General features: G+C 52.9%; 2 protein-coding genes across 2 annotated transcripts; both read left to right on the top strand.

Annotated features, from left to right (window-relative positions):
- The first annotated feature begins 6,440 nt into the window (after positions 1-6,440).
- On the top strand, positions 6,441-9,075 carry ISG15 (ISG15 ubiquitin like modifier). The gene is made up of 2 exons (XM_074306643.1): positions 6,441-6,598; positions 8,278-9,075. Exons 1-2 carry the CDS (start codon positions 6,596-6,598, stop codon positions 8,776-8,778), a joined length of 504 nt encoding a protein of 167 aa, XP_074162744.1. The 5' UTR covers positions 6,441-6,595; the 3' UTR covers positions 8,779-9,075.
- A 12,771-nt stretch (positions 9,076-21,846) lies between these two features.
- Positions 21,847-117,029, top strand: AGRN (agrin). Its single transcript, XM_074306641.1, is given in 38 exon segments — positions 21,847-22,342; positions 27,251-27,512; positions 66,619-66,666; positions 83,681-83,887; positions 84,102-84,326; positions 86,147-86,371; positions 86,669-86,875; positions 91,862-92,083; positions 92,336-92,530; positions 93,018-93,094; positions 93,096-93,219; positions 97,125-97,270; positions 97,413-97,518; positions 97,627-97,740; positions 98,079-98,243; positions 99,062-99,205; positions 99,834-99,958; positions 100,114-100,219; positions 100,473-100,928; positions 101,254-101,391; positions 102,068-102,195; positions 102,795-102,909; positions 103,088-103,207; positions 103,459-103,788; positions 103,951-104,143; positions 104,586-104,801; positions 105,232-105,461; positions 105,544-105,678; positions 106,240-106,336; positions 106,505-106,669; positions 106,764-106,875; positions 108,466-108,582; positions 109,635-109,827; positions 110,150-110,237; positions 112,010-112,042; positions 112,300-112,524; positions 113,480-113,583; positions 114,647-117,029. Coding segments are annotated over 38 exon segments (6,357 nt in total). The 5' UTR covers positions 21,847-22,036; the 3' UTR covers positions 114,805-117,029.
- Positions 117,030-124,220: the final 7,191 nt, after the last annotated feature.

The raw sequence follows: 124,220 nt of genomic DNA, 5'->3' as shown, positions 1-124,220 counted from the left end.
CCACTATTCCACCCAGTTGTCCCTGAAAGCTTTATTTTTTAGTTGATTTAAAAAAAAAAATTTGTTTAATAGTGGGTGGAGATAGAAAAGGACAAATTAATAATTTTTTTTTAAAGCAAGGAAAGTAACTCATGAATGGAATTGTATGGTGAAATAGCTCAGCTGTTCGTGTGTATGGCCCTGTCGGTACCCAACCTTCCCTGATCATTGAGGACACTCGGCACCTAGGATCCCATTTCTTATCTTCCTGTCCCAAACATTGCATTTGATTGGTGGACTTAATGGATGACCAGAGTCTCTGCTCAGTCTTCCCTCTAGGTCCCAGATGATGGTGTATTCCATACCGACTCCCAGGAGCTATGTCTAGAGTCAAGAAGACCCAAATCCAAATCTTATTTTAGACACTTACTGGATGTGTAATCCTGGGAAAATCACTTAACCTTTGTTTGCCTCAGTTTCCTAGATTGTAAAATGTAGGTAATAATAGTACCTACCTTGCAGAGTTGTTGTGGGAATTAAATAAGATAATATTTATATTATCTTATCATTTGTTATTATATCAATATATAATAATTTTAATGCATAATTTGCATATAAATTATATAATACATAATATAATATAATAATACATATATTATGATACATAATACAAGATAACATTATATTATCACTCATATTTGTTATGATATATAATACAATATAATATTCATATTATCTTATCACTTATACTTGTTATATTATATAATATATAATAATATAATGATATATAACAATATCTGACAAATAATAATGTATAATAATTAAATGAGATAATATTCATATTATCTTCTTACTTATACTTGTTATATTATATTAATATAATAATTATAATTTATAAATAAATTATATAATAAATAACAATATATTATAATGGTACATATTATAATATATAATATGAATTCTATATTATAATTGTTATATATAAATTATATATTATAATTGTTATATATAAATTATATATTATCTATAATATATTATATAATGTAATACATACTATGTGGTTACATAATATATTAATATAATAATAATAGTATGTGTTTGATAATAAGTGCTTGTTTCCTTCTTTGTTTTTCAGAAAACAATCCCAGCATTCCTCTATTCTTTGTGAGGTGGAAGTATCCTAAATGTTAGGAGGGAATGGATCTGAATTTGGACTGTGATATTTACCAGCCATGTGGACCCTTTGATATGTCCTTTGCTTTCTCTGAGTCTCAGTGTCTCCATCTGTAAAACGAGGCAGTGGCTAAGATGCTTTCTGATCTCCCTCTTGGCTCTAAATCCATAATTGTACCGAATGTCTCAGGATGATTTTCCTTCTTCTCTTCTCCCATGCTTCTCACACCTTCTGAGTCCGGGGGTGCTACAGGTCCCCCAAATCCCTGGTGTCCCATGTCTTCCAACTGCTCCTAGCAGGCTAGGGAAAGGTAAAGGTGTGGTCCAAGTGGGATGCCTTCCTTTTCCCAAGATGGTAATAGGAGAAATGACAAGGAAACATTCCTTGTTTGGACACAAATTTGGACAGCCCCTTGGGAAGAGAGACCCCAACCAGAGAGTCTGGCAGTGACTCCTCCCTCTCTCCCAGATGTGCTTTCCCTTTCCAAGGCATCCTCTTACTGCTCCTCCTTCAGCATAGCATTTCTGCTAGGCAGCCAGCTTAGCTGGGCTCCCTGGGTCAGACCCTATCTTGATTCCTCAATGGGTAAATGAATCTAAGTAGCTCTGGTGAATATCTTTCTCCCTCTTGATCTAGTCTTCATATGAGTGAGTATAAATAATTCACAAAAAAAACCATTTATTAAGGGTTTATTACATGCAGAGCATTGTGGTAAGCCCAGGAGGCAGTACAAAGAGCAAAGCAAGGCAGTCCCTATTTTCATGGAGCCCCCATTCCCAGATACCTTGTACAGGAACTTCAGCTATAGATGAAAAGATGGAGACTACCTCGGGGTCAGTAGCAAAGCAGATGGCCTTGCTTCCTCTTTAATATCATTTCCACTGGTAAAACTATTAACTTCTGATGTCAAACCCTTTTATAGTGACAAGGTCTTTCTTTTTCTCTCTTTCTTTCTCTTCCTTCCTTCCTTCCTTCCTGCCTTCTTTCCTTCCTTCCTGCCTTCTTTCCTTCCTTCCTGCCTTCTTTCCTTCCTTCCTTCTTCCTTCCTTCTTTCTTTCTGTCCTTCCTTCTTTCTTTCTGTCCTTCCTTCCTTCCTTCCTTCCTTCCTTCTTTCTTTCCTGCTTTCTTTCCTGCTTTCTTTCTTTCTTTCTTTCCTTCCTTCCTTCCTTCCTTCCTTCCTTCCTTCCTTCCTTCCTTCCTTCCTTCCTTCCTTCCTTTCTTTCCTTCTTTCTTCCTTCCTCCCTTTCTTCCTTCTTTCCTTTTCTTGGCAATTGGGGTTAACTGGTTTGCTCGAGGTCATCTTGTTAGTAAGTGTCTGAGTTCAGATTTGAACTTTGGTTTTCCTGACTCTAGCTTTGGTATTCTATCACTATGCCACTTAGCTTCTCTCCAATATTTTTCTTTTCTGGATTTTCTGGACCTCTGGCTGCGGTATGACGGCTGTGGTCCCTGCCAGAGCAGGTGATGAATCATTTCCAATAGAATTATTCCCTGGATCATGACTGTGGGCTGATGGCAGAGTTGGTGCTATGGGAGGCTCACTACTGCCTTCTCTGCTCATCAACAGCAGCTGGTTGTGGATGGTAGTGGTGGGGATGGGGATGGCAGAGGTCAATGATGGATGCTGGCTATTGGACACAAGAGTTCCCAGAGATCTTGGACTCTGGCTCCTGACTTTCCATCAGGAGCCCCTTCAGTTCCGCTGGTTTTCCTGCCCTGCCCTGGCAGTTGTTTGGGTGGTAAGGATGCTTGGCTCCTTCTACCCAGGGCTTGCTCTCCTAGAGTAGCTCTATTACAAGATATCGTAGTTAATGGGCGTGAGAAGAGAGTAAAATATTTTTTCCCCAGAGCCACCCTCTTTTCCAGGTGACCCTGGGCAACTTGCCCTCTTTTAGAACCATTGGGATCCAAGTTAGGGAAGTTGTTCCAGGCCTTGAATATATCCTGAACTGCCAGGAGTTTGCTCAATGGCCAAGTTGCTCCTGCAGGGTCTTTACAAAAGTCTTAAAAAAATCAGTGCTTTCTGATTTCTTTTTTTCTGTACCTTAGTTCCTGTAATTACATCAAGGAAGCTGTGGGCTGAGCTGGGGGTGAGGGGTGAGAAAAGAGGGGGTACATGAGAACCAATTTCCAGAAACACTTTCTGTAGTTCTGGGCTGTTTCTCAGGTGAAAGTTTTGTACCTGGGCTCCCAGGACCACAGCATCATAGGTGCAGACCTGAAGCCCATTCTCCTCTTACAGATGAAGAAACTGAGGATTAGGGATGGAAAGTGGCTTGCCTGAAGTCCCATGGGGCATAAGGAATAAGGCTGGGATTTGATTCCAGGTTTTCTAACTCCAGATCCAGATCAAGCATAGTTGGTACTTGCGAAATGATTTTTCATTCATTTGATCATTCATCATTGATTTAGACCTAGAAAGGACCCCCTCAATTTGCAAATAAGGAAACTGATAATCAGTTGTTTGTGACTTGTCCAAGGTCAGGAAGGTAAAAAGTGGCAGGGGGGAGATTTGAGAAGGGTGAGATCTTCAGATTCCAAAACTAGCCCTTAGATTCTGGAAGGGGCCCTCACTTTAAAGCTGAAGAATCAGTCACAGGGAGTGTCTCACCTCGGGGATAGCTGGGTGTCTTTGTGAATGCAGTGCTGGGCCTGGGATTCAAATCCAGCTTCAGACATTTACTAATTGGGTGATTCTGGGCAAGTCACTTAACCTGCTTGCCTCAGTTTCCTCATCTGTAAAGTGGGAGTAATAGCACTTATCTCCCAGGTATTAAATGAAATCATATTTGTCTTTTTTTTAAAAAGCTTTTTATTTTCAAAACATATGCATAGATAGTGTTTCACATTTGCCCTTGCTAAACTTTGTGTTCTAATTTTTTTCTCCCTCCCTTTCCCTACCCGCTCCCCTAGACAGCAAGTAATTCAATACATGTTAAACATTTACAATTCTTCTCTACATATTTCCATGTTTATCACACTGCACAAGAAAAATCAGATCAAAAAGAAAAAAAAATGAGTAAGAAAAAAAAAAAACAAAACAAGCAAACAACAACAACAAAGTATAACTACTATGCTGTAATCTACCCTCAGTCCCCACAGAGCTCTCCCTGGTGCAGATGGCTCTCTCCATCACAAGCTCACTGGAAGCTCACTGGAACTGGTCTGAATCATCTCATTGTTAGAAAGAGCCCCGTCCATCAGAATCGAGCACTGAATCATCTTGTCGCTTGGTACACTGATCACCTGGTTCTGCTCACCTCACTCAGCATCGGTTCCTGTCAGTCTCTCCAGGCCTTTCTGAAATCATCCTGCTGATTGATGAAATCATACTGGTAACGCCCTGAGCACAGGGTAAGCATTATATATAAATGTCAGCTATTATGGTTATTATTTACAAGTGGTAGAGATAGTCGTAGCCATGGCAACAGGTGGCAAGGCTAGTATTTGACTCACAGATTCGGAGGTGCTTTCTGGGTAAACTATCCCAGGAACCCAGCAAGTCCCAGGAAACTATCCCAGGAACCCAGCAAGTCCCAGGAAACTATCCCAGGAACCCAGCAAGACCCAGGAAACCATCCCAGGAACCCAGCAAGTCCCAGGAAACCGTCCCAGGAAACCATCCCAGGAACCCAGCAAGTCCCAGGAAACCATCCCAGGAACCCAGCAAGTCCCAGGAAACCGTCCCAGGAACCCAGCAAGTCCCAGGAAACCGTCCCAGGAACCCAGCAAGTCCCAGGAAACCGTCCCAGGAAACCATCCCAGGAACCCAGCAAGTCCCAGGAAACCATCCCAGGAAACCGTCCCAGGAAACCATCCCAGGAACCCAGCAAGTCCCAGGAAACCGTCCCAGGAACCCAGCAAGTCCCAGGAAACCATCCCAGGAAACCGTCCCAGGAACCCAGCAAGTCCCAGGAAACCGTCCCAGGAACCCAGCAAGTCCCAGGAAACCGTCCCAGGAAACCAGCAAGTCCCAGAAAACCGTCCCAGGAACCCAGCAAGTCCCAGGAAACCGTCCCAGGAAACCATCCCAGGAACCCAGCAAGTCCCAGGAAACCATCCCAGGAACCCAGCAAGTCCCAGGAAACCGTCCCAGGAAACCATCCCAGGAACCCAGCAAGTCCCAGGAAACCGTCCCAGGAAACCATCCCAGGAACCCAGCAAGTCCCAGGAAACCATCCCAGGAAACCGTCCCAGGAAACCATCCCAGGAACCCAGCAAGACCCAGGAAACCGTCCCAGGAACCCAGAAAGTCCCAGGAAACCGTCCCAGGAACCCAGCAAGTCCCAGGAAACCGTCCCAGGAAACCATCCCAGGAACCCAGCAAGACCCAGGAAACCGTCCCAGGAACCCAGAAAGTCCCAGGAAACCGTCCCAGGAACCCAGCAAGTCCCAGGAAACCGTCCCAGGAAACCATCCCAGGAACCCAGCAAGTCCCAGGAAACCGTCCCAGGAACCCAGAAAGTCCCAGGAAACCGTCCCAGGAAACCATCCCAGGAACCCAGCAAGTCCCAGGAAACCGTCCCAGGAACCCAGAAAGTCCCAGGAAACCGTCCCAGGAAACCATCCCAGGAACCCAGCAAGTCCCAGGAAACCGTCCCAGGAACCCAGAAAGTCCCAGGAAACCGTCCCAGGAAACCATCCCAGGAACCCAGCAAGTCCCAGGAAACCGTCCCAGGAACCCAGAAAGTCCCAGGAAACCGTCCCAGGAACCCAGAAAGTCCCAGGAAACTGTCCCAGGAAACCATCCCAGGAACCCAGTAAATTCTAGGAAACCATCCCAGGAAACCATCCCAAGCCACACACACAATAGACTTCAAAGTTAAGGAGACACAGGGATTGGTCCACAGTTAGTGCTTAATACATGATTTTCCCTTTATTCATTCACATAGGTTTAGGGGACCCTAGGGGTTAACTTCTTCTTCGGACAGACGGGGAAGTCGAGGCTGAGGGCAGCGACCTCTTGCCCGAGGTCACACGGTCAGTAAGGCTGCCTTTGAATCCAGTTCCTCTTTGTCCAAATGCCCTCTCTGTGCCACGGGGCACGGGGGGCAGCTCAGGGTGGAGGAGCCAAGGAGAGTTTCAGCATTTAGAGGTGGGTGCCCCCGAGCCCTCCGGGGTCTCCTTGGCGGGGTGGGGGTGGGGATCCCGCCTTGTAGCCCCAGCCCTGAGGGAAGCCCCTTCCAGGGCGGGGAGTCTGCCCCGCCCCCCCCCCCCCCCAGTTTTGTTTCTGCATCGGGCCGGGCAACCGCGGAAGGGAAAGTGAAACTCCCGTTTCGACGGGGAAAGCGCAGTTTCGGTTTTCGGACTGAGCCTCGGACTCCGCCCCTCGCCCAGCGCGAGCCGGGGTATAAAGGGGGGCGTCCGAGCCGGTGACAGTCGTGACAGCCGCCGGGAGCCCGCAGCCGCACACCTGAGCTCCAGCTCGTGCAGCCCGCAGCCATGGTAAGGAAGGGGGAGCCCCCCTCTGGGCCTCAGTTTCCCTTTCCCCCCATTTCAAAGTGCCGTCTTCTAGTCCCCCGAACTCCTCGGCGTTGCTCTCACTCCTCCTCCCTTCTGAGGGGGAACAGCAGGTAAGCCAAAGGGCCCGAGGGGGAAACCGAGTCTGAGCGGCGCGCGCCGAGGCCCCTCCCAAGAGCAGCGAGGATGCTTTCCCAGGAGCCCGCGGAGTGCAATGAGTGCCCTTTCTGGCGCCGGTCTGCTTTCTTTCTCTGCGTCCGCTGTTTCTGTGAATTCGAGCTTTGGCTTTCTCATCCATAAAATGGGCTTGAGAATGCTTGACCCAGATCCACTTGCTGGAGGATACTGATGGTCTGAGGTACCCAGTCCGTCTCTCTCTTTCCCCACTGTTCTCTATGTCTCTCTTTTCTTCTGTCTCTGTCCTCTTCTCTCTCTGTCTCTGTCTCTGTCTCTCTCTGTCTCTGTCCTCGTCTCTCTTTCTCTCTCTCTCTCTCTCTCTCTCTCTCTCTCTCTCTCTCTCTCTCTCTCTCTCTCTCTGTGTGTGTCTCTCTCTCTGTCTCTCCCTGTCTGTCTGTCTCTCTCTCTCTGTCTCCGTCTCTCTCTCTCTGTCTCTCTCTCTGACTCTTTCTCTCCTCTTCTCTCCTTTTCTCTCTCCCTTCTCTTTTTTCTCTCTTCCTCCCTCCCCTCTCCCTCTTTCCATCTCTAGCTCTAGCTGTTTCTTCATCTCTCTGTCTTTCTCTCCATCCCTGTCTCTCTGTCTCTTCACCTTTGCCTTTCTCTTTCCATTTCTGTTTCAGTCTCTCCCTCCACCTCTCGGTCCCTACCTGTCTCTCCTCTCCCTCTCTTTTCTTTTCTCCCCCCTCCCCCCACAGATAAAGTGGGACAGAACATTCTAGGTTAAGTGTGGCTAGCTAGGCTGTTCTAGGCTTGGGTGTGGCACTGTTCTAATTGAATACTGCCCCAGACTTAGAGCCCACCTAGTCCCCCCCCCCCTTTCTTGTGCAGATGAGGAAGAGTGATCTAGAGAGAAGAATTATGAGCCAAGACACACAAGTAGTGAGGGCTGGAAGTGGGATTCGAATCCTGGACCCCTCCCTCCAAAGCCAGTGATCTTTTGAGGAGCTGTCTTCTGGGAAGGGCCCTGTGCATCACCTCCCCTGTCTCTCTACTCCTCCTCAGCTCACAAAAGGGAAAGGGGCCAGAAAACTACAAGGCAAGATGTGGCAGATGTGTGTGTGTGTGTGTGTGTGTGTGTGTGTGTGTGAGAGAGAGAGAGAGAGAGAGAGAGAGAGAGAGAGAGAGAGAGAGAGAGAGAGAGAGAGAGAGACAAAGAGAGAGACACAGAGAGACACAGAGAGACACAGAGAGACACAGAGACCAGAGACAGAGAGATAGAGACAGAGAGAGACACAGAGACAGGTGCTGGATCTGAACTTAAGCGTTCTGTATGCTACCCACTGTACCACCCAATGGCCTAAGTCACTTGAGATCACCTGGGTAATAAGTGAAAAGGCAGGCTTAAAACCCATGGGACTCGCCACAAAACGGCACTGCTTCCTGAGCGGCTGCTCCCCGAGGCTCAGTTTCTCCTCTGTACAAGGGGGGCACTGGCTGAAAGGGCTTTGGGCCTTGGAGCCTCAAACAGGACCTGGTTTCTCTTGCAGATCCTGAATTTGAGGGTGAAGATGATCACCGGGGCGGAGTACTCCGTGAAGGTGGAAGACAACATCACCGTTCTGGAGCTGAAGAAACAGATCGCCCGGCTGGTTGGCAAGCCGGCACACACCCAGCGGCTGGCCACAGAAGGCGGGGAGGTCCTGCTCAACTGGAAGCTGCTGTCAGAGCACGGGCTGAGGCCGGGTGCCCTGCTGCTGCTGCTGCTGGAACCGGACCAGCCCATGGACGTCCTGGTGCGCACGGACGCCCGGACCAGCCCCTACCGCATCCTGCTGAGCCAGACCGTGGCCCAGCTCAAGAAGTTGGTGCAGGAGAAAGAGCAGGTCAACACCAGCCAGTTCTGGCTCAGCTTCCAGAGCACGCCCATGGAGGACCAGCACTACTTGGGAGACTATGGCCTCAGCCCGCTGTGCACCATCCATATGCAACTGAGGCTGCGGGGAGGGCTGGGACAGGGGGTACTGTGGGGCCCCAGGGGGATACTCTAGGGGGGTACTGTAGGGCCCGGGGCCCTCGCACCCAGGCGTGCGAGGGAAGGTCTGTGCTGGGGGAGGGCTTGCCTTCTCTTGCCTCTTTGGTTTGACTGTCCTCTGGCTCCTGGACTGGGATCAATAAAGAGCTGGGGCTGAAGATTGGGGTTGATGCTCCCCTATTGACCCGGCCTTCCCCACTCCCCTGGGTCTTGACTCCTCTCCTAGATCCTGACCCTTTCCCGGACAAGCTCCCTGCCTTCATTGTCTGGGGCCAGCTGTCAATAATGAAGGTCAATAAAGGAGAAAACCTGCCTCTTGTACTCTCCCTTCTTTCTGCCCTAGGTGGGAGGGATGGGGGCTCACCTTTCCTTTCTCAGTTGAAAGTGTACCCAGGTCTCCTAACAATATTCCAATTTAATAAGCAGGAATCTGGGATGTGCAAAGTACGGGGACACAAGCTGGAGGGAGCTCTCATCTGCCTTTTATCTCAAGCCATCTGCTTTTTATTGGGGGGTGTAATAGTTACACATAAGTAAATAGAAGACAGTCTGAAGAAGGAGGAAGCATAAAGAGCCTTGAAGGAGGTGGCATTTGAGCTGGAACTTCTGGGAGTTAGAGAACTGAGGAGGGCACGAGTTCCGGTCATGGAAAGCAGACTGAAGCCAGATGAGAGTGTTGATTTCAGGGAACAGCAAGGAGGATAAACCATTTTTATTGTGCCCCATGAGAATTCAGGTGAAATCAACTAATCAGTAATTATTTATTAAGGGTCTGCTATGTGCCAGGCTCTGGGCTAAGCTCTGGGGATACAAAAAGAGGCAAAAGACGTCCCTTACACTCTAATGGAGGCGGCAATGGGCAAATATAGCTGAAGTAAGCCACGGGCAGGGCGAATAAGAGACTGTCAGTAAGGGGAAGATCCTGGAATGAGGAGGAGTGGGGAAATTGGGATTTAATCTGGGACTGAAAGGAAGCCAGGAGATCAGAAGTCAGAGGGGAGGGAGTTCTGGGCATGGGGGGCAGCCAGAGAAAATGCCCTCCAATGAGAGAGGGGGAAACGAGGTCCTGAAATAGTAGTAGGTCAGTGACACTGGATCACAAGAGGGTTGGAGGGGGATGAGGGGTAAGAAGGCTGGAAAGGTAGGAGACCGGGTTAGGAAGGGCTTGGAAGGCCAATGTGCTTCTGGAGGAGGGAGGGAGCCACGGGAGAGTGGGGGTGGCTGCTCTGATGGGACCTGGGCTCTAAGGAAATTGTTAGGTGATTGAATGGAAGGTGGATTGGGGTGGGGGCAGACCCATTGGTAGGATTGCATATCCTGCTATTGCATAATCCAGGGAAGAAGTCTTGGGAGCCTGTAAACTGGACTGGGGCCGGGTCAGAGGAGAGAAAGGGGTGTATTTGAGAGATGTTGCAGAGGTAAAATTGACAGGTCTTGACCATAGCTTAAATGGATATGGGGGATGGAGGGAGAGGGAGAATTCCAGGATTGTACCTGGGTTGTGAGTCTGGGAGATTGGGAGAAGGCGGGGTTCTTCTCTAAAGAAACTGGGAAAGTGGGAGGTGGGCAGGATTTAAGGGGAAATATAACGAGTTCTAGTTGGGACCTGTTGAGTTGAAGATATCCACTGAATATTTAGTTTGAGGTGTCTAAGGCAGCTGGAGGAGGAAGGTCAGCAGAGAGATGGGGCAAAAAGGGCAGATTTGAGGAGCATCAGAATAGAGATGGTAATTAAATCCATGGAATGAGATCACCAAGTGAAATAGAAAGGAGGAAGAAGAGAAGAGGGCCTGGGACAGTCTTCAGGGATCCCCAGAGTCAGAAGGTGGGGTCAGGAGGAGGAGAATCGGGAGAGAATTGTGTTTCAGAAACCTAAAGAGAAGAGAATCTCTCTTTTTTTTAAAAAATATTTTTTATAAAGCTTTTTCTCTTCTTTTTTCATTAGTTTTTTATCTTCAAAACATATGCCTAGGGGCAGTTAGGTGGATAGAGCACCAGCCCTGAATTCAGGAGGATCTGAGTTCAAATCTGCTCTCAGACACTTAACACTTCCTAGCTGTGTGACCCTGGGCAAGTCACTTAACCCCAGGCTCAGGGGGGAAAAAAAAAAGTTCAAAACATATGCCTAGATAATTTTCAACATTCACCCTTGCAAACCTTGTTACAAATTTTTTTTCTCCCTCTCTTCCCTTCCCCCCTCTCCCAGATGGCAAGTAACCCAATATATATTGGGTTATTTATATTATTTATATTAAATATGTGTAATTCTTCTATACATATTTCCCCAATTATCATGCTGCACAATAAAAATCAGACAAAAATGAGAAAAACAATGAAATACAAGCAAACAACAACAAAAGTGAAAACACCATGTCGTGATCCACCCTCAATCCCCACGGTGATGGGTCTTTTCCATCACGAGACCATTGGAAATGGCCTGAATCACAAGAGAAGAGGAGTGTGATCCCCTGAGTCAAAGGTCCATAGAGAGGTCAAGAATAAATGAGGATTGAGAAAAGGCTACTGGATTTGGCAACTAAGAACTCACTGGTAACCATGGAGAGAGCAGTGTCGATGGAAGCCGGTTAGAAGGGGTGACGAAGAAGGTGGGAGGAGAGGAAGTGGAGACACCTGCAGTGTTGGTCTTTTCAAGACTTGTAGGGAGGAAGGACAGAAGAGCTACTGGTGATAGTTGACAGGGATAGAGAGGGAGGGATTGAAAAGGAATGAAAGATGAGGATGACAGAAGGGCAATGTTGGAGGAGAGGGGATGGAATGGGCTCACTCGGTAAGGAGTGAGGTTACTTCCTCAGGAGAGACTGGAGCAATGGAGGAGAGAGTGGTGGAAGGCCTCTGAGTGATGGGAGGGGAGAAGAAGGAGCTCATGGCAATCCGCCCCAAGTTTTTTGGTAAACTATGAGCCAACTGAGAGATGACTATGAACCACTACATAGAATTCCCAATCCCTCGATTTCTGTCCGCCTGCATTGTTGATTTCCTTCACAGGTTAATTGTACACTGTTTCAAAGTCCGATTCTTTTTGTACAGCAAAACAACTGTTTGGACATGTATACATACATTGTATTTAACTTATACTTTAACATATGTAACATGTATTGATCAACCTGCCATCTGGGGGAGGGGGAGGACGGAAGGAGGGGAAAAATTGGAACAAAAGGTTTTGCAATTGTCAATGCTGAAAAATTACCCATGCATGTATCTTGTAAATAAAAAGCTATAATAAAAATAAAAAATAAATAAAATAAAAATAAATAAATAAATTATGAGCCAAGATTCTCAGCAGGGAGGCTGGGGGAAGAGGAAGCCATGAGAGGTTTGAGGAGAGATGAAGTTTGGAAGAGTGACTGTGGAGAGTGGGAGAGTCAATGAGGGAGGAATAGTAAGATTGCTGGGCAGCAGCGAGGGCCCGGTAGAAGCTATGTAACATAAATCTGTAGTAGAACTAATCTGAATGATGTGCCATTTTTTTCCATTTTTGTTTGCATATTGTATAGTGTAGGAGGAAAATGACAAATGGTGGGAGTGACCCAAAGCTGAGGCTTGAGCCCGTGTAATTAGGGATATGATAAGGAGGTTAGAGATTAAGAAAGGAGAACAAGTGTCAAATTGAATTGGTTCATCAGAGGGCAAAGTTGGGGAAAAGAGAAGTGAGTGGTTAGTGCAGGAGAGAAGGCCTGCTGAGAACTGAGGGGTCCAGAAATTTGCTAAGTGCCAGGACTCTGGAGGAATGGAGCCTTTCCCAAAATTCTGTTCTTGATGGGTAGATGGCTAGCTCTGGATTCAGGAAAATTTGGCCTTGCCTTTGACCCTCATTGGCTCGTGCTACCTTGGGCAAACTACATCTTTCTAATGCTGCAGACTCCTTTTTAAAACTCTTTTTAAAAAATAATAGCTTTTTGGGGCAGCTAGATGGTGCAGTGGATAGAGCACCAGCCCTGAAGTCAGGAGGATCTGAGTCCAAATCTGGCCTCAGACACTTAACACTTCCTAGCTGTGTGACCCTGGGCAAATCACTTACCCCCAATTGCCTCAGAAAAATAAATCAATAAAATGATAGTTTTTTTATTTTTCAAAATACATGCAAAGATAGTTTGCAACATTCACCTTTTCAAAACCTTGTGTTCCAAATTTTTCTCCCTCCCTCCTCACCCTCCCCCAGACAGCAAGTAATCCAATATAGGTTAAACATGTGCAATTCTTCTAAACATATTTCCATATTTATGCACAAGAAAATCAGATCAAAAAGGAAAAAAATGAGAAAGAAAAAAACAAGCAAGCAAACAACAACCACCACACTCAGTGCCTGTACTCCTCTCTCTGGATGCAGCTGGCTTTCTCCATCACAAGTCTATTAGAACTGGCATGAATCACCTCATTGCTGAAAAGAGCCATGTCCATCAGAATTGATCATCATATAGTATTGTTATTGAAGTATATAATGATCTCCTGCTCCTACTTATTTCCCTCAGCATCAGTTCATGTAAGTCTCTCCAGGCCTTTCTGAAATCATCCTGCTGGTCATTTTTTTTTCTTTTCTTTCCTTTTTTTTTTTTTTTTTTTTTTCAATTTTCATGATAATTTCATTATATATTTAAGAGGATAGCAAATTTTGCACAATAAATTTGCAGTTTCATGTGTAACCATTTTTTAAAATTATACTATGTATAGAAATGCTTGTTTTACTCCAGAAATTAAAAATAAAATAAATAAAAACTTCAACATTATTTTCTCCTTTTTAAATTAATTTAAATATTTTTTTGACATTACATATGTATGGGTAATTTTTTTACAGCATTATTCCTTGTACTCACTTCTTTTCCGAATTTTCCCCTCCCTCTCTCTACCCCCTCCCCGAGATGACAGGCAATCCCATACATATTAAATGTGTTACAGTATATCCTAGATACAATATATGTGTGTAAAACCAAGTTTCTTGTTGCATGGTAAGAATTGGATTCAGAAGGCAAAAGTAACCTGGGTAGAAAGACAGTAGTGCTAACAGTTTACACTCATTTCCCAGTGTCCCTTCTCTGGGTGTAGCTGATTCTGTCCATCATTGATCAACTGGAATTGAATTAAATCTTCTCTATGTTGAAGATATCCACTTCCATCAAAATACATCCTCACATAGTATCTATCGGTGTTGTAGTGCACAACGATATCTTGGTCCTGCTCATTTCACTCAGCATCAGTTGATGTAAGTCTCTCCAGGCCTTTCTGTATTCATCCTGCTGGTCATTTCTTACAGAGCAATAATATTCCATAACATTCATATACCACAATTTACCCAACCATTCTCCAATTGATGGACATCCATTCACTTTCCACTTTCTGGCCATTACAAAAAGGGCCACCACAAACATTCCTGCACATACAGGTCCCTTTTCCTTTTTATGATCTCTTTGGGATACAGGCCCAGTCGAGATGTGTAGATAACTCCTAAAGACTACAACCAATAAAACTTTCTTGTCTCTGGTTTGCAAATACAGATCAAGAATCAGACCTTATCTCCAGCAAATTTATATTCTCCTGGGCAATACAACATGAGCCCAGAAATAAAATAAAAAATACCAATTAACACATAATAATTGCATAAATTATATAATATATCGTAGAGGGAGGTTCAAAGAAAGGGTCTTTATACACTGGAAGGAAAAGCAGAAAACATTTCATGATCGGGATAGTTTTTGATTTAGGTTTTAAAAAAGAAGGTATAAAATGAACAAATAAGGAAAAGGGAAAGATTTTCAGACATGGGACATGGCTCAGACACAGACATGGGGGTGGGGAAGTTTAGGATTTGTTATAGTGGGTTGGAGAGACAAGTGCCCCAAAAGTTTCTGTGTGGTTTCAACGTTTGGAAACACCCAGAATTGGGAAAAAGAGTGAAAATGTACGGAAACTCCAGAGTAAGAAAAATTTTTTAAAAGACGGGGATTGATTAATTTATACTTTAACATATTTAACGTGTATTGGTCAACCTGCCATCTTGGGGGGGGAGGAGGGGAAAATTGGAATAAAAAGTTGGCAATTGTCAATGTTGTAAAATTATCCATGCATATATCTGGTAAATAAAAACTATTAAAAAAAAAAAAAAAGACGGGTATTGATGCTTTACTTGGCAGGCAATGGGGAACCACCAAAGATTGCTGAGGTAAGTACTGGACCAGATAGAGAAGCGAGGCTGGTAACAAAAGAGCAACTGGGGCCTGCTGTAGCAGGAAGAACATCAGAAGGCATGAAAAATTGTCCTACGTTGGGCATCATGGGAATAGAAGGGAAGAGATGGACGAGGGGAAGCTAGACCAGACAGATAAGGGTTTTGTTAGGACCTGAGGAAGGGTTTGTTGGTGGGAGAATCCTAGAGATGGACTGGATCCCAGGTAAGTTTGGAAAGGGATATCACCAGGGTAATTGATTTTTTTTTTCCCCATAGCAATTCATGAAGACCATTTACTAAGTGGAGAAAACACCACACTGACAAAGACACGGATGCTCCAAAAATAAGGTAGCCTCTTCCATATTATTTCTCTTTCCTAGAACATGTGTTGAATAAAGTGACATATGGATTTCATTTTGTCCTTGTGGTGACCTTCAGAATAAAAAAAAAAAAAAAAGAAATTTTGTTGGATTCCATGATATACAGTGACTTCATCGTTCCCCCCTTGGAGCCCGTCAGGATCTTGCAACAAGGAAAACAAATGTGTCCAAACCTTGGGCGGCCAGGGAAAAGGCTGCTGGGATAAAGAGGCCAGCGGTCAGTTTGGGTCCCTGCCTCTGGGATGGAGCCTGGTGCCCACTGTGGGCCACAGCGCAGGCCAAGCTGGGCTCAGGGGCCTGTCTCCGGACCAGAGTGTTGAGAGGAGGCAATGCTGCCTTGGAAAGCTTCCCTGCCTCCAGCCACCCTCCTCCGTCCATCTCGGGGCTCTCTGCTGGAGCTCCTGAGAAGCTGACTACTCTCTGCCCCTGCCTGGTGAAAGGCCCATCTTTCCTTCCAAAATCGAAGGCCAGACAGGGTCTGTCTCGGATCTTGGGGTCTTGCACAGGACTTGGCTGTGTGGTGAGTGTGTGTCCCCTGCTTCCCCTCAGGTCCAAAATGGCAGTGAATACCAAAGGTCTCCCTTTCCCTCCCCCACCCTCTATGGTGGGAATGCACTCCGCCTGGAGCAGTCCAGGGCTCCCCCTTTCCCAAGGCTCCCTCCCGAGACTTCCCATTGGGCTAGCCTGAAGGTCTGAGGCTGCAATCTCTTGTTTCATCTCTGGGAGATCTTCAGGAATGGAGGCAGGGCTGGACACATCTGGGTTGGGAAGGGGAATCAGTGACCCCAAAGCAGGTCTGGGGACTCTGGGGATGGAGGAGCCCCGGGAAGCTGTGTCCACTCTCCCTCCAGAGCAGACACAGCTGGCTCCCCATCTGGCCATCACCCCCCCCCCCATCTGCATGGTCAGCTCTTGGCTGAGACTCAGACCTCTCCAGTTAATTAGGAGGCGGGGGAGAGTGGGCAGAAGCCGGTGCCAGGCTACAGGGGAGCTCCTGGGTTGGGGGGGGTGGGGAAGGAAGGGACCCTGGCAGTGGGGCCTTAGAAAGGGCCCAGACTGAAGCCCCCTCCTTGGGGCTCTGGAGGGACCCACCTGATGCCTTTTCTCTCTGCTACCCCTCCCAAAGGGAGAAAGGGCTCCCCAGGACCGCTGAGGCCCACCTCCTCCTGCCCGCCCTCCTCCTGCTCCCTTCTCCATCTTTTTTTTTTTTCTTCCTTTCAAACCAATTTCCCAAATGAGTTGGGGAGGGGGAAGAGGTGGATGAGGGGAAGCAGCTCCTGAGTCAGCATCTGGAAGGACCAGAGGCAGGGAGAAGATTCATGGGTCTGAATGGAGCCTGCAGTGCAGTGTGGGGAACCCAAGCCCTCCCCCTCTCCAGGGAGCCCAGCTCCAGCAAGCGGCCTGTACTGGACGCTCCTTTGGGCTCCATCCCCCCCAACTTGGAGTCGCCCGATGGAACCCCCACCGCAGATGAAGTGGATTTTCCTTCTCCTTCATCCCTCTCTTCCCAGCAGGTCCCTCCATAGTCTTAGGCCTCCCCCTGGGGGCACAGGGACCAGAAGGCAGGGAGCACTGTAGGGAGGAGTCCCAAGCTACACTTAGCAGGAAAGATGCTCTGCTCTAGGGACCCCAACAGGGACCTGGGCCATGATGTGGGGCCTCAGTGGTCCGCGTGTGGGAGAGGCAGCCCGGCTTCCTGCCCAAGCCCGTTTCTACACCAAAAAACCCATCTGCCAAGCTGCCTGGGGCCCATTCCAGGAAGCTAGCTGACTGCTCCCCTCCCCCTCCCGATCGATCCAAACCTGGATTAATTGGGAGACAGAATCACTTAGTGGGATAATATATTCTCCCCGAGTTACCTCTGCTGTCACTGGCTGCTCCAGGGAGAGAAATAGAGAAAAAGATGCCCCAGAGGGCTGGGGGTGGGGAAGGACATGGCGGCTGCTGTACCTGCCCCTGGAAGATGGATGGAAGGGGTTGTCCTCTAGGAAGGGAAACTAAGGCTGGAGGAGCAGGAGGCTGCAGAGGGGCCCACACCCAGTCACTTCTCTCCACACTGCCCCTCCCCCAGTCTGTTCCCCCTTCCTAACTCAGCCCAGTTTAGAAATATAGAGTCATTCTCCTAGGATTCAAGTAGGGGGGGAGGGCCCTGAGGTTCAGAGCTTTGGCCCCGCCTCTTCAGCCCACTTCATTTCCTCCAGGCCCTTGGAGGGTCAAGTTTATGGAGGCCACCTTCCCAATTTCATTGTCTCCTGGCCTTGGGCATTGCTGGCCAGAGTCCACCTGCAGGGAAAGGGCTGTGATGGTGCTGATTAGCACACTCTCTAGCACATGGTATTCTTTACTTATTGATGATTAAAGCTTTTTATTTTCAACATTCGCCCTGGCAAAATCTTGTGTTGCAACATTTTTTTCCTTCCCCTTCCCCGCCCCCTCCCCTAGAAGGCAAGTAATCCAATCTGTGTTAAACCTGTGCCATTCTTCTCTGCACGTTTCCACAATGATCACGCTGCCCAAGAAAAATCAGATCAAAAAAAGAAAAAATGAGAAAGGAAACAAAATGTAAGCAAACGACAATCAAAAAGTGAAAAAACACTCTGTTGCGCTCCACACTCAGTCCCCATGGTGCTCTCTGTGGGTGCAGATGGCTCTCTCCATCACAAGGCCTGAAGGAACTGGCCTGAATCACCTCAGAAGAGAGTCAGTCAGAACTGGTCATTGTATAGTCTTGTTGCCTCTGTGAACAATTTTCTCTTGGTTCTACTCACTTCCCTCAGCATCAGTTCCTGTAAATCTCTCCAGGCCTCTCTGAAATCATCCAGTTGGTCATTTCTTACAGAACAATAATATTCCATAGCATTCAGGTACCACAATTTATTCAGCCATTTTCCCCCTGCGGGACATCCACTCAAGTTTCCAGATTCTTGCCACCACAGAAAGAGCTGCTACAAAATTTTTGTACACATAGGTCCTTTCCCCCTTTCTATGATCACTTTGGGATACAGGCCCAGTAGAGACACTGCTGGATCAAAGGGTGTGCACAGTCTGATAGCCCTTAGGGCATAGCTCCAAATTGCTCTTCAACTCCACTAATTCCACCAACAATGTATCTGTGTCCCAGTTTTCCCACACATCCCCTCCAACATTCATCATTATCTTTTCCTGTCATCTTAGCCAATCTGAGAGGTATTTAGTGGTACCTCAGACATTAAATGTCTTAATTTGCATTTCTCTTATCAATGATGATTTAGAGCATTTTTTTCATATGACTATAAATAGCTTTAATTTCTTCATCTGAAAATTGTTCCTATCTTTTGATAATTTATCAATTGGAGAATGGCTTAAATTTTTATAAATTTGAGTCAATTCTCTATATTCTAGAAATGAGGCCTTCATCAGAATCTTTGGATATACAGGTTTTTTTCCCCAGTTTATTGCTTCCCTTCTAATCTTGTCTGCATTGGTTTTGTTTGTACAAAAACTTTTCAACAATATAATTAAAATTATCCATTTTGCATTCTATTACATACTCTAGTTCTTTGACCACAAATTCCTTCCTCCTCCACAGACCTGAGAGGTAGACGAACAATTCTTTGTTCTTTTAATTTGCTTATAATGTCATTCTTTATGTCTAAATATGAACCCATTTCGACCTTATCTTGATATAGGGTGCTAAGTGTGGGTCAATGTCTAGTTCCTGCCATACTAATTTCCAGTTTTCTCGACAATTTTTGTCAAATAGTGAGTTCTTTTCCCAGAAGCAGAAGGCCTTCCCAGAAGGTCTTTGGGGTTTATCAAACACTACATTACTTTAGTCATTGACTATGGGCACACAGTGTTCTTTAAGAAATAATGACTCCGGGGCGGGCAGCTCGGTGGGGCAGTGGATGGCTGCACCAGTCAGGAGGACCGGCATTCAAATCTGACACTTCCTGGCTGTGTGACTCTGGGCAAGTCACTTAACCCTAATTGCCCCAGAAAGTAAATAAATAAAATAAATAGTTGGTTGATTGGTGGGGGGAGGGGTTATTGAGGGGGGCTATTTCTCTGTTCCTGCAGACTATCAGGTTGGAAGATTTGGGTTCAAAATCCAACGCCCATCTTGCTTCCTTGGGTCTGAAGAGCGGGGCTGGGAATAATACCTGTTGCAGGCCATAGCTGCCCTTAAGAGAGTTTAAGTGGAGGGGGCCATCTAGCTGGGGGCAAGGAAACCTGGGTTCTTGAGTTTGCAAGAACACCTGCAGCTGCTGGACAGCAGGTGGCGCCCTTCCCCCTAGGCTGGGAGCCTCAGCCCTCCACCTGGGTCTAGTTCTTATAAAGGAACCATATCGGTCCCCTCCCCACCTCCTCCCCCACAATTTTCCCAGTCCCCCACCCAATCACCGAGTTCAGGCAACAGCTAAGCAAACAGTCCCAGGCTGTATTGGCGGAGAGGCTGCAGACTTCCCAGAATCCCAGGGTGGGGCTTGTCCCAGGTGTGAAGAGGGGTTGAGAGATAGGGAGGTCCTGTCTCCCCCTCCCCTTTCCTGGAGCTCTTCTCTCAAAACCAGGAAAAGCGGGGTATTTCTCCCTGGGGGCTTGGGTCACCTCCCTTCTCTCCACCAGGGCCCCTCCCCACATCAGTGAATCGTTCCCTGGGCAGCTATGCCCACCAGAGACAGAAACCTTCGTGGAACCTGTGTCCTCCTCACCTTTCTTCCAGTTTCCTTCAATCCCAGCTAAAACCCACTTCCTGGGCAGCCCTCTTAATTCCAGTGCCTTTCCTTTGAGGCGATTCCCAAATCCACCTGTACCCTTCTTGTTTGTACAGTTGTCATGTACCCCAGTAACTCCTTGAGAGAAAAGGTTGTTTTGTTTTTCTTGTCTTTTTCTTTCTTTCTTTCTTCTTCTATCCTTTTCTCCTTCCTTCCCTTTCTTCCTCTCTCTCCTTCTTTCCCTCCCTCTTTTTAAAACTTCTTTCTCTTTCTTTCATTACTTCCCTTTTCCCTTTCTTCCCTCTTCTTTCCTTCCCTCCCCTCTCTTTCTTTCATTCTTTCCCTCTTTTCCTCCCTCCCTTTCTTCCTCTCTCTTTTATTCCTACCCTCCTTCTTTCCTTCCCTCTTCTTTCTTCCTTTCCTTCTTCCTCTGTCTCTGTCCCTCTCTCTGTCTGTCTGAATTTCTCTGTCTCTCTCTCTCTCTCTCTCTCTGTCTGTCTCTCTGTCTCTCTCTCTCCCTGTTTCTGTCTCTGTCCCTCTCTCTCTTTGTCTGTCTGTCTCCCCGTTTCTGTCTCTCTGTCTGTCTGTCTGTCTGTCTCTCTCTCTCTCCCTGTCTCTGTCTCTGTCCCTCTCTCTCTTTGTCTGTCTGTCTCCCCGTCTCTGTCTCTCTGTCCCTGTCTCTGTCTCTCTGTCTGTCTGAATTTCTCTGTCTCTGTCTCTCTCTCCCCATCCCCGTCTGTGTCTCTCTGGTCTCCGTGTCCTTTTCTCCACTGCCTGGAACATGTTTAGGAGCTTAATAAATGCTGATTGACTAATTTCTGCTTTCCTCACTTGCCAAGGACAAGCGCCCCTCGGGTTCTGGACCCGGGACACCGGACACAGACATGTCCCCTCACCCGCACGGTCCCTTAGGTGAGCCGCACAAGTCAGTGACGGCCCTCCACACCTCCCTGGCCCCCTTTCACGAGACTCCCTCCCAGCCCCCCCTCCCCCACCCCGCCCAAGCCTGCCCATCAATCAGCGACTCCCGCTCTTCCCGGAGGCCGGTCAGTGGCCCTGGTCCCACACCTCGCCGCGGTCGGGGCTTCTCGAGGGGTGAGAGGGCACGGGAGGAGGTGGGGCCCGGAGTTTCTCGGCACGCCCCCCCAGGGGCCAGGCTTGCATCCGCTCCTCCCCCTCGATGCGGAGCCGAACGCGGAGCCCGGGAGAGAAGGAGGAGGAGGGCGCCGAAGGAAGCCCCCAGCCCTGCCCCCTCTCCCTCCCTTGGCAGTCCGGTCACGTCTCCTCCAGATTATCCATTAACCTGATTTCAGCTGCATTTCCTGGGCGGGGGGAGTGTCTCCGCAGCCTGCAACCCGAGCGGCGCGGGAGGGCGCCTGGGGGAGGGGGCTGCTCCAATCCCCCTCTCCTCTCCTCCTCTCCTCTCCTCCCCTCCTCTCCTCCCCCCGCCCCCCCTCCCCCCCCCGCGAGCCGCAGCGCAGGCAGACGCCGGGAGGAAGCCCGGGGAGGCAGAGCGGAGCCCGCAGCCCGGGTCCGAGGGGAGTGGCAGGGCGGGAAGTGACCACTGGCCGGGGGCCGGCCAGGACTGCGCGCTCCGAGAGCCGGCGGGGCCCGTCCCCCGTCCCCGGGCCGAGCGCGGCTCTCGGCGGCCGCCCTCGCTTTGTTTGCCGCCCGGGGCTGCGGCTGCCGCGGCTCGGGGTCCGAGAGCGGAGCCGGAGGGAGGCGGGCCCACGGGCGGGCCGGCAGGTTCCAGGAGGCCGGGAGGCCGGCCCAGGGGCGGGAGCTGGGCGGCCCGGCCCGCCCCCGTGCCCGCCCTCCCTCTCCGATCGCTCGGTCGCCGTCTCGCTCCGGGCTGCTGGGCTCCCTCCGCTCTTTCTCTCTTCCCTTCGCTCCCTCTTGTCCTCTCTCGCGGCCGCCACCGCGCCCCCCTCCCTCCCCCGGCAGCCGGCCACCGGCCTCTGCCCAGCCCCGTCCGGCCCTGTCCTGCCCGCCCGGTCCGAGGGAGCCGGCGCGGGCGCGATGGCCGGGCAGAGGCAACCGCAGCGGCGGCCGAGGGGCGGCCTGCGCCCCCCTGCCCCGCCCCTGTCCCCGGCCGCGCCGGCCTCAGCCCCGCTGGCCCCGGCCCGGGCCCGGCCCCCGCGGCCCGGCCGCCGTCTGCTGCTGCTGCTGCTCGCCGCCCTGCTCGGGCTGGCCGCCGGCGCCGGGGGCGGGACGTGTCCCGAGCGGGAGCTGGAGCGGCGCGAGGAGGAGGCCAACGTGGTCCTCACGGGCACGGTGGAGGAGATCCTGAACGTGGACCCCGTGCACCTCACCTACTCGTGCAAGGTGAGTGCGGCCGGGCCGGGCGAGGAGGCGTCCCGCGGGAGCGGCCGCCGGGGGGCGGGAAGCCGGGCAAAGTTTGGGGGACGCCCCCACCTTGGGGAAGCCCGCGATCCGGGCGGCGGGAACAAGTGCCGCCCCCCCCCCCCCCCCGGCACCCCTCGACCAGCCTGCTGGTCTAGCCGAGCCGGGCCCGGCCGGGGTGGCTCCGGGAGGTGGGGGAGGGGCCGCCGTCCCGCCCGAGCCGCGGTCCGTAATTACCTATTTTTAGACTTAAACTGTGGGAGACTGGGCCAGCTTACACCCTAACCCCCCCCACTCCTGCAGTCCGGCCGGGTGGGGGAAATCCGAGGATTCCGCCCCGCAGTTCGGGGTATTACGGCCCCTCCCACTCGAGGCTAACTGCGAGAGGGATCCTGGGGCTGCAGTTTCCCGGTCTCCGGGAGGGGCATCACCCCCCCCCCCCATTGGGAGGTTGGGCCCCTAGTCTGGACTGACCATGAGGCCGGAGAGGGGAGTGACGAGGAGAGGGGGAGAATAACCTGCAAGTGTGTATGTGAGCCGTGTGTGCATGTGGCTGGTGTGTGTGAGTTTGTTCAAGTGACCCCCCATTCCCCCCAAAACCCCGCGCTGCCAAAGGTGTGGGAGGGTGGGGCCGGTGGGGGGGCGGGCTCGGTCTGGACTCGGCGAAAGCCTTCGGTGAGTATGTGTGAATGAGCCAGTCTTAGGGGGAGGGGCCGGGTTCGGTGCTCCCGCTTTTGGGGAGGGACTGCCGGGCTGCAGACAGGTCTTTGTCTCCCCCCCCCCCACTAACAGCGTCACCCCGTGAATTTGTTTGTTGGTGGGGGCAGGGTGTCTGCGGGACAGGAGGCCTCCTTTGCTGCCGATAGAGCCCCTGGCTGGGGAGGGATAGGATGGGGTGATCCTGGGGGGGGACCGGAATCTGCCCCGAGACTGGTCGATGTCCGTTCTGGAAGAACAGGCGCTCGGAAGGGGCTCGCCCTCAGTTTCCCCCTTTCCCGTTCCTGCCCAGAGTCTCAGTTCCTTAACTTCTGAGCTTTCCCTCTCCGGGGCACAAATAGTGTTTCTCCTTCATCTGGACTGGAAAACACAGGACCTGCAAAAACATGCCTGAGCCAGGCCTCCAGCTGGGATCCTTCCCTCCTCCCCCGCCACCCCCTTCCCTGAGCGCTCCCTTCCGAAGGGGAGGCTGGATGGAGAGACTCTGCCCCCAGGACTGTGAACCAAAAGGCAGTTTGCCAAGTCCCTGCAGGATTTCCCGACTTCCTCCTTGCCAGGGTCCTGGGTGTGGCCATGTGGGAGGGGGCCCCGGAGAAGGCCCTGGGAGGCTGGTCCTGCTGCAGCCATTCCCTTCCCCTAACCTGGGGCCACCTGTGTGTGTGTGTGTGTACACACGTGGGGGGCGGTGGAGTAGAGTGGGGGCTCAAACCTGAGGAACACAGCCCGGAGGGCTGGGGAGCCAGGGCCACCCTGGGGGCCTGCTGCTCTGGTGCCAGATAAAGGTTGCTTTGTGCCCCGAGACCCCACCAGGCTCAGCTTCTCTCTGGGAAGGCCCTGTATGGAAGGCCCAGAGGTGAGCAGAGGCTGGCAGGCTTGGTCCCTTGTAGGGCCGGGAGGGACAGTGCTGGGCTCCATCCTTTGTCCCCAAGGGAACCTCCCCTCCCTCTTCTCCTTTTCCCAGGGCACTTCTGCCCTTCACTAGGGAATGGATAATGGCCTCCTTGCCTAGAGAGCCCCTGAACTGGCCTTCAGCCTGATGGACTGGGAGGAACGGGACAGGTTCTAGCAGTACCCTCCACCTTGGATGTGTCTTTGGGTGTGTGGGTGGGCCCAGAGCTCTGGAGCTCTCCCACACTCCCCAGGTGTCTCACCTGGGGGTTGGGGGGAAATGATGGAGCCTTGTTTCTGAAGTAGGTGCCCCCGGTGGGGGGAAGGGCAGAAGGGAGCTGCCTTGCCAGACAAGTTTGTCTAATCTAGTACCTGCAGGGCATGGAGTGGGAGGGGAGGGGCCGGGGCTGCTGCCTGAACTTGAATTTGGTTCTGTGTGTCCCCAGGCACCTCTGGGTGAGCTGGGCCCAGAAAGCCTGGAATATGGGAGGAAAGGAAAAGGGGGAAGGCTTCCTCTCTGCCCCGCCCTGGCCCACTGGGAGGGTGAGGAGGAGACATGATGAGAAACCAGCTCTGGAATCACTGGAGCTCATGCCTGAGGTTAGGAGGATGTGAAACATCCTCTCTAGAGAAGGTGGGCCCTGCCTGGAAGGTGATGGCATCTAGCTAGGTGGGCCACCCGTCCCCGGGGATGGAAGGACAGGGGCCAAAGGAGAGGTCAACTCCTGGCCGGCAACCCAGCAAGGGTCAGGGCGCCATATTGGCGTCTGAGCCCAGCCCCCTCATTTGGGGAGGAAGTGGAGACCCCAGGGGGAAAAGTGACTTCCCAGGAAGCCACAGATAACAAATGTCTGCAGCTGGGTTTGACGCCATGATTTTCTGGATCCAAATCCCTGAAGCTATCCACATGTCCCAGCTCTGGAGTCTGGTGTCCTACTGGTCTGATTTCTTCCACAAACTGATCCCCGCAGAAGAGTGTGGGGGCTTTGCTGGGGGACTGGAAGTCTCATTACTGGACCTGTGAAAGTCTTGAGTCAGGCCCCTGGCCAGATGTGGCAGAAGCTGCCAGGTCCAATGTCTGCTTCTCTGGGAGAAGGGTGGCCACACTTTAGGATGAGAAATTGGGGCCTTACCTGAGAGTAGTTGGCCCTGGTTTGTGGCAGGGCCCCCTGAGGTGGCAGAGGCAAGCTGGTGGAGTAGCCTGCACCCATCTTGGGCAGGAGAAGGGGGAGTGTCCCCATGGAGTGGGAAGTATTTCCCTTTCTGCCCCAGGAGAGTGTCTGGGCTGATGCAAAAGGCCCCTTTTTTCTACCCTGGGTATTCACCTTGAGGCCACCCTTACCTGTTAAAAGGTTTCCTTCATTTAGGGAAGGGGTTGGGGATTGGACACCAAATGCCAGAAGTAAGGAAAAAAGGCTGTTTAGGACCTACTTACCTTCTGGGAAGTACCTGGAGGTTCACAGGTCAAATGGACAATGGACAGAATGTAGGACTCAGAGCCAGGAAGTCCCGGATCAAATAAATCCCACTTCTGACACTTGTGAACTATGACCTTGCTTAAATCTCAGGATCATAAATTCAGAGTCAAAAGGAGTGCTAACGATCATCTAATCCCACTTCTCTTTTTGCACAGGAGGAATGTAATATCTAGTAGCTGTAGTACAATCCCACCCTCTCTTTTTATACAGAAAGAATATAATACATAGTATATAATAATAGTAATAATATATCATATAGACCTCACAGTCCTGGAGTCGTTCTTCTGAGAGCACTCTAGGCAGGGATCCCATGCAGGGATCCCAGCGTGCATTCGTGTGACATCCTTCTCTCTGTTGGAAGCCATCTAATTCCTCTGTCTTTATACAGAAAAAATATATGTAGTGTATAGTATAATATTATATTATACAGATCTTAGAGAACTGGAGTCATTTTTCTGAGAGCTCCCTAGGCAGCCACAATATTTAGTATATAATAACAATAATATACAGACCTCACAGGGCTGGAGTCGTTCTGAGAGCTCCCTAGGCAGCCACCCACAGAGATCCAGCATGCATTTGTATGTGACATCCTCTCTGGTAGAAGTCACCCAATTCCACCCTTTCTTTTTATACAGAAAGAATATAATACATATAATAATAATAATAATAATAATATATTATTATACAGACCTCACAGGACTGGAGTCATTCTTCTGAGGGCTCCCTAGGCAGCCACACGCAGGAATCCCAGCATGCACATGTGTGTGACATCCTTCTCTCTGGTGGAAGCCATCTAATTCCTCTGTCTTTATACAGCAAATATAATAATATAGTGTATAATATAATATTATATTATACAGATGTCACAGGACTGGAGTCGTTCTGAGAGCTCCCTAGGCAGCCACACGCAGGGATCCAGCATGCATTTGTATGTGACATCCTCTCTGGTAGAAGTCACCCAATTCCACCTTTTCTTTTCATGCAGAAAGAATATAATACATAGTATATAATAATAATAATAATAATATATTATATAGACCTCACAGGACTGGAGTCATTCTTCTGAGGGCTCCCTAGGCAGCCACATGCAGGAATCCCAGCATGCACATGTGTGCGACATCCTTCTCTTTGCACTCGTAGGTCTATGGCTTAGAATGCATGTATGGATCTTCATGCTGCGTGTTTATGGGTGATTGTGGGTGGGCTGCCCAGCTGCCCTCCACCGATGCTGTGAAAAGCAGAGGGACCTTTCTGCTTTTGTCTGGAGAAACAGATGGGAGTGGGAAGTAGGGAGCCTCCAGCTGAGGGTCAATGTGAGACAGACAGAGAGGGGCCCATAGTCAGGGGCTCCCAGAAAGCCCTGTGATTTCTGAGGGATCAGAGGCTCCCCTTAAAGAAGGTGAGGACTGAGGTCCGAACAAAGTTTGGGAGATGATTGCTTCGTTCCAACAGGCAAGTTCAGCATATAGTGGGAATGCAGACTAAAGCTTGCTTCCCTCAAAGGGGCTTACGTTCTGCTGGAGGGAAATTATGTGTCTTGAATACGAAATGATTCCCAAAGGGAAAGAGGCTCAGCAGAGGGGCGCTTCAAGGGGGTCTGGTACTGTGAGGGACGGAGGTAGAATCAGGGGCCCCAGACCCCACAAAATCAGAGCTCCACATGGCTCTCTCGGCCCTGGAGCCCCATGGCCCCTGGAGTATTTGGGGGAGGGGAAGCCCCTGAATTGGGGAGTGTGGCTATTCTGATTTCCAGCCCAGCGGCTCCCTCTTCTGACTCACCCCCTTTCTCCATTCATTCCCTCCTCAGGTCCGGGTCTGGCGATACCTTAAGGGCAAAGACGTGGTGACCCATGAGATCCTGCTTGATGGTGGGAACAAAGTGGTGATTGGGGGCTTTGGAGACCCACTCATTTGTGACAACCAGGTGTCCACTGGAGACACCCGGATCTTCTTCGTGAACCCCGCCCCACGCTACCTGTGGCCAGCACATAAGAACGAACTGATGTTGAACTCCAGCCTCATGCGCATTACGCTTCGGAACCTGGAGGAAGTGGAACACTGTGTGGAAGGTGAGCATGGGCTGGGTGCGCCTCTGCCCCCACTTCCGGCGTCTGGGCCCGGGAGAACCTGGACCCGCCTCCCAGGGCCTAATGCTTCTTGTTGGAGAGGAGGGTTGTGGATCACCAGGTTTATCCCTCCCTCCCCCCTCCCTTCTCTGGTCTATGGAGAGATTTTCTTTGGCCCCTTCTGGCCCTGACCTCATCCTCCCTAGACAGCCCCCACCCCCGCTGGCCTTGCTGACGCTCCGAATTCTTGGCCCAACTCGAGGTCAGGGGCCTAGGATGTTGTGACGTTGGCTCGCCAGGCCGGCCAGCCTCCCTGGGGATCTCAGGGCGGAAGCCCCGTCCCCATGGGCCCGAGAATTCCCAAAGTCTGCATCCTGCACGGCCCCTCCTTTGAGGGCTGAGTGGGGGCGGGGCTGGAATTGAGACTTTCTCTGGGAAAGCTGGCGCTGGGAGATGGGAATGCTGGGACGGGGAGAGAGCAGGTGATGATGCTTGAGCTGGGAGAGCCGGTGCAGGTGCTGAGCACAGCGTCTGGGGACGAGGGAGAGCAGGGTTAGCTTGCCTTGGCAGAGTGGGGGATTCTTGAGGGGAAATTGCTCGGAACACACTGTCTAGTTTTTCCTTTATTTTTAATTTTTGGGATTAAGGAGTGGGCCAGGGGAAGATGAGTGTGGCCTACAGGAAGGAGCCTTCCTTTTGGGGAGGGGAGCCTGGAGTCTTTAAACACCATAGAAATGTGAATGAATGAATAGATAGATGTTAGAATTTAAAAAAAATTTAATAATAGCATTTTATTTTCAAAATATATGCAAAGATAGTTTTCAACATTTATCATTGGAAAACCTTGTGTTCCACATTTTTCTCTCTCCTCCCCCTCTCCCTGCTCCCCCAGACAGCAAATAATCCAATATAGATTAAACCCATATAATTTTTCTAAACATATTTCCACAATTTTCATGTTAGAATTAATGCTCTTGTCTGGACCGTGAGCCAGTCTCATAGGTTTAGAGCTAACGTGATCACAGAGCCATCACGGAGACTTCGGCAAGGTCTCCCAGTTGGTGACTGGGACAATATCCTAGCACTCCCTCCTGCTATAAGATGTTGCTTCTCAGAGGGCCCAGATTCAAATCGAGTCTGGTCCTTGTTGCCTTTGTTTTGGGACCTAGGACAGGTTCTGCCCCCCCTCCCCCATTCTGAGTCTGGATTCTAACTCTAGACCCAGCATTCTATCCATTGTTCCACAAAAAGTCTGGGGGGCGGTGGATGAAATGCCTGGGGTCCTTTGCAGTTCTGCTGATGGCCTGTGCCAGGAAGGGATGATTCTGGCATCCTGGAAATGGAGGACGGGCTCTCGCCCTGTGGTGACGGGTATGGCAGCAGTGCCCGTCCCCCCATCGTAATAAGAGCTGACATTTACCATACAGCTCTTTGGGTCTGTAATCAAAGGGGACTGGGAGTCTGGGGGATAGAGTCAGGAGGACCCGTGTTCTACCACTTACTATCTTTATGATCCTGGGTTATGTAAACTATTTATAAAATCATTACAAGATAATTTGACGGGGGAACCATTAGCAGCTTAGGGGATCAAGAGGGAGTAGTCAATTTGAGTTTTTATTTACTGCGGGATGCCAAGAGGAAGACGTGAGGAGAGTGTGTGTTCAGTCATAGAGGCCAGCCTGCACAAAGGCGTGGAGGTGGGAGATGAGGTAGGGAAGAGTCCAAAGGTCCGTTTGGCTAAACATAAGGTCCGTGAAGGGGAGAGCAAAGGGCTTTGAATGCCAAATAAATGAGTTCAGATTTGGTCCTAGAAGAGGTGGGAGTCATTTGAGTTTCCTCAGTGGGAGAGAGAAGACCCATGTGGGCAGCTGTGTGGTAGACCTTGAACTTGGTCTTCAGGGCGGAGACTGGGGGTGAATGTGTTGGGCAGGGGGGAAATCTGCCTTGTCTGTCCTTGGATAGAAGGAGCAGCAGGGGTTCGAGGCCCGGCATCGAGGGGAGAAATCCCCTCTTCTCCCTAGATGTCAGTGGATAGAATGCTGGGGCTGGAGTTAGGAAGGCCCAAGATCAAATACAGACACTTAGTAGCTGGGAGACTCCGGCCAAGCCACTTACCCTTGTTTCCTCGTCTGAAAAATGAGCTGGTGAAGGAAATGGCAAAACACTCTTGTATCTTTGCCCCCCAAAAATCCCAGAAGGGGTCATGAAGAGTGGGACATGACTGATATGACAGAACGACAATAATAACAAAAAAGGAGGAAATTGGACCTCCTGCCCTCCAAAGTCCCATCCTTCTGTCGCTCTATGACCTTTGCCTTCTTCCTAGGGTCTAGGCTAGCAGAGTCAGCTCCCCCCAGAGCTGGGAACTTCACCAGGGAAATGGGACAGGGGCCTAAGGGCTTTGAGACCGTGGGAGTAGTGAGATATTTCCCCCCCCCAGCTCTTGTCCCATGTCCTTCCCTTTGGTCTGGGAAGGGATGTGCCCTCAGTGGGGGTGGGAGGAGGGGCTTCCTCTCCATAGGGGGGTGGGAGCTATAATTTCCCATTCCTTTCCCTTTCCGTTCCTGCTTTGAACCATTTTGGGATGAGGGCTCTGGGGGAAGGGTCCTCTGGAATCTCAGTCCTTTGCCTCATTCCCTTCCCGGGGAAGGAGCTTTTGGGGGTATGCCCTGCCCATGGGCTTGGGGGGAACAAGAGCTGAGTCTTTCTGTCATGCCCTCTGGAGGTGGGGATGGGGTGAGAGTTACCTCTTTCCAGATGTCTGGCTGCTAAATGGGTGGGGGCGAGGACATCCTCTCTCCCAGCAGCCTCTGTTTTCTCTATGGTGAGAGCCCGTGGGCTGGCCTGAGGGTCTGGGCTCTCTCATTCCTTTTCTGCTGCCCTGGGACTGCTAAGTTACCCCCAGGGCCTTCCTCCTCATGTTCCTAACATGGCCAGCTTCCCTGTCTGGGAGGATGAGGATTGAGGGGCAGGAAGGAAAGGGAGTGGGTGATGTTGTGGCTAAAAGTGGGTGTTGGGGTTAGTCTGGGCCAGTGTGGGTCATGGGGGAAGCTAAGCCTCCCTTCAGGTCTGTAGTCCTTCCCGTCCAGGGAGAAAGAAAGCATTCTTGGCTTCCCTAATGCACAAGTTTTTCCTGGGTTCGGTTTTTGTTACAGCCCCGGGAGGAAGAGAAGGAACAGTTCCCATTCTCAATATTCAGGAGGCAGAGGAGGAAAGGGAGCTCCCTCACTCTGTGAAGGAGATGGAGGGCTAGCTGGCCCTGCCCTCAAGGAGCTTCCACTCAGCAGTCCAGCTTACAGTCAGGGGCTATCTGCCATAGGACTCTAGGGAATGTAGAGCTGCCCGTAAGGGTCCGGGAGAGTTTTCTGGAGTAGCTGGGTCTGGAATTATGGGGGAGATTAGGACAGGACAAGGAGATGGTGAGCATAAGGCAGAGTGGAGGGCTCACTCGGGAAGAGACCAGCATGGCCAGTGGGGGACCCTTCCTCCCCTGCTACAAAGGAAAATGTTCTTGTATTCTGTTAGTAACTCAACAACCATTTATTAAATGACTCATTAAATCCACAGTCTTTCCATAAGGACAATGCCTTCTCTCAGTGCAGGTTAGTGTCCTCTCTGAGAGTTTCCTGGAGCAGCAGTTTGAGGCGATGTGACTTGTCCAAAGTCACTCTGCCAGAATGGATCGGTCTTCCAGGCTGGTTCTCCACACCATGCCATATGTACACACAAAATAAGAGCATTTTTGAGTTTATCCCAGTTATTTAAGTCCATTGACCAGTCACAGGTCTTAGACTATAACCCTCTGGAGGACAGAATCAGATTGTTATTCACCTTTGGCTCTCTGATATTGTCTTGAGTCTTGTGTAGTTATCCGGCACTTGATGAATGTTGATGACTGGGGAAGTTGAGCCATTGTGTGAATGACTCAGAAGGGGACCCCAATCAGAGGAGTTTGCGTTTTATCCTTTTTGTACTTGGGAGCCATTTAAGGTTCTGGAGAAGAAGAGTGACAGTTGGCTCTCACACCTTAGGGCTTTGGTGGCTATGTGAAGGGATTGACTAAGGAGAGGGGGAGGAAACAGAAAGAAGGAAGTCCAGACTGTTTCAATAATCCTGGTGAGAAGAGATGAGAGGGTGTAAAGGGACAGATGGGAGAATGATTGTGGAGGCCGAGACCAAAGGAATTGGCAACTGATTGGATGTTGGGGTGACGTAGAGAGAAGGAAGGGTCAAAGATCATGGTCTCGTGGGATTTTAGAGGTGGAAAGGATCTGAGAGCTTAGCTAGGATAAATCAACTCTACTTAAATCTTCCCATAATCTGCCTCTCACTTACCTTTCTATGCTTCTGTTTCACATAGCCTCCCTTTGTGTATTCTCCTTTCCAGTCAGGTTAGTCTGCTAGTGGCGCTCTGTGCAGAACACTCCCTTTTCCCATTTCCCCCTTGCCTCTTCCTTCCTTCTGCTTCTTAGAATCCTGAGCTTTCTTCAAAGTACCGCCTAGGTGTTTGGAGATCTTTGCTCTCAACCTCCCCCATCTGCTAATGACTTCCCCCCCTTTGAAAACTCCCCCCCCTCTGGGTTAGTGATTAGAGAGCTGCTCTTAGATTAAGTTCTGAATAAATGAATCACTGACCAGGTGTGGGGCATTGGGACTACAAATGGAAAACTCAAGCTGTTTCCTGCTTCTGGGAGCTTACTCCAATTGGGAAAGGACATAGAAAAGAAGGTTTCCCTGGAAGGCACACGGAAAGTCCCCGAGTCCTCAGGGTGCCGCAGTTGGACAGGTGGCAGAGTCTTGCGGTCTTCAGGATGCTTAGGTGGCTAAGATGGCAGTGCTAGGAAACTGTCTACGGTCCTCTTCTATTTCTTCACTCACCGGTTCACTCTCCTCATAAGTCCACAGTTGGAAGGGACCTTAGAAGCCATTATGTCCAATTCCCTTATTTTAGAGAGGAAACTGAGCCACAGAGACATTAAATGAGCCTGTTTACACGAAGGCTGGTAGCCCTTCATCTCATCTGAAGGAAGCAGTCTGGGTGAAGGAGGAAGGGAAGACAATGGGGATACCGGTGGTGAGGGTACTGTTGGGGTGATGGTGGTGGCGATGTTTGTTTGATAGTAGCTTCCTGTGCCAATGAAACCACAGACCTGGTCTAAAATACTGCCCAGATATTATTCTTAAATGATAGAAATATGTGTCAGCGAAGCTTAATGGATAGAGAGCTGACTTCAGAGCCAGTGAATTCAAGTCTCTTTTGGATCCGTATTTGCCGCGTGACCTTCGGGCAAATTACTCCATTTTTCATTGTTCCAAGCAATTCTTTAGATATGTTGTACATGACTAATATGAAAATATGTTTTGCATGACTGCACAGGTATAACCCACATCAGATTGTTCGCCTTTTCAATGAGGAGGGAGGGGAGGGAGAGGATCTGGAGCTCAAATTTATTTTCTTTTTTTAAAAAAGATAATAGCTTTCTCTTTTTTTAAAAAATGAATTAATGAAAAGACTCCTATTCCTACTAAGTTCCAAGTACTGTGCTTGGCACTGGAAATAAAAACAGAGAAAAGACAGTTGCTGGTCAAATTCACTATTGGGTGGTGGTGGAAGTGTGGGGGGGGAAACATTTTAACGTTTAGCTGCTGGGTAAATAAGAAGACTTTAAAATAATTTCTACAGCTGCTTATAATATGCATTTCTTTTTTATCTGTATTATTAAAGAACAATTAAAATAGCATATAGAAAAATCAAGAAAACATATGAAGAAAATGACCAAAGATAGCCATGGAATACAGTTCTAAAATAAGGGATGGCAGGAGAGGGAGAAAGGAAGGCAAAGAAAAGTATTTTGGAGATGATATTGCAGGATTAAACTGGGAAACTTAAGTAAATTTCAACACCTGCAAATGTTGATCTAGACTTTTCACTTCTTTCTAGTTGCTTCTTTTGCTACTCTTTGAGCTTCAGCATTACCTTCAACTTTTGAACCAGCCGGTACATCCATTCAATATTCTTGTCCTAAGTCATATTATCCAACTTGGTGAACTGGTCATTGTGGACGCCATCTTTATTTTTACTTGTTTTCCAGCCATTTTCTTTTTAGTTGTTGATCAGACTTTTGGTGATAAGTTGGTTATCTGTGCACACAATGAGTTTGTCTCTATTTTTGGCCTTTGCTTGCTCAATCCCTTTGACAGCTGCTTCTAATGATGCTCTTTGTTTGTCATCAACCAGAATGTGTACTACTTATGTTTAGATCACGGTTGGGCCCCAGTAGCTATCAATACCTCCTTGTGCTCCTCTTCCATTATTTTTGCAGACACCCTTGACAATACATAGTATTAGGGTCTGATCCTTGGTTGCCCATACCAGCTTCCAGAGCAGCTCTGCCAAGCATTGTCATAGCTGTTCGGATTGTGCTTTCAACTCATCTCCAGTCTCTGGAAAGGTTTGTAGGAAATGCTTATTTTTCAAAATACATACCAAGATAGTTTTCTTGCTTTCTTTTTTTTTTTTAAAGAATTTTTAAAAATTAATTTTAATTAATTAAATTAAATTAATTAATTTTAATTTTTACAAAAATTTTATGCATAAATAATTTTCCCAAGATAGTTTTCAACATTCACCCTTGCAAAACCTTGTTGGAATTCAAAATTAAAAAAAAAAGAATGTTAAAAACTTTTTACATGTGATCGGAAAAAACAATATATATGAGGGAGGGGAAAGATTCTAAATTGTAAAGGAGGTGTCAACCTGAATTGGTTAGTGGAGTTCTCTATATCCAGTAAAAAAGCACAGATCCAGTTTAAAAATATATATTTTAAAAAATAGACTTTCTTTTTTCCATCTCAGCATGTGTAGAATGTAAGCTCCTTGAAGATAGGACCTTCTGGTTGCTGCTATCTTAAGCACTTAAATGCTTGTTGAATTGAGCCCTTTATTTTTATAGGGAAGTACCTTGTTCAGTCTTAAGTATTTAGACCTAAGCTTTTTGGGTTCTAAATCCAGATTACTGCCATTGAAGGACTTTAAGCTTGTGTACTGGGCATATGTGTATGATATTAGTGGTAAATGGTGGTGAAGAGGGGTACAGGGGAGGTCTTTTTAAAGCAGAAGAGGCTGAGCTGGGATGGAATATGTTAATTTGGAAGTGCTGGCTGGTCATGATGTATATGGTACCCAGAAGCAGTTAGAAAACAGAAGAGTTGGCAACGGTGTGGTCCTAAGCAAATTTATTTGATAGCCCTGTGCCTCGGTTTCCTCTTTTGTAAAATGAGGGTCTTGGACATCGATGGCCTCTAAGGTCCCCCTCTAAGGACCTGTGGGCCTTATTAGGTGGATGAGCTAGTGAGTGGAGATAAGAGAGTATAGGATGGAGCTTTGGGGATGGGAGGAGAAATAAGATGAAGCCAGATTAGGCAGAACTACTTTATACCAAGGGCAAAGTCCAAAAGACCAAATGACTAATTAACCCTGAGTTTGGATGATGGCACTGATGCAAGGTTGGGGCAAATGTCAGTGTGACTCAGTCCTTCTGGCCAATTCTTGTGGCCAGTGACCAGAATGTTTGCTGGTGGGGTGGGGTGACCCTCAGGGATATGGAATAGTCTTGAGTCATGCTAGGATTGCCTTACCTCTTCTTTGCCTTCTTCAGGTAGGCACTGGTTAGCTTTCTCCTAGCTATGGTCCCTGAGTCTCGCTAGGATTATCTTAGCCTCTCCTTGCCTTCCTCAGGTAGGCAGAAGCCAGCTCTCTCCTAGATATGATCCTTGAGTCATTCTTGGATCATCCTAGCCTCTGCTAGCCTTCCTCAGGTAGGCAGAGGCCAGCTCTCCCATAGACATGATCCTTGAGTCTCACTAGTATCATCCTAGCCTCTGCTTGCCTTCCTCAGGTAGGCAGAGGTCAGCTTTTTCCTTAGCCCATCTGACCTTTGAGGTTAATAGGCTTAGGAGATTCATGACCAACAAGGATCTTAGAGGTCATCCAATCTGAAATCTTCATTTTATAGATAAGTAAATTGAGTTTCAGAGAACTGAAGTGATTGGTCTAAAATCACACAGCTAGCTATGAGGTACAGCTACTCCGATTCCAAATCCCATGTCCTTGATGCCGAACTAGATTGCCTCTCTTCTTAATTTACAGTAGAAAGTAAGTTCCTATTGTCTAATTGCCAAGAGGCTGCTGGAGAGGGCAGAGCCTGTTGACTAATTGCCAAAAAGCTTCCTTAGGCAGCCATCTGATGGAATGGATAGGATACTGGAACTGAGTCAACAAGACACGGATTCAAATTTTACCTCTGACACTTAATTGTGTCATGTTGGAAAAATCAATTCTAAGGTTTTTTTCCCCACTTTGTAAAAATGGGAATAACTATAGCACCAGTCTTACAAGATTTCTCTGAGAATCAAATGAGAAAATTTTTGTAATGTGTTTTTCAGACCTTAAAAGGTCTGTCAGGTGTTCTTATTCTCTAAACATAGCAAACTATAGTCAATCAACTGGATTGGCTAATTTTTAAAATCAGGTGTTTAACAGAATGAACAGAACACTTGGGGTCATTGCAAGGGATCTCAGAGCCTAGTCTAATACCTAGAGAGAAGGAAACCTAGCCAGGGGAGGTGACGTGCACAGGAAGGAAAAAAAATACATTTATTAAGCACCTAAAGTCAAGCACTGTGTTGAATGCTTTACAAGTATCTTATTTGATTAGGGTTCTTGTTTTTTTGTCTTTTTTGGGAGGCAATTTAGGTTAAGTGACTTGTCCAGGATCACACAGCTAAGAAGTTTTAAGTATGTGAGATCGTACTTGAATTCAGGTCCCTCCTGACTTTATGGTTGGTGCTCTATGCACTGCACCATCTAGCTGCTTCACAAGTATCTTGTTTGTTCATCACAACAATCCTGGGAGTAGGTGCTATTATTAAGCCCATTTTACAGACAAGGAATTGAGGCAAACAAGTTCAGTGACTTGTTCAGGGTCACATAGCCACTAAGGGTCTTAGGCTGGATTTGAATTCAGGCCCAAATACTTTATCTATTGCACACCTTCTACGTAGATAGGAAGTTCAGAGGTAATATTTGAATCCAGGTTCTCTGAGTTTAGAATGCATGTTCTTTCCACTGTCCCTCTGCTATTCTCAGAGAACTTAGGATCAAATTATGGTTTTTCCACTAACTCACTTGTGTGATCTGGGGCAAATCTGGGTCTGTTTCCTTATCTGCAGAATGAGGGGCCTGGAAGGCCTCTGGGAGGTCTAGGTCAATGATCCTCTAAATTACTTGATGTTGGTTTCCTTTTTTATAAATTGAGAGCATCTGATAAGACATTCTAGGAGGTCTTTCCTCCCAAATCCAGATTGATGCTTCTCTGGTGTTTGCTCTAAACACTCCCCAGATTCCCCCGCTGAGCTCTGTTAGGCCGTGGAGATACAGGGCCAAAAGTCCCTGCCCAGATTCTAGGGGAGAGGTGGCTCTGAGCTGCCCCAAAGTCACTTCTTATTTGTTGGAAAATACCTTAGATTCCTTTGTGGTAGGGGAGGGAGATTGTCTCACAAACTTCAATTTAGGACCTTGAGACCCAGGCCAGAGAAGGTTATAAGGGAAGGCTAACCAGGAGTTAGGGCTTGGATCCTGGACTTAAGGACAGCTTATGAAGCAGGGAGAAGGGGAAATCGAGCAAGTGGGACCCCTCCTGTCCAAAATCACACTGATTGGTGTGTGGGGGGGGTAGGGAAGGGATCAAGAGTGCTTGAAGGTGTGCAGGCAATGGAGTGTCATAGCAAGAGCCCTAAAGTAGAAATCACAAGGCCTATGTTTGATTCTAACTTTGCTACTTCCAATCTGTAGAATCTTGCACTTTCCTAGGCCTCAGTTTCTCTCTGCAAATGGGGTAGGAGTTAGACTCTGACTTTTGAACCCTAAAACTGCTCTGTTCATCCGTTAAAGGAATATAATGAACTATAGGATTCTGGAATGATAATTCAATTCCACAGATATTTATTATGTTTCTTTTTTATTAAGACAAAAGAGAAACAGGTTAAGCCCTCAAGGAACTTACATTCTTTTTAAAAAATCATCTTATTTTTATTATCATTTCTTGTCCTATCATATCCATTTCTAAACTATCCTCTCCTTGTACAAAGTTGTCTTTTGTAACAAATTGTTTAAAAGGAAGAAGAAAAAAAATCAACTTAGCAAAAATCATTAACATGTTGACCATATCTGAAAGTATATGATTATTCCACACACATAGCGCCCCCCCCCCTTCAGTGAAAGGAGGGAGGTATGTTTTCTCAACTCTGGTTGGGACTGAGCTTAGTCATCATAATTGCATACCATCTAGCAATCTTTTTTATTGGGGGGGGGTGTAACGTGCTCTCCTGGCAGTTACAATTACTAGTCTGTCCTAGACCCACCAGAGTACCTTTGACCACTGTCCTTTGCAGTGTGAGCTCTACCCGGCTCGCCTCCTCTGAGGCCTTCTAAGGTCTCTGGCCACAATCTCTTGAATCTATAGCTTAGTAACCGGTAGCGCACTCAAGAACAGCCACGTGTAATCTTAAAAGCCTTTATTATACCTACTCACATAATGCCCTAGCTGATGCCCTGACTTGTTGGTTCCCGAGTGAACACCTGGTCAGAAGACCCACGTGTTCACTACCAAAATCCTTACCTCTTTCGGCTACCCATCTTGGCTTGGCCACCCAGGCTAGGAGCCAGGGTGAACAGCAGGAGATTAAAGAGGGAGGTTGCTGCCTGCAGTGGGCTTATATAGGGCCTGTGAGGTCACACACACAGCCAATCAGCGAGAGAGTCACCCATTACAAAACTATTTCAATATGGCCAGGATCCCGCCCAAGGGCAGTCCTAATATCCACAGAAATTACTTCTGGGCCTCAATCCCGATGCACTGTGTCCGCCCATTTAAAGGGCCCTTACAATTCCCTTTCTCTTGTTTTGCGGGAACCGCACATCTCACCAAGCTAAACTTTTAGCACCAGCTATAGTTCACTTGGTCCATGAGATGACAGTGTTATGCCCAAGGAGGTACAAAGCAGCAGATCAGTAAACAGAAGTATGACAATGAGAACCAGGCTCAACAGTGGCCCAAGTGTTCAACCCATTCAAAGTCATACTCGAGATAATAAGCCAAAGAGGTTGGATGCCAATGAGGTAGGATGTCAACACTGAGGTGGGAAGTCAACAAGGTAAAACATCACAATTCTAGTTAACAAATATCAGTGAGGTAGGTTGTCACAATTCTAGTTACATTTATCACAGTTCTAGACCAATTCTAGTTTCTTACAATTTTCTGTTGCACTTTTCACACTCCTAGAACAATTCTAGTTTCTCACAATTCTCTATTACACTTTTCACAATTCTAGAGCAATTCTAGTTTATCACAATTCTCAATTGCACTTTTCACAATTCTAGAACAATTCTAGCTTATCACAATTCTCTATTGCACTTTTCACAATCCTAGAGCAATTCTAGTTTATCACAATTCTCAATTGCACTTGTCACAATCCTAGAACAATTCTAGTTTATCACAATTCTCAATTGCACTTTTCACAATTGTAGAACAATTCTAGCTTATCACAATTCTCTATTGCACTTTTCACAATCCTAGAACAATTCTAGTTTCACAGGTGCACATAAGCAAAGTCATGTCCAGTAACATTGTCTCAATAACAATGGCAGGTGGGTGTGTTGGTTTTTCACCCACTAATTTAAAAGCATAGTCCTTCAATAGAAAGCATAGGGCAAAGCCTCTTCCCAGGCCACCATATGGCAAGTGGCCACGGGAGAAGCAAGCAGGCCCATTGTCCATTTACAGTCTTTATATTGCATATCACCCAAAACAGTCCATTTCAGCTGCAACACTGGAACTGTGTCTGATGTCTCTGGTGTCACGGTCAGGAGGGGCATCGCTGCCATCAGCGTCTGAAGGGCTGCGGACATCTGGCTGGTCTCTCTGGACTGTTGTCTGGTCCTTCTCTTGGATCCCCAAGTTACAAATGTCTCTGGTGGGGATCAACTCTGCTGCTGGATCTGCACCTAGGAAGGAATGTCCCCGGGGCCCAACTTGGGCCTTTCCAAATGCCATCCAGGCCTTTCCACATCACAGTGGAAACAAAGTTGTTGTCAAAAAAGATTAACAAGTCAGACAAAAGTCAGTCTGTCACTTAGCTGCACTTTCTGTGTATGCCTGAAGTGCATTGCTAAGGTAAAATGCAAAGAATTTAAAAATGTAAAACCAAAATAACTTTAAAATGTAAAATCAAAATACTTTGAAGATGTAAAACCAAAAATGTTTAAAAATGTAAAATCAAAATTTAAAATTGTAAGCAATCACATATCCCAAAATTCCCTTCTCTTGTTTAGAAGAGAAGATCTTGGGGATAGTCTGTGCAGTAATGACTTTACTAACACTCGGCTACATCCCTGAATTCTTTTGCCTAAAAATCAAAGTTTGAGTTTCTGATACCGAATTGTACTCCAGGAGTGTGAATCAATAAATCTGATATTTTCCTCCTGGGTCAAAGATCACACACTGTCTATTTATTCTAGTGATTAAAACAGCAATTTTCCAACCCATTCTAGACATAAACACTGTTTTATAAATACCCGTAGGGGGTTGGGAAATCAAGCTCACCTGTGGAAGTGGAAAATCCACGAGGTAAGAAAAGAGGAGTTTCAACTCTCCAAAGACGATCCTAGCAGTTTTATAAGTATAAAACTCCACTCTCTCTAACTGCAAGGTCTTATCCCTGTAAAGTTTCTTAGAAATTAACTGAACTGTATTTTCAAAACTGTTCTGATTATACTCAATACCCCACAATTCCTTTTTGCCTTGGGGCATAAAGCCTACTCCTGTCCTTTGAAATGAAGACACAGGAGTTTTAAATGGATTAATGGGCAGTGCTGATGATATTATCGCCCTTCCTTTTCCTCCTCCCCCTTCTCCCTTGGCCCAAGAAGGTGAGGCAGAGGGAAGAAGAATTGGAAAATTCCCCAAAGGCTGATTTAAGATCAAACCTGAGCTTTGCACATAAAAAGAACTAAACTTCTTCTCAATGAAAGAGTAATCAATAAATTCCTTAAAACAACAATGCAGGAGGTAAACCAACAAAACGCTAAGAAGAATTTCTACAACTGAAGTCCATGTGATTCGTTTATTTCCTTCCTTAGTTTCTGCCACTGGTTTGAACTCTTCCTGTTCTATCTGTAGTAACCTAGCTTTTTCTTCTTTCTCTATCTCCATCTGTAGTTTAACCTGCAATTCCAGCAACTCTTGCTGTGGCATTTTATACTCTCTACTGTCATACAATCGCATTAGCTCTAGGTTGCTCCCTCTCCTAGCTCTATTTACTGGGTGTGGGGATAGCCTTTGTGGAGCTTGATTACAAGCTTCCTGCTGTTCTTCAGTGGTGATCTTTGTTAAAAGATCTTCCATCTGGCTCTTTAACCTCTTTATATAATAAGCATTATGTTCAGCTGTGTCCTTGAGCCTGATCCCAGAGTTACCTGGGTCCATATTGCTTCTCTGTCTTCCCTCTTAAGTGGCGTTTCTACCGGATCTTTCAGAATCTTAATTCTGAATATTAAATATTTTCAAAACCTGATAATTCCTGATGCGTCCACCACGTTGGGCGCCATTTGTAACGTGCTCTCCTGGCAGTTACAATTACTAGTCTGTCCTAGACCCACCAGAGTACCTTTGACCACTGTCCTTTGCAGTGTGAGCTCTACCCGGCTCGCCTCCTCTGAGGCCTTCTAAGGTCTCTGGCCACAATCTCTTGAATCTATAGCTTAGTAACCGGTAGCGCACTCAAGAACAGCCACGTGTAATCTTAAAAGCCTTTATTATACCTACTCACATAATGCCCTAACTGATGCCCTGACTTGTTGGTTCCCTGGTGAACACCTGGTCAGAAGACCCATGTGTTCACTACCAAAATCCTTACCTCTTTCGGCTACCCATCTTGGCTTGGCCACCCAGGCTAGGAGCCAGGGTGAACAGCAGGAGGTTAAAGAGGCCAGTTGCTGCCTGCAGTGGGCTTATATAGGGCCTGTGAGGTCACACACACAGCCAATCAGCGAGAGAGTCACCCATTACGAAGCTATCTCAATATGGCCAGGATCCCGCCCAAGGGCAGTCCTAATATCCACAGAAATTTCTGGGCCTCAATCCCGATGCACTGTGTCCGCCCATTTAAAGGGCCCTTACAGGGGGGGTCTTTCCATTTCTGTTTTAGGTGTTGACCTTCTGGTTTTGTTCGTTTTGTTCCCCATTTTGCTCCTCTAAATTCTTCAGTCATCTTTTCTAACAGTATGGTGATATTTCATCACATTCACGTGCCCTGTTTGGGCTAGCCCTTCCCCCGTTCTGTGGAGTCTACCTTATTAATACTAGCATAGGGTTTTGCAAATCTTCCCCCGTTATGTGGTGTCTACCTTGTTAATATTAGCATAGGATTTTGCAAGTCTTGAATATGAAAACTACTCGAAAACTTTGGAATACTTTATTTTGGTATATTTGGGACCTTTTCCCCTGCTGTTGTCTTTCTTACCTGCCTTCTAGCAGCATTTCTGGGCCAAAGGGTATATAGCATTTTAAAGTCATTGGGATGTAAATTCAAGCTGCTTTCTAAAATGGTTACATTAATTCACAGCTCCCCCAAGAATGTCTCAGCATGCCATTCTTTCCATAACATTGATTATTCCTTTAGCATCTTTGACAAGAGTTCTTTTCCTGGTTAAGGAAACCAGTCCAGAGCGGGCATTTTTAACTTGTCAGAGTTCAGTCAGTAGCTACTATGGAGATGAGCTGGGGAAGAAATGGGTCCATCTTGCAAAGGGGACTTAGTGTTAGCAAATAACTTCCTGGACATCAGAGCTGAGAGTAGTTTGGGGAGGCAAGGACCTCCCCCTAATTAGAGGCCTTCTGGCAAAAGTTCTTATTGAGGGGCAGGCCTCTTTGTCTTTTGAGGCCCCCTTCGTGATCTGGAAGTAGAATCCGGGTTTCTTGGATGAATGGTAAGACCTGTCTTTCTCTCTTGATGAGATGCTAATTAGCTCAAGTCAGAGAAAGTACTGGCTGGGCCTCTCTTACCAGAGTCCTCCTGTTGTGCATAGGGCCATAATGTTTAGACCTGAAAGATACATTAGAGACAGTGAAAATTCCACCCAGTTCTTTTCAGGGAGAGGAAAAGCAACCTAGGTTCCCCTTACTTTAATTCCAAGCCCTGAAAATGATAATTTCTCTGAACTCTGACCGTTTTTCCTGAAATTCCCTCATTTTAAAAAACACTGATTGTTCTAACATCTTGAAGGGGAATAATAATTTATTTTTATTTAAATTAAAACAAAAATTAAATTGAGGTTTTTTATTTTTAAAACCTATGCAAGGATAATTTTTCACCATTGATCCTTGCAAAACCTTGTGTTCCAATCTCCCCACCCCCTCTCCTAGATGGCAACTAATCCAATATAAGTTAAACATGGTAAGAATATATGCAAATCCAATGTAGGCATATGTATTTAAACAGTTATCTTGCTGGAAAAAATGAGAAAGAAAACAAAATGCAAGCAAACAACAAGAGAAAGAGTGAAAATGCTATGTTGTGATCCATACTCAGTTCCCATAGTCCTCTCTCTGGGTTAAATGGCTCTCTTCATTATAAGATCATTGGAACTGTCTGAGTCATCTCATTGTTGAAAAAAGTCACATCCATCGGAATTGAACATCATATAATCTTGCTGTTGCCGTGTACAGTGATCTCCTGGTTCTGCTCATTTCACTTAGCATCATTTCCTGTAAGTCTCTCCAGGTATGCATCATTTCCTGTAAGACTCCAGGTATGCATCATTTCCTGTAAGTCTCTCCCAGGTATCTCTAAAATCATCCTGCTGATCATTTCTTATGGAACAATAATAGGGAATAATAATTAATAATTGACCTTTCTAGGACTTTATAATAGCCAGTGTCCTCCAGACATTATCCCCATTTTACAGATGAGACAAATGAGATTTGGAGAAGTTAATTTCCTTCCTCCTCCCCAGGAGAGATGTAAACTCATCAAGGGATTGTTTTGTTTTTGCGCAGGGCACACAATAGATATTCAGTTGGATTGGACCGAAACCTTGGCTTAAGGTTACATATAAAGAATATCCAAGGTGACCTTTGAATCCAGGTCTGTCTTGGGAACCAGGCCAGCTGGGAATAGGGACAGGGGTTCAGGAATTCTGTTCCTCCAAGCTGCTTTTCCCTTCCCATCTCCAGAACCTTGCTAGAATGGAGGAAGGGGGATGCTATTGTTTGTTCTTTATTTTTCAAAGAGGACCAGTGATGTCTTGGAGTATTATCTTGACTTGCCTATGAATTGGATTTAAGTGAGAAAGCACTGCACAAAGTGCACTCCTGAGTCATCAGAATCCAGGGGCAGGACAAAAGTCAGGGTGACTGGCGATGGGGGGGAATGCGGCTCCTCGGGGAAAGATGGGATCCCCAAAAAGGGAGGGAGAGCAGCCTAAGAATCAGGAATGGGGAGGGGGATTTGGTTGTTCTGCTTTTTATGCCCCCTCAAACCCAACATCATCCTGCTGGATCCCAAGATCTCAGGTTTCCACTTACTCTTTTTAAAATCCCTCATCCCAGAAGCTGCTTCCTCCCTGAAGCCTTTCCTGATTGACCAGCTGCTAGTACCCTCCACTCCCCACTGACCAATTATGTTTACTGTGAGCTCTGAGTTTCCTGGAGGTGGGCAGCTCCCGTTCTCCTAGCACAGGTGGGCACTCTGTTCCATACCTCAGGCATTGAGGGGTTAAAACATAGAATCACAAGATTTAGAGTTAGAGGGGACCTTAGAGATCTTAGTCTACAGAGGAGGAAACTGAAGTATGGGGCATGAAGTAGTCTCACAGCAACAGGTTGGGGGAGGGAGGGACGCTTGATATCAGTAGTATGGCTGCTGCTTGTGGATGCCTCCCATGCTCTGGTGTCCCAATACAGGTAAAGGCGGGACGGCCCGGTGTCTGCAGGTCTAAAGGCTGGGGATCCTAAGCAAAAGATTTGTCCAGGAAATCTCTGTTAGATTGTTCTTTAGCACATTGTTCTCAAGCCTGGTCTGGAGGGGCAGGCCTGGGGCTGGACCCCTGCTTCTTGATAATTCTTGGGGCTGGGGCTGAAAGCCCGTGGGGGAGGGGAAGTAGGCCTGAGCAGGGCTTGAAAGGCCCTTTCCCAGCAGACTTTTCTCCAAGTCCAGTCCTTGGGCTTCCCTTAGGCCTCTCTGATGCTTTAGATGGCAGAGGGATGGGGGTGGGGGGGCTGAATTCACCCTCAAGCCTCTTTCAAGAGACACTCAAGCCTTTTTCAAGGGCCACTGGGAAAAGCCCCACCCCAGGTTTGCCCACTGTAATCTCTCCTCCTCTGATCTCTGGGCCCAAGGCCAGAGCCAACAGCATTCCGGGCATAGCTGGGACAGGTATGTCTCCTGGGACCCCCCTGCCCCTCCCTTCTGGCCAGCCAGCCACAACTGGGCAGGGGAGCCTGGGAAGAGGAGGAGGGGGAGAGTTCTTGCCTAGAGTATCCTTCCTGAGATAAGGGGATTTGTGCACCCCAGGAGAGGCCTTGGCTTGGGGCTTGGCAGGTGATGAAAGAGACCTTCCCCAGTCTCTTTCTAGTGTCCAGCCTTTGTTAGTTTTTCTTCTGGGCTGGGGGAGGGGGAGATAGGGACTTCAGGAATTTCCTGGCCCTTTTTTTTTGGGTTCTCCTGCCTCCCCCTTGGGGCCTCCCATCCCTTGCAAGGGGCTGGGGTTGCTGGTGACTCCGACTTTTTCTGAGTGATGGTGGGCCAGCCAGGGGAGGAGGAGAAAGGAGAGGGAGTAATTCAGACCCCTTTTGGCTTGGTCTTCCATCCCCCACCCATACCTCAGCCCTGTTCTCACTGAGACACCTGGACACTGCCCATGTACCATGGCCCAGGTAGCTCGGCTGCTCCTCCCATCCCTTTCTGGTTTAGACTCTGACTTCCTGAAATACACACTGAGGCAATTCTGGAAGTCCAGTGGCTGATCCGCAAGATCTGGGCTTTGAGGCCTGCTGTTAACATTTTAGCCCACTCTCAATTATCCAGGGGCTGGGTATCTTCGGGTAGAACAGGGATTCTTAATCTGGCTTCCGTAGACCCCAAATTACCCATTGATAGATTCTGGGGTTTATGTGAACTTATTTTTAAAAATATATTTTGATTTTAGATTTTTTGATCTTTTAGATTTTTATTTATTTGTTTTAAAGTTTTTTATTTTTAAAACATATGCACGGATAATTTTTCAACATTGACCCTTGCATAGCCTTGTGTTTCAGGATCTTTTAGATTTTTAGATAACTACATCTTCATATATTTCTTTTTCTTTGCACTTAAGAATATTATTCTAAGAGGAATTCCCTAGACTTTATTAGACTGCCCAAGATCTTGATCCAGGACATAAAAAGGGAAAAAAATCTTCAATGTAGGGGAGTCAAGAGACCTGGTCTGTTGCCTTCCTCAAACACATCTAGCTGTGTGACCTTCACCAAGTCACTTCCCCTGCAGAGTGGTCCTCCAGATCTGTGACTTTCTGTTAAATGGGGGTCACAACCCTTGTTCCAATAGAACAGTGGACTCAAACAGAAATAGATCCTCGAAGGTAGTGCCTGGGCTCAGAAAACCTCAAACTAGCATTGTCTTCACTGAATGGGATTTTTCTTTATTGGGTTCAGCATTTCCCCTTTAACTCTCAATCGGATTCCCTGAGGGGGAGGCTGGGAGTTTGTCATCTCTGAACTGGACTGAGGGATGGGAGCCTGGACCAGTGCTGCAGACTTCCTTATTGTCACATATCCAGGTAGAGTGCGGAAAACTGGTCTCTGACGCCAAAGGATCCGGATTCGAGTCCAGCCTTTGACCCCTCCTGGCTGAGTGGTCCTGGCAAGCATTCCAGGCAGTTCTTAGAGATCACAAGTGGGGTTTGAAGTGGAATTCCCTCACAAGAAATCTGTTATCTTCACATCATTGTCAGCCATCCCCGTCCCCTCCAGTCCTGGAGAGTCCCCTTGACATAATTATGAACCCAGTTTGGGCAATTATTAGCCAGGGGTCTTGAAGTAGTTCTTAGAGGCCTTAGGAGTCTAATAATCTGGACAATGGCTGTCGTTGCCCCCTACATGAAGAGGGAATGGGGGTCCTTCCTGGGCCAGTCTTGCCGGCAGAGCTTTGGCTTGCGATGCAGGGAGAGGGCCCGCACCGGCCAGCTTGGCTCCAGCCCGCCTGGATGGAGGGCTGTGCCCCGGGGCTGGAGGGTGGAGCTGGCCCTGGGGCACGGGTGCCAGGCAGAGGAAGCCTCCTCGTGGTGCCTGCCCCTCAGTGCCACGTGTCTCCTTTGCTGTTCATCCGACTGCCTGGGAAGTCACTGCTAAAATAACAAGGCTAAACCCTTGGCTAGAACACCAGCTGCAGGGGGGTCTGCCTGGGTGGCCGAGGCCCAGGGAATGGGCACTGGAGGTCGGCCCGAAGTGTGGGCATTCGGACTGCTATGGCCGAGGCCCGAGGAGGGGCCGGGCAGACAGGGCGCTGTGCCCGCCATCGGGGCCCTAGATGGTTGGCGGCTCCGAGTCTGCTTTTCTTCCTTTCTGCTTTTGTGGGGAGGGGGGGATGAGGCTTTGGAGGGCCAGGGTAGGAGTGGGGAGGGAACAGTGCCAGGCAGGGTCTCGAGCCTCCCCTTGTCTCAGATCTGGGGGGTCTTCTCAGCACTGGTCAGCTCCGTCCCCATCCCCCCCCCACCTCCCCGAGTATCTTGACCTTCTCAGGTCTTCCTCAGGGCTGAGGAAGGAGGCTCATTCGGGAGGCTGGGAGGGGCAGACAAGAGGCTCCCCCTGCTCAGTTCAGACCATGTTCCTGGGGGGACTTTTCCCCTCCCCCCTTTCCCCCCAGTCTCATTCATCCCTCCCCCTCCTCGGAGGTGGGATTGAAGTGATAATTAAGCTATTCCTGTCTGTCTGTCTGTGCCCCTGGCTCCCTCCTTCAGCCCGTGACCTGTCTCCGCTCCCTGATCCGGCTTGGGGTGCTCTGGCCCTCTAAGAGACCGCTCCCTGAGCCTGGGCTGGGGCTGGGAGGGTGGGCATGCAGGTCTGGGCTTGGCCAGGGCACGCCTGGAATTTCCCATTAGGGGGAGAAGCAGGGGGGGAGGGGGAGGGTCTGACGGGGGGGGGTTCCCTCTATCTGAGGGGCTGATCCCTGTCTGCGCTGGGGATGTGAGTGCGTCTCCTACGTCCTACCTGGGGGAATGGGACTGTGGATATTGGCTCTGGCCTCCGAGTGACCTTCAGGAGGAGTGGGGGGCCTGCCTTTGCTTGCCCTTGCCCAGCGTGTTCAGACTCTTGCCACCCCCTTCCGACACCCCCTCCCCGCCTTTCCACATTTGGACCTCCCTCCCCGGGCCCTTGGACCTGTGTGGGCAGGACCTGCTGCCGCCTCCTTCCTTTCTCCCTCACAGGTTCTGAGGTGCACCATGGGAGAGCCCTGGAGTGTGTGGGGGTTATTGGTAACCTAGCTCGGTTCCCTCAGATCTCAGTGTTCTCATCTATAAAATGGGGATAATAATAGCACTCCTCCCAGGTGAGTTGTGAGGATGGATATAAATCCCTTCGTAAACCCCAACTTTCTTTAGAAACAGGATTGTTTGGAGGTGCGGCTTTTAAGCTTTAAGTTGGCTCTTGCTTAAGACCGGGCACAGAGACCCCCAGCTCCTCCTGGAGTTGGCTGAGAGTGCCAGGGGGCAGGAGGAAGAGGAGGGACTGACTTCTCCCCTCAGAAGGGGCACCTCCCAGCTCCCCCCTCCCGGGTGGGCCAGTGCCCTGATCTAATGGAAAGTGCTCTTGGCTTTTTCCATAGCTGTGTCTCTGACCCACAGAGCTGCTGTTCTCTCTGGTTTTCTTCCAGCCCCCCAGGGAGGCCGGGCCCGGGGGCTCCCACACCCAAACCATTCCATTTTCTGTTCCAAAGGGAAAAAAAGAGAGAGAGAAGCTTGTTAGGAAAGTGGCTTCCTGTGCCATCTACACTCTCAGAATCTATACTGGCTTCCAGGAACCCAAACGTTGACCTTTTGGGCCTTTTACCAGTCCTGTGGACGGGGCCAGGCAGGCGGGCAGAGGAGATGGTCCCTCTGTGATCTGCCTCCGGTGTTTCTATATGAGGCTCTCTGGTTTAAAGTAACTTTTTTTTTTTTTTTTTAAAGCTTTTTATTTTCAAAACATATGCATTTTCCACATTAACCCTTGCAAAACCTGGTGGTCCAGTTTCCCCACCCCCACCCCGCTCCCTTAGATGGCAATAATCCAATATAATAACATAAAAAAAAAAATAAAACCTGGTAAACTGAGTATTCAGAAGAAGGCAACTAGAATGGCGAAAAGACAAACCCTCATTTCCAAAGGAAAAAGCAAGATCTGAGGATGGTCACAGAAAACATCCGTGGCGGAGCGGGATTAGCCACAGAGACTCAGCTGGGGTGGAAGGCGCGTCAGAGGCTGGCGGTGGAACGCTCCTGTTTTACAGAAGAGAAAATTGAGGCTCAGAGGGTCAGGGAAGAGGGTGCAGGTAGCTTAAGCTGAAGAGAAGCTTTCAGAGACTCACCTGGGGAGGAGGAGCGGGGGTTGGACTCGTTCTGTGTGGGCCCAGAGCTAGAAGCAAAGGCGGACGTCAGCTTCCCGTAGAGATCAGGGAGACCTTTCCTAACCCGTCTGATAACTGGGGTTTGGGCCACGGCTTGGGCCACAGCGTCCGGGCCTATGGGGGGTGGGAAATGGGGGGGGGTGGAAGGAGCAGGTAAGGGCCCGCTCAGGTGGGAGGAAAGGGAGTGAACTCCCTCTTCAGATGTTCTCTTAGTGGGGATGTGTCAGGGAGACTGGGTCCCCCACTGGGCCTGGAGAGCCGTCCCCAGCCGGGATTCCCCGGTTTTGGCCCAGTCTCCGGCCTAGTCTGCTCTTGTCTGTCCTCCAGCACCCCCATCACTGCAGAGCCCTGTGCCCAGACTGTCAATGAGCCCCTTCCCCCTCCCCCTCCCGCTTGGCCAGGGAGCCCGGGGCCCATTGAAGGAGGCTGGGGGAGGGGAGGGGACCGGCTCCTGTGGGGCCAGGGTTTGGGGGGAAGAAAGGGGCTTTGTGAGGCTGCCTGGGCTCCAGCAGGGAGCGTAACTCAGAGCGACCAGGGGAGTGGCCCTGTCCCTGAGCATTGTGGAGCAGCTCTGGGGGAGGGCGGGGGTCACTGCGGGCTCGCTGCTTCCCAGTGGGGAGAGGGGCTCAAGGCGGCTGGAGTCCTCTGCCCACTTTATTATCTTTCAGCTTCTGGCTGGGCACACAAAGGAGAGAGGGGGCCATTCGTGCGAGGGGAGGGGGGACTCCTGAGTCCCCGATCTGAGCAATGGGGGGGGCAGGGAAGGAAAAGTGGAACTTATCTTATCCTCCTCCTGCCTCTGGCCAGCTTTCCTCTATCTCTGGAAAAGCAAGTCCAGACCCCCTTCCTGCCCTCACATACATTCCCACCCCTCCTGGGGGCTGCTCTGCTTCCTGCCCAGATGGGAAATGCCCTCCCTGCTCCCCCCACCCCCATGGGAATCCAACCCTGCCCACTCTTCTCCCCCAGCCCTGGAAAAACAGCTGCGGAGTCCAGGACTCCTCCCCCTTATCTGCTTTAGCCCTGGGATTCCTGGCCCCAGCCCCAGCCCCACATCAAAGGCTTTGTGAGCCCCAAGCCAGGCAGGGAGGGGGCGAGCATCTTTGGAGTCCGCCCTGCCCCCTTCCCCAGCCCAGACCGGCACAGAAAGGGCTTCGGAGGTCATCTAGTCCACCCGGGACCTGACCCAGCGAGTAGCCATTCAGGGGCTTCTGGGAGACCTCCACGGATGGGGCACTTTCTGCCTCCGGGAAATCCCCTTGTACTTCTAGACAACTTCCTAAATAAGTTCTCTACATTAACCTGACACTTGCCTCTGCTATGTCTCTCCATTACTTCTAACTCGGGGACCCCCCCAAAAAAGTCTAACTCTTCTTCCTCTTCCTCCTTCTCTTCCTCCTCCTCCTCTTCCTTCTTTCCTCCTCCTCCTCCTCTTCCTCCTTCTCCTCCTTCTCTTCCTCCTCCTCTTCCTTCTTTCCTCCTCCTCCTCCTCTTCCTCCTTCTCCTTCTCTTCCTCCTCCTCCTCTTCCTTCTTTCCTCCTCGTTCTTTCCTCCTCCTCCTCCTCCTCCTCTTACCTCCTCCTCTTCTTCCTCCTCAGGTAGGCCTTTGAAAGCTTTTCTTCAGGTTAAGCACTGATGTTCAATGGCATGGTCTCCAGTCTATTCCCCAATGGGACAATGGGAACTGTCACCCTGCTCCGTTTTGGGACCCCGTGTTTCCCACCCATCAATAAGATCCTGAGTCATTTCCCCAGGAACCGTCATTAACTAGATCTCCCTGCATTCCAGACTAATTGTTTGGATCTGAGTAACTTTCTGAGTCCATGGGACCCGAGATCCATCTTTCTTTCCAGCTCCGTGCCCTCTGTAAGTCTGACAAACGTACCATCGGTGTCTTCATCAAGGCCACTGGTAAAAAAGTCAGACCGGGCCGGAGCAGGTGCTTGTGGGAGGGAGGGGAAGGGGGGCTATACTGTAGGTCTTTGAGTTGAAATCAGGACATTTTGGGGGGAGGTTGTTCAGACAGCTCCCAGTCCATTTAACTGGGTTCTCACCGAGCCCACACGCTTGCACCTTGTCCGTCAGTACATCGGGAGTCGATTAATATTGGATTTCAGGAAGGCATTTGGACAGCTCTGTGACACTTTCCTGATCGACCTGTCCTATGGGGTCACCCAGCTAATAAGTGTCTGAACTCAGGCTTGCGACTGCAGGCCCAGCGCGCTATCCGCGGCACCACCTGAGTCCTCCCGGGAGCGGGGGCATTCCCACCGTCTCCTTGCCTGTGTTGGGCTTTAGGACTAAATCAGTTTGTTAGATTCTGTGCAGCTCCAAAGAACATCTTCCTTGGTTGGGAAAGTGAGGGCAAAATGGAAGTCCGCTTTGTCCCCATCTTCTAATCGTTGAGTACCTCTGCTCGCTTCCCCTCCCTCCCATTCCCCCCACTCCCCTACCCCTTCCCCTTCTCGCCCTCGAGAGCATCATCAAAAACGCCTCCTTCCTCAGGCTTTCCCCTTCACAGATTGTGGCCTCTTGTGCCCCTTGGCTCCCCTGCTTTATCCTGCATCCACATTTCTCGCATTCATCTAGTGTGTGTGTGTTGGGGGGGGTCTAAGAGAAGTCAGTGTCCCGGATGAGCTCCCCGTGCATCACCATCTCTCTGGCTTTTTAGAGACTGGGCCCAGAGGGCTTTCTTAGGGATTTCTTGGGCTGATTTTTACCCCAGAGAATTCTGGGCTTTTCTCTAAGTTCTTTGAAATCAGGCTTGGGATCTTCATTTGTGTGTGTGTGGGGGGACATGTTGGGGAGGGGATTGGGGGAGGTCCCCACCCAGCCTCACTTGCGTTGTCATTGTGATTTCGTTGGGTCTTGGTGACCAGGCATGGAATGTTAAGATCCCCTCTGCCCTTCCCAGGAGACCAGGGCTAGAGCCACACAGGGAGGCCCCGGCAGTGTTTGGGGCAGCTTTGGTCTGAAGACTTAGGGCAGATCAAAAGAGCAACTTTCTGGGGGGGGGGAGGTTGGTAATCCTAGAAATTGGGGGGAAGGGGCCCCTCTCTCCCAACTGGGAGCAAGCCTACCTGGGGCTGGCCTGGGATTGGGGGCACATCCAAGGTCAAGCAAACTGAGGCTCTAACGGAGGCTCCCTTCATCTTTGGGGAGGAGCAGTTTGGACGGGCTGAGGCCCTTTGCATAGAGGTCACTCCTTGACCCCTGTTCTAATCCTTAATTCTGGGCAAGGCCGCTTTGAAATGGTTTTTGTGCCCTTAATCTGGCTGGGGCTGGGGGGGGGCATAACGGGATGGAGGCAGAGGCCTGGGTGGCTGGGCAGCCACTGGGCCTCTGGGAGGGGGAAGGGCTGGGGCTGGGGCTGCCCCTGCCCCCCTTCCCCCCTGCCCCCCACTCCCTTTCAAAGGGCCTGGCCGCTGTTGACTTTAAACGCTTCAGACTTTTAGGAATTTATGGAGAAGGGCCCAGGAGGAGCGGGGCGAGCGTTCCAGCTCTGTGTGGCCGCTGGGCCAGGGCTCCGGCTCTCCGGCTGCTGGGCTGGCTCCTCTGCCCCCTCCCGGCTCCCTGCACAGGCCCCAAGGGGGATTTAGTGACTAGTGGGCACGGAGCTGGGGAAAGTGATGGACCTGCCCAGGAGGAGGCTCATGGGGGGGAGGGTCGGAGGTTTCTCAGTCTGGGGCGGGAGGGGGAAGGGCTCAGGGGGGAAGACAGAGCTTTGGAGAGCGGGCAGCGGAGCCCAGGGAGGACCCTGGTGGAGGCAGGCGGGCTCCCTTCCCCTCCCTCCGGGTCCTAGAGATTCTGAGAACAAGGCAGGGAGGCTGGGATGCGCCCAGGGCCAGGGAAGAAGGAAATGTCCCCTGTGGCTGGAGAGCCAGAGTCTGTGGCCTAGCCCCAGAGGGGGGGGGGGAAGCTGGGCCTGGGGGCTTCCCCTGGGGCTGCCAGGAGGAGCTCCTCCCCACCCCCACAGTGCCCTCCAGGTCCTAGCTTCGGGTCGGGTCCCATGGGCATTGGTGCTGAGCTGCATGGTCCAGCAGATGGGCCCGGCCTGGCCATTCGGTGTTAGGTCATTTCTCTGAGCCTCGGTTTCCTTATTTGTGAAATGGGAATAATAACATCTCTGTCTCCCAGGGCTGCTGTGGGAAGGGACCAGGAGGTCCCACGAGAGGCTGGCCACCACCTAGCACTGTAGTAAATTGTAAGGCCGGCTGTAGAGCGCCGCACCTGCCTCTGTCCAGAGCCCGGGGGCTCCCAGCTCCTGAGCTTGGGCTTTTCCCGTTGATGTTCCAGCTTGGAACATGGCATAGGGAGGGCATGTGTGTGTGCCGTGTATATTGTGGTGCATATTCTGTGGGTGTTGTGGTATATATGTGGCGTCTAATATATGTGTGCTCCATGCATGTGTGTATGGCATGTGAATGTGGGATGTGTGTAGGCGAGTCTGGGGATATGTATGTTATTGTATGTTATGTGTGTATTTGTGGCACATGTGTTAGTGCGGTACATGTGTGTGCAGTGTGGCAGGCCGTGTGCCTTTGTGCGCATTTTACATGTGTGTGCCCGGCATACGCAGGGTGGGGTGGGGGCATACATCCGGTGTGTGCACGGGCCTGGAGGCGTGTTGTGTGGGGGGCGCACGCACATATGTGTGTATTACATGTGTGTATTACATGTGTGTATTACATGTCTGAGGCGTACACAGCAGGGAGCAGCCCCGGGGAGGAGGAGGAGGCGGTGCTGTTGGGGGGAGGGGCCTCTGGGAGCACCTGCTGCCGGCCGAGGCTCTCTGAGCCACATCTGGAAGGAATGAGCCCTGAACGGAAACATCTGGCCCGGCAGTGGCTGGCCCGGGGGAGGGGCCAGGAGTGTCAGGTGCTCTGGGCGTCAGTAACCACCATGGGGATGACGAGAGATCTCTCCCTGGCCCTCGAGGGGTCTCCCGGTGCTTTGGCTCCCACTGGGTCCTGCCATTAGCCCCGGCAGCCAGGCTGCCACCATGATCCCCATTTTACAGATGGGAAACCCGAGGCTCGGGATGGCCGGATGGGGAAGGCGAGGCTGGGGAGGACTCCCCTCCAGGAAGGGCCAGCGCTGTCCGTGGTGCCGGGGCTCCGGGGCTGGCAGCGGCTGCCTGGGGCTGGGGGGGGGGGTGTTTGAGGGCAGGGCTGCTGTGGCCCCCCTGCCTCTCACTGCTGCCCAGAGAAGGTGGGAGCCGATGCCCCGTCTCAGGACAGGTACTTGGGGCGCCTCGTGGCAGGGACCGCTCGGGGCTGCAAAGTGACCCCGGACTTCTGGGGGTCCGTGTTGATGGGCTCAGCTGGGAAGAGGGAGGGACCCCAAGCAGAGGAGGAGGGTCCGCCCCTCCTCCGGCACCAAGGCCCCCCATCCGGGGCCAGCTGTCGTGTACTCTGCGGGCCATCTTGTCCCCTTGTAGCTGAGTCCCAGGAAGGTGGGGAGGCAGTGGTGGTGGGGGGCGGTCAGGGATCCTGGTCAGCTCTGGGGGGCAGGGAGGGGAGCGGGTGAAGTGACCTGTGGGTGCGGAATCATGTGATGTGGACACGCTGAGACAGGCGCGCACGCTGTCCGGGACGGAGGCACATGTGCCCTGAGACACAGACACAGGTTCAGAAGGACAACCCGGGTGCACACACAGCACGCAGGCCGCGCGGCCCCGCAGGCGCTCCCAGGTCCCTGTTGGACACGGGCCCAGCCTAAGTGTGTGTGTGTGTGTGTGTGTGAGTGTGGGGAGAGAGAGAGAAAAGGGAATGGGGGAGAGAAAGAAAGCGAGAGGAGGGACGCCCGCGCCCGAAACCGGTCCGTGCCGAGCCCCTTGGTGCCCACAGCCGGCCCGTACACACCAGAGCCTGAGCCCTTGGGTGCTCGCAGCCGGCCCGTACACACCGGAGCCCGAGCCCTTGGGCGCCTGGAGCCCGAGCCCTTGGGTGCCCGCAGCCGGCCCGTACACACCGGAGCCCGAGCCCTTGGGTGCCCGCAGCCGGCCCGTACACTCCGGAGCCCGAGCCCTTGGGCGCCTGGAGCCCGAGCCCTTGGGCGCCTGGAGCCCGAGCCCTTGGGCGCCTGGAGCCCGAGCCCTTGGGCGCCTGGAGCCCGAGCCCTTGGGTGCCCGCAGCCGGCCCGTACACTCCGGAGCCCGAGCCCTTGGGCGCCTGGAGCCCGAGCCCCTTGGGCGCCCGCAGCCGGCCCGTACACACCGGAGCCCGAGCCCTTGGGCGCCTGGAGCCCGAGCCCTTGGGCGCCCGCAGCCGGCCCGTACACTCCGGAGCCCGAGCCCTTGGGCGCCCGCAGCTGGCCCGTACACTCCGGAGCCCGAGCCCTTGGGCGCCTGGAGCCCGAGCCCTTGGGCGCCCGCAGCCGGCCCGTACACACCGGAGCCCGAGCCCTTGGGCGCCCGCCTGTACGGCCGCGCTCTGTGTGCCCGGCGCCGCTCACCTCTGAGTGGAGGTGTCTGACCGAGTCCCCATTGGGGGGGGCTCCAGCCTGAGACACATTATCCTGGGGGGGCTGCGCGGTCACAAACGTCCCCTTTCTTTTCGGTGCCCAGACCTGGCCCAGGCCCAGAGGAGCTGTCCTCCCCATGAACCATCCATTGTCTTGTCCCCAGGCTCCTGGGAGCTGAGCCCAAGGGGCCCCAGGGAGGGGGAGACAGAGACAGGCGCGGGGAGGGGCGGGGCAGGGCCGGGCCGTGGGAGGGGGCACTGCTGTCGCTTGGGGGCTTCGGCGGGGGCCCCACCTGTCAGCTGGGGGTCTTTCACTTCAGTGACTAGACTGTCTGTCTGGCAGGAGAATTGTTGGGCCATTTCCAACTCCCCACTGGGCCTCAGTTTCCCCAGCTTTCAAATGGGCCCTGTCAATCCCCAGTGCTATCAAAGGGCCCCTGGCACTGACAGAATCACAAATGATCCCGGCTCCAAGGGCCGGGCGGGGGTGGGGTGGGGTGGAGTCTGGGGAACATCCCCCTCTCCCCTCCAAAGGGCCATTACCCAGGATCCCCCCTCTCCTATTCCTCCAAACACCCAGCCACTGGCGTTAGATGAGGTAGAAGGCTGCTGCTGCACCCCTTCCCTCTGTGGGGGGCTCTCCAGAGGACCGGGCATCCGTTCTGCAGGCGGGCAGTGTGGAACGATGGTTGGGGTCCGGTGCCCTGGGTGAGGGGCGTCCTTCCCCCTTCCGGTCCTTCAGCAGGTGCTCGTTTCTCCTCTGAGTAGTGGGGACCCTTTCAGCCTCCCTATAGGACCCTACTTATGGGAGAAGGTCCCAGCCGGCCGGACTGACCTTTGGCCTCAGCCTGGGGCTGGGGCTGGCTGGCTGCCCACCCTGGGCCTGGCAAAACAGAATAAGCCATCTGAAGCTGGAGGGGACCTCGGAGGCAGTCCAACCCTTCCTCCCCATGGTACAGATCAGGAAACTGACATAGAGGACTGGTCCAGGGCACTGGGCACCCGAGCATCGGTGCCCACCATTGGGCTTCCTAGGCTGGCCTGTCTGCATCTCTAGGGATATCTGCAGTCCCCAGCAGAGGCCTGGAGCTGAACCCAGCTGGGAAGGGGAGGGAGGGGGAAGGGGTGTCAGCGTTTGAGGTCCTTCTGCCTCCCCCCCACTGGGCTGTTCAGAAGGGAAGCCAGACTCCTCCCCCAGGGGCCCCCATCCCTTTCAGGGGGAGCTGAGCCCTTATTGTCCCGAGGGGGGCAGGGCTATCTGCATGAGAAAGGGCAGGGCTGGTTGCCATGGGCACTGCCTATGGGCAGAGGTGGGGGGGTCCTCCCTAGGTTTGCCTGTCCCTTCCCCTCCCCCACGTCCCACCCTGAGTAACGGTCCTATGTTTGTACATGTGCGCGTTTTGTGTCCACACGAGCAGAGGAGCCGTCCCGTGGGAGGGAATGGGGAAGCCTGTGACCCAGGAGGCCCTGAGGGATGGGCTGCTACCTGAGGCAGAGGAGGGGGCTGCAGGGGGGGCTGCAGAGAGGGGCCGCAGCCAAGTCCGTCCTGAGTCTCCAAAGAGCAGGACTTTTGGAGCTCCCCACCAACTTCCTTCTGGGCTGGGGGGAAAAGGGAGGGGTGCTGCTGTTTTTGCAGCCTCAATGCCCCCTTTGTTTCTTCGTTCTCAGCTGGGACTCCAGCCCTGGGGTGGGAAGGGTGGGAAGGCTGAGCTCTCTGGGTCCCTCCCTTCCCCAAATATGTAACCGCCGGCTTGGGCAGTTTCCAGAGGCAGGTTCTGGGGGCCTCCCCCAGCCCCCCACCAGGTGACTCCATGGGGGACCCCGCTGGAGCTGCGTGGAAGTGGATGGTCTGGCCCAGGATGCTGTCATGGACTTCACACTGCGGGGGGCGGGGGGGCCAAGTCCACACCCTGTCCCCGCGCTGAGACTTTGAGCCAGCCATTTCCCAATTGTGTGACCATCAAATGAGGGGCTTGGGTTCAATGCTCTCCAGAGCCCTTCTCAATCTCTCAGCTTGGATAGCTCATGTTCTCTGTCCAGGGTCTGACACACTGTGTTCTAAGGACCCTCCCAGCTCTCCTGTTCCATGTTCCAAGGCCCTTCCTAGCTCTTACAGTTTCTATTTTACATTCTAAGCTCTTCCCAGCTCCTGTATTCCATGTTCCAAGGTTCTTCCTAGCTCTTCCCGTCTCTATTTTACATTCTAAGCTCTTCCCAGCTCTCCTGTTCCATGTTCCAAGGACCTTCCTAGCTCTTACAGTCTCTTTTATGTTCTAAGCTCTTCCCAGCTCCTGTATTCCATGTTCCAAGGCCCTTCCCAGCTCTTCCCATCTCTATTTTACATTCTAAGCTCTCTTATTCCATTTTAAGACCCTTCCTAATTCTTACCATCTCTATTTTATGTCTAGGTTGCTTCTGGCTGTCACTTTCCATGATTTCATGATGGGAGAGATATAGCAGTAACCCGAAGGCCCCCTGGCCTTGGGAGTTATATAGTTAAATCTGCATTTCTTCTAACTTCTGGGGGAGATGTTGCAATAACCAGAAGCCCCACTCCCCCCTCACCCCCCCCCCCGGCCTTGAAAGTGCTGTGGTTCCCACAAATCTGGCCAGCTGTCAGATAACAATCTCTAGGTCAGTGATAAGAGTTTCTGAAACAATAAAGAGGAGCATACCAGACCACTCCTCTGTACCACCTCTGGGCCATTAAAAGGAGCATATCAGTGCCATGAAGCACTTGGTCTCAACTTTTTCTTACTTATCTTCTCACTTCTGGTTTTTTGCATATTTTTTTGGAACTTAGCCTGCTTTAATCAGCGTTTAAATTATGATAAACTTTGCCCTTTGACTTGGAGATGGGCCCGAGCCTGAAATTCTTTGGAGACACCTTGTGACACCAGTCTGGAATCCCAACATTTTTGGTATCTCATTTGAACCCCAATACTTAAGTCCCTTCCTAGCTCTTACATTTTCCATTTTCCATTCTAGATTGCTCATATTCCATTTTCTAGGCCCGTTAGCTCTCAAATTCTTGATTTTATCTTCTAGATCCCTCCCAGCTCTTCCAGTCCATGTTCTAAGGGTCTTTCCAGCTTTCACATTCTATATTTTATGTTCTAGGTTCCTCTTCGCTCTCTCACATTCCGTATTCTAAGTACCCTCCACGTACTAACCTTCCATATCCTATTCTGGCATTTTTTTGTCCTCGGGGTCTTTCCAGCTCTAACATTCTCTATTCTAAAGTGCCTTTTCTGTTCTGATTCCTCCTTGTTCTGATCTTCTATGTTCTGAGTTTAAAGATGCTTTCTTGCCCCTGACGTTCTGTGATGGTTCCCATCTGTGTGAAGCTGGGCAATTCACTTAATCTCTATCTGCCTCAGTTTTCTCAATTGTAAAATGAAGAGAATAGGAGCACCCCTTCTCCAGGGTTGTCTTGAGAAGGAAACAAGAAGATATTTATAATTCCACACTGCCTGGGACATACGTGCTTAATAAATGATTTTCCTTCCCTTGCCCCTAAGATTCAGCATTTAGAATCTGAAGCTTCTCTAGCTCTGAATCTCTTTTCTGGGATCTGGGATCCCCCCAATATTCTGTGTCCTCTTGTCCCTCCCAGACAGGATGTCCTCTATTTGAGGGGCCCCTTTGGCCTTTGTTTTTAAGACTAGCTCCCAAAGTTTGTAATTCTGCTTGTCAGGGACCATCTCTTCACCTTGCCCTTGGATTTGGGGAGGGAAGCCCCCTCCTCCATAAGAGGCAATTAGCAGACAGTCCAGCAATTGTTTGATCATTCAGTCGGGTCTTGGTCTCCATGACCCTTTTGGGGATTTTCTTGGCAGGAATTTTCTTCAGCTCATTTTACAGAAGAGGAAACTGAGGCAGATGGGGTGAAGTGACTTGCTCAGTCGAGTCTCTGAAGCTTGGGAAGATGAGTATTCCTAACTCCAGGCCAGCACTCTGTGCACTGTGACAGCCCCTGTGGCCCTCATCACTATGGAGATCTGAGTTTGAATCTCTCCTCATCCACTTCCTTGCATTGTGACCCTCAGTTTCCTCATTTGTAAAAATGAAGGAATTGGATTAAATCTCACAGGCTATAATTTCCCCATCCTCTCTGGATGCTTCTGGGTTTTGAATTATTGCCTTGTCTTTCTCCCTCTCTTCTCAACCTGGATCAACCCATCCTACCATCGTGTTCCTCTCAAGTACCTACCCCTCTGCCATTCTGCCCAAACTCTTTGGCCTGGCATTCAAGGCCATTTCAATATTCCCCAGCCAGTCTCTCCATTTTTATCTCCTGATGCTCCTCCGGATTGAATACACCAATGGCAGCTGAGTGCTACAGTCAATAGATTTTGGAGTTCAGAAAAGCTGAGTTCAAATCCAGCCTGAAACACGTAGTAACTGTGTGATCCTAGTCCAGTCACTTAACATCTGTCAAATGGGGACAATCTAAGTCAGTTATTGCGAGGACCAAATGCGACAATACTTGTAAAGTGCTTAGCACAGTTCCTTCACCCAGTAGGCACTAGATACACGCTAGATATTGTTATTATTATTACTATTATTATTATCATCAGTAGTAGTAGTAGAAGCCACCTCTGCTTTCTTTTATCCCTTCTTACCATTCCCAGCTTTCATTCTCTAAAGATCCTTCCCTAAGCTTCAGGACAGGGATTAGCTCCCCCACAGAATTCCCCTTTCCATGATACTGTCTTTATTCCCATTTTACAGATGGGGAAACTGAGGCTTAGAGAGAAGTCAAATAATTTGTCCAGAGTCACAGAGTTGGAAGCTGTCAGTGAGGATTTGAGATTTCCATTCCAAATCTAGAACCTTTCCTCCTTATCACGCAGATCTTTAGGGATTGAAGAACTAGGACCGGGCCCGCAAGGGATGCTCAGTAAATGTGGCCTTGACGGGCAAATGCTAGACTTATTGCTCTCCTGGAGGGCCCTGCTGCCTCTCTAGACATTCCCCTTCCCCATTTAATCTGGATTTGGGGAGAAGTGGGGGAAAGATTGCTCTGGGTTCAAATCTGGACTTTTTCCTACTAAATCTATGTAACCATAGCCCAGTTCTCTAGCCTTCCCTGGCCTGGGGTCCTAGATGACCTCTCCGTGCCCTCTCAGGTCCCTGGCCAGCTCTCCAGTTGTGATCCTGGGAGTTACATGGAGTCCACCATTTCCCCAGCCACTGGGCTCAGTTCACAACAAAACCCCTCAGAATAAATTAACTCCTTGAAAAATAAAATAAAATAAAAACAAAAAAATTTAAATTAACTCCTTGGAACAATATCCCTGGGAGACGGGCAGGATGGGAGTTAGCCACCCCATTTTTAGACTGAATTAATTCTTTGTGTAGATGGGGAAAGGATGCTTGAGGCTCCCCTGGCAGAATTTGAACCCAAGCCTCCTGCCTGTGGACTCAAGGGTCATGCTGCCTCCCCTGGCACAAGGATCGTCCAGGCAGGGCCGGAGCCCAACAGGTGGAGCTGGGCATCGGGCGGCCAGGGCGGCGTAACCTGAGCTCCCCAGAACTCTGCTCCTCCCTCCCCCGGGGAATTCTGCTGAGAGTTCTGGCAGTCCTGGGTCTGGCTCGAATTGCTTCTGGGGGGGGCTGGGGGCTGGGGGGGGGTCGGGTAGGTGAGGGTGAGGGCAGGGAGCGCCCCTCCCCTGGCCGGATCCCCACGAAGTCCCGAGGGCTCCCTCCCATGGGGTGAGAGCACCTCCCTGTTACCAAGGGCAGAATCTGAGAGGGGAGCTGGGGCCCCAGGACTCAGGGTTCGACTTTTAGAGGCTTTCCAGAGTTCTGGGTCTGGGAGAGAGGGAGGTGGTAAGGAAATATTGGAGCAACCCCCCGTTGGTCACCCCAGGACCACTCTGCCAGCCAGGCCATGCTCCCCCTGTCCCGGCTTGGGGGGAGGGGGCATCTGAAGCTGGAAGCACCATGCTGCTCTCTCGGCGGCCACTAGGCGGCACTGCTTCCCTGCAAGAAAAGCTGAGGGAAGGAGGGAGCCGGGAAACGGGGAGAAGGGCGGGGATGGCACCGACTGTGCCCTGGGTGGAGGGGGGCTGGCTTTGCCCCCTCCCCGGGCCAGGGGACTTTTCAGTCTTCATAGAATCAGAGCCTGGAGGAGCCCTGTGGACATTTCATCCCTTCCCCCCCTTTGTTTTACAGAGAGATAAACTGAGTCTCAGAGAAAGGAAGGGGCTTTCCTGAGAAGACCCCTCCCCAACCCGACTGCTGGCCCTCTCTCCCACGGCTACAGTGACTCACTCCCTCCAAACTACCAAAATAGCCTCTTGGAGGGGGGGCAGCAAAGACTGGCTAGGACCCTTCCTCACCCCCCCCCCCACAGCCAGATACAGTGGGGGCAAGACACAGTATGATGTCACCAGTCTGGGGGGGGAAGCCCCTCTCCCTTCCCTTTGCAGAGGTGGCCAAGAGGGGGAAGACTGGTCTTGAGGCAGCCTCTGGGAGCTGGTATGCTCATTTGCATATTGTTCATTTGCATACTGCTTATTTACATGTTGTCCTAGTGCAGCTTTGGGAGAGAGCCTCTTTGACTTCGGGTTCCTGTTGGGTCTGGCGGAGCTGGAAATGGAAGGGGCAGAGACCCGGGGTTCAGGAAAGGCTTCCGGGGTCCTGCCCAGGACTTGCTGGCTGATCTCCCCAGCCCTTTCCCCCATCACACCCCAGACTCCAGGGGTCCTGAACTCTCCTCTCCCACCCCAGAACTTGATACCCCGACAGACACGCTCATGTCCACACACTCAGACGGCCTGATGGGGGACAGTCTCGCACCGGGACACCCAGAGCCCCCGACCGCCCCCAACTGTGGCCACACACCCGCCACAAAGGCAGCGACCCCCCGGAGGTGGCGAGGCGCAGACCCAGACTGACGTTACACTCGGGGGCCCTGACCTGTGCCCACTGATGGAGTCACAGCGAGACGCTCAGTCCCACCGACACACACACAGACACACAGACACTTCACACACACGGACGCTCAGCCCCACTGACACACACACAGACACATGGACCCTCAGCCCCACTGACACACACACAGACACATGGACCCTCAGCCCCACTGACACACACACAGACACATGGACCCTCAGCCCCACTGACACACACACAGACACACAGACACTTCACATACATGGACCCTCAGCCCCACTGACACACACACAGACACACAGACACAAGGACCCTCAGCCCCACTGACACACACACAGACACACGGACACATGGACCCTCAGCCCCACTGACACACACACAGACACATGGACCCTCAGCCCCACTGACACACACACAGACACATGGACCCTCAGCCCCACTGACACACACACAGACACATGGACCCTCAGCCCCACCGACACACACACAAGACACCCAGACACATGGACCCTCAGCCCCACTGACACACACACTCTCAGCCCCACTGACACACTTACATAGACCTTCAACCCAACCCACTCAGCCCCCTGATACACTCATCCCCACTGATGCACGATAAATACTCAATGGGACATAATCAGCCCCACTGATAAATGTGCACATAAATCCTCAGCCTGACACACTCCTCCCCACTAACACACTCAGCCTCTGCCACTCATACATAGACTTTCAGCTTTACACACTCATCCCCACTGACACACAATAAACACTCAATGGGACAATTACCTCCACTGGTAAACTCCCACACAGACCCTCAGCCTGACACACTCAGCCCTGGTTCTCTCACACAAACTTCCCAGCCCACTGACATTCCCAGAAGTCCTAGCCCTGCTGCTGCCCGGGGTACCCCCGTGTGGGGGCGGCCAGAGGCAGTTACGGTTCCGCTGATGACCCTGCCACACCCCCGCCCCCACTGCTCATTGACCTCTCTGACACTGCCTGGCTCAGAAGCCCAGAGACTCTGGCACAGCCACGGCTGCGTGTCTCTGACAGGTGCCCGCCGCTCTCCTCCCTGCCAGGGCTTGCCCACTCTCTAGGCAGCTCCCCTGACACGCAGGGGCCCTGATGGGGCCCTGACGTCCAGAACACCCCCCCCCCCCAGGGACACAGCCGAGCACAGTGACGGTGGGTGGGATGGCTGGTGCCTTCCAGCCCGGGCACACGGGGGCACCCTCGGGCTTCGCCCAGACAAAGCTGGTGACATGTCCGTAGCGCCGAGAACCCGGCCCGCTCTGACACTGGTTCCCACGCGTGTGGACACATGTAGGCTCACACTCACACCCCCAGACACACGTACCCAACACTGACAAACAGGGGTCTTGTCACAGACACGCCCTGACAGCCGGCCCCACGGACACACGCAAAACGAGGGACGTCCCCATATTCTGGTGCCCGCAGACCTCGGGAGAGTGGGGGCGTGAGGGGCTGCCGCCCCACCCCCTCATGTAGATACGGCGCCTTCTTCCCTCCCCCGCCCTTCCCCTGCCGCCTCTGCGCCGGGCCCCTCCCTGCCCCGTCCCTGCTCCCACCTGGCCCCCCCAGCCCAATCCCGGGCTTGTCCCCACCCCCCCAGCGCTCCCGCTCCTTTTGTGTGCTCCCGCCCGCTCCGTGTCGCTCCCGCCCTGCCCTCCCTCTGCCGCTCGCTCCTCGGTGCTCGCCTGCTCTCGGGGCTGAGGGCTCCCCCAGGACGGCGGGAGGCTCCCCGGAGACACCTTCCTTTGTTCCTCCGCTCCCCCTCCCCGCTGCCGGCCGGCCTCGCGGGGGCCCCCGCTCCTCCTCGCCGCTCCCTCCGCCGCCGCTCCGGCTCACTCTCGCCGCCGCCCCCGGCACTGAGGCTGGCCCGGAGGAGGCTGGGAGCTCCGGGCGGGAGGCAGGCGGGAGCCGGGCTGTGCCGCCGTCTCCGCTGAAGCCTGGACCCTCCTCCCGTCCGCGCTCCGTCCCCGCTTCTTCCTGCTTGTGCGCGCGGCTGCGGGCCGGCCTCTTGCAGCACCGTCTCCTCCGTCCCGCGCCAGCTTCCCGGAGCCGCCGTCCGCGGGGAGGGAGCCGGGACCTGCCATCGGAGCGGGGCCGGAGGGAGCCCGGCCCGTGAGGAGGAAGGGGCGCCGCTCCGGAGACCCCCTCCGTCCCCGAGCGAAGGCTGGGCGGGACCGGCGCGAGGACTCCATCGGGGTCCCGGCAGCATGAGGAGGGGGGCCGGCCCCCAGGGGAGGAGCAGCCGGCGGCCCCAGCCTGGGCGGGGCAGGCGATGGGGCGGGGAGAGGCCCCAGGTGGGCTTGCCGCCGAGCCGGAGCCTCGGGGAGCTGCTGTGAGGGCCGGCAGGGGGCCCCGGGAGAGCCCGCGGAGCGCGGGGGATGTCCGGCCGCGGCCGCTGCGGCTCTAGAGGGCAGAGGTGACCCTCCCGCCCCCGGCCCGGAGCGCTGGGCCAGACTTGGGCTTTGGGAAGGCTTCCCCCTCCCCCACCTCTGGGATTATAACTAAGCCGGGGGGAGGACTGGGGGCTCCAAGTTGGGAGCAGCGGGGGCGCGCTGCCTTCGGGCTCTCCCTCGGAGGAGAAGCGGAGGGACGGAAGCCTGCAGCCGACCCTTCCCTGCGCCCCCGCCCCGGCTCCTTTGACTCTCCCAGTGAGGTGATGGGGGATTTTTGATCCCGCCCCTCCCCGGCCCTGCTCTTTCCCTTCCCCTCTCCTCCCGTCCGGACTGCGAGCAACTTCTTGGGAATTTCGCCATGGGGGGAGCCGCGTCCCCCCTCTCCAGCGCGGGGCGGCTCGGGCTTTGGGCGTGACCCCTCCGGGGGCCCCGAGGGGGCGTGGCTGCCGTGGCGGGGCCCAGGGCCAGGGCCATGACCGCCTGCCAGTACCCCGCGATGTCCTCGGCCCTGGATCGGGACCAGCTGTATCAGCACAAGGTCTCCCTGGTCGTGCGCTACTTCATGATCCCCTGTAACATCTGCCTCATCCTCCTGGCCACCTCCACGCTGGGCTTCGCGGTTCTCCTCTTCCTCAACAACTGTACGTGTCTCGGGCCCCTCCGGGGGTCCCACGGCCCGTCCCCCGCCCGCGCCCTTTGACCTGCGCCCCGCTTCCAGAGGGAGGGGAGATGGCGCAAGAAATTGGCAGGGGATCAGAGCGGGCCGCCTAGCTTTGGATGTGGGCGTCCCAGGCGGCCAGCCCGCAACGTGGGGGGGGGGCAGCCCTGATCTGTCCCTCCTGGCTGTGGACCCTGGGTCCTTACAGCCCGCCTGTGATAGCGAGGGGGTCGTCCTTCGTAGCTCTGTGCGTGGGCGGGCCTTTTCCAGGATGGACCCCAGACCTCCTGGGGGGCTGCTCTCCAGCCTTTGGGGTGAAGGGACTGGCCTGGGACACCCAGGAGGCTCCTGGGGGGGGGGAAGGGGATGTACCATCATGCACATGGGGGGGAGGGTCCACAGCTTCCCTCATCTTTCTCTCTGCTCCCGGGTGGGGAAAGGAAGCCAGGGGTCTTCATATGGGGCCAGAAGCAGGGAGCTTCCTCTAACCCACCTCCCCCAGGTTCCTGGGATGGGGAGCTTTTCCTCGAGCTCCAGGCTGATGGGCCCCCGCCACTTTTCCAGCCTTCTTCATAGCAAGCTTAGTTCTGTGGTCACTGGCCGGAGGGCGGGAATTGGCTCTCCTGGTCCCAGCCTTCCCTCCCCTTCCCCAGCTCCCTCTCTCTGGGCTCTCCTCTGGCCTTCTCTGTGCAGGGAGGGCGGCTGTTTCCCAGAGCCGTCTGCTGTGGCGGGGGCCCCTCAGTCTCGCTCTCTGTGGGGGGGGCGGGCTTCCTTTTGGTGGGGTTTGGGACAAGAGTCTGAGGCCATCCAAGTGTCCGGGAGGGGGAGGGAGTTGGAGGGTCGAGCTGATGGTGAGGAGCCCAGAATAATGGCTGCTGGGGTCAGGAAGCGGTGGATTCTACCCCTATCTAACACCTGTATCCTTTCTCTCTTTTCAGACAAACCTGGGAATCATTTCACTCAGCCGCCCCCGACGCCTCCAGATGGTGAGTGTGGGGCCAGAGCCCTCTGGGGTCATTCCTGGGCAGCCGTGTCCAGGGGTCAGCCTCCAGTCAGTGGCCTTGTGGGTGAGCCCAAGGTGGGGAGTCAGCAGCTTGGGGAGTCTCCGTCGTTCGGGGATCGGCGGCAGGAGGGTCACAGGTGGGGGTCAGTGTCTTCAGAGGTGGGGCAGATGGTTGCGCCGAGGGGTCAGGCCCCAGTAATTGTGATCGGGCTGGGTGACGGTGCTCCGAGGTCAGCCACATAGCACCCCCTTCTCCCAGGAGACTGGTTCTTACCCAGTCAGCCATGTCTCCCCAAGCCAGTAACCACTGTGTGTGTGTGTGTGTGTGTGTGTGTGTGTGTGTGTGTGTGTGTGTGTGTGTGTGTGTACAGCCTACTTCTTTATGGTGACCAGAGTCTTTCCCATCTTTGGGGTGCCTTCGAAGTCTTGTTCAGTAGAGAAGCTTCTCTTTGCTGGGCAAGGAAGAGAGGCTTTAGGGATGGGCTGTCCAATGGTGTGAGGTCAGAGGGCCTAGTCTAGGGGTTACGACCTAGAGTGGAGGGCTCTGGAGGGGCACCTGCTGAGGTCTTCCCAGGCGGCCCTGAGGGGTCCAGGGAGGACAAGCCAACTCAGCGTTGGCCTGGAATGTAGTAGGTGTTTAATAAATGCTTGCTAATTGAGTGACTGAAGCCAGAGGGGAGGGGATGCTGGGGCAATACCAGACAGACGTGAATGTCTGAATTCCCTCTGGGGGATGTGTGTGTGTGGGGACCTGGCTAGCCAGGAGGTCCTTCCACGAATAGTCCAATGGACTTATTATCCCACATGTAGGGAGGCCAGGTCAGTAGCGACTGTGACCAAGGGCTTGAACCCATTTCGGGGGGACAGAAGCTCGGGGGTCCCCTCTTGTCAAATCCTGGCCCAGGCATCCTGCTGGTGAAGGCCTCAGCCGGGCCTTCTGGGTGCAGGGATTCTGGAGGCTGACTGCCCCTCCCTCCCCATGTTTCTGAGCCTCATTAATTAGCACTAACCTCGTTAATTAGCATTCCTGCTGCTGCAGGTCCAGAAGCGAACCCAAGAGCCGCTTCCTCTTACTGCAAACTTATAGAGCAGAAACTCTGTGGGGACCGAGGGATGGGGGGCTTCCCTCCCTGCCCATAATCTGCCATTCTGCCCTGCCAGGCTGGGCTCTGGGACCCCAGTCCTGTCTCCTTTGAGGGAGGAACCACATGGGCCCGAGGCAGTATCCCAGACTCCTCTGCTCTGTCTCTTCCTCTCTCCCCTCCCCAAAATTCATCTGGGTGAGTGGGGCCATTGTCCCTCCAGCTTTCCTGACTGTAATTGAGCTAATGTGAGTCAGGGAAGAATGGAGACCTTTTAGGCTGATGGGGAGGGAGGCTCCCAGCTGTTGAGGAGACAGATGTTCAGGTCTCTGCAGCCCCGAGGCCCTTGTTCCCGTCTTCAGCCCCGCCCAGGCCCTGACCTCTGCTCCCGGTTCTCTGCCCTGCCCACAGGGGAATTGGGGAGACCTTTCCCACAATGGAATGGGGCTTGTCTGCCAGGTTTAATAAAATTGGAGGAGGAAAATTATAGGATTAGCGTAATGGGGAAAGCACAGGACTTAGAGGCCTTGGGTTCAAATCCCCTCTCACTCATTGTGTGTGTGTGTCTTGGGCAAGTGAGTTGACATTTCTGGTTCTTTCACTGTTAAAAATCATGGGAGAGAGTTTGGTACCAGCTGCTCTCTCAGCTCCCTGAAACTCTCAGCTTGGCCTCTGACCTTAGAGTTCTAGTCCAACCTTTCCATTTTACAGATGGAGAAACTGAGGCTCCTAAAGGTGAAGTGACCTAGGGAGCATGAGATCATAGATTTGGAGCTGGAAGCTCTCTTGGAGATAGGTGAGGAAACATTTTATATTCCTCGTCTCCTCCAATAAGCAAGTAGGGATTGTTTTCCGTGTCTGTATTTAGACCCTCAGGCCTAGTGAGATGTGTGACCCATAGTTATTGTTGAGTCACTTCAGTCATGACCTGTTTGGGGTTTTTTTGGCAGAGACACTGGAGCGGTTACCCCTTTCCTTCTCCAGCTTGTTCTGCAGATGGGGAAACTGAGGCAAGCAGGGCTAAGTGCCCTGGGTCACCCAGCTAGGAAGTGTCTGAAGCCAGATTCAAACTCAGAAATATGAGAGCCTAGCTCTCTGTCTACCTGCTCAATGGCCCTTAGTAGGATCTTAATAAATGCTTTTTGATTGATTAAAGAAATAGGCCCAGAGCAGTTAAATGATTTGCTTGGGGGGTCATATAGAAACTGGCCAGAGCTAGGTGATCCTGGATTTAGAGTCAGGGAGTTCTGAATTCAAATCCAGACTCCAATATTTACTAGTAACCTGCCTCAGTTTCCCCATCTGTAAAATGGGGATAATAGTAGGACATCTTTTTCAGGGCTGATGGGAAGACCAAAGCAGATAATACTTTGAGTGCTTTTCGAACCTTGTGTATTCTGTAAACGTGAGCCCTTGCTATTTAGCACTGTTCACACTCAGGCTCCTGTGACTCTAAATTCGGTGCCCTTACCACTGCCCCACACTGCCCCAGCAGGCCTGAATGAAAGATGGGCCAGGCCTGACTTCAGGGGGGGAAGGAGAAGAATTCAGAGGCCCTGCCCCAGGGGAACGGGAAGCCTGTCTGGGGAAGCAGGATGCGTCCACAGGGAGCATCCCAGTGACAGGCGAGAAGACAGTATATCATTAAGGGCTGCCATGAGCGCAAGTGCTGGAGCTGCCCAGGAAAGCTGGCTATTGCCCAGAAAGCTCGTCCCGGCTTCCTGGAGGAGGGGGCTCCGAGCCGAGCTGGGAACGCCGGGCTCTGCGGGAGTCTCCCCTTTTCCTACATTGGGGGCTGGGGCCTCTGGAAGACCCACAGAGATAGCAAGGACCTTTGGGAGTCTGGGGGTCTGAACTCAGGCTCCCCCCAATCCTCTCGGGTGAGCCATGTGGCTGACTCACTGTCTGTTGTAGCTCTTCTGGGCACGTCACATGTGAGCACAGCTGTGTTGTATGTGATCCCGGGGGGCCTCCCCTGCGGCGGCGCGGTCTGGGCCCTGCGGCTGCTGTCGGGCCCCCCGGCCCTGGCCTCTGGGCTGTCTTTGAAGCCGGTTTCAGGTCTTCCCCCATGACCCTTTCTTGATCCTTCCGCCCACCCTTCCTCAGCTCTGGAGGACAGAGCTGGGACTCCACTGACTGCTTAATTAATGATCTTAACTTAATTAGCCCGGGTAGTTTCCACAGACCGAGTGACCTATAGATAGGAACATGGGGAGGGGGAGGGAAGGTTAGACCAGGGCTCTGATCTGATCATTCCCGAGGCCCCGGGAGCCTCGGGTGGGAGGCTGGCGGGTGGGAGGCTCCTCGCTGGGACACTGGACTGTAATCCTGCCTCCCCCAGATACAGACTGCTGGCAGTCCCCTCCTCGCCACTGTACAGAGAGTTCCCATGGATACATCACTGGCCTGAGAAAGCGCCTAAACGCTGTCCAATGAATGAATTAGTTCCCTCCTCTCTAACCCCCGATCACCATTCATTGAGCCCTCATTCGTCCCCGATCAGCCTCGTCCCTCCCTCAGAAGCCCCCACATCTCCCTTCCGAGCCCCCGTTTTCCCTTCCTGAGCCTCTCTCCGCTTCCCTGTGACATCCCCATCTCCCCGAGCTGAGCCTGTCCTTCCTCACTCTGCAGCTCTCTTTCAGGAAGGCCCCTCCTTTGGGAGGCCCTCTTCTTCCTCTGTCAGCCCCCATCTCTGCTCTTCCCCACCCCCACGGACACAAAGACCTTCACGCTAAGTTTTCAGGTTCTTAATGCTGCTCCTGTGGCCCCCCCACCTCAGTCACTGCCTACTGAGTCAGAGGGACTGGGGGCTTGGCAGGTGCTATTGTGAGAGGAAAATCCTCCCCTGGCGAGCCAGTGGGGTCACGGGAGATGCTCCGAGGCAGCCAGGGCCCGAGCCACCACTGCAGTCTCTGCCTCGCTTCAGGAGCATGGGACAGAGGGCGGAGGGGGCTGAGCCAAGTGCCCACCCTTGGAGCTTCCCAACCTGCGCCCCCTCTGTCTCCGAGGAGCAGGGACCGGGTCCCTGGAAGAACGGCGGGTTCCTGGAGAGGAGTTTTGATAGACAAGGGTGTGGGTGGGGGCTCCCTCCCCCAACCTCTTTTTCTTTCTTCTCCTCCCCTCCTCGAACTGCCTCCCTCCCTCTCTCCTTTTAAACCTGTCAGTCTTCTAAAAAATTATTGATATCTCCTTTGTCCCGACATCACCTTCATTTCCCAATATATTCTTCCCACCTCCTCTCAGGCAGTCATCCTGTGTGACAGAGAAGTGGGAGGGGGAGGGATGAACCCTCCCCTCCTTTCCTCCTGAACCCCGGCCTCTGGGTCCCCCTCTGCAAAGACCAGGGCGGCCGTGTGGTCAGGCCGGCCTCCCTCCCCAGGCCCAGGGCTCCTGGTTAGGTTACAGCTCCTTTTTCCACTTTGTTGCGGTTCTCCTTCTCCCACTGACATTGTTGCCGTCTGTGTGTACATTGTTTCCTTCCCTCTTCAGTCTGCATCGGTTCATCCACATCCTCCTGTGCTTCTCTGGCTTCCCACGGGCATGCTTTCTTTCCCTGGGACAGCTCAGAGTTCTGGGCCGGGATTCAGGAAGACCTCACTTCTTGAGTTCAAATCTGGCTCCAGACGCTCCCTAATTGTACGACGCTGGGGTTTGCCTCAGTTTCCTGATCTGTCAGATGAGCCGGAGAAGGAAATGGCTGACCTCTCTAGCTAAGAAAACCCTAGCTGGGCTCACGAGTGGAATATAACAACAAAACTGCGTTGCCTTCGGGGGGTACCCGACAAAGCACTTTCTATTGCTGCCCCCCACCTGGGGGGGTCTCCCCACTTGGGCCTGGGCTTTGCCACTCTGTTGAGAAGGCCAGGGTGGAAGTGGGGCACAGACCCTGCCCCTGGGGAGTTGCCACCAAGAAGAGTTTGGGGGAGGTTGTGAGAGAGAGCCTTGGAGGTCAGAGGGCCCGAATTCTGATTCCAACCTTGGTTTTTATGACTTTGGCCCTGTGGCTGATCTGTAAAGTGCAGGATTGCGGCTGAAACATGAGTGTGGAGTTTGTGGCCCTTCCCCACAGAGGAAGCTGCTCTGGGGGCCTCCTGTTCCAAGAGGCTTCTGGGACTTGTTCACTGGCCTGCTTTGGGGGAGTGACTCTGAGACTTGGCGACTCTGGATTTGGAGTCAGAGCCTGCACTGAAATCCCGGGCCTGGGTGATCATGGGCACGTACGTCACTTAACTTCCCGGCCTGTTTCCTGTCTGTGAAGTGGCGGGCTTGGTCTGGGTGGCTGAGGTCCAACTAGCTCGGAGGTTCCTTTTGTTCTAGACCTAGGATCCAGTGATACCACGCTTCCTTCTGGTCCTGCTCCCTGCACTCTATCAGCTTCTTGGGTCCCACGGGGCTTGTGTGGGTGGTTCGCTCTGGAAGGATCAAGAAACCGAGTTTCTCTGATTATTCCCCAAAGGCCCATCACTAGTACCAGCTTTGCCCTCGGGCATGAAGTCTTGATTGAACTAAGTGACTCTGCCCAATCCAATCCGATCCAACAAGCATGTATTAAGTGCCGACTGGGTATGAAAGGCTGGGTTTGGCCCTGAGGAGCAGACAGGCTTTGGGGGCTTATGTTTGACATGGAAGTTCCCCAACCCTCCTGCCTACCCCCAGGTCCATGAATCCTTGCTCTCCTTCCTTCTGATCCTTCTGGGAGTTGCTCCTTTGAGCATCTCCTCAAGTTTTCTGTGCCCTTGCTCCTTCCCTCTATTCTTTGCCCCTTACAAACTTTCCCGTGAGCCTGCCATCTTTCCCTCGCCCCCTCTCTATTTCTCCTCCTTTTCCCAGCCGGACACCTAGGAAAGGCGCTCTGCACTCATCACTCCCCTTCCTGTCTCTTCTCAGCCCCCCAGTCACTGACTTCATCTACCACCCAGAACCGACCTTTCCCGAATGCCCCGTGATCTCTTGATTGCCAGATCCCATGACCTTCTGTTAGGCTCATTATCCTTGACCTCAATTGCCAAGAAAGGTCAGATTTGAACTCAGGTCCCCTGATTTCAGGACTGGTGCTCTATCTACTGCACCAACTAGCTGCCCCCAATGTTATTCCTGACGCACACTTCTGACTGTGTTACCCCTTCCTTGGTAAATGACCTATGACCCCTTGGATCCAATACAGAGTTTGCTGTTTAGAGTTAAAGCCCCTTGTAGCTTGCCCCCCCCCTCTCTCCTGTTCCTTCCAAACCGGCCCCGGACACATTTGGCCCCTGCCCTCTGTGGCTTAGCAGGGCCTCTTAAACTCCTTGCACCCATGATTCCTTTCCACCTGAGAAAGTTTTATGTGACCCTGCGCCTACAGTACCTATAGTACGTATACAAATCAAACATCTACTCATGATAAATCCCAATTTTGTGACCCTTGTGCTCAACTATGAAACTCTGGTCTGTAATGCCTCTCATAGAGGGCTTTCTCACCTCGGGCTTGGCTTCCTTCTGAGCTCGGCTCACATGCTCTCTCCTCCGGGCAGCCCATCCGGATTTCATCTCCAATCTGGCAACTTGCCGGAACTTCCCCTTCAGACATGTCTTCCTTTTGTTTTCTGTGTAGACGTCCTTCCTCCTAGGAAAGAGTAAGCTCTTTGAGGGGAAGCCGGAGGCTGTCTCATTTCTGCCTTTACTTCCCCAGCACGGGCCGTGGCCTGACACATAGCAGCGGCTTTGTAAATGTTTTTTGAGTTTTACTGGAACATGTAAATGGCTAAATATATGTGAGATAAGGACGGCTGGGCTTCCAGGGGGTGAGCCCGACCTGGTGTGGGGAACGGCAGAGGGAAGTGGAGCTGGCCAGCTGACAGGGTTTGGCTGAGATGGAGGGGATATGGGCGGGGGTGGATAATGTAAATCAGCCTGGAAAGGGAGGCTGGAGTCAGGTAGACTGTGAAGGGTTTTAAGGGGTAAGCTAAGTAATAGGGAGCCATTGGAGCTTCTTGAGCTGGGGAGGCATTCTCCCTTTATGCCATTCCTACTTACATCCCTTTTGACCGCTGGGTTGTCCCCATAGCAACCGCGGCCTGAGGGAGGAGGGGAGATCTTTGGGGAGAGGCTGTGAGCAGGCCATTGTCATGTGTCCCATTTCCATTTGAATCTGGGTCTTTTTATCCCTAAATCCATGGTGCTATCCACACATAGCCGGCAGGGAAAGAAAAAGCCCTGCCTTTGCTCAGTCCCAACCAGTGGGCAGCCTTCCTCTGTGTCTAAGGAGTCTAAAGTGGGCCTTCTAGATCTCAGACTCTGGGAGCCTAGCCGGTCTGGGTGCCCCTCCCCATTCCCCTTCTCTCTCTCCTGGCTCTCTTGGGGTGACATAGGTGAGGATAGGAAGGTGCTTCTGGGAGTCCCCCAGCGCCCCGCTGGGCTTTCCTATCGTGGGAAGGGCCCAGGGGGGAGGGGCCGGAGGCTTCTCCTGGAAAAGTCCCCCTGGCTGCCCCCTCCCCCCCTTCTGGTTTCTAAGAGAAGGGAGTGATGAATGCTGCCTTCTGGGTGGGACCCAGCTGGGCTGGGCTTGGAGAGAAGATCTGGGTTACCCCCAGCCTTATGGGCCTAGACAAGCGCTTTTGCCATTCCGTACTCTAGGTTTCTCCTCTGTTTGGTGGGAAATAGCACCTACCTGCCAGTCAGAGATCAGAGATAGGTGTCCTCAAAGTGCAATGCTATGTATACATGTATGTATACACATGGAAGTTATCATACATATACATGCACACACGGTGTACACTCATGTACCCGCACAAACACATGCACACAGACTGCGCCATGCAGACGTACACACAAGCACACATCACATGCGTACCTAGACCAGACATACATTTGAGCTTAATGTGAATGCCTGATATCAGTGCCCCCCTTCTAGAGGGCTGTGACCCCAATCCCAGTGCCCCCCTTCTGGAAGGAAAGGCTGTGACCCCAATCCCAGTGCTCCCCCCTTCTGGAAGGAAAGGCCGTGATCCACAGTTGACAGAGTGCTCCCCCTCCAGCTGGGGCCAGAGGCCGAGGCGGGGGGGGACGACAGCCTGACTGAGGCCCCTAATCTCTGTCCTTCTACCCCCTGCCACCCAGTCCGAGTCACACAGAGACAGATCGCCACACGGGGACTGGCACAAAAATATTCCCAGGATATTCTTGTGCACAGAGACCCAGGGAAACAGGGATGAGGTCAAACGCGACGTAGCTTAGACACGCTGATGCCCGTGGGGAGGATCACACAGAGCCACAGACTCAGGCGGGGCCCTCGTAGTCACACGGACGCCCATGCCCCCACACACAGATGATGCATCCGGCCGTCCACGGACATACAAACCCTCCGTCCCAGTGCTCGCACACACTCACATTCACACACACTCCCCGCTGCTTTGTCTGCAGGGCTGGAGCTCGGGCATGGTGTGCCCAGCACCTCCCCCTCCCCCATCCCCTGCCCTCCCCTCCCTGTGCTGGACAGTGACTGAGTCCCGCAGTGTCTCGCTCCCCCACCCTTTCCTTTAGGAAAATAATGAGAAAAGGTGGGGAGTGGAATATCACACTCTCACGGCCAGGCTATAAAAAGCAGCCCACACCGCCTCCAGCACCTCGAAGGAGGCTTCAGACGCCGTGAATGATGGAGGGAGGGAGCGCGCTGAGGAAGACTAGAAGCGAGCGGGAAGCAGGGCAAGGGGGGGTCGGGGGGGGGGGGGCCGCGGAGTCGCTCTGGGGCACGGGTCAGAGAATCGCCGCCGCAGAGAGCTGGAAGGGACCTCAGAGGAGATCCAGCTCAACCTGCTTGTTGCATTTCTGGGGAAACTGAGGCCCAGGAAATGAGGGTTGCTCATCTAGTCCCTTAGGTAGTGACCATATGGGCCAGAATGGGAATGCAGGCCCTCTGGGGCAGCTGGGTGGCCGGGAGTAGACTGCCCACTCCGAGGTCTCGAAGACTCAACTTGGTGACTTCAAGTTCAGCCTCAGATGTTCACCAGCTCTGCCATCCCAGGAGTCTTAATCCTCTTTGCCTCAGTTTCCTCATTTGTAAAATGAGCTGGAGAAGGAAATGACAAACTCTCCAATGTCTGCCAAGAAAACCCAAAGAGTGATATGGAGAGTCAGTGAGGACCCAAGTCCCTGATAGTGACCCCAGCTCTCGTGATAGTGGTGGCCCCCAAATAATGACATGGGGACATGTGATCATCGCCCCTCCCCCCCGGCCCTGTGCTGGAGATAGTGATGATATATACTTGTGTTGCTCAAGCAGTTCGAGGCTTACAAAGAGGTGATTATATCCCATTTTATAGTTGGAGAAACTGAGTTCTGGAGACACACAGCACTAGCTGTTTCCAAGTCAAGGGAACTTAGTTGAAGAACTGGAATGGTCCTTAGGGACCATCTAGTCCGACCCCCTCCCCTTATTTTACAAATGAGGGAACTGAGGCTCAGGGATTTGCCGGGGGATGAGACCCAGGGCCTGTAGTCATTCACGCTCAATGTTCTTTGAGCCCCGAGTCACATTAGGATGTGGGTGTGACCGGTGTCCAATCCCCCAAAGCCTCAGAGGGGGGAGGACTTCAGAGAACAGTGCACTGGGGCCCTCCCTCTTCCCTGAACTTCCGAGCTGGAGTTGGAACTTAGGGGTCGTGGCTGCGTGCCTCCAGGTCAGGACGCGGTTTGAGACGTGTGAGAGTGTGGTGTGTGTGTGTGTGTGTGTGTGTGTGTGTGTGTGTGTGTGTGTGTGTTGGGGGGCGCTGAGGATTCTGAGCTGCATCCAGGACCTGGCCAGTTGCCATGACAACCTCAGTGGCTCATGTCTGAATTCTGGTAGGCTTCCCCCTCCTTTCTCCCCCCTCTCCCCATTAAGAGCCTGAAAGGCCGGGGGTGGGAGGGCAGCGCTGTTTCCAGCCTGCCTTTCTGGGGGCATTCTCCTGATCACCCGGGGGGCCCCGGGGAGCCGTCACAGCCGCGGTGGCTGGAGTTCTCACGGCTGTTGTGGCCGCTGTTCGTTACTTATTCATGATCATTGTAGAAAATGAAACATTTATTAAGGCCCCAAACAGCTGCGGCCCCTAATGGAGCACCCCCCTCCCCTGGCCTTGGCCGCCTGGGAACCCCGAGCAGCAGGTGGGTGAGTGGTCCCGGCCGGCCCCTCCCTCCTGCTCTAAGTGATGATGTCTCCAGAGCCTCTCCTGGGAGGAAGCAGCTTGGACCCGGGCTCGGGAGACTCCCAGTTAGGAGCTGCCTCCCTCTGCCAATTATCCATTAGCCCAGACACTCCCCCGGCTTTGTTCTGCTATCACAGCCGGTGGTGCAGCGGATAGAGCGTCAGGCGGCCTGGAACCAGAAGGCCTGAATTCAAATGCAGGTTCAGACACTTCCCAGGTGTGTAACCTGGGCAAGACCTGTCTGTCAGACGAGGGAGTTGGACTCTGTGACTTCCAGGACCTTTTCGCCCTTTTTGACCCAGATTAGTTCATATGGGGCTCAGAGTCAGAGTCCAACTACAGAATCAAAGAGTTGTGGGACAGGAAGCATCTGGTTCAATTTCCTCAACTTATCTATCATGCAGAACTCTAGGACCATAAGGAATCTTGAAGAGAATCTCCTACAAACCTCCCAATTTATAGATGTGCAGACTGAGGCCCAAGGCGATGAAGGTTGTAAAGGCAGAGACAGCATTTGAACCCAGACCTCTGGTTCTAAATTTCACATTCTTTCCACTCCTCCCTTGAAAATGTCCCAGACTTAGACGCATTATACTGCAGATATTGAGTCTCACTCTCTCTTTGTGGAAACAGTGGGTAGTTGTTTAGGGTTTTTATCAGCCGTAAAAGAAGCATTTACTACTATTGAATGGCCTTGACCCAGGAAGAGTATTAACAGCTTGAATTCAACTTGGACAATTAGAGAGGAGAGTTCTGGGAATCTGTCCTTAGCTCCTGGATGTTACTGTTTTTATCTGTAACTCTGATAAAAATAGGGATGGCAGCCTTGAAGGCAACTCGGAGTTTGAAAAGGGGGCAGATAGCTAATGTAAGGGACATGTAAAAGCTCCAGGAAGGACTGGATGATGACTTGTGACTAATACTTGGACCTTTGGGATTTTGGGTAAGAGTTTTCCTCCCCTGTGAGAGAGGATGTTGGATACAATCGCGGACTTCTTGTCTTGTGCCCCCCTTTCCGAGGGGAAGGACTGAAGTTGTGATCCCAGCCCCGTTTCGCACAGGGTCCCAGTGACCGATCCACACAGATTCTGTCCCCGCTCTCTCCTCTTTGGGTCCGAACCCCCCATCCCCTGGAATGAGGGAACAGCTCTCAGCTCCCCTGCTGACTGGGTGACATTCTCTCCCTCTTCCCTTCTGTCCTTCCGCCTAACTCTGAAGGGCCTGGAACCTGAGGGCCCCACTGGTCCTTACTGTGACTGACAAACCAAAGCCTCGGGGGGGACCCTGTCACTGCTGGTGGTCCGGCCAAACCAAGTTAGTAAGCAATTACCAAGGGCTTAGTGAGCCAGCCATTGTGCCGCACTCAGGGACAACAGAAGCAAACGCAGATCCTTACTCCCTCACCTTCCCGCTGGGATTTTATTTGGAAGTAGATAAGTTAATACAGGGGCCACATGACGGTGGGCATAGAATTCTGAAGCTCTGGGTTGAAATCTCTCTTCTGATACTTATTAGCTGCGTTGATTTGGGGATTAATCTCCCAGTCTTGATTTCGTCTGTAAATTGGGGTTGATAATGGCACCTATCCCCAGCAGTTCTGTTTGTAAAATGCTCTGGAAACCTTAGAATGCTATGCAGATGGAAGGCTTTGTTTTTTTTTTTTTTTTTTTTTTTTGTTTTGTTTTTTTTAATGGGACTTTCCAAAAAGAGATCTGCAGCTCTGTGAGTTATCGTTTAAGCTGGAGTAAGTGACTTGCTCAGGGTCATACTGCACATATATTAGTGGTGGGATAAGGCCCCGTGGTCCCGATCTTGAGTGTCGCTGTCATACAGTGCAGTCTCTTCAGTGATCGCTATGGAGGCAGTGCTCGAGAGCCGGCCTTGGGGTCAGGAAGAGCCGGTTTCAAGGAAAGGCCTTCCTCTGACATACCAGTTGGGTAGCCAATGAGTCAGTCACATAAATGCCTCCTGACAATCCTCTCAGAGTCTAATGTTGCAGAGCAAGTGCTGACCTATGGAGAGACAGAGTTTCTCCAGGGGGATTTCTCCACATCATTGAAATTACCCATGTAGCTCCCACCTCCCTGAGTAATAATAGTAATAAATTATATTAGGAGGAAGAGGGAAAGAGAGCATGACAACTAAGGGGCTCAGACAAAGCTTCCTGCTGGGAGACGGTACGGGAGTGCAGCCCTGAAGGAAGTTAGGCATTGCCCCATTGCTAGGCCTTAATGACATTTTAATGAAGGGCTCTTGACAGCTCTTGCTCCCCTCCATCACCATTCATCCTTATGACAGATACATGAAGCCATACTTCTCCTTTGACTTACCAGCTCAGCCTCTTCTCTATATCCCCTGACCTTGGATGGAGGGAGCCCTCTCTGCACCCCACACCCCAAGGAGTCATTGATAGAGATGAATCCTGTTCCCTTCCTCACTCCCTCTCTTAAGTGATTATGGATTGGGGGGCCCTCTGTCTATCCCTGGAAAGGAATCATTGTTAGAAATGAATGTGATTCTTTTTTTTCTTTCCCTTCCTCCCCGTCTTCCTCTGTAAAATGATTATGGATTGGGGGACCCTCTATCCCCTCAAAAGAAGTCATTGATAGAAATGAATCCTTTTCCTTCCCTCTTTTCCTCTGTAAAATTATTATGCACTGAGGGACCTTCTTTCCTTTCTTCTACCTCTATAAAATGATTATACATTGGGAGACCCTCTCTCTACCCACACAAAAGGAGTCATTGATAGAGATAAATCCTAATCCCTTCTTTTTTCCCCACCTTTTCTCTTTCCCTTCTTCCTTATCTTTTCTTCTCCCCTACCTCTCTCTCCCTATCTCTCAATCTTTGTCTCTGTCTCTCTCAAAAGATTGGAAGACTGAGGAGCATATTTCTTTATACTGTGTCTGAAAAGGAGTTGTTGATGCAGATGGAAATGAGCCTTACTCCATCTCTTTTTGCCTCTGTCTTCCTTTCTTCTTCCCTCCCTCCCTCCCTTTATTTCTTCCAGCTTCCTCTCCCTCCCTCCTTCTCTGAGCTGTGCTGTCTTTCTTCTTTCCTGATTAAGAGTCATTGGACTAGGACTCCAGGGGTGACACAGACAGCCTCCTCCCTTTGCTTGCTTCGGTGGACACGGGGCATGGGATGAGGGCGGAGGAGGAGACAAAAGACGTAGCTTGGTCTTACTTTGGCTGGTGCTATTTTTTTCCTCCTGTTTTTTGGAGCTGCGGCTGGAACCCAGCAGTCTGCTCCTGCCCCAGTTTCTGGCTGTTCCTTCCCTTCTCCTCACACGCTTTTCACACGCTTCTCACGACCTGCGTGAGAGTGGCCCCCCACCCCCACCCCCCACCCAGGGAACTGGTTCTGACAGCCTGGTGCTGCTGGCGGGGCTGGGAGTGTCTGAGATGCCGGCCCAACCTGTCAGCTTCTGTTTGGCCCCAGCTGGTACCCAGGAGCAGATATCTGAGCTCTCCATGGTCCTGACTTCCAAGCCTCAATGTTGTCTCTTTGTCCCACTAAGAACCTCCAGGCTTGAACTTGGGGTGGGGTGGCTAAGGGGGGCGGGGCAAGGGAGGGATTAGTGGAAAATAAACCACTCCCTTCGGTCTCTGACATTCTGTTGCTTCTCTGTAAGTCTCTCATATATATATATATGTATATATGTGTGTGTGTATATCTATATTTATATCTATATCTATATCTCTCTATATATATATATCTCCCTGTGTAGTCCCAATCCAGTGTAGCACAGTACCAACCGATCAACAAGCATTTATTTAAGCACCTTCTCAATCTCTGGCTCTGGGACCCATAGGGTAGTATGGGAAAGGGCTGTACTTGCAGTCAGGGAGATGTGGAGTCAAACTTCGCCTCAGATTTTTGTTGCATAAGCCTGGGTGAGTCCCTGAATGTCTCTTTATTTCCTATCTCTGTGACATAGGGGTGATAGTTCTAGCACTTAACAGGATTATTGTGAATAAAGCTATATTCAGTCAGGCAGCAAACATTAAGTGCCTACTGTATGCCAGGCACTATGTAATGCTTGCCATGTGCTAAGCTTTGAGGGTATAAAGAAAGGCAAATCTCCCCCCCCCCCCTCAGTTCTCCCAGAAGGAAGACATAGCATGAAGGGGGTTTTCCTAACAGTGAGTTTTGGGTCCAGTCTTGAAGGAATCCAAGGATGCTGGGAGGAGGAAGTGAGGAGGGAGGACAGGCCTTCCAGACATAAGGGGCATGTAGTGTGTGAAGAATGGCCAGAGGCTGGATCATGGGAGGGGAGTAAGGTGTTGAGACTGGAAAGAGGGAGAGAAAGCCAAACAGGATTTTATCCTTGTTCCTGGAGGCAATAGGGAGCCAGAACTTAAGGAGAAGGATTGGGAGGAGATATAAAGGTTAGTTGTTCTTTTTAATCCACTTGAATTTTGAGCAAGCCCTTTTCTCCATGTCCCTTCACTTTAGGTTTAGGGATGGGTGTGGTAGAGGCAGCAAAGGCAGAGCCCAGCCTCCCTGTATGACCCTTTGGGCAGCAAATGATTTAGGTTATTGAGGGGTGAAGCAGGAGTAAAGACTTCTGGCAGATGGAGAAAGACCATGGGGGAGGGGCAAGACGGCAAGATGTCCTAGGGGCTGCTGGAATCTAAGCTTCCCTGTCCAAAGGACAAACCCTCTCTGTCCCTGCAGCCTGCGTCCTCTCAGTCTACCCACAGCAGCTACTTGGCCACTTCTTGCACTTATGCTTCTTCCCTTAAGTTTTCCCAATGGGCTCTGACCCTGGGGCACATTGGTGGGGGAGAGGAGAGGGAAGCAGATGGCTCATTGGGAGTCTGCTCATGGCCAACTGTGCCAGGACTTAAGACACAGTTTTTCTCCCTCTTTCTCAAGCCCTGTATGCCATCCTACATCAGAGAGATGGGGGTCTCTGGATATGTAACAGTGCCTCCCCTTTTTCTTCTGGAAGCCTGAGATGAGTGTTTTTTCCCTGATCTGAGGCTGGGAATTGGGCTGGGCCAGGACTTAAGGACTAGTGGTAGGCTTGGAATTAGGTTTTGCTTCCCGGGTGGGGGTGGGAAGGTAGGGAGTGAGGCTGTGTCTGCAGATTTGCATGTGATCTCCCCCTCCTCCCCCAGGTAACTATCTGCTCTCCCCAAATCAACAACCATCTCAATTGACAAACCTTTGTACTGTTCTTTCCCCTCAAAGATCCATCTCCTCTGAATGTCACATATCCTGTGGTAGCTTCTATGTACATATCCCCTTCCTGTCAGAACTTTAGCTTTTGGGGGGCTGGCTTTTTCTTCAGATCCTTAAAGCCTGGCAGGTGCATAATCGTGGGGTCCCCCTCCCAATCCCCCTTAATCCTATCGCCTTCCCTCTGCTGATTCTCTCCACTTAGCCAGGATGCCATTCTTTGCAGGGTGTTTCCCCTGAGAACAGACTGGCTTTTCTATTTCTTATATCCCAACGGCCCAGCATACAGGAAGCACTTCATAAATGCCTTTTGACTATTAAAGTCTTATCAATTGCCAGAGGTTCAAAGACATACCAAAGGGAGCCCTTATCTTTGAGGAGCTTACATTGTACTGGGGAAAGACTTACCATGTAAACAGATGGGATACAGAGGGGTAGCCTGGGAACTGGGGAAGTTTGGGAAGGTCGCCTGCAAAAGCTACTGCTTGGACTGAGTCTTGGAGGAAGCCAGAGATGCCGAGAGGCAAAGGGGAGCAGGAAGGATCGTGGATCCGGAACTGGACAGGGGCCTTCCAGTGCAGAGGTTGGCAAGACTCCCCAGTGTGGCCAGAACCAAGTGCAAATGTCGTTGGGAAATGTTTAACAAAATAAAGACAAATGCACTACAAGGGAGATAATGGGAATGTGTGGGCTTCTGCATCAGCGTAGGTGGCTGTTTCTATCTGAGTTTGGCCCTAATACTCCAGTCAGCTATTGTTTTATAGTGGAGGAAGTGGTCAAGTGGCTGGCCCAGTGTGACACAAGGAGGAGCAGCAGAGTCAGAATTAGGCCCCAGGTTCTCTGCCTCCCAGGGGGCAGAGCGTCACAGAGCACTCTCCATCCCAGTCCTTCCCTTTCCTCCTCCACTTCTCTATCCTCCCAGACCGCCCCCCCCCCCCCCCACCGGCTGCCTGCCAGCAGGGAGACAGTATGGCAGAAGGCAGGGGACCCTGCTTGCTTTCTCTTCCCTCCCTGGGTACCCCATCTCCCACTTCCTTTTCCTTCCCCCCTCATGCCTGGAAGGGCCTGGGAAGGATGGGAAAGGCATTGAAGGACAGAGCAGCCTAAGAGTGTAGGGAGGGGTGTGCATGTGAGTGTGCCCGTGGGTTCATGTGCATTTGTCTCCGTGGGCAGCTTCTCCAGGGCTGCCCCCCTCCCGGCTCTGTCTTGGAATCGGCCGTTGTCATTGTTGGGGGGGGGTCACTGTCACTAACCAAGCTGAATAGTTCTGGGCCTGTGGCTCCCATCAGCTGGCACGGCCCAGATTCGGGCTGGCATCATAGACCTCCGGAGATCTGGCCCGTCTGCTCCACAGTTGTCCGTCCCGGGGTGGGTAAGGAGACGGAGGGGGTCTCCCCAGGAGTCCCCATGATTGCTTCATCAGATAGGAGCAGAGGACCAGGGGATGCCCAGGAGGACTGCATCTCCCCTGGCTCAGGGATGCTCTCAGTCCTTGGGCCTTTGGCGGCCCGTGGCATAAAGTGGGCAGGGCCCGAGTGACCTCTCTCCCTCCTCGCTCCCCCCACAGCCTGCCGGGGCATGCTCTGTGGCTTTGGGGCCGTGTGTGAGCAGAGCACCGGCCGCGCCACATGCGTGTGCAAGAAGAGCCCGTGTCCTACCGTGGTGGCGCCCGTGTGTGGCTCTGACGCCTCCACCTACAGCAACGAGTGTGAGCTGCAGAGGGCCCAGTGCAGCCAGCAGCGTCGCATCCGCGTGGTCAGCCGGGGGCCCTGTGGTGAGTGAGCCGATGTGGCGTGACGTGGGGGAGGGACTCCATCTTCCCCTCGCTGCCCACCTTCCCGCCAGCTCCTGAGCTCTCCCTCCGGGCCCTTCTTGCCCTGGGCTTCTGGGCTGCCCCCAAGCCCTTTGGCTCCGCCCTCCCTGGTGCCCACCTCCCCCTCCCCCACCCCACTTCTGGTCTCCTCAGTGCCTCTCTCCCCTCTCCTCAGGCTCCCGGGACCCCTGCTCAGGGGTGACCTGCAGCTTTGGCAGCACCTGTGCCCGCTCGGCAGATGGGCAGTCGGCCAAATGCATCTGCCCGTCCTCATGCAGCGGCGTCCCCGAGGGCATCGTGTGCGGCAGTGACGGGCGTGACTACCCCAGCGAGTGCCAGCTCCACCGCCTTGCCTGTGCCCGGCAGGAGAATATTGTCAAGAAGTTCGACGGGCCCTGTGGTGAGAGGCTGGGGTGGGGCATTGGGGGTGGGGCTTAGGCTGGCAAGGGTGGGCACGGGACCCAATGCGTTCCCTGAGTGAGCGGCCTGGCCCTCGCTCCTCCTTCCTCACCCCCATCCCGGCTTCCTCTGATAGCAGGGGGACTGAGGAGGGAGAGTGGGAAGCAGTACTGACAGAGGGCTGACTGAGGATCTGGGTTCAGATCCCACCATGTGTGAGCCTGGCCTTCAGCTTCCTCCTGTGAAAGGGGATCAGACTCCCCGCCAGGAGGGCCCTTATCCCCAATAACCCGGACATCTGGGTAGTAGGCCCTGGGGAGAGAGAGGGCGCCCCCTCCTGGCCTCATGGGGAGCCACAGTCTGAGAGCTCTGTCTGTGGCTAGATTTGGGTTAAAAGAAGGGCCAGAGGGTGGGGGTGGGGATCTTTGGAGAAGACACTGGTCTCCCTCACTCTGGGCCTGGGAGTAAGAGGACCTGCTCCCTGTGTGGCCTTGCACTTAGTGAGCACCTAGTGCATACCAGGCCCTGGGGAATTCTGGGCACCCAAAGAAAGGCAAAATGTCCCTGCTCCAAGGGAGCTGACGGTCTGACGGGAGGTGGAAGAGGGATGTGTGAACAGTGTTTGTGGTGCATGTATCACACAGGTGTGCACACACGGACCTACACACAGCACATGCACACACACAGGCACACACGTGCACATACAATACACACAACACTGGTGCGCACAGACACCACAGACAGGTGCATAACACATATGTGCACAGACATGCACACAGGCGTGCACACATGGTTCCCTGTACATATACACACAATACCGGTGCACAGACACACAGGCGCACAACACACACAGTACACATATACAGATTGCAATACACGTGGTATATGTGGAGTGTACACACAGCTGTATAACACGTGTACACAACACAATGCACTGCACACAGATCTGTAAGTGCAAACACACACATGTACATGAACACAAGCCACCCATGTGCAAAACACATGTGGTCACACACATGTGTGCAACATGAAGCACCACACACATGCATGTGCACACATCAGTGTAAGTAGTGCAGCTATTTCTGTACACTGTGCAGCACATGCACATGAATGTGTGCAACATGCAAAACATACACGCGTGTATCCATGGGCATCATGCACTACACATGCACACAGATCTACGGGCTACAGGGTTTGACCCCAGGTCAGGAAGGTGATCTCATCTGTAAGAGGATTCCAGCCTCAGACACTCATTGGCTGAGTGACCCTGGGCAAGTCCCTTGGCCCCCTCTGCCTCAGTTTCTCCATCTGTAAAATGATGGAGCAGGCAATAGCAAACCCCTTCAGTATCCAGCAAAGCCTCCAGTGGGGACAGGATGAGGGTCAATGGGACTAAGCAAAGAGTGAACGGCCTCCAGAGGGAGGGAATTTCTAAGGTCTCTTCCAGCTTTAAATGAAGGTCTTGTGGATTCTGGAAAGGACTTACCCCAGAGAACTGGGCTGAATGTGGAGGCTCTGCCTAGGGGGTTGGGGGTATGGGAGGGACTCCTGGGGGTATGGGATTGGCTCTTGGCGTGGGAGGAGCTATTAGGGGTGTGGCAGGGGCTCCAGGGGGTATGGGAGGGGCTCTTAGGGGTGTGGCAGGGGCTCTTAGGGATGTGGGAGGGGCTCAAAGGGCATGGGAGGGGCTATTACAGGGTGTGGCAGGGGCTCTTAGGGATGTGGGAGGGGCTATTACAGGGTGTGGCAGGGGCTCTCGTGGGAGGGGCTTTTGGGGCCCCCAGGCCTCCGGTGCCTGACCTCCTGCCCCCTTGTGTCCAGATCCCTGCAAGGGCGTTCTCAGCGACCTGAGTCGCGTGTGCTGGGTGAACCCCCGCACCCGCCAGCCAGACCTGCTGCTCCGCCCCGAGAGCTGCCCGCCCCGCCAGGAGCCCGTGTGCGGCGACGACGGCGTCACCTACGCCAACGACTGCGTCATGGGCCGCACCAGCGCCACCCGGGGCCTGGACGTGCAGAAGCTGCGCTCTGGGCAGTGCCAGCCGCAAGGTGGGCGGGGGCGGAGGGCTGGTGGGGAAGGGGCTTCCTGGAGTCGGATCCCGGCCTGGGGATCACTTATTTACTCCTTTGTTTTTAACATTCCCTTTATAAAATGTTGAGTCCCCATTCTCCCCCTCCCCCATTGTGAGGACGTTCGGCTGTGTTCCCAGGCGGGGCCCCATTCCCCTCCGACTCCCCACTTGGAGCGATGGCCGGGAGGATGGAGAGTTGCTCTCCCCGCCCAGTCCCTCTCCCCGGCGCCCCCACTTCCGGTCCCTGAGTAACCCCCCCCCCTCTGTCCCTCAGACCAGTGCTCCACCCCCTGCCAGTTCAACGCCGTGTGTCTGCTCCGCCGGGGCCGGGCCCGCTGCTCCTGCGACCGAGTGACCTGCGACGGCGCCTACCGGCCCGTGTGCGTGCACGGGGGCCACACGTACGCCAGCGACTGTGAGCGCCAGCACGCCGAGTGCACCCAGCAGCGCGCGCTGCCCGTCAAGCACCAGGGCCCCTGTGGTAAGGCCCGCCCCGCCTGCAGCCCCGCCCCCTGCTGAGCCAGGTCTCTGCCCGGGCTCCGGTGCCCAGCTTGCCTCAGCCCTTCATCACACGCCATCCATAGCCACCCGTCACGCTTGGGGGTGGGGCCGGACCTTTGCAGCCCCTCCCGCTCTTCCCTCCCCCTCTTCTTCCTCCCCCCCCCCCAAGCTGCCTGGAGAGCTCGGGTTTTCCTGACACCCCGTAAGTAGCAGGTCCGGCGCAGGGGCGGGCGGGGCCGGGTGGGGTCTCCGCTGGTTTTGAGGGGGCAGAGGTCAGGAGGTGCGCTCGAAGCCCCGCTCCTGGCTGGCTCTCCTCACTGGTGAGCTCCTGGGCACCTGGGGCCCGGCCCCCCCCCTTCTTCTCCTGAGGACTCTGGGCTGAGAGGGAGGGAGAATAACGGGGTGGTGTGAGGGGGGTGGAGTCCTGGGGGAGGCGTGAGCTTCCTTCCTGCAGGTCCGCCTGAGGGCACCCTCATGTGAGTCCGTCAGTCCATCTTCCGTCTGTCTGGGATGCTCTTGTCTGTCTCTGGTCCTTTCCTCTCTGCTGTGTCTTGTGTCTTCCAGCCCTGCGTGTTGGGAGGACGGAGGCCCCTGAGCCGCCCCGGGGATCCCCCCCCACCCCACCGGGAGCACCGGCAACCCGAGGTCGGCCTCTCTGGGCACCGGGTGGGAGGGAGCACCTCCCTGTGCCGCTTCCATAGCTCTGCTCCCCAAAGGATCCCGGCAGCTCCCCCTGCTCCCCAGGCTCCCACACCCTCTGCCTGGCTCTGGCCGGGATGCCGGAGGCCCTGGTCTTGTGGGCGGACCCGGGTCTGAGGCGCCCCCAGGTTCCCTCCCGCCCCCACGTTTGTGTGGCCTGCGCTCCCTGCCCCTCCCCCTTTGCCTGGCCCATGGCCTGGGCTTGTGGACCAGAGTGAGGGGCTCTCCCTTAGGGCAGGCCCCCCAGGAGCTCCGGACAGAAGGCCGGCCCAGAGATCTGTGCCAGGCCGGAGCTGGCCCCTCTGCTGCTTCCCTGAGGCCACCCGCGAGCTCCACCGGGGCAGGCGTGTGGAGGGGCTTTGGGGTCTCCAGGGCAATGAAGCCCCCCCTCCCGTGTTCTCGTGTTTGTCCCGTGTCCGGCGTCTGTCGCAGTGCCCGTGTGTTCTGGCTGTCGCTGCTCTGCTTTCCCTTTTCCTTCTCCGATCCCACCCCCTCCCCAGCTAAGGGCGGGGCCACTACACAGTGGTGGGAAAGGCAGGACACGTGCTGCCTTCCGAGGGCGCCTGGCCAGTCGCCAGCGGGGTCCTGAGCAAGGCCTGCTGGGGCTCTGCCCCCTCCCCCGACCCTGGGACAAGGGCCCGTCTGGGAACCCTGGGGGTCAGTGCGGCACGGGCCTGAGTAGTCAGGCCCCCACTGGGGCCCGGCAGGAGGGGCCTAGGACAGTGGTGGCCCCTGCCTGGAGGGGAGAGCCGTGGGAAGTGAGAGCGCGTGTGAGGGAGAGCCCGTGTGAGGGAGAGTGTGGTGTGTGAGGGAGAGCGCGGTGTGTGAGGGAGAGCGCGGTGTGTGAGGGAGAGCGCTAGTGAGGGAGAGCGTGATGTGTGAGGGAGAGCGCGGTGAGTGAGGGAGAGCGCGGCGAGTGAGGGAGAGCGCGGTGTGTGAGGGAGAGCGCGGTGAGTGAGGGAGAGCGCGGCGAGTGAGGGAGAGCGCGGTGAGTGAGGGAGAGCGCGGTGTGTGAGGGAGAGCGGGAGTGAGGGAGAGCGTGGTGTGTGAGGGAGAGCGCGGTGAGTGAGGGAGAGCGCGGTGTGTGAGGGAGAGCGCGGTGTGTGAGGGAGAGCGTGGTGTGTGAGGGAGAGCGGGAGTGAGGGAGAGCGCGGCGAGTGAGGGAGAGCGTGGTGTGTGAGGGAGAGCGGGAGTGAGGGAGAGCGCGGTGTGTGAGGGAGAGCGTGGTGTGTGAGGGAGAGCGGGAGTGAGGGAGAGCGCGGTGAGTGAGGGAGAGCGTGGTGTGTGAGGGAGAGCGCGAGTGAGGGAGAGCGTGATGTGTGAGGGAGAGCGCGGTGAGTGAGGGAGAGCGCGGTGAGTGAGGGAGAGCGCGGCGTGTGAGGGAGAGCGCGGTGAGTGAGGGAGAGCGCGGTGAGTGAGGGAGAGCGCGGTGAGTGAGGGAGAGCGCGGCGAGTGAGGGAGAGCGCGGCGTGTGAGGGAGAGCGCGGTGAGTGAGGGAGAGCGCGGTGAGTGAGGGAGAGCGCGGCGTGTGAGGGAGAGCGGTGAGTGAGGGAGAGCGCGGCGTGTGAGGGAGAGCGCGGTGAGTGAGGGAGAGCGCGGTGTGTGAGGGAGAGCGGTGAGTGAGGGAGAGCTCGGTGTGTGAGGGAGAGCGGTGAGTGAGGGAGAGCGCAAGTGAGGGAGAGCGTGATGTGTGAGGGAGAGCGCGGTGAGTGAGGGAGAGCGCGGTGAGTGAGGGAGAGCGCGGCGTGTGAGGGAGAGCGGTGAGTGAGGGAGAGCGCGGTGAGTGAGGGAGAGCGTGAGTGAGGGAGAGCTCGGTGTGTGAGGGAGAGCGGTGAGTGAGGGAGAGCGCGGTGTGTGAGGGAGAGCGCGGTGAGTGAGGGAGAGCGCGGTGAGTGAGGGAGAGCGCGGTGTGTGAGGGAGAGCGGTGAGTGAGGGAGAGCGTGAGTGAGGGAGAGCTCGGTGTGTGAGGGAGAGCGGTGAGTGAGGGAGAGCGCGGCGTGTGAGGGAGAGCGGTGAGTGAGGGAGAGCGCGGTGAGTGAGGGAGAGCGCGGTGTGTGAGGGAGAGCGCGGTGAGTGAGGGAGAGCGCGGTGTGTGAGGGAGAGCGTGGCGTGTGAGGGAGAGCGGTGAGTGAGGGAGAGCGCGGTGAGTGAGGGAGAGCGCGGTGAGTGAGGGAGAGCGCGGTGTGTGAGGGAGAGCGTGGCGTGTGAGGGAGAGCGGTGAGTGAGGGAGAGCGCGGTGAGTGAGGGAGAGCGCGGCGTGTGAGGGAGAGCGGTGAGTGAGGGAGAGCGCGGTGAGTGAGGGAGAGCGCGGCGTGTGAGGGAGAGCGGTGAGTGAGGGAGAGCGCGGCGTGTGAGGGAGAGCGGTGAGTGAGGGAGAGCGCGGTGAGTGAGGGAGAGCGCGGTGTGTGAGGGAGAGCGGTGAGTGAGGGAGAGCGTGAGTGAGGGAGAGCTCGGTGTGTGAGGGAGAGCGGTGAGTGAGGGAGAGCGCGGTGTGTGAGGGAGAGCACGGTGAGTGAGGGAGAGCGCGGTGTGTGAGGGAGAGCGGTGAGTGAGGGAGAGCGGTGAGTGAGGGAGAGCTCGGTGTGTGAGGGAGAGCGGGGTGAGTGAGGGAGAGCGCGGTGAGTGAGGGAGAGCGGGGTGAGTGAGGGAGAGCGGTGAGTGAGGGAGAGCGCGGTGTGTGAGGGAGAGCGCGGTGAGTGAGGGAGAGCGCGGTGTGTGAGGGAGAGCGTGGCGTGTGAGGGAGAGCGGTGAGTGAGGGAGAGCGCGGTGAGTGAGGGAGAGCGCGGCGTGTGAGGGAGAGCGGTGAGTGAGGGAGAGCGCGGTGAGTGAGGGAGAGCGTGGCGTGTGAGGGAGAGCGGTGAGTGAGGGAGAGCGCGGTGAGTGAGGGAGAGCGCGGCGTGTGAGGGAGAGCGGTGAGTGAGGGAGAGCGCGGTGTGTGAGGGAGAGCGCGGTGAGTGAGGGAGAGCGCGGCGTGTGAGGGAGAGCGGTGAGTGAGGGAGAGCGCGGTGAGTGAGGGAGAGCGCGGTGAGTGAGGGAGAGCGCGGCGTGTGAGGGAGAGCGGTGAGTGAGGAGAGCGTGAGTGAGGGAGAGCTCGGTGTGTGAGGGAGAGCGGGGTGAGTGAGGGAGAGCGCGGTGAGTGAGGGAGAGCGGGGTGAGTGAGGGAGAGCGGTGAGTGAGGGAGAGCGCGGTGTGTGAGGGAGAGCGCGGTGAGTGAGGGAGAGCGCGGCGTGTGAGGGAGAGCGGTGAGTGAGGGAGAGCGCGGTGAGTGAGGGAGAGCGTGGCGTGTGAGGGAGAGCGGTGAGTGAGGGAGAGCGCGGTGAGTGAGGGAGAGCGCGGCGTGTGAGGGAGAGCGGTGAGTGAGGGAGAGCGCGGTGTGTGAGGGAGAGCGCGGTGAGTGAGGGAGAGCGCGGCGTGTGAGGGAGAGCGGTGAGTGAGGGAGAGCGCGGTGAGTGAGGGAGAGCGCGGTGAGTGAGGGAGAGCGTGGCGTGTGAGGGAGAGCGGTGAGTGAGGGAGAGCGCGGTGAGTGAGGGAGAGCGCGGCGAGTGAGGGAGAGCGCGGCGTGTGAGGGAGAGCGCGGTGAGTGAGGGAGAGCGCGGTGAGTGAGGGAGAGCGCGGCGTGTGAGGGAGAGCGGTGAGTGAGGGAGAGCGCGGTGTGTGAGGGAGAGCGCGGTGAGTGAGGGAGAGCGCGGCGTGTGAGGGAGAGCGGTGAGTGAGGGAGAGCGCGGTGAGTGAGGGAGAGCGTGGCGTGTGAGGGAGAGCGGTGAGTGAGGGAGAGCGCGGTGAGTGAGGGAGAGCGCGGCGTGTGAGGGAGAGCGGTGAGTGAGGGAGAGCGCGGTGAGTGAGGGAGAGCGCGGTGAGTGAGGGAGAGCGCGGTGTGTGAGGGAGAGCGTGGCGTGTGAGGGAGAGCGGTGAGTGAGGGAGAGCGCGGTGAGTGAGGGAGAGCGCGGCGTGTGAGGGAGAGCGGTGAGTGAGGGAGAGCGCGGTGTGTGAGGGAGAGCGCGGTGTGTGAGGGAGAGCGCGGTGTGTGAGGGAGAGCGTGAGTGAGGGAGAGCGCGGTGAGTGAGGGAGAGCGTGAGTGAGGGAGAGCGCGGTGAGTGAGGGAGAGTGCGGTGAGTTGGTGAGTGACGGAGAGCTGGAGTGAGGGAGCTCTGCCTTCTGGGGCCAGCCTTACTCAACCCTGCCCAACACTAGCCCCTCCCCTCAGCCCCGCCTTTGGGCTGCTCCTGCATGATTCTAATATTGGCTCTCCTCCTTCCTCTTCCCTCAGACCAGGCGACCCCCAGCCCCTGCCTGGGGGTCCAGTGCCCTTTTGGGGCCACGTGTGTGGTGAGGAACTGGGAGGCCGTGTGTGAATGTCAGCAGGTCTGCGCCGGCCTCTACGACCCCGTGTGTGGCAGTGACGGGGTCACCTATGGAAGCCCCTGCGAGCTGGAGGCCACCGCCTGCGTCCTCAGGAAGGAGATCCTGGTCACTCGCAAGGGGCCCTGTGGTCAGTGATTCCGGGGACACCCGTGGAGTGCCTGGGAGGACCTTGATAAGAGATTCCAGGGGCTCTGGGGAAGTGACTGGGGTAGGCCTGTGGTCAGTAAACCTGAGAGACTAAAGGGCGGCATCTGGGTGGTTAGAGACAAGAACCGTGGCCTGTGGCCAGCGATCGCAGGGCCCTGAAGGGACGGCCAGGGACACGATCGTGGGGATGTCTGGAGCCCGACGCCGACAGCTCTGCCTCCCCTCCCCCCAGGCCTCTGTGGAAAGTGCCAGTTCGGGGCCCTGTGCGAGGCGGAGACCGGCCGCTGCGTGTGTCCCACCGAGTGCGTGGCCTCGGCCCAGCCCGTGTGCGGCTCGGACGGGAACACGTACGGCAGTGAGTGCGAGCTGCACGTCCACGCTTGCACTCGCCAGATCAAGCTCAGCGTGGCCTCCCCGGGACATTGCAGTGAGTGTCTGGGCCCCTCCCGGCCCGACCTGAGCCGTCAAATCAGGCCGCGGCCGTTTCCGACGGGGCTCTGGGGGGCTTACAGGACCACAAGCTTGGGGATCAGCAGTGGGCTCAGGCGCCACCAAGTCCGGCCTGGGCTTCCAGGAGTCGGGGGCTGGCCCTGTGCTTGGCCTTGGTCAGGAGGGTCTTCAAACCAAGGCTGGATGGCCCCTTGTGGAGGATTCTTGTTCAGGTCTAGCTGGGACTTGACTCCTCCCCTTCTGATTATAGAAACTCTGTGCTTCCCCAGAGTATAACCTTGCCCCTCCCCCTGATATCATCACCATTCTCCCCCGGCTCAGCGATCCCCAGGAAGTTGAGGTTGCTCAAAGCCGCCGGTCCCCCCCCCCCCCCGCCCCTCTTTATACATTCTCTCCTGCAGCCCGGGGCCAGCCTGGTAGATCTGGGGTGGGGGTGACCTGTCCTGCTCTCCCTCTCCCTACAGAGACATGTGGGGACACAGTATGTACCTTTGGGGCCGTGTGCTCCAGCGGGCAGTGCGTGTGCCCCCGGTGTGAGCGGCCCCCCCCCCAGCCCGGTCTGTGGCAGCGACGGTATCACCTACGGTAGCAGCTGTGAGCTCCGAGAGGCTGCCTGCCAGCAGCAGAAGAAGATCGAGGAGGCCCGGCCCGGGCCCTGTGAGGACGGTAGGTGGACCCCGCGCCCAGGACCTCATCCCGCTGGGCTGCTGGATGGTGGGAAAGGGTGACTTTGTACTTTGTATTCCTTCTCTTTATAGTATGGTGCCTGGCATCTAGTAGGTGCTTAATAAATGCTTGTTGACCTACTATATGCTTTTTCAATAGAAAAGAAAGTATTGCCTTTCTCAGCCCCAAACTGAATTAATTTTCAGGACTAATTTTAATTACTGGCATTATTAAGTTTGGTAAGTAATTGATTAGACATTAATTTGATAGTTTTAATTACTGGCTTTATTAAATAGGTGCTTAATTCCTTCTCTTTATAGTACAGTGCCTGGCATCTAGTAGGTGCTTAATAAATGCTTGTTGACCTAATACATACTTCTTCCCATCATAGAAAATATGCCATTACTCTCCCCAGCTCCAAATCAAATTAATTTTCAGGACTAATTTTAATTACTGACATTATTAAATTTGGTAAGTAATTGACTAGACATGAATTTAATAGTTTTAATTACTGACTTTATTAAATAGGTGCTTAATAAATGCTCATTGACTTGAAAAACACATCTTTAGTAGAAGAGAAGCTACTGCTTCTCTTCACAATTAAAGTTGTAATTAATTATTTAAAGACATTTATATTGACACCTTTTGTTTTGATATCAGTTAGATTTGTTTCCATATTCCTTCCCCTTTCTTTTTAGCAAATCATCCTTTATCCCTTATCATAAAAAATCTCTAAAAATTCAACAAAACTAATCAGAGGCTAATGTTCCACATCCTTGGATCCCCACTCTGTTAAGGATTGGGAGAGGCTCGTTGTCTTATCTCTTCTTTGGGGATCAAACTTTTTTCTTTTAAATAATTTTTCAATCTTCATTTGATTGGCTTGTGATGGCCATTCCTCCCATTTGCATTACTGTCCTGCCTAAGACAGCCATTGTGCATGTTGTTTTCTCGGCTGCACTTACCTTCCCTCTCTATCAGTTCACGTGAGCCTTCCCATAATTCTCTGTATTCCTCCTTTCTCTAATCACAGCACTATTCCAGCACACTCGTGGACGCCAAGCTGTTCAGCCCTTCCTCAGATCAGTAGACACCCTTTTCAGTTCTTGGCTAGCAAAACCAAAACAAAACAAGACAATTTAGAAAATTCTGGTATAAATATTTTGGTGTAGATAGGACCTTTTCTTTTTATGGGCTGTATATCAGGAAGTTCAATCTCTGGATCAATGAGTATGGTTATTTTAGTTTTATTGCTCTTGTTGGCTTACACATAATTTATATTTCTAAATAACGTCAGGTGGTTTCCAAAACCTAAATCACTTGAAAAGCTAATTATTATTATTGTTATTATTATTAGTCTATTTTCCCTCCCTCCCCTGGACAGGGAGTAATTCCTTTCAAGGAAGCATTTTTAAGAAGAGAATTTTAAAAAGATTCAGCAAAACAGGGTAAACTGTCACGTAGGTGAGGCAGCAAATGGGATGCTTTCCACCTATAGCTCCCCACTTCTGAAAAGAAGAGATGGAAAAGTATTTTTCTCATCTCCTTTTCAGGGACAAATTTGGTTATTAGGATTAGATGGCATTCAGATTTGGACATTTTTAATATTTATTTTAGTTTTATATTTCATTTTTATTATCATAGTATACTTAATTTTTATTATATTTCTTTTTGATATTTCTTTTTTGACATCGATTAATTTATTATTTATATACTATATTGCATAAAATTAAAAAATATAATTAACTGGTATTAATAATGGAATGCTTAATTAATGCTATTTAATGAAGTATTTCTATTTATCATAATCATTCTATATTCTGCTTGCATCAGCTTTCTTCAGCTCATAAAAATCTTACTATGATACTCTGAATTCTCCATATTCTTTCTTTTTTTTTGTTTTCTTCTTTCCCTTCCCTTCCCTCAGTCCACAGAGAATATCATACAAACCCTTTTCTGCAGGTGTTATGTCCAAAGGAACGTAAATTCTGATCACTGAAACCTCACAAAATATCTTGGAGTTTACAGCCTAGATTTCTTTTTTTTTTTTAATTTTTTTTATTATATATATATATATATATTTTATAATATTATCCCTTGTATTCATTTTTCCAAATTACCCCCCCTCCCTTATTCCCTCCCCCCGACGACAGGCAATACCATACATTTTACATGTGTTACAATATAGTCTAAGTACAATATGTGTGTGAATATCATTTCTGTTGCACAATAAACATTAGAATCCGAAGGTACATGCAACCTGGGCAGACAGATATTAGTGCTAACAATTTACATTCCCCTCCCAGTGTTTCTTCTCTGGGTGTATCTACCTCTGTCCATCATTGATCAACTGGAAGTGAGTTGGATCTTCTTTATGTTGAAGATTTCCACTTCCATCAGAATACATCCTCATACAGTATTGTTGTTGAAGTATACAGTGATCTTCTGGTTCTGCTCATTTCACTCAGCATCAGTTGATTTAAGTCTCTCCAACCCTCTCTGTATTCCTCCTGCTGGTCATTTCTTACTGAGCAATAATATTCCATAACTTTCATATACCACAATTTACCCAACCATTCTCCAACTGATGGACATCCATTCATCTTCCAGTTTCTAGCTACAACAAAAAGAGCTGCCACAAACATTTTGGCACATATATGTCTCTTTCCGCTCTTTAGTATTTCTTTGGGATATAATCCCAGTAGTAGCGCTGCTGGGTCAAAGGGTATGCACAGTTTGATAACTTTTTGGGCATAATTCCAGATACAGCCTAGATTTCTTTCTGAAGCACCATGCCTTAAATCCAAATCACTCCGTCTTTCACTGATGGTCCCTGGCCGAGCTCCACTTGGTCATTGTTTGGGCCATGATTGGTTCAGAGTGAATGCAAATAGCAATTACTTTGTTTTGCCCAGAAACCTTGATGGCCTTCATATGCACGCATATATACGTTTGCAATATGTATATGTAACACATGTATATTTACACGCATATAACATAGGTGTGTATATATTTTTTGACTGTGTAAAAAAGGCCATTCTTTGCCTCATTTCTTATCTAGCCTTAACCACTGATTGAGCGTTGCCTCTGTCAGATGAGATTCGGGAAAGACCTTAGTTTAAAAAGGCCTAGGTCTCCCACTGTGTCCAAGGCTATCTCCAATTACCCTGATCCATACCTTGTCACTGTTCTCTGGAGGAGAAAGTGAGGTGACTTTGCACAGCCCTCCCTCACTGAAGTTCATTTGACTTGCAAGTCATGGCAACAGCTCCCTGATGTCCAGCTCCTCTGTGAGAATCAAGGACAAACATCTTCTTAGCTATTTCTTTTTTTCTACTGATCGTCATTTATTTTTTCTCTCTCACACTCTCCCTGATAAAAAAGCAAACAAACAACCAAAAAAAAAAAAAAAAGAAAAAAAAAAAAGGAAAAAAACCCAACCCAAATCCTTTAAATAGGTTGGTGAGTCCTCCTGGATCACTAGATGGATTTGAGGACCATTCTGTGTCTTATGCTGCTGGCCCAGGCACCAAGATTTCTGAATTATATAGGTTGTTATAGGTTGTCCTATAACTCCACATTTATTGTCCTGTCCCAGGAGCTGATGACGCTTACGGGCCTGATGGATCACAGCTTTGCTGAGAGACGGCCCTTTGGGGTGTTTTAATGTGGGGGGCTCTGAGTAGAGTTGGTGGGGAGGGAGGGGGTAGGAAGGGAGATGCAGTCTGTCTTGCATTGTCCTCCAGCCTTGTCTGGTGGGCTCTCCTGAGATGGCGTGACGCCTGTCCCGCTTAACTGAGCCTCCGCCAGCTCAGTAAGGACCACTTTCATCTCCCACGCCTGTGGGCAGCCTTGGGGAAGCAAGCACTGGGATTTGGCTACTCACCGTGCTGCCCTCCCTGCAGAATGTGGCTCTGGGGGCTCCGGCTCGGGCGAGGACGGGGAGTGTGAGCAGGAGCGGTGCCGGCGCCGGGGAGGCGTGTGGGACGAGGACGCGGAGGATGATCGGTGCATCTGTGACTTCAGCTGCCAGACAGTGTTGCGCAGCCCGGTGAGGATGCGCCCTTGTCCTGACCTCCCCCCTCCCTGCATGGACCCCAGCCTGGCCTGCTTGGGGAGGGAAGGGCTGTTTCCCAGCCCCTCGCCTCACCAAGATCCACCTTCTCTTCCCTGTTTTCTGCACCCTCTGCCAGGTGTGTGGTTCTGATGGGGTCACCTATGGTAACGAGTGTGAGCTGAAGAAAGCAAGGTGTGAGAGTCGCCAGGAGCTGTATGTCACAGCCCAGGGTGCCTGCCGAGGTAGGGGGCTGGGGGTGGGGGCTGCTGAGATTGGGGGGCTGGGTGATCCGGGACTTCCTGCGCTTGTTGGGGTCAAGCTTGTAACATGTACCTGTCTCACTGTCTTAGCCACGCCGACGATGGTCCCGCCTCCTCCTGTCTTACACTGCTCTCAGACCCCCTATGGCTGCTGTCTGGACAATGTCACCAGGGCCCAGGGTGTTGGCTTGGCTGGCTGTCCAAGTGAGTGTGTGTGTGTGTGTGTGTGTGTGTGTGTGTGTGTGTGTGTGTGTTTTCCCTAGCCTAGGGGCAGGATTTTTTTTTTTTTTTTTAAGAGGGGGATATATTGTCCTCTGTTTAGAGATAGGGAAACTGTAACTCTGGAGGGGACAAGGGCTTTGAGGATACGGGACCAGCCCAGACAGGCCATCCCCATCTCGAGGTGCTGGTCACTGACTTTCCCCTTGAAATTCCCAGGTAGAGCTGAATAGGGTCAAGGGTGATTTTGGGGGCCCAGAGTGAACGGCCTGCTTGGAGGAGCTGTGGAGGGCCCCAGGGTGACTTCTTTCTGTGGATCGCAGGCACCTGTCAGTGTAATGCATATGGCTCCTATGGGGGCGGCTGTGACCCCATCTCCGGCCAGTGCTCCTGCCGCCCGGGCGTGGGGGGCCTCAAGTGTGATCGATGCGAGCCAGGCTTCTGGAACTTCCGTGGCATCGTGACTGACGGCCGGAGTGGCTGCACCCGTGAGTGCCTGAGCATGGGGGGCTATGGGCTGTCCCTAAATCCCTTCTCTCCCCAGGTGCCAGACCTGTTTGTCTGCCCCCAACCCCCTCCCCCGCCCCTGTCCATAGGAATAAGCTAGTCAGTGAGGTCAAACAAAGTGGGGCCGGGTGTTAGCTGGATGGGAGACGCCATGATGGCTCCAGTGCCCGAGCTGGGGTGAGAGGAGGTGGCGCGCACACACACCCCAGAAAACATTCAACTCCACGATCCGTCTGTGGTCAGTGATCCACATCTGGATTCTCCTTGACCTGTGGCAAACTCCCGGCCAGCCGCCACTGTCCGCTTGAGCCAGGTGGGAGTTTACCTGGTGCAAATTTTTTTTTTTTTTTTTTTTTTTGGAGGCTGGGGTTAAGTGACTTGCCCAGGGTCACACAGCCAGGAAGTGTTAAGTGTCTGAGACCAGATTTGAACTCGGGTCCTCCTGAATTCAGGGCTGGTGCTCTATCCACTGCGCCACCTGGCTGCCCCTTCTGGTGCAAAATTTAGAGAAAACTACATATGTGGCATAGGTTGAAATTGAAGTATCTTTGGGATTATACACTTTTGGGGAATCATCTGCACCCCCTTCCTTCATGTAGTTCCTGGAAAACCTGTGAAACATGACTTTGCAGCCCCTGCCGAGTGGCCAGGAGGGTCGGGCTAAGGTCAGAGGCCAGAGCCAAGGCCTAGGCCAGTCTGGGCCCCTCTCCATCCCCTGACCGCCACCAGAGGTCCCCGGTGGCCCTGTCCCGGAGCCCCAAGCCAGCTAAGACTCATGGCTCCACTTCCCCCCTTCCAGCCTGTAACTGTGACCCTGGAGGCTCCGTGAGAGATGACTGTGAGCAGATGACCGGACTGTGCTCCTGCAAGGAAGGCATCACGGGGATGAAATGTAGCCAGTGTCCCCCTGGCAGCATCCTGGGCCCCTCAGGCTGTGAGAACGGTGAGACCCAAGCCCCCCAAGGCAGGCTGAAATGCTCTGTGGGGGGGAGGGGGTCGGTGGGATGGATGAGACTGTTTGCTGGAGGCGGGATGACCGAGGGAAAGGGCAGTGACCTTTCCCTCCCACCTCTGTCTGATCAGGGATGTGCTGGTGAATATTTAACAACCAGCTGCCCAGGTATAAATGATCACACCACACATTAAACAACCAGCTCTCGAGACCTGGGTTGAGCTGTCTCCAGCACAGCCTTGCATCCAGTTTCTAAATGAGAATCCCCTCTGTGACGAGGTGTTGGGAGACCTCTGTCAGTGTGTCCGAGGTCCATGGTAGGTGAGATTCCTAAAGCACCCTTTGAACATCTCCTTGGGTCACCCCGTGAGACAGCTCTTTTCGGCATCATTATTCCTGTTTTACAGATGAGTAAACTGAGACCTAAAGTGAGGTTATTTGCCCACGGTCCCGTTCATTGAACTGAATAAATGGGTCCTGGGCACTGTGCTAGGGCCAGTTGTGGGCACGGCCTCCAAGGCCCGTCCCACTCTCAAGCTCTGTGATTCCCTGACGTTGCTCTTCCTGCCTGCCCGAGGATGGGCAGAGAGCCGGAAGCTCACAACGTCTTTACCCCCAGACCCCTCGGCTCCCAAGTCGTGCGCTGAGCTGAGCTGCGAGTTTGGGGCGTCCTGCGTGGAGACGGGTGACTCTGCCCACTGTGAGTGCCCGGCCCCCGTGTGTCCGGAGGATGACATGGTCAAGGTGGGTGAGGGTGTTTGTTGGGCCCTGTGGGGGGACCCGCCCCCCAGGGGCCCCCTCTCTTGCTACATATGCTTCATCCCCCCCCTCTCCCCTCCCCCCTTTCTTCCCCTGTGTCCTCCAGCATGGCTGAGTCTTTTCTCCCGCCCCCTCCCCAGGTCTGTGGCTCGGATGGGGTGACCTATGGAGACCCCTGTCAGCTGAGGACCATCGCCTGCCGCCAGGGCCGGACTATTACTGTGCGGCATTTTGGGCAGTGCCACGGTGAGTGCCCAGGGATGCGCTGTCCATCCTCTGCCTCAGGCAGAGGCCCTCCTAGTTCGGGGGAGGCCAGGAGAGCAGCCCCCAAAGCAAAGACCCCAGACACCTTCCTTGCCCATGTCCAGAGCTTGTCCACGGGTCCAACCCAAGCTAGCCCCTGGTTCCCCTTCATCCCTACCTCCCTGGCGGGGAGACCCCGACTCTGGGCCTCCTTCCTCTGGCAGCACATCATGGAGGCTTCTCCTTTTCCTTTTAGAGTCCGTCACCCACGGGACACCCCCTGCCCAGCCTCCCACTGCCCCATCTGTGGTGTCCTCGGAAACCGTCCTGCCCTCCCTCCTGAGGTTCACCAGCCCGGCCCCAGAGACCACTGTGACAACAACCTGGCCGGGTCGGGGCCCCCAGCCCACCCCCCGCAGCCGCTCCACCACTCGACCTCCTGTGCCGGCCTGGACTACGGCGGGCGTGCGCCGGACCACGCCGCGGCTTGCTGCTCCCTCCCGGACCACGCCAGGCATCCACAGGGCGACGGTCCGGCCGTCCCCTCCAAGCTGGACCACGGCAGGCGTGCACCGGAGCACGGCGCGGCCCATCCTGACCGCCCCGATAGCCCCTGCGGCCATCCCCACCCTGACCTACCCTGAGTCTGGCAGTGCCAGCGGTGACGAGGAGCTCAGCGGAGACCTGGAGGCCAGCGGGGCGGGATCCGCGGGTGAGCTGCTCACCTCGGCCTGGGCGGTCCGCTCTCATGCTTCTTCCCCGGGAGGCTCTTCGTACCTGGGGAGAGGGATGGCTCCATTTTTCCTTGGGCAGAGGGGGGTCTCGCTCTGTATCTGAGGTCAGCCCCTAAGTGTGCTGGTTCAGTGAGTGAGTGGGTGAAGGGAGGAAGGAATTAATAGACTGATGCTAAGGAACCCCAGACCCTGGCTCTCCGGGGACCCCGGGGGACTCAGAACCTGCCCTCGGAGTGGCTGCCAGCCTGGGCCTGGCTCGTGCCCTCCAGGGTTCTTGCCCACCCTGATCCCTTCTGCCTGTAGGGATGGAGCTCTTGGAAGAGGGAGGTATGGCGGTCCCCACTCCCGCCATCGAGAGGGCTTCTTGCTACAACTTGCCCCTGGGCTGCTGCTCGGACGGAGAGACTCCTGCCCTGGACGCCGAGGGCACCAACTGCCCAGGTCTGTGGCCTCCCGAGGGCCCCAGGGGCTGGGCCCTGGAGGGCGGGGCTGCGTCCGAGCAGGCTGGTCCCCTCCTCACGTCCCAGGGCAGAGACTCGGCTCTCCCCTGATTCTGTGCCCCTCAGCCCCCGGTAGTGGACCTCCCCCTCTGTTTGTACGGACCGGCCGCAGAATGGAAGTTCCCTGGGGCAGACACGTTGTTGCCTCCCTTTGTGTCGTCAGTGCTCGGCACAGTGCCTGGCACCTAACAATTTGGGCAGTAAGTCTTGGGGCAGGTGGGCACTGCCCACTCCCCTGGGTGAATGGGCTTCCTGGGCAGCCCCAGCCCGGACGGGGAGACTGGGGAGGTAGGTCTGTGTGAGGATTTCCTTCCTGACTCGTGTGTTTGTGTGTGGGCACGTGCGAGCCTGCCACCCTCCGGCTAATGTCTCTCTCTTGTTGCCTAGGCAGCCCTGGGGGCACCTGCCGCTGGGGCCGCCGCCCAGACGAGGCTGCGTGGTAACTCTGGCCGTCCCCGCCAGCTCCCATTAACCTCATAGCCCCATCTCACTAACCGCCCGCCTGCCCTGCTCGCCTGCTATCCCGGGGCCCGGACCCCCACGCCAGCTCTGTGCGGTGGTCACCGGCCTGGGCGCAGGGGCTCACTGTCTCCTTCTCTCCACCCCACCCCCCACAGCCACCAAGGTGTTCCAAGGGGTGCTGGTTCTGGAAGAGGTCGAAGGTCAGGAGTTATTCTACACCCCAGAGATGGCCGATCCCAAGTCGGAGCTCTTCGGCGAGACGGCCCGAAGCATCGAGAGCGTGGTATGTCCCCGTCCCTGCCCTGGGGGGCTCCCCCTCCACATGCACCCACGCAGAGCGCTCACCAGCTGGAACACAGGGCATAAGCGTGTAGGCATTTATTAAGCGCCTACTGAATGCCAGGCTTTACGATTAAGACCTCATTTTATCCTCACAGCCATTCTGGGAGGTTGGTGCCAGTATTACCCCCATTTTACAGATGAGGAAACTGAAGCATAAGTAAAGTGATTTGCCCAGAGTCAGGTTGAGGCTGGATTTGAACTCCTGGACTTCAGGCCTGCTGTTACCTAGTAACAGGAGTTGGGGGACCCCAGAAAGGGGAAGCCCTCCTTCCCCTGCCCTCTCCGAGGACGTGAACCGTCATGTAACGTCAGGACGGCCAGCCCAGAGGCGGGGGATGGAGCTTCTCTCATTTTGCCAGTTCCCCACCCTCCCGCTTGCCCTCAGAGGACACAGAATGTAATTCGGAGGCCTCCAGGATCTCTGGGCCTCCGTCCCCCTCCAAGGGCATACATCAGGCCAGTCTGTGTCAGGCAATCCTAGAGGCGGGGAGGGTCTCCCCAGGCTGAGCGCCTGCCTCGCTGACCCCCCCCCCCCCACAGCTGGAGGGCCTGTTCCGGAATTCAGACGTCAAGAAGGACTTCCGGAGTGTCCGGATGCGGGACCTGGGACCGGGCGGCTCTGTGCGTGCCATTGTGGATGCCCACTTTGACCCCTGTGAGTGAGTCCCCCAGGCAGGGGTGGACGGCGGAGGAGGGGCCTCAGGGACAAAAGGGCCTGTGTGCGAGCGGCTGACAATGGCCCCCTTGTTTGGGATCTCGGCTGGGGAGGCGGAGGGGGCGGTCGGGGTCAGGGCTTTTGAGCAGCCGCCCCTGTGCCCCTTCCCTCCCCCCAGCCACATCCTTCACGGCCCTTGATGTGGGCCGGGCCCTGCTGAAGCAGATCCGAGCATCCAAGAAGAGGGTCCTCGTGGTCAAACAGCCTCTGGCCGACCACGTGAAGTTCATGGACTTTGGTGAGTGCCAGCCTGGCCTTCTGACCGGGGGGAGGGGGGAAGGCGCCAGGCGGGCCTGCTGGCTGCCCTTGCTGTGGGGGCGCAGCAGGAGCCAGGGGGGAGGGGCGCCCTTGTGCCCAGCTGGGCCAGTGCCCTTGGTTAACAAGCCACCTTTTCTGGCTTGGTCCGCTTTGCCTGGAGCCCAGGGGCGAGGGTGGGCACCTCCTCCTGACTGTGCCCGGGCACTGATGGGCTCTCTTCCTCCCCCGCAGACTGGCTTCCTATGCTGTTTACCACAGCCACCACCACCACTACCGCAGCTACTGAGGCTGTGACCCCGGGCAGCCGCCACACCTCTGCCGTGACCCCCCACACTCTGTACCCGGGTCACCTGGGCCGGCCCCACAGCAGGCCGGCCCCACCGGCGACTCACAGACCACCCACCACTGTGGCCCTGCCCCCCGCCGTGCCCCCTGTCACCCACAGGCCCCCCCGGCCCTGTGACTCCCACCCCTGCCTCCACGGGGGCACCTGTGAGGATAACGGGAAGGAATTCAGCTGCAGCTGCCCAGCTGGCAGAGGCGGGGCCGTCTGTGAGAAAGGTGAGGGGAGCGGCGGGCGGGGGGCCGGCGGGGGGGACGGCAGGAGCGCTGGGGTGCAGAAGGGTCCAGGCCCTCTTCCTTCGGGCCACCTGGGCCCCTTCAGGTGGGGCGGGCATGGAGGCCCGGGAAGCTCCCCAGCACACCCTCTGTGCCCCACCCCAGCTGTGCAGTACTTCGTGCCCGCCTTTGGGGGCAGGTCCTACCTGGCCTTCCCCACGCTCCGAGCCTACCACACTCTGCGGGTGGCCATGGAGTTCCGCGTGTCCGAGCCCCACGGGCTTCTGCTGTACAACGGTCAGAGCTCCGGGAAGGACTTCATCGCACTCACGCTGGTCAACGGCTTCGTGGAGCTCAGGTGCGGGCAAGAGGGCGCGGCGCCAGAGCCTGTGCTTGGAGGGAAGCAGGGAGAGGGCAGGCGCGGGGTCGGAGCGTGTGGGGGCGATCCTGCGTCCGGGTCAGGGGGTCACGGGCTCTGAGAGCCGCCCTGTGCAGGAGACACGGGGTTGAGTGTGTGAGGCTCCCCGCGGAGGGCTCCTATCTCGCAGTCGGGCGCTCTGGGCTCGTCTTGGTGAGCTGGGGAAAGGTTTCGTGGCTTAAGTCCCAGTTTCGATCCCTCGTTAGCCCAGTTCTTCCTGGGTGTCTCCTCATTCCCTGGGTCCATTTCCAGGCCTCAGTTTCTGAATCTGTAGAATGGCTCCAGGCCTCACCCGGGTCTCTGAGCCGTGGGATATTGTCCCCTGGGTGGGGGGAAGTTGGGGGGCGCCTCTAGACCCCACAGTGCCTCATGTACCCACCAGGTTTGATACGGGCTCGGGCATGGGCATCGTCACCAGCAAGGTGCCCGTGGAGCGTGGCCGGTGGCACCACCTGGTGGTGACGAGGAACCGGCGTCAAGGGGTGCTCTCTGTGGATGGGGAGCCCCACGTGACTGGCGAGAGTCCCAGCGGCACTGACGGGCTCAACCTGGACACAGACCTGTTTGTGGGCGGGGTCCCTGAGGACCAGGCCGCCGTGTGAGTGGGGTTGGGGGCTGAGGTGGGGGGGCAGGGCTGGGGGAGGCTGGGGGCGGAGGCAGGACAGGGGAGGGGGTGCGGAGGCAGGGCTGGGGGAGGCTGGGGGCGGAGGCAGGACAGGGGAGGGGGTGTGGAGGCAGGGCTGGGGGAGGCTGGGGGCTGAGGCAGGACAGGGGAGGGGGTGCGGAGGCAGGGCTGGGGGAGGCTGGGGGCTGAGGCAGGACAGGGGAGGGGGTGCGGAGGCAGGGCTGGGGGAGGCTGGGGGCTGAGGCAGGACAGGGGAGGGGGTGCGGAGGCAGGGCTGGGGGAGGCTGGGGGCGGAGGCAGGGCTGGGGGAGGCTGGGGGCGGAGGCAGGTCAGGGGAGGGGGTGCGGAGGCAGGGCTGGCCAGGCCCCAGGCCTGATCCCGCCCCGGCTCTTTCCCCCCGCAGAGTGTCCGAGCGCACGTCGGCCCGGGCGGGTCTGAGGGGCTGCATCCGCCTCTTGGATGTGAACAACCAAAGGATCGGGCTTCGGGAGAAGGGCCCGGATGTTCTCTATGGCTCTGGGGTGGGCGAGTGTGGGAACAACCCCTGTCTGCCCAACCCCTGCCACCACGGTGCCACCTGCCAGGCTCGAGAGGCCGACATGTTCCACTGTCAGTGTCCAAAGGGCCGGGAAGGTGAGGCCGCAGCGAGGCGTGGGGCGGATGTGGCTCTGGGAGTCTGTGTTGATTGAGGTCCCTGAGTCCCCTCCCCCTCCAGGCCCCACCTGTGCTGATGAGAGGAACCCCTGCCAGCCCAATCCTTGCCAAGGGGCAGCTACCTGCCGAGTGCTGCCCGAGGGAGGCGCCAAATGTGAATGCCCCATGGGCCGAGGGGGCCGGTTCTGCCAGACGGGTAAGGCCGGGCTGTGGGGTCGGGAGCGGAGGTAGAGTCAGACAGGGCGGATCCGGGTGATGGGTGCGAGTCCTGCGTCCGTCATCAGAGGAAGGAGAGGGAAGCAGACGTGGAGACTTGCCCGGGATGTTTGCAGACTGTGGCACCAACAGGCTTCCTTGTGAGGAGGGGTTATTCGCATTTGTATTCCTGGACCCGGCATGGTGTCAGCACATAGTAGGCTCAGAATGAGTACTGACTCTGTGTCAGTATCCTGGGGCAAAGGCACAGGTGTCCCACCCTGGTTATGGCCTGGGATGGAGGCTTGGAAGATGGTCCTTGTCTTAAGGTTGTCTTCTCTAAGCATCTCCTTTTTACAAATAAGGGAACTGAGACCCATGTCTGTGACAAAGCCACAGATCCTCGGGGTTCTTGGATCTGGAGCCAGGAGGCTCTCTGAGGCCGGTCTCCTCACTTCCTGATGAGGGAGCCAGGAGGGGGAAGCCAGGTCCTGTGCCAGACAAGCGTGGCACTCTGCCCGTCTACTGTAAGCCTCCTGACTTCCCTCTCCCCATTCCCCAGTCACAGAGCAAGACCCGTCCAGGCCCTTCCTTCCCACCTTCAGCGGCTTTTCCTACCTGGAGCTGAAAGGCCTGCACACCTTCGGGGATGTCCGGGGGTGAGAGGGGCTGGGCGGGGGAGTCAGGCCTGGGGCAGTGGGGGATCTGAAGCCCACGTGGGGGGTGGGGAGGCCCCTTGGGCTCCGGCTCCTGGCTTTCCCCACAGGCCGGCGTGGTGAGGGCCCCAAGGCTGGGGGATGGCTGGGATGACACCCCCATCGCCACAGGGAGAAGATGGCCATGGAAGTAGTGTTCCTGGCCCGGAGTCCCAGCGGCGTACTTTTCTACAACGGGCAGAAGACGGATGGCAAAGGGGACTTTGTGTCGCTGGCTCTGCATGGTGGGCATCTGGAATATCGCTATGATCTGGGCAAAGGAGCTGCAGTCATCAGGTGACTGGCAAGGGCGGGGATTGCACCTGGGCCAGGCAGGGGAGGCTGGGCTAGGGCTGTCCGTCCTCATGCTGCCTTATCTCCCACCGTCCAGGAGCAAGGAGCCCATTACCCTGAACAAATGGACCCGAGTCTCTCTGGAGCGGAATGGAAGGAAGGGGGCCATGTGGATCAACGATGGTGAACGAGTGCTGGGAGAGTCCCCCGTAAGTGAGCTGGTGGGAGGCTTCAAGTGGGGGCCCTGACTATAGCACATAGATAGACCCCCTCCCCTGGACTCTAGCTAGGGGGTGGAGGTGGAGGACATGTAGAAGAATGGTTGGGGAAAGGGATGTTGGGACCCTGGAGCTTTAATGGGCCCCAAGCCCAGCAGAACCTGGGAGGGAGGGGTTCCCCCTTCTCCTGCAGCCCTGATGCCGACCCCCCATGGTAATCCTGAAAAGTTTTTATACTTCTGCCCCCTCCAATGCTGTGTAACCCTTCTGCTTAGATCTCTAACTGTAGGGGAGGGCCTGTGGGATCCCTCTCCTCCCTCCCCACCGCTGGCCACCCTTGCCCCTTGGGACCCTCTGGCATTATCTTACTGATCTGTTTTCTTTCTCTCCCTGTCTGTCTATCCCCTTCTCTGTCTGTCTGTCTTTGTCTTTGTTCTTTTCCCTGCTTGCTTCCCCCTTTCTCGCTCTCTCTCTGCACTGCCCCCCTCCGGATTTCAGAAATCCCGAAAGGTACAGATAAGTATGGCTTCTGTTTGCCCTCTCCTATAAACTGACATCATTCTAACCTGACCTGTAGTTAGTTATCTGTGGACATGTCCCTTCCTCAACCCTCCTCCTCCCCGCCCACCTTCACTACCCTGTAAGCTCCTGGAGGGCAGGGTTAGATCATCGCCTCTGCTGAAGTCGCCCTTGGGTGCTTCATCTTGGTATGAAAACGACTGGCCTTAAGGCCGTGCCAGCAGACTCAAGTTAGTGAGGCTAGGCTGGTCTGAGGCCCAGCTGGGATGTTTGGTGGTAAATTTTGTGGCCCCAGCAACTTGAGAAGACCATCTACCAAGTGGTTGATGGAAGATTGCGACCTCCATCAGTGGAGAGATTTCCCAAACCGATGAAATCAAAGCAAGAAACCCCCCCCATACTACCTTGGGGTTGTGGGCACAGGAAACATTTAAACTGAATCCTGGCTGCCTGATAAAAGTGAATTATATGCTGGATTTGGGAACAGAACCCAGATTCAAATCCTTTTGCTCCTTGAGAGCTAGAATTCTTTTCCTTTTGTCTTTTGGGTTCCTCGTGCCTAGAATAGTGCCTGGCACATAGTAGGTGCTTTGTCAATACTTGGTGGTTTGATTTCTGGGCCTCAGTTCTCTCCTTTGTAAAATGAGGGGGTTGGATTGTTGGACCTCTGAGGTCCCTTCCAGCTCTAAATCTGTACTCTATGAATTGAACGGTTCATTTAGTGCCCTTCCTCCTGTCCCTTGTTGTTTCCCTTTGCTCACCTCCATCTTCACTCAGATCCAGCGTGTCGAGTAGCTGTCTCCATGTCCCTCCTCTCCCATTCTTCACTTCCTGCCCTTCATCTAGCGATATCCCATCGTCAACCACTTGTGTGTGTTCTAATGAATCCTGGGTAGAGCCATTGTCTTTGGGGTTAGGGATGGTGATGCTGTGGTTGGGGGGGGGCGGTTATTTTGTCTCCTAGTCTCTCAGACTCAAGGGAAGGTACATGAGGTGCAATGTAAGATTCCCCCTTCTGATTCAGATGCTCATGGGTCCCTCCCCTCCCCCTGCCCTCCCCAGATGCCACACACTGTCCTCAACTTGAAGGAACCACTCTATGTTGGGGGTGCTCCCGATTTCAGCAAACTTGCCCGAGCAGCTGCCGTCTCCGGAGGCTTTGATGGGGCCATTCAGACGGTAAGAGTTACCCTAAGACCCACGTGTGGCCAAATAATTGTGGCAGCCCTTTTCAAAGTGGCAAGAAACTAGAAACTGAGTGGATGCCCATCGTTGGGAATGGCTGAATGTTGTGGAATATTATTGCTCTATAAGAAACGAGCAGCAGGATGATTTCAGAAAGGCCTGGGGAGACTTACATGAAGTGATGCTAAATGAAGTGAGTGCAACCAGGAGATCCTTGTACATGGCAAACAACAAGATTATACGATGATCAATTCTGATGGACGTGGCTCTTTTCAGCAGTGAGGTGATTCAGATTAGTTCCAATGCTCTTGGGATGAAGAGAGCCATCTGCACCCAGAGAGAGGACTGTGGGAACTGATTGGAAGATGACATTACATTTTCATTCTTTTTGTGGTTTCTTGTTTGCATTTTATTTTCTTTCTCATTTTTTAATTTGATTTTTCTTGTACAAAAAGGTAATTATATAAATATGTACACATATATTGGATTTAACATATGTTTTAACATATTTAACATGCATTGGATTACTTGCTATCTAGGGGAAGGGATGGGGGAAGGGAGGGAAAAATTGGAGCACAAGATTTTGCAAGGGTTAATGTTGAAAAATGATCCTTGCATTTTTTTTTCCCGTTTTCAAATGGTTTTAAGTATTATTAAAATATTTTCTTTTTTTTTTTTTTAATTAAAGCTTTTGATTTTCAAAACATATGCATGGGTAATTTTTCAATGTTACTCTTGCAAAACCTTGTGTTGCAAATTTTTTCCCCCCTTCCCCTTCCCTACAGGGCAGGTAATCCGTTGCATGTTAAATATGTTAAAACATATGTTAAATCCAATATATGTATACATATTTATCCAGTTATCTTACCTTGCATATGTTTTGAAAATTAAAAAGCTTTAATTAAAAAAAAAAAACAACCCACAATCCTAAGTACCAGGAAAGGAGCAGAGGCCTCTTCCCTCCCAGGGCTCTGGGCAGGGGAGCCGGAGGTGGGGCATGGCTCCCAGATAGAACCCCCACAGTCTCTTCTTTCCCCTGTCTCTAGGTCTCCCTGAAGGGCCGCCAGCTGCTGACAAGAGAGAATGTTTTGGATGCTGTGGAGATCTCCTCCTTCCCTGACCATCCCTGTACCCGGGCCTCGGGCCAGCCCTGCCTCAATGGGGGCTCCTGCTCTCCCCAGCAGGACACCTATGAGTGCCTGTGCCCAGGAGGCTTCTCAGGGGCTCACTGCGAGAAGGGTGAGGCCGGGCCTTCATTAGGGAGTGGTTGGGGAGAGAAGTCTGGCAGGACAGAACTGTACCACATTCACTTGCTTCCGCCATAGTTAGAAAGATTCAGGTTAGACTCATGAAGAAGCTGCTACCCATGGGAGCTGAGGATTAGAAGGAGAGGGAGCAAACCAGCCTCTTCCTTCCCAAGAGGCTTTGAGCAAGAATTTCACGTTTCTGGGGACGATGTCTCCTAGCAAAAAGGAGGGAGTTAAGCCAGGAGGCTCCTAAAGTCCCTTCCAGCTCTAAAGTGCCGACCCTAACTCCTTCCCCCTCACCCCGTCATCCCCAGGGCTTATTGAGAAGTCGGCTGCTGACCTAGACGCCATTGCCTTTGATGGACGCACATTCATTGAGTATCACAATGCAGTGACTACCAGGTAATGTTTCCCTGGCTGCCTCAGTTTCCCTATCTCCCCTAGCCACCCACGGGGCCCCTCTCCAGCTGCCTCCAGGACTTCCAGCAGCTCCTAAGAAGACTGGGAGGGAAATTCCAGGTGGAAATCCGCCATCAGCATCCCTGAACAGATGCCTCCCCCACTCTTAGCTTGGGGTGGAGAGCAGCGTCTTTTTCTCTCCTGTCGGTCCTCCTGTTTGCCCGTGTGCCCCATCTCCCTCCGTACTGTCCTGGTCCTCTGCACAATCTATGTGTCTTTGTTATCTGTCTGCCTTCTATCCCCGATTGCCTGTCTGTGGCCTGCCTTCTCACTGTCCGTGTTTCTCTGTTTCCAAGCGAACTGACCAATGAGATCCCAGCGTAAGTAGCACAGTAGTCCTATCCTCCTCATTGGACACCAGCCATCCTCATTGATCATCATGCAGCCACCCTCTGGCTCCTGACCTCATAGGTCAGCCAGCTTTAGGAACTGTCCACTGATTCTCAGACTCCTTATCCCCAGGGATCCCACAGGCCAAAGCCCTGGCCTCAGTCTTCCCAGACATTTACCTTTCAGGGCTCCCCGTCTTTATGTGCCCACTGGCCACCCTCCAAGACCCTTTCCCTAGCTGCAGGTCACCCATCAAACCTCATGTGCTGACCATGAATAATACTCTAGACCCCTTCCCTTCGCATGCCATCCATCCATCCATCCATCCTTCCATCCATCCCCTACCCCAAAAGACTCCTTCTCCCCAGGCCTCTCATTGGGTAGAGAGTCACGGAGATGGCAGGGACTGAGGTTCAGAGCTGGGGGCTAGAGCCATAGAATTGGGTCAGATCTTGGGAAGAACTTCCCCGGCCATTAGAAAAGTCTCTCTCTGGAGCTTCAGGTTCCTTGTCTTTCACATGTGTGAAGCTATGAGACTGCTTCCAGTCCTCAGACCTGAGTGAGTCAGGCTGGGCCAGGTTAGTTTCCCTGTCAGGGACATATTACCAGTATTGTTTCAGGCCTGAGGGACTCCCAGTGGCATTGTATGTGTCCATCCGTGACTGGGTACATGTTTGTTTCTGTAGCACACATGCGTGTTAGCATACTTGGTATGCTGTGTTTCCCCTCCATGGCGTCCCCTGGACCTCCCGTCCTGCTTCATCCCATCCCTCCTTTTCCCTTGGGAGCTGAGAGTTGGGTTCTGTCTGGCCCTGGGCTGGTTTTGGGGCCGCTGGCTGCGTGGCTGTGTGCCCTTCACCACAGGAAGCTCTTTAACCCTCTCCGTGCTGAGCTCTGTCTAAAGGGATTGCATCCCCATTACCGAGATGCTCTCCGTTCTCTAATTTGGGGAGAGTTGGCAGGTCTTTTTCTATGGGGTTTCTCCAAGATCCTGGAGAGGGGGAAGGGAAGGCTTGTGATCCCTTCCTTGAACCCAAGACCAATGCATCTATGCCAGTGCCCCCCAGGTACTCCTGGAATAATCACCTATTATGGGGTAGTCCACCCCAGGTAGAAAGAAGGCTGAGCAGCCTTTGGAGGACCCAGCCCTTCAAGGAGGGCCTTCTATTCCCCTGAAAGGGAAGGACCCAAGGTGCCCCTTCAGGCCTGCAGGAATGGGGGGAGGCGCAGGGTTCAGCTGGTCAGCAGCTTCCTCCTTTCCCATCACTTCCCCGGCTTCCTCAGTCTGGGGGCTCCCTCGGCCTCCTCCTCCCCTGGCCCCCCCGCCCCCTCAGGCTGCCTCACTCCCTGCTTACTGCTTCCCTCCCTCTCTTCTTGCTTCTAAGTCCTGATGCTCTGGACTCCGGGGTCCTCTCCAGGTGAGCGTGTGCCCCACTGCCTGCCCTCCCATGGCCTCCCGCCCGCCCGCCTTTCCCAGCCTCAGTGTCTGTCTGTATCTCTCAGTCTCCGAGCTCCTTTGTCGGTCTCCGTCAGTGTCCCGGCTCTCCCTTTCCCCTCCCGGTTTGTCTCTGCCTCCCCTCCATTTCTGCGTGTGCATGTCTGGACTTGTCCCTCCCTCGGTCCATCCCCTCCCGGCAGGCCCCTGATGGCCCCTGTCCCCTCCTCCCTCCCACAGCGAGAAGGCCCTTCAGGAGAACCACTTCGAGCTGAGCCTGCGGACCGAGGCCATGCAGGGATTGGTGCTGTGGAGCGGCAAGGGCACCGAGCGAGCCGACTACATCGCTCTGGCCATCGTGAACGGCCGTCTGCAGATGACCTATGACCTGGGCTCCCAGCCCGTTGTGCTGTACTCTACGGTGCCTGTTAACACCAACCGCTGGCTTCGCGTCAAGGCCTCCAGGTCAGCGGGAGCTGGGGGGGAGGGGCTGGGGAGGAGGACAGCTGCTCGGGCCAAAGGTTGGCTGTCTCGGGCTTTGGCCCAGCTTGGCCTGCTGGCCCTGGAGCTAATAATAGAGGTGAGAGCTGGGGCAGGGGGTACCGGCTGTGCCCAGACTTGCCTGTCCCAGATTCTAGGAATGGCCAGGAGTTTGGGGGGTGGGGAGGGCTGGGGAGTGCTTAATGCCCAGGCCTGCCCCGGGGACACAGCTTGGTTATTTACAGCACAGGGTGGGCCAGCCGGGGGACAGCTGTAGGGGGTGGCTGAGATGCTTCAGCCAGTGGGCAGGCGGGCAGGCAGGTGGGAGGGTGGGCAGGCCCAGACAGCAGCCTGGCCCCCAGCAGAAGGAATCCTGGCCTTGGGTGCCCTGTTAGGTTCAGATAGGGGCTGATGAAGTGCTGGAGAGGGCAAAGGCTACTGATGAGTGAGAGACTATGGGGGAATGGGCCCCAGAACCCTGCTGGATGGGGACAGATTGCCACTGAATGAGCCTTCTCTGGGATAGGAGAGGAGGAGACCTGAGGAGGGAACCAGGACCACCGTGTAATCCACCCTCACTTACATTTGTTAGACATGTGGGGTGCAATCACACAGAAACACGCTCACCTGGACCTGGCCATCAGGGAGCTGAGGGAGGGACAAATCTAGACGTGCCCACACAGAAACATGGATGGAACCCACGAAACAGATTTTTACTTCAAACCAGACGGGGCCCGAGGGCAAGACGAGTGGCAATGCCATGGGGCTCCCTGGAGATGAAGTGGGAAGAAGGGTGTGTGTGTGTGTGTGTGTGTGTGTGTGTGTGTGTGTGTGTGTGTGTGTGTGTAGATAATTCAGCCTCCCTGCTCTCTCTCTCTCTCTCTCTCTCTCTCTCTCTCTCTCTCTCTCTCTCTCTCTCTCTCTCTCTCTCACTCTTCAGAGTACAAAGGGAAGGCTCCCTTCAGGTTGGCAATGAAGCCCCAGTGACAGGATCCTCCCCCCTGGGAGCTACGCAGTTGGACACGGATGGAGCCCTGTGGCTGGGTGAGCTACAGCAGGGGCGGGGGCGGGGGTGGAAAGTGCAAGGTGGGTTAAGAGAAAAGGGAAAGTCATTTTTTAAAAAGCTCCTTCTGCCCTAAAGATAATCTTGATTATGGCACTTCAGAATTTCCTTTAATCAATCACCAGACATTTGTTCCCCATCCAGTGAGATTGGGAGTAATGGGGTAATGGGTCATCTCCCTCCATTGGAAAGATTTAGCACCACTTTGGATGGGGCAGGGGTCAGTGTCTCCAGGGACATGTGATGGCTATAGCTTTTCATGTCCCGCTCTCTGCTCTGTATATACCAAGTGAACAAAGCAAGAGTGGACAGAAAACCAAGAATCCTTTCTGTTGGATTTGGGAATTATGAAACCCTGGGTTCCACGTTTACTGCCTAAGCCTCAGTTTCCTCATCTGTGAGATGGACACGTATTCCTTAACATGTCTCAAGACTAATTTTTTTGTTGAGCACTTTTAATAACATTCGAGCCCCATCAAGACATGGGCTATTATTTGTAGCCTGGGAATGCATCATGGGACTGTTCTACTGTCAATCACACAACTTGAGATATTCAAAAGTCACTTTCGGGCTGTACACAGCTTTGTTTTCTTCAAATTTCAAATTTTGTATTGATCACTTTCATGTCTGAAGAAAACAAACCTCCATCTGTATTTATCTTTCCCTTTTTCACTCCGTTCCTCTACAGCCATCTCTTGTAACAAAAAGGAAAACAAAGGGGGGGAAATGTTCAGCAAAACCACCCGATACATCAGCTGAGTGTGGCAGTGTATGCCGTGGTCCACACCCTTAGCCCCCTCCCTCACCTTTTCACAGGGAGGAAGGATTCTCCTCTCTTTAATGTTGATACAGAATAGCTTCCCTTCACCCTTTCCCTCAGCTCTGGCCACTCCTGTAGCCAGTTTCCCCTGACAATGGGAGGGTGAGTGAGCAATGGGAACAGATTGGGGGGGGAGGTCAGGGCACGGAGGAGTTCCCCTGACAGGCAGGCAGCGCCTGTTCAGTTTGCCTGACCGGCACCTCTCACCCTGTTGTCTCACCCAGGGGGCCTGGAGAAGCTGAATGTGGCACACAGCCTACCCAAGGCATACAGCACGGGCTTCGTGGGCTGCCTGCGAGGAGTGGTGGTCGGCCAGAAGGAGCTGCACCTGGTTGAGGACGCCTTACATAAGCCTGCCCTTCGGCATTGCTCGGCCCCGTGATGCCCCTGTCCACCTCCAGCCCTGCCTCCTGCCAGTTGTTGTAATTATTTTCTATTTTTGTAAACTCATGGCTTTTTTTTAATATATAATTCCCCCCTGCCCGCCTGTCAGGGGATGGAGGAAATGCAGACCTTCCTCTAGCCCCAGCCCTGCTCCAGTGAGATCTACCTTCCACTGGCCTCTGATTTGAGGAGGGTCCTGGCTCCAAAGGCCTCTTTTGGGACAGCTGGCGGGCCCCACCCCAGGGGCAGCCGTACAAGAGCCCGACTGGACACGACTGCAGGCTCTTTCCTGGGGGCTTCGGCCAGACCTCAGTTGCCTCTTTCCCTCCTGGTTTTGCTCCCAAGGAGGACAAAGATGGACCAGCCCTGGCTGAGAGGCCAGGCCAGAGGGACATGAGCTAAACTGGGTTCTTGGCCTCCATACCACCCCCCTCCTGCCCCTTTCATCAGTCCTTTGTGTTTGTAATTTATGTGTGTAAGAGTCTGACTTTTATCTGTTATTTTTTAATGCACTGTCATCCTTCTTGCCACCCCTACCTTATCCCCTCTACCGACAGTCTCTTGTGTACACACACACACACACACACACACACACACACACACACACACACACACACACACACACACACACGCAGGCTAGCACTCCCTCGGGAGAAGGCTGCCTCTGCTCCAAAGGCCTGAAGCTCAGTGCCCAGGGCACCATGCTTCCCCAAGGCTGCCATTCTCTCCTTGCCTGATTTTGCTCATCACAAGCATGAATGAGCTCGGAGGTCTCATTTCAGGCTTTATTTTGGGGGAGACGGGGTGGGGTGGGGGCAGACGAGGATGGTTTTTGCCCTCTCTGCTACATCTAATACCAGGCCTCCAATCTCCCTTCCCTTTCGGGGACAGCCATGGTTCGGGCCCCAGACCCCCCTGGCCTGCTCAGTGCCAATACTGTGACTTAGAATCGACCTTATTTGTTGGACTCAAGGAGCCTTTGAGGCTTTTTTCCCATACTTCCCAGCTTGGCCTGGATCCCCCCAAGCTCCCCGGGGATGGGGACTAATCCACGCCCCTCCTGAATGCATTCAAATATGGGTGGAGGGACCAGGGACCAGAAGTGGGCCTTGCTCCCCAGCCAAGGGGAGCTCTTTGTGAAGCCCCTAGCTCTTCACACACCAGCTGCCTGCACTTCCTGATGGTTTCTCTGCACTTGGGCTTCCAAACATGGTCTTTCTGTCACATCATTATCACCTCAGGCAGTGGTCCCCGGGGCCCATTCTTTGAACTTGAAGAAAATGGGTGTAGCCTGCGGCTTTTACAGAAATAATTATGGTGACTTTGGGAAGAAAGGACATCAGGGAGCTGGATTTTTATCCCCTTCCCACCCTCAGTTTTCAGTACTAGAGTTGGGATGGGGGTGGGGTAGGGTGGGAGCTGGGGAGGACGTGGAAGTCTCCGAGGGAGCCTAGAGTGTAAGTGGCTCTTAAAGCTGTCTTTCAGAAAGGATGATTTATCTACTGGGGTGGTCTAGCAAGGGGCAGGGGGAGGGGAACAGTTTTCAAATCCATTCCTTGTCCCTGGGCACCCAATCTTAAAGTTGGTGTCCCTACATTTTGGCCTCCCTAGCACTGCTGTCCTGGGGGGGAACAGAAGGGGTGGGGTGGGATGGGGTGGGGCAGTCTTCCTTAAGAAAGATGGAGAAAGGCTTTGGAATGGGGGAGGGTGGAATGGGGCTGCACCTTATAGTAAGAAGAAATGACCATGGCTTTCTCCGGCTCTCCTCCTGAGAGGTGTCTTGGTATCCCACATGTTGGGAAAAACACTGTACTCCAGGAAACTTTCCCAGATATTGGGGGGGAAAGGGTGGTGGGATCGGAAACGCCTTAAAACGCAACATTTGTGTCCTTGTTTCCCTGTGCCCTCTCCCCATTCCCATCGCCACCCCAGCTTGGGCACAGTCCCCCTGGGAGCCAGGACTCAAGACTGGGAATAGTGGACACTTAACTTTGTAAGAGAAACCAGGAGGCCTGTTGTTGGGGGTTAGGGAGAGGGGCTGGGACCACGCCGCGCCACACCGCACCCCTCCGTGCCACACCAAGGTGGGCCTAGCCCCTGCTTTCGTCTGATTGGGCAATGGCCACCAGGCCTCCCCACCCCCACTCAGCATGATGTAACCATTACTAACTTTATGTGTGTCTTTTGTCAGTCGCCATGAAATAAAGTTGGAAAACTTGAAAATGAGTTTTTTGTGTCTCATGAGATTATGGGGAAAGGGCAGGGCCAGAAGTCTTCCTCCTCCCTCTTCCAGCTCCAGTTACGCCAGGCTAGAGACCGACCACTAAGTGTAAAGTATATGTCACAAGTCTGTGACGAGCCACTGCGGGTTTGGACCAAGGATCCTGTCAGACTGAGAGAGACTATGTGGGTTTTGAATCCCTCATTTTTTTTTTTTTTATGAAAGCTTTTTATTTTTCAAAACATATGCATAGATAATTCTTCAACATTAGCCCTTGCAAAACCTTGTGTTTCAGTTTTCCCTCCCTTTCTCCCATCCCCCTCCACTAGATGACAAGTGTTCCAATATATGTTAAACATGGTAGAAATACCCGTTAAATCCAATATATGCTTATATCTCTATATGATTATCTTGCTGCACAAGAAAAATCAAATCAAGCCAGAAAATAAAATGCAAGCAGACAATAGAGTGAAAATGCTATGTTATGAATCACACTCAGTTTCCAGGTGGCTTTTTTTCTCCTGAGGCAATTGGGGTTGTGACTTGCCCAGGGTCACACAGCTAGGAAGTGTCTGAGACTGGATTTGAACTCGAGTCCTCCTGACTTCAGGGCTGGTGCTCTATCTACTGCGCCACCTAGCTGCCCCTTTAGATGACACTTTTGATGATGACCACCGGAACTGCTCTGAATCATCTCATTGTTGAAGAGAGCCAGGTCCATCAGAATTGTTCATCATATAATCTTGCTGTTGTCGTGTACAATGATCTGGTTCTGCTCGTTTCCCTCAGCATCAGTTCATGTCAGTCTCTCCAGGCCTCTCTGAAATCATCCTGCTTTTCGTTTCTTATAGGACAATATATTTCAGTTTTTGTCAAATAGCCAGGGTTTGTCAAACACTAGATTACTAAAGTCATTGACTATTTTGCCCTGTGAACCTAACCTACCCCTTAGGTTATCAAGTGATAACCTCATCCTGATCAACTACTCTTTCTTTCTCAGCCAGTACCACTTCCACAGGGTTTTGATAACCACTACTTTATAATATAGTTTTAGATCAGGTACAGCTAGGCTACCTTCATTGGCATTTTTCCCATAATTCCCTTGAAATTCTTGACCTTTTGTTTTTCCAGATGAATTTTGTAATTATTTTTTCTAGCTCTGTAAAATAATTTCTTGGGAGTTTGATATGGCACTAAATAAGTAGATTAATTTAAGTAGTATTGTCATTTGTATTATATTAGCTCATCCTACCCATAAACACTTGATATTTTTCCAGTTGTTTAGATCTGACTTTATTTGTGTGGAAAGTTTTGTAGTTGTGTTCATATAGTTCCTGACTTTCCCTCGGCAGATAGATTCCCAAATATTTTATACTATCGACAGTTATTTTGAATGGAATTTCTCTGTGTCTCTTGCTGTTGGACTTTGTTGGTGATGTATAAAAATGCTAATGAATCCCTCCTTACTTGAGGAAGGGGATTTTGGGGTACTTGGGAAGCACCAGCACATCAGGTGTGAGAGTTTGCTGCTCATCCATCTTTGATATCTACCTGCATCCAGTTTACCTGTGGCTCTAAGAAGCTGTTGCATGTGCAGGGGCCACACCTTGGTAAAAATGGTCTTGGCAGGAGGGCTAAACCAGTCTGAAGGTAAACTGAGTCTAGTTTCAAACCTGTTAGTGAGCTGGGGGGAATGATGTATACCCCAAGTCCTGGAATCTGAAACCAGATCTTTGTCTTCAAGTCTGGCTCCCTAGCCATTGTACCCCACTGCCTGGAGGCCATATCTTTTTTTTTTTTTTAATTTTAATTTTTTTTAATTTAATTTTTTACAACATTATCACTTGTACTCCCTTCTGTTCCGAGTTTTTCCCTCCATCCCCTCCCTAGATGGCAGGCATTCCCATACATATTAAATATCTTATAGTATATTCTAGGTACAATATATATGTGCAGAACCGAATTTTGTTGTTGTTGTTGCAAAGGAAGGATTGTATTCCCAAGGTAAAAATAATCTGGGAAGAGAAACAAAACAAAACAAAACAAAACAATGCTCTCAGTTTACACTCATTTTCCAGTGTTCCTTCTCTGGGTGTAGCTGATTCTGTCCATCATTGATCAATTGGAATTGGATTAGCTCTTCTCTATGTTGAAGATATCACTTCCATCAGAATACATCCTCATACAGTGTCATTGTTGAAGTGTATAGTGATCTCCTAATTCTGATCATTTCACTCAGCATCAGTTGATGTAAGTCTCTCCAAGCCTCTCTGTATTCATCCTGCTGGTCATTTCTTACAGAACAATAATATTCCATAACCTTCATATACCACAATTTACCCAACCATTCTCCAATGGATGGACATCCATTCATCTTCCAGCTTCTAGCAACTATGAAAAGGGCTGCCACAAACATTTTGGCACATACAGGCCCCTTTCCCTTCTTTAGTATTTCCTTGGGATATAAGCCCAGGAGTAGCACTGCTGGGTCAAAGGGTATGCACATTTTGACAACTTTTTGGGCATAATTCCAGATTGCTCTCCAGAATGGTTGGATTCTTTCACAACTCCACCAATAATGCATCAGTGTCCCAGTTTTCCCACATCCCTCCAACATTCATCATTATTTGTTCCTGTCATCTTAGCCAATCTGACAGGTGTGTAGTGGTATCTCAGAGTTGTTTTAATTTGCATTTCTCTGATCAATAGTGATTTGAAACACTCTTTCATATGAGTGGGAATAGTTTCACTTTCATCACCTGAAAATTGTTCATATCCTTTGACCATTTATCAATTGGAGAATGGCTTGATTTCTTATAAATTAGAGTCAATTCTCTGTATATTTTGGAGACGAGGCCTTTATCAGAACCTTTAACTGTAAAAATGTTTTCCCGATTTGTTACTTCCCTTCTAATCTTGTTTGCATTAGTTTTGTTTGTGCAAAAACTTTTTAATTTGATGTAATAAAAATTTTCTATTTTATGATCAATAATGATCTCCAGTTCTCCTTTGGACACAAAGTCCTTTCTCCTCCACAAGTCAGAGAGGTAAACTATCGTATGTTCCTCTTCCTCTAATTTATTTATGATCTTGTTCTTTATTCCTAAATCTTGGACCCATTTTGATCTTATCTTAGTATATGGTGTTAAATGTGCGTCCATGCCTAGTTTCTGCCATACTAATTTCCAGTTTTCCCAGCAGTTTTTGTCAAATAATGAATTCTTATCCTGAAAGTTGGGATCTTTGGGTTTATCAAACACTAGATTGCTATTTTTATTCACTATCTTGCTCTGTGAACCTAACCTATTCCACTGATTGGAGGCCATATCTGAAGATACAAAGATTTAAAAAACATCTTGCTTGCTTTTCAGTATACATCCTATCAGTGTGTTGTAAACTTCTTGAAAACTCATAATGGAAATGTGCTTTAAAATTTAGAAAGCATTTTCCATGCATTAGCTCATCTGATCGCCAAAAAGATCTATGTGTCTTAGGGCAGTAGGTGGAACGGTGGATAGAAAGCTGGGTTTGGAAACAGGAAGTCTCATCTTTGTGATTTCAAATCTGCCCTCACTCTATTCTAGCTGTGTGACTATGGGCAAGTCACTTAATCCTGTTTTCCTCAATTTCCTCATCTGTTAAATGAGCTGGGAAGGAAATGGCCAACCACTAGCTGTGTGACTTAGGGCAAATCATTGAATCCTGTTTTCCTCAGTTTCCTCATCTGTAAAGTGAGCTGGAGAAGGAAATGTCAAATCAATTCATCATCTTTGCAAAGACCCAGAGTTGGACATGATTGAACAACAACAAACAAAAATCTCTTCTGATTGCCCAAGGATCGGTGATTGTGCCTCATCCCTGGATAGGTGACAGTAAGACTGGGCATGGTTAGCCTGGAGAAGCCACAAAACAGCCTTGAAGGTAGCTCTCTCTCTTCCAATATTTGAAAGGCAGAGATCTGGAAGACAGACTGGCCTGGTTTTGCTTCGCCCCACAGGGCAGAAGTTACAAGGAGGCAAATTTGCCTTAATAAGGAAAAACCTCGGCAGCAATTAGAGGTATCAGAGTGGAATGGATTTCCTCAGGAGGTCCCGGTGGGAGGCTCCTTGCATTTGATGAGGAGATTTTTGCTCAGGTCTGGGACCCAGGCTGCGGAAATCCCTTCCCACTCCACATTTTGGTAATTCTATAAATGTTGAATGAATGGGTAATAGGCAACAAGCATCCACGAAAGGTTCTTAAACACGACTGTCTGGTGCCTTGATGGTGCCCTGGTATTTTAGGGAATTAATTTGGAGGCTTGTGCAAGAGCAGAAAGAGGCTCTGGGCTCATTTGGGACTCCATTGGTAGGAATTTAGGAGCACCATCCTTTGCTTCCCAGTCATGAGGGTTGTAAAGCAAGGGAAAGGACTAGTTTGGAGAGTGCCTTGAGCTCATTAGGGGGAGGGATGGTCTCTTTTTAGCTGAGGATCTTCACCTTGAAAGACCTTTCAAAGTATCCTCATCCCACAAGTCCTGTGTGTCTGCCTTCATGGAACCACCTCTTCCTGAGACAGCCAGTCCTGGGGGCCTTGGGAAAGACCAGATTTCCTATTATCTGCTTAGTGATATACCCATGGTCAAAGTAACAGCATCCCAACCTTCCTAGGGCTGATGACTGATGTCAAGGTCATGGGTCAAAGTGGACAGAGGCTCCACGAAGAGGGGACTCATTCTTTCTCCCGTGGCCCCACCAAATTGGCTGGCACCCCGATTTCTCCTACTGCCACCACAAGTCCTGCCTCTCTGGGTGTGGAAGTTTTGGCTGCCACTCCCATGGCCCCTTCCCAGTCAGTGTCTGCCATTTACCCAGCCCCCTCCGCTGCCTGGCCTCCACTTAGAAGCTGATGCTCGGAAAGACTTCTAAGGTTCTTGGAAGGGAAACATGGATAAGGAGGAATGACTCCCCAGGGTAGAGGATGGAGATCCATTATCTCTTGTTGATCTTTAGGATGTAATGCTTCTCCAGAGTGCTCAGGCTCCATGTGGAGGAGGGGTAACTCCAAGGCTGGGCTCTCCCCGCCCCCACGGCAAGTTGTAGTCTACCAGCAACTCCCCATTAGCCACGAGACTTCTCCTGACTTCCCTGGGCACCCTTCTTTAGCAGTGCTATCTTTGGTGGCCATTATCCTTGAGAAACCATCATGGGGTATATCCCTTGATGGACATTATTCTTGAGTGAGTTACCTTCATTGGACATTTTCCTCAGTGGATGTTGTTTCCCTTCATTGGGCATTAACTCAGAGGGACAATTCTCATTGTCTACACTGGACATTTTTTTGAAGCACATTGTCTTTCCTCTGCCCATCTTTCTTGACCTTTGTCCTTGGGAGATATTATTTTTGGGAAAATAATCTCTCTCTCTCTCTCTCTCTCTCTCTCTCTCTCTCTCTCTCTCTCTCTCTCTCTCTCTCTCTCTCTCTCTTGTTTTGTTGTTGTTGTTGGTTTTTGCTGAGGCAATTGGGGCTAAGTGACTTGCCCAGGGTCCCACAGCCAGGAAGTGTTAAGTGTCTGAGACTGGATTTGAACTCGGGTCCTCCTGACTTCAGGGCCAGCACTCTCTTCTATCCACTGCACCATCTAACTGCCCCCGGAGATATTATTCTCATCTTGTGTGTATGAGTGAGGGAGAAAGGAAAAGAAAGGGGAGGGGGTTCCTTTTAGCTTTTACACTCCAGTTATGCTTATAAAAGTCTGCCACATAAGTTACCCATGTAAATCATAATGTAAACTTCTTGAGGGTAAGGATTGTGCCATTAAAAAACAAACAAACCTGGGGCAGCTAGATGGTGCAATGGATAGAGCACCAGCCCTGAAGTCAAGAGGACCTGAGTTCAAATCCAACCTCAGACACTTAAGACTTCCTGGCTGTGTGACCCTGGGCAAGTCACTTAACCTCGATTGCCTCAGCAAAAACAAACAAATCTGTGGCTCCTTCAGCAGCCAGCTGTGCATTGAATGTGCTTGATTAGATGTACTTAACAGAATGCCTCCTCATCCTTGGGGCACTTGCAAGTGCCCAGTTTCTTACCAGTCAGGTAAGGCAGACCTGAAATATTGTTTTTCCCCCAAAGCACCCTGGGGATGACCTTCTTCCCAACTGCTCTCTCAAGGCCCTCTCCCCTTCAGCCTAAGGTTTTCCATTCTTTGGAATCCACCCATTCTCCAAGGTCTTGCCTCCTCCTCTGGGCCCGCAATGTCACCCTTCTCTGCACCCTCAATCCCCCCAGGAACTGTGTCCATTAGTAGGTGACCCTTCTGCCCCTCTGCTCCGTGGGGGCCATCGCCTTCTCTTTCAGGTGGTCACTGCATTCTAATGAGGAGCCAAGAGACCGGAAGTGGTGAGGTGGGATCTTCCATAGCCCGGTAAGGGGCCGGTAAGGGGCCGTCATCCACCCATTTCTCTGTTTCCATTTGACACGTGGCTGCAGCCGGTGACACGGCAGGGGCACGAGGCGAGACAGGTTCTGACACCTCGGGAGCTGTCCCCCTCCACTGGCTTCTCTGCCCTTACCTTCAGTGACCCTTCCTGGAAGCCAAGCTGGAGGTAGCCCCAGCTAGTTCCTCATGGGGGGGGAGGGGGAATAGCTTGGTCCCGCACGTGTGTGAAGAGCGGCTGCCTGGGGGCCTAAGCCCCTGCCTGGGGGTATATTTAGTAAATGATCAGGCCCCCGGAGTTATTAATAGCTGGAAGGATGGGCTCGCCAGGGGGAGGGGAGGCTCAGGGCTGGCCAACAGCACCCCTGATGGGGGTTGAAGTCCCTTTAAGATTCCTTTCTAATTGCCCAACCCATGGCTGGAATATCCGGGCCCAGCCCCCATCATCATCAGCTCAGCTTCCCCCAGCCCTCACCTGATCTGAGCTAACTGAAAAGCCCCCCCCCAGAACTTAGGGGTACCGCCCATCATCTTTTGGGTATAAAAGAGGTGAGCCGGATTGGCCTCCCAGCCAACACATGGGATCCTTCCAGCCATGTAGGGGGGTCCTGCCCACCAGCGGCCACCTCTGGCCCTGGCGTCTTTCTAACTGAGCTTTACTTCCAAATTCCTACAATAAACGTTTTATTTATCAATCTAGGTTTTCGGGCCTGTACATTCATTTTACAGGGGACACTGCGCCTCATGGGATTATCTATCCCAGAAATGGGGTTCC

Source organism: Sminthopsis crassicaudata, chromosome 3 (genome assembly GCF_048593235.1).
Source record: "Sminthopsis crassicaudata isolate SCR6 chromosome 3, ASM4859323v1, whole genome shotgun sequence".
In the NCBI taxonomy this organism is placed as follows: domain Eukaryota; kingdom Metazoa; phylum Chordata; class Mammalia; order Dasyuromorphia; family Dasyuridae; genus Sminthopsis; species Sminthopsis crassicaudata.
The sequence above is the reverse complement of the archived record's forward strand: the minus strand, read 5'-3'. Positions and strand labels throughout refer to the sequence as shown.